General features: G+C 33.4%; 14 protein-coding genes, 1 long non-coding RNA gene and 1 pseudogene across 35 annotated transcripts in view; 6 read left to right on the plus strand and 10 right to left on the minus strand.

Moving 5' to 3' along the window:
• The first annotated feature begins 1950 nt into the window (after positions 1-1950).
• LOC114381043 lies at positions 1951-14411 on the plus strand. Of its 8 annotated transcripts, XR_003659925.1 has the most exons (19): positions 1953-2121; positions 2197-2224; positions 2597-2717; positions 2804-2868; positions 4366-4903; positions 4992-5268; positions 5814-6112; positions 6757-6939; positions 7198-7947; positions 8045-8136; positions 8228-8287; positions 8376-8464; positions 10036-10623; positions 10774-10848; positions 11090-11160; positions 11257-11314; positions 12161-12374; positions 12584-13811; positions 13906-14411. XR_003659925.1 is itself a non-coding variant. In XM_028340218.1 (15 exons), exons 2-15 carry the CDS (start codon positions 4491-4493, stop codon positions 13300-13302), a joined length of 3888 nt encoding a protein of 1295 aa, XP_028196019.1. In that variant the 5' UTR covers positions 1953-2224; positions 4366-4490; the 3' UTR covers positions 13303-14411. The 8 variants fall into 8 exon arrangements, 1 of the variants encoding a protein (XP_028196019.1); XR_003659926.1 differs by lacking the exon at positions 2597-2717; XR_003659924.1 differs by lacking the exons at positions 2597-2717; positions 2804-2868.
• A 3139-nt stretch (positions 14412-17550) lies between these two features.
• On the plus strand, positions 17551-21129 carry LOC114382295 (protein phosphatase 2C 77-like). 5 transcript variants are annotated; one of them, XM_028341607.1, is made up of 6 exons: positions 17551-17697; positions 18180-18238; positions 18357-19358; positions 19444-19800; positions 19897-20002; positions 20541-21129. In XM_028341607.1, the coding sequence occupies exons 3-6, from the start codon at positions 18546-18548 to the stop codon at positions 20873-20875; spliced, it is 1611 nt and encodes a 536-aa protein (XP_028197408.1). In that variant the 5' UTR covers positions 17551-17697; positions 18180-18238; positions 18357-18545; the 3' UTR covers positions 20876-21129. The 5 variants fall into 5 exon arrangements, with proteins under 5 accessions (XP_028197408.1, XP_028197406.1, XP_028197405.1 ...); XM_028341605.1 differs by having other exon boundaries at positions 18394-19358; XM_028341604.1 differs by lacking the exon at positions 18180-18238 and having other exon boundaries at positions 18394-19358.
• Positions 21130-21278: 149 nt separating this feature from the next.
• LOC114382296 (mitogen-activated protein kinase kinase 2-like) lies at positions 21279-26268 on the minus strand. Of its 3 annotated transcripts, none has more exons than XM_028341609.1 (10): positions 26140-26268; positions 25905-26022; positions 25710-25794; positions 24550-24684; positions 23259-23483; positions 22981-23163; positions 22655-22884; positions 22252-22297; positions 22076-22171; positions 21279-21745 (listed from the first exon to the last, which is right to left on the minus strand). In XM_028341609.1, exons 2-9 carry the CDS (start codon positions 25979-25981, stop codon positions 22082-22084), a joined length of 1071 nt encoding a protein of 356 aa, XP_028197410.1. In that variant the 5' UTR covers positions 25982-26022; positions 26140-26268; the 3' UTR covers positions 21279-21745; positions 22076-22081. The 3 variants fall into 3 exon arrangements, with proteins under 3 accessions (XP_028197410.1, XP_028197412.1, XP_028197411.1); XM_028341611.1 differs by having other exon boundaries at positions 26209-26227; XM_028341610.1 differs by having other exon boundaries at positions 26164-26182.
• A 13962-nt stretch (positions 26269-40230) lies between these two features.
• LOC114382632 (2-succinyl-5-enolpyruvyl-6-hydroxy-3-cyclohexene-1-carboxylate synthase-like) lies at positions 40231-47310 on the minus strand. The gene is made up of 8 exons (XM_028342187.1): positions 47177-47310; positions 45827-45931; positions 45561-45755; positions 41307-41417; positions 41033-41159; positions 40871-40955; positions 40442-40533; positions 40231-40284 (listed from the first exon to the last, which is right to left on the minus strand). Exons 2-7 carry the CDS (start codon positions 45827-45829, stop codon positions 40497-40499), a joined length of 558 nt encoding a protein of 185 aa, XP_028197988.1. The 5' UTR covers positions 45830-45931; positions 47177-47310; the 3' UTR covers positions 40231-40284; positions 40442-40496.
• A 1278-nt stretch (positions 47311-48588) lies between these two features.
• Positions 48589-50862, minus strand: LOC114382633. The gene is made up of 3 exons (XR_003660270.1): positions 50644-50862; positions 50458-50574; positions 48589-49734 (listed from the first exon to the last, which is right to left on the minus strand). It is a non-coding gene; the product is annotated as an uncharacterized LOC114382633 (long non-coding RNA).
• Positions 50863-60705: 9843 nt separating this feature from the next.
• On the plus strand, positions 60706-65104 carry LOC114381913. 2 transcript variants are annotated; one of them, XM_028341138.1, is made up of 6 exons: positions 60706-60919; positions 61536-61605; positions 62686-62796; positions 63536-63662; positions 63733-63850; positions 64730-65104. In XM_028341138.1, the coding sequence occupies exons 2-6, from the start codon at positions 61596-61598 to the stop codon at positions 64796-64798; spliced, it is 435 nt and encodes a 144-aa protein (XP_028196939.1). In that variant the 5' UTR covers positions 60706-60919; positions 61536-61595; the 3' UTR covers positions 64799-65104. The 2 variants fall into 2 exon arrangements, with proteins under 2 accessions (XP_028196939.1, XP_028196940.1); XM_028341139.1 differs by lacking the exon at positions 60706-60919 and adding an exon at positions 60938-60969.
• Positions 65105-65931: 827 nt separating this feature from the next.
• LOC114381912 (UBP1-associated proteins 1C-like) lies at positions 65932-68669 on the minus strand. Its single transcript, XM_028341137.1, has 6 exons — positions 68474-68669; positions 68295-68369; positions 67854-67984; positions 66655-67108; positions 66294-66407; positions 65932-66203 (listed from the first exon to the last, which is right to left on the minus strand). Exons 1-6 carry the CDS (start codon positions 68558-68560, stop codon positions 66141-66143), a joined length of 924 nt encoding a protein of 307 aa, XP_028196938.1. The 5' UTR covers positions 68561-68669; the 3' UTR covers positions 65932-66140.
• A 1196-nt stretch (positions 68670-69865) lies between these two features.
• On the plus strand, positions 69866-72784 carry LOC114381911 (WD repeat-containing protein VIP3-like). Its single transcript, XM_028341135.1, has 2 exons — positions 69866-70292; positions 72019-72784. Exons 1-2 carry the CDS (start codon positions 69954-69956, stop codon positions 72643-72645), a joined length of 966 nt encoding a protein of 321 aa, XP_028196936.1. The 5' UTR covers positions 69866-69953; the 3' UTR covers positions 72646-72784.
• Positions 72785-78607: 5823 nt separating this feature from the next.
• Positions 78608-93603, plus strand: LOC114382771 (myosin-17-like). The gene is made up of 39 exons (XM_028342379.1): positions 78608-78861; positions 81216-81344; positions 81626-81769; positions 81881-82026; positions 82106-82262; positions 82429-82487; positions 82776-82935; positions 83051-83200; positions 83279-83415; positions 83511-83657; positions 84066-84167; positions 84241-84298; positions 84392-84493; positions 84593-84630; positions 84848-84974; positions 85088-85258; positions 85394-85525; positions 85647-85756; positions 85928-85988; positions 86547-86724; positions 87522-87727; positions 87834-87953; positions 88063-88161; positions 88271-88492; positions 88984-89123; positions 89765-89882; positions 89972-90022; positions 90121-90201; positions 90326-90496; positions 90624-90779; positions 90874-91080; positions 91594-91731; positions 91813-91883; positions 91966-92065; positions 92140-92196; positions 92280-92336; positions 92425-92505; positions 92646-92728; positions 92823-93603. Exons 1-39 carry the CDS (start codon positions 78859-78861, stop codon positions 92944-92946), a joined length of 4593 nt encoding a protein of 1530 aa, XP_028198180.1. The 5' UTR covers positions 78608-78858; the 3' UTR covers positions 92947-93603.
• A 952-nt stretch (positions 93604-94555) lies between these two features.
• LOC114380846 (uncharacterized membrane protein C776.05-like) lies at positions 94556-98326 on the minus strand. Its single transcript, XM_028339929.1, has 8 exons — positions 98056-98326; positions 97843-97944; positions 97633-97690; positions 97421-97521; positions 96648-96743; positions 96467-96560; positions 95226-95463; positions 94556-95040 (listed from the first exon to the last, which is right to left on the minus strand). The coding sequence occupies exons 1-8, from the start codon at positions 98146-98148 to the stop codon at positions 94731-94733; spliced, it is 1092 nt and encodes a 363-aa protein (XP_028195730.1). The 5' UTR covers positions 98149-98326; the 3' UTR covers positions 94556-94730.
• Positions 98327-99685: 1359 nt separating this feature from the next.
• On the plus strand, positions 99686-104246 carry LOC114381705 (annotated as a pseudogene).
• Positions 104247-105024: 778 nt separating this feature from the next.
• LOC114380822 (PHD finger protein ALFIN-LIKE 4-like) lies at positions 105025-108653 on the minus strand. The gene is made up of 5 exons (XM_028339887.1): positions 108390-108653; positions 108192-108224; positions 107732-107960; positions 105968-106103; positions 105025-105727 (listed from the first exon to the last, which is right to left on the minus strand). The coding sequence occupies exons 1-5, from the start codon at positions 108484-108486 to the stop codon at positions 105467-105469; spliced, it is 756 nt and encodes a 251-aa protein (XP_028195688.1). The 5' UTR covers positions 108487-108653; the 3' UTR covers positions 105025-105466.
• Positions 108654-112261: 3608 nt separating this feature from the next.
• LOC114382706 (alpha/beta hydrolase domain-containing protein WAV2-like) lies at positions 112262-116994 on the minus strand. Its single transcript, XM_028342283.1, has 8 exons — positions 116439-116994; positions 115495-115530; positions 115308-115386; positions 115130-115184; positions 114923-115039; positions 113608-113772; positions 113059-113302; positions 112262-112745 (listed from the first exon to the last, which is right to left on the minus strand). The coding sequence occupies exons 1-8, from the start codon at positions 116674-116676 to the stop codon at positions 112729-112731; spliced, it is 951 nt and encodes a 316-aa protein (XP_028198084.1). The 5' UTR covers positions 116677-116994; the 3' UTR covers positions 112262-112728.
• Positions 116995-119712: 2718 nt separating this feature from the next.
• On the minus strand, positions 119713-124344 carry LOC114382821 (nuclear transcription factor Y subunit A-3-like). 5 transcript variants are annotated; one of them, XM_028342456.1, is made up of 6 exons: positions 124160-124343; positions 122208-122269; positions 121408-121515; positions 121261-121332; positions 120967-121143; positions 119713-120324 (listed from the first exon to the last, which is right to left on the minus strand). In XM_028342456.1, the coding sequence occupies exons 3-6, from the start codon at positions 121477-121479 to the stop codon at positions 119944-119946; spliced, it is 702 nt and encodes a 233-aa protein (XP_028198257.1). In that variant the 5' UTR covers positions 121480-121515; positions 122208-122269; positions 124160-124343; the 3' UTR covers positions 119713-119943. The 5 variants fall into 5 exon arrangements, with proteins under 5 accessions (XP_028198257.1, XP_028198259.1, XP_028198261.1 ...); XM_028342458.1 differs by lacking the exon at positions 122208-122269 and having other exon boundaries at positions 124160-124344; XM_028342460.1 differs by lacking the exon at positions 121408-121515 and having other exon boundaries at positions 124160-124344.
• Positions 124345-131221: 6877 nt separating this feature from the next.
• Positions 131222-132556, minus strand: LOC114381706 (vinorine synthase-like). Its single transcript, XM_028340933.1, has one exon. It carries the CDS (start codon positions 132554-132556, stop codon positions 131222-131224), a length of 1335 nt encoding a protein of 444 aa, XP_028196734.1.
• A 3594-nt stretch (positions 132557-136150) lies between these two features.
• Positions 136151-142157, minus strand: part of LOC114382442 (phospholipid:diacylglycerol acyltransferase 1-like) — a 6253-nt gene continuing 246 nt past the window's right edge. Inside the window, exons 1-7 of one of the 3 annotated variants that reach the window (XM_028341862.1) lie at positions 141447-142157; positions 140296-140518; positions 139924-140207; positions 139106-139430; positions 138415-138674; positions 137557-138056; positions 136151-136639 (exon numbers count right to left, since the gene is read on the minus strand). The exon at positions 141447-142157 is cut by the window's right edge and continues 246 nt beyond it. In XM_028341862.1, the coding sequence (XP_028197663.1) occupies positions 137573-138056; positions 138415-138674; positions 139106-139430; positions 139924-140207; positions 140296-140518; positions 141447-141877 (2007 nt within the window). In that variant the 5' untranslated portion in view covers positions 141878-142157 and the 3' untranslated portion in view covers positions 136151-136639; positions 137557-137572. Of the gene's footprint in view, positions 136675-137242; positions 137403-137556; positions 138057-138414; positions 138675-139105; positions 139431-139923; positions 140208-140295; positions 140519-141446 lie in introns of those variants that run through there. The other 2 variants (XM_028341859.1, XM_028341860.1) reach the window with 2 other exon arrangements.

Consider the following 142157-nt stretch of genomic DNA (forward strand, 5'->3'; position numbering starts at 1 on the left):
AATACCAGTAAAGATAACCGGTGATATTAATTGTTTTTTGTTCTCTTGATTTTACTAAAAAAATTAGACAAACCACAACGCTGTTTTTATGATAATAAATATTGAATAAGTGAGACTTGTTTAATATTCATAAAAGTATAAAAGTTGATTTTTTTTACAAGAAAGGGCAGTATTATTCAGAAACAAACTGGGAGCTAAGTAAGAATTCAGAGGCCCAAGCTGAAAAAAATACAATAGAGCCTTTTCTATCCAAATGAAGTCATCATTAACTATAAGGCAAATCTAACTAACAACTGAGCTAATTAGTTAGCTTTCCTTTTAATATGGGAGCAAACAAAATCACGAAGAGACGACATAATAATTTTACAGTCCAAAACCACTATTCCAAAATAATAGGCGTGAGCTCTAAAAGAATTCATCTTGTTAAACTTTGACATGATAAAAATATATTCAAATTCATTATTCATTTATTTAAAAAATCATAAATATCTTTTATATTTTCACCAAATATGTGTTCACGCACATATAAATAAAACATAGCCTAAAAATTTAAAAAATCATGATGTTTATTTTTATTTTTTAATATTGAAATAATTTTTAAGATCTCTTTCGAATTCATCCTGTTAAACTTTGACATGATAAACATATGTTCAAATTCTCTATCCATTTATTTAAAAAATCATAAACATCTTTTATACTTTCACCAAATATGTGTTCACGCACATATAAGTAAAACATAACCTGAATTTTTAAATAATCATGATGTTTATTTTTTATTTTTTAACATTGAAATAATTTTTAGGATCTCTTCTGAATTCATCATTTTAAACTTTGACATGATTAAAACATGTTTAAATTCTCTATCTATTTATTTAAAAAATCATAAACATCTTTTATACTTTCACCAAATATGTGTTCACCCACATATAAGTAAAACATAACCTGAATTTTTAAATAATCATGATATTTATTTTTTATTTTTTAACATTGAAATAATTTTTAGGATCTCTTCCGAATTCATCCTGTTAAATTTTGACATGATAAAAATATGTTCAAATTCTCTATCTATTTATTTAAAAAATCATAAACATCTTTTATACTTTCACCAAATATGTGTTCACGCACATATAAGTAAAACATAACTTAAATTTTTAAATAATCATGATGTTTATTTTTTATTTTTTAACATTGAAATAATTTTTAGGATCTCTTTTCATTATGTTATAGTAAGTTATTACTATTTGTTTCATGAGCTACTTTTTTATTTAAGGATGGGTAAAAAATGATTTAGTTAAAACAAATTTAAGTGAGTTGACTCGTACATTCAATGATAAAGAATATTACAATATTACTTTATTTTATAGTATATATATATATATATATAAAATTTGACATATAAATTTAAATATATTATTAATCATTTTTTTTAAAATAGAATCTGTGAGACTAAGATTAAAGAAAATAAAATTTATAAATATTATATTTTAATAGAAAATTAAATTAATTATTTAAGAAATATTATAACATTTGTATATGTATATATATATATATATATTTGTAATCTTGTATTTTATATTTTATTATAAAATATTAAATTTTAATTGTATCGTTGATCTTTTATTTAATTTTGATATTCTTATAATTTAGAAAGTAAAAATAATGTATAAAATTAAAATAAAAGATTATTTAATACACACAGTAAATAATATAAGATTATTTTATCTTACTCTTATAGTGTTTTATTCTGGTCAGGAAACAATACCTGAATCTTAACTAATTGTAATATAGTTGATTACAATAATTTACATGATGCCATAATAATCATAGCACATGTGTGTAACACATTGCCAGTTATACGGTGTTGGAACAGCGGTATTCCGAAAAAGCCCCTGATTGAATGGGGATCCTAAATTCGGAAAAAGGGAAAAGATGGGCAAAAGGGTAATTTGAAGTCGGTCCAATTGCTGGCGATCATGATCAAAACACCGGACTCCATGGCTTCGCCTTGTACGAATTTGGAGCTCCAACTCAGAGTCGGGCAACTCAACTCTTCCTAATTCCAACTTTCCCTTCGATTCTCTCCATCGCCAATTGCACTCTCTCATCGTTGCGATATTCAAGGTCTTCAAATTTGAATTTCGCTCTATTTTTTTCCATCTCTCCTGATTCAACTTCTAGGGTTTTGTTTTTCTGCAGTTTGTAATGCTCTTGCTGCTTCACGAAGGTATTTCGTTATTTCTCGTCTACCTTTTTTCGTTGATTTGATCCCTAGGGTTTCTCCTTCTTGCTTATCTGTGTTCCTGAAAAAAAATTCAAATTAAAATTGTGCTTTCAACCAAATTTAGACGGAGGCAATTAGGGAGAACTGGAGAAGGGGTATCTGCTTGAATGAACTTGCTTCAGCATAGGCAGCACGAGTTATCTTGTTGATTGATGCATATTTATTTTCCTTTGTTTTGTATTAGAAATAGTTTACCACTTAGGATATTAATTGGCTAAAATTGCATTTATATTGCATTATGTTTTTATGTTATGTTAAAAAGTAAAGACTGCATGGTAAATTTTAATGTGCTGTCACTGCTTAATATATTGGTAGATAGTAGTGCATTGAACTGGCGAAGTAAACTTTAGAACCAAAGAAGATGGGCGTGAGTATAGGAAGGACAAATTGTAAACTGAAGTGCGTGTCTGATGTTGCTGCTTGGCACATTCTGAGGGTGGGACTTGAACTGTTTTTTCGCGTTGTCAAAAATTTTGTTGATTGTATGTAAAGATTGACATTCTGTTTGTTTTTTGTGAATAGGATAAATGGAGTCAATTAATGGCTTTGATTGGTGTTTTGAAGTCTAGTCAGCATAAATAGTTATAGTAAGTGGTTTGTGTGTAGCATATTGTTGACAAATCTTCATAGCATTTATTGTAACAATATAGATTTTACAATTATTAAACATTTATTTACATAAAATTATATTTCTTTATATGGTCATAATGTTTGGTAAAGTACGAGCTAGAGCGTCTGACTTGCATATGATGAGCTTGCTTGTCTGTTCTATATGGTCAGAATCAATGTTGACTGTCGGAGTTGGAAAAATTCTTACACATGGTTATATGAATCATTTTTTCCCTAAAATTGATTGGGAGTGTCTGTTAATAATTTAACTTTAAGATTCCTTTGTTCAATAATTTGCAACTTCAAAAGCTACCTACATTTATAACATAAGCATGCCTAGTGGCAGATAATTGCTATTAAGATTAGGATCTTGTTAACCAGTGCCCTAAGGGCTTTGGTTAAGGAATTAAAAGGGGAAGATATTATTGGAAATCATATGGGAGTGCATTTAAAAATCATAGGGAGTGCATTTTAGGCATCCCAATAAAAAACTTTCCTCTTTTAATTCCTTAACTAGTCCCCTTAGGGTACCAGTTAGCATTTGCCTTAAGATTAAGATTAAAGGTATGCATATTACATCATACAAACATTTTACATGATTTTTTAATCTTTAGCCTCACTTCAACTGTAACTTTGGTAGTTCAAGTGCTTGTTCATTGTGTATATATTACTAAAATGAGATTTTATATAAGAGATTTATGACATGTTTGTTTATTCTTAAAATAAAGTGATTCTATACTATAGTTTTTTAGTGTTTTTTCCGGGAGTTATTATTTTCGTAGCCTAAATAAAGCACTAAAATGTCTTTTTTTTTCAAAATATATATATATATATATATATATATATATATATATATATATATATTTAAAAAATTCACCAACAAACAGGCATTCTAATTTTTCTTTTTTTGGTTGAAATGGTATACTATATGGAGAAATGGTAAATTAGTTATATACAAATGAGGATCTAATCCTACACAGAGCAGAATTTGTGAAATATATGATGCAATTTAATCTAATTTTTATGAGATTTGTCTATTAGATTGGAGTTAAGGATGTAATATTTTTTTTTCCGGGAGTAACCATTTTAAGTAGCTTTTAATTAGAATGCTGCCACTGGTAGTTTTATTTATATTTATAATTTTTGACATTTATGTAGATTTGTTTTCATCATATGTGGAAATTATTAGAATATATGTCATATATTTTACTTTTTTTTTACTATAGAGTACTGAGATTTGGAATAACAAAATAATACAACTTTAACCATTCAGATAAGCTTTTTATGATGTGTTACAAGTTTTTTACCTTTTAATAAATTTAAAAGTTTTTTTTTTGGTCATACGAGTTTGTGATAGCCTGAGTATGAGTCCTTATTTGCAATCCCAAGTCATACCTCTGATGAATTGTTGGGGTGCACATAACATCTCTCAGTCAAAATAATTTAATTTTTCTGTGATTATTTTGACCTTTCAGGTGCTTTGTTCAATTGTTCTCTTGTAATTTAGATTTGCCCTTTATGTGCCATAGTGCTGCATCCTTGTCATGCACCAGTCTCTGCTCTGTATTTTTGACTCAAAGGATGTGTGGGAACTAGGGCAATGGCAACATCTAGCAAGTTTGATCCATCTTCTAGTAGCCCGGACAAACCATTGTACCCTGGGCAACGTGGATCCCACATAGCTGCTTCATTAGATAGATCAGGTAGCTTTCGCGAAAGCATGGAAAATCCAATTCTGTCTTCTCTTCCGAACATGTTAAGAAGCAGTTCTCTAGCAACAAATGGAGATGTGGAAAGCTTCTTCAATTATGTGCGTTTTGATCCAAAGTTGTTAACACTAGAGCATAAGTCTAATCGTCAAATGGATTTTAAGCGACATGTTAATGCTGCTCTTGGAATTTCACCTGATGAATCTCCATCTAGTTCTTCAAAAGGCAAGCTACTGCCATCGCCTGTACCAGAAGACATGAAACGGGTAAAGGATGCTTTGGGTGCAAACATTGTGAAGGCAAGGTAGTTCTTTGTAGGTTTTGTTACTTGCATTGAAGTTAGGTGTGTGTAATTAAGTTTATAACATTGCATAATATGCACTATTCAACAGGGAACGTGTGAAAATGTTTAGTGAGGCTTTATCTGTATTCCATGAAGTTTTCCCAGCTATAACTTCAAAGAAAAGATCTCGAGCTGAAGGTTTTTCTAATGACCGTTCTAATGTCATGTTAAGTGATCGTCCAGTCTTGGGGCCAAGCATAGGCAAGGTTGGAGTTCAAGGTCATCCTGTCACAGGTGGTTTTGAACTTGAGCAGCAAAAGTCTGATGAACGTACCAAAAATGTTGTTCCAAACAAGCGCACTCGAACTTCTATGGTTGATGTAAGGGTATGTCTTTGATTTTCCCCCATGCTTGTTTGCAAGTGTAAACATGCTCAATTTCACTCTTTTTAATTCTTCCTACAATTGCTTATTCATTTTCTTACTGTTTCAAAATTTAAAATAAATACTGTACAGTCATAAATAATAGTATATATGGCCTAGTAGTATATTTTGATTTTGTAGTATCTCTGATTTACATGGAAACCGCCTTTTTTAAAAATTGTCTTTGCAAAAATTGCCTGCTAGAACATTTCTCCAGTGGTATTCTTGAAAAAAAATATATGTAGATTTATTGTTTACATTATGTATTCTGTCTGAAGCTTGTAAAGAGCTTTATGTTCGTTTATGCCTTTCCCATTTTTTTTCTCTGGAAGGGGTGAAATATAGGATATTCTACTTTTTCAGTTTTTAGGTTCTAATAAGGCATAATTAAGTGGTAGACTCAGCTTTAAAATTTTGTTCTTTCCTTTATATGGAGAATTATCTTTCAGATTAATGTGACTTGTAATAAAACCTTTTGAGCAAAACTGACTTGTTTTTATAAATTTCAGATGGATGTGCGGACTAATTCTCTCGTCAGGCCATCAGGGACAGTTGACAGAGATAAGGAAAAGCTACGGATTGCCAACAATGGTGTCGTTCAGAGTGAAGAACGAACCTTACCTATTGGAGGTGATGGTTGGGAAAAGTCAAAAATGAAGAAGAAGCGTTCCTGTATCAAACTAGATGTTTCTCCAAGTACAACATTGACTAAACCTGTTAACACCTTCCAAGAAACTAAACAGGGAATGCAACAAAGACTTGCTACCGATTCGCGATCAAAATTGACTAATGATTCTCATTCTTTCAGGTATGAATGTGTTATGCAATTAATTTTTTTTTGTTCTCATATAATATTTCTTATTTTAGGCTAAAATAATATTTTATGGGAAGATTAGAAAGTAGGCACATTTTTTGTGGGAGGATTTAGGATAAGAAAATCCTCCCTTAAAATGAGGAAAAAAGAGTCAAAATGTCCAAAAAAAATGTTAGGCTTTTCAATCTTTATGCACATCAACAAAAGAAATTCCTTTGAAATAACCACGAGCATATCCCTAGAGAAAATCCATACATGAATGTTGGGGCAAAGAGACATTCTTGAAAATGCAATCATTCCAATTCCTCTCTAATAATCTGCCTGATAACTGTATAAATTGCTTAGTTCCATAGAATTGTAGCCTCCTGTTTGCTGCCAAATGTTACAATTGGAGAATGAAAATAAATTATAGGCAGTAACTGTTTGGAGTTCTCTCCAGAGTGTTAATTGTGAAAGGATTTTCTTCAAAGAAAAACAATACAGTTGTGAGGGATTTTGCTGATATTAAGGGTCATGAATTTAAAATCTTTGATGGATGATATCATGTAACAATTTATTTATTTGCTCTATCCAATTCTGATTGATTTTCTTGCTTAAACCTAGCCGATAAATATAATAATTTCATGTATTTTTTTTAGGCCAGTAGTTTCTAATGGAACTGTTGGAGCTGGAAAATCAGATGGTATCTCTCAACAAACTGGGTTGGGCATACGAGCTTCTACCCCTAGAAACAACCAAGATAATAATTCCCTTGTCAATGATAGGAGGGGTCGTCCTGTTAGTTCAGACAAGGAAAGGGTGAACTTCAGAGCTGTAAACAAGTAAATACAAGCTGTGGAACCCCTTTTCTTTATATGATTGTGCGTTTGGGAAAAAGAATTGTCCTTCACTAAAATGTTTTTGCATGTTGCTTTCTCATTTTCTCCTTATTTTCGTCTTGTTTTGGTAGAATTGTTCAATTGTTTGCTTTCTGTTTGCTATGGAGCCTTGTGATTATAGTTCATATATCTCTTCATCTTTGTGATATTTTTTCTGCAATTGATGATTGATTCAGTATCTGTGTTATGTTCTATGACCAGGGCAACTGCACGTGATGAATTTAATTCAGCTAGCCCTACCTCAAGTGCCAAAATAAACACTGCTATTCGGGCTCCACGATCAGGTTCTGGAGTTGCCCCCAAGTTGTCACCAGTTGTCCATAGAGCAGGTGTTTCTAATGATTGGGAACTGTCTCACTCTACCACAAAGCCCCCTGCTGCTGGTGGTACTAACAATCGTAAACGTGTAGCATCAGCACGGTCATCTTCCCCACCTGTTGTCCCCTGGCAGAGACCACAAAAGAGCTCTCGCACTGCTAGAAGAACAAATTTCATGCCTATTGTTCCAAATAGTGATGAAGCTTCAGCTTTGGATACTGCATCTGATGTGGCTGGTAATGATCTTGGGTTAGGATTTGCCAGACGCTTGGCTGGCAGTTCTCCTCAGCAAATTAAACAAAAAGGTGATCCTTCATCTTCAGCTGCCTTGTCTGAAAGTGAAGAGTCAGGGGTGGCTGATGTTAAACCAAAAGAAAAGGGTAGGAAAGCGGAAGAGATAGATCAGAAATCTGGACAAAATGTTCAAAAGGTGTCTAATATGGTATTGCCAACAAGAAAGAATAAGCTTGTTTCTGGGGAAGAACATGGAGATGGTGTTCGGAGGCAAGGGAGGACAGGACGCAGTCTTGCTGCCACAAGGTCAATGATTCCAATGACATCTGAGAAGCTTGGGAATATAGGAACTGCAAAACAGCTTAGAAGTGCAAGACTAGGATCCGATAAGAATGAAAGGTTCACACTTCACATCCTTCTATCTAAGCACTTTGTTTAAGTTGCAATTTTTTTGGACAGATGGACTAAAGTCTATGATTTGATGAAACCCTTGCAGCAAGGCAGGTCGTCCACCATCCAGGAAACTTTCTGATCGCAAGGCCTATGCACGTCAAAAGCCTGCTATTAATGCAGCTGCAGATTTTTTTGGTAGTTCATTCTTCTAGAAAAGATTTAATGAACTCAACTCTTAACTGCAGTACAATTATATTGTTATTCACTTTTGGTTTATTTGGTTTAGTTGGGTCGGAAGATGGACATGAAGAGCTGCTAGCTGCTGTAAAGGGTGTTATCAACTCTGGTTTGAATCTTACTGAATACTATCTATATTTGCAGCCTAAAATGTTTCCCCCTGATGGAGTTGTTTGGTATTTTTCTTATTGCTGCAGCTCATGCATTCTCCAGCCCCTTCTGGAGGCAGATGGAGCCTTTCTTCAGTTTGATAACTGAGGAGGATATTACTTACTGGAAGCAAAAGGTAATCTTTGCCTTTTCAAGGATTACAAATGACTTTTTTTTTTGGTTAAATTAATAATTTTGACCCTAGTGACACCTTTTTTTGTTTTAACTCCGACATGAAAAACTCTACACTGTGGTTCTTACATGAAAATAAATGTATGTGAATCAGTCCTTATTGTTTGTTGATGTTACACCAGTGTTAGATTTGGTCCCTATACTTGTTAGTTGACATGGTTTTCCATTGTAGTTCTTACATGAAAAAATTATACACTTCATTTTGGTCTTTATATTTTTGGTCCTTACACTAGACAAACATTTAGTGAAATTTTTTAATATAGTGATCAGAATGTGAAGTTTATTCATGTAGGGACAAAAACGAGAAATGATGCAAAGTGTGAGACCCAATTTTTTTAATTTAACCTTTTTCTTTTGCATTAGATTTGTAGTAATGCTTTTTTAGCTCAAAATTTCAAAAAAAGAGAGTACATTCTTGAAATGTTACTTTCACTTTTTTTTTATGGTGTCCATATTCCATAATATCTTAATTTCATGGGCAGTACCTGATTAACTCAATCATGTATTAGTAATTATTAATGAGGATACCATACCTGGGTGCTATTGTTGACTACTGGCAGGTTTATTTTGTTTACTTATGATATTTTTTATTAGTTCTATTGCATGCAATGATGTTAATGGTATACGTCACTATTATTACTGAGAAGTGGTTAAATGTCAAGTAGATCAAGCATGCAATATTGCCTTTTGGTTTAGATATTTATTTGGTGTTATAGATATGATCTAGAAGATAAAATACAGCACAGCCATTGACTGTTGTAGCTTAATATGACATTGACACTGATCAATTTCTGTATGTATCCAATGTCATTTGAAAACTGTATTTGCTAGCTTCCATTACCTCTTGTTTAGGTTAAACTAAACCCAGAATCTAAATTGAAAATGCTCACTGTAATTGGCTTGTATCTGGGAATATGGGTGGGGTGGGGTGTGGAATAAACTTCTCCATAAGCACTTCTTGGGAAAAAATGAGAAGGTAAAATGCATTGAGCTTCTCCATAAGCTAAAAAATCAGCTTATACACCTTATCTTTTGGAGAAGATAAACGAAAAGAGCTTTTATAAAAATTAAGTGCATAAGTTGATTTTAGCTTATGTGCAAAATTCAATTCATTATATCTTCTTATTTTGGTAGTAAGTTTATCAAAACGAGGTCAATGAATACAACTTTTTTGGCTTTAGTAATTTCGAGCAACAGATAGCATTGATGTGACCTTGATTTGACTATTTCAGTGTTAGAACTTTTTTGAAAACTACAAATGTTTATTATGTTTTGATGCAGCATAGAACTATGGCTATCAACTTTTTTTGGTTTAGTTATGTTTGTTTCATATATCTGTTCAGTTTTATTTTGATATATTTTAAAAAAACTCCCTTTATTGTTTTATAAATTGTATTTAATTTTATTGATGATTAAAGCAAAATTAAATTCATTTGAAAATTTGGAATTTCTGAGATAAACCTAGAATAGGAATAGATTATTAAAACTTTTTTTAATACTTCACTTGCCCTTCAGGTAAATCTTGAATCAAGCACTCTGACACCAACTCCCGTTCCTTCAAATATAGATGGCTGTGAAACCATTGTTAATGGATATGGGTTGATGGGCTGTGAAAGAGATGCTGGATTTGATGCTCAATGGAATGCTGGAATTGTTGCAGAACAGTCACAACTATCTAAGGGAGATCATAATGTGATTCCTCTCTGTCAAAGGCTTATAGCTGCTTTAATCTCAGAGGAGGAGTGTAGTGGTGGAAGTGAACACTTCAAGTTTGATGCATATGATAATGAATTTGAGCCTGATCGGGAACCAGAATTGAATGGTTTGGATCACCACTCAGGAACAGATTTTCAGTTTGCTTGTCATTCTGCTTATAATGGTTTCAGGATTTTGGACAAGCCAGAACAGGATGAAACTGAAAGGGATATAGTTGGTATTCCTCCAACTGGGTTGAATTCAAGCTTTGATAAATCCGTAAATGGTTTTCTTCATGATAAAGCAATGTCTAGCTTCACCTGTTCAGAGTTACAATATGATAGCTTGGATATAAATGATAAGCTTCTCTTGGAGCTTAAAAGTATTGGAATTTCCCCAGCACCAGTGGTAAGTGTACTTCCCTAATCCAAAGGATTTAAACTATATTGTTCATTCTTTGTGTTCATGCAACTAATAGATATACTTCAAGATGTTTTGACCTTTGTTGTTGAATCTTTAATGTTACTTTGATACTGATTTTAATTTTATTTTTTCAAGCCTGATATGTTGCAAACAGATGATGAAGGAATATCAGAGGATATTATTAGGTTGGAGGAGCTTTACCTAGGACAGGTACTGATTGATGCTGTAGCTAGTTATACTTTATTAGTTGTCAAAATCTTTTTCCCATAACTATTATTTGTTATGTGATATTTCCCATATTAGATTTTATATATTGCTTTCCAATATATAAATATATAGATCAGTCATAGAGATGGAAACCTTCAATTTGTAGATTTCATTAAACATTTAATGCTTTTCGTTCTTTATTGTATGTAATTCACTTTGATTTCTATTTTCTTGTATTTCACAGATTTCCAAGAAGAAAAACTTGCTATATGGATTGTTCGAATCTGCCTCAGTGGATAAAGAACTTCAAGAAAAGTAATTACACTGGCATTTATAGCCTAATTATTTGCTTATTTTAATTTTTTTTTGCTTTCATTCTTCTTAATGGAAATATAAACTTCTGTGTAACAGGGATTTTGAGCAACGTGCTCTAGATAAACTTGTTGTGATGGCTTATGAGAAATACATGGTAATCTTCCTAACATTCAATACTATTTGTGTATATAATAATATGCTTTCAATTTTAGAATAAAATTTTCGTATGCTATTTTAGTTATGCACCTATTGAAAAGGCTGGAGATCTTATATTACAGTAATGGGTAAGGGATTGTGAGAGCCTGGTCTAGAAACTATGATTGTCTAGGTACGAGTAGCGTTTTCCCCCTAGTTTTGTCATCATCAGCCCTTGGGGCTGATTTTAATCAACTAAATGGGGAAGGTTTTTATTTGGAAGCGAAACATTTGCTATTCTTTTGTATTTCTGATGTAATAAATCCTTTGTTTATATTTTCCAATTTTAATTGCTTAACATCAGCTCTTAGGGCCTATGTTAATAAAACCTTTTTTTGGGGGGGAGGGGGGAGTAGAGACACATCAAAGTGAACAAGGACTGTAGGTAGTCTCAAGAAATCTGTGCTCTATTATTTAAACTCAGACGTGATATATTTGACCTATTCTTGGTTTTTATGAGTAAAACCAAAATTCATGCTTTGCCTTATTGCCTTGTTTAAAATAATCAAAATTGTTGTAGAAAAAAGAACCAAGCCTTCCGTTTACTAGTATAGTCAAATGTCAATAAAAAGTTGGTCCATGCACTAGGCTCCTAAGTCACAGTTACAGGGTTTAAGGAGGATAAGATGTGTGTGTTATTACTTGTGAGAAAAGAGGCTCTGCAACTAAAACCCATAACTACCATGTCACTAGGTTGTTACCCTTACTGCTATGCAAGGCTCACCCTCAAAATGCCCTGAATTTTGCCTATTGTATAATTAGGTCACATGGCTGAGTAATTGACAAATGATTGATTGATTGACAGGCTTGTTGGGGTCCTAGTCCCTCTGGTGGGAAAAATACAAGCAACAAAATGGCCAAGCAAGCTGCATTGGGATTTGTCAAACGGACATTGGGGCGATGCCATCAATTTGAAGATACTGGCAAGAGCTGCTTCAGTGATCCTTTATTCAAGGATATGTTCCTTGCTGAATCCTCAAAACCTTATGCCTCTTCCCTTTCTGTGGAAGCAAGAACAGGTGTCTTCCTCATTACTTTCTTGGAATAAATGCTTTGATCTACTCTGTTTCTTCTACCTCAATTGTGTTCAGCATTGCCATTTTAGCTTACATTCTAATAACTTTGATTGTATATACCATCTTTGTCTAATATGCTATGTCAAGTCATCTTGTTTATCTCAACAGACACTGGATTTTGATATTTTAATTTATTTGTTTACTTGCTGCAGCTTCCATGGGTTCACAGCAGAGCCCATCACAGTTTAGTCAGAATATGGATAATCATGATCTCAATTCATCAGATGTGCTTCCTGGTTTAAATTACTCATCTGAGCAAACAAGTGGGAAGGAAGATCTCTGGTCAAACAGAGTGAAGAAGAGGGAATTGTCCCTTGACGATGTTGGCGGTACTCCAGGTATTTCTAGTGCTCCAGGCATCGGAAGTTCTGTAACAAGCAGTGCAAAAGGAAAGAGAAGTGAGAGAGACAGAGACGGAAAGGGGCACAGCAGGGAGGTACTATCCAGAAATGGAACTACTAAAGTTGGTAGGCCAGCATCATCCAGTGCTAAGGGAGATAGAAAATCTAAAACAAAGCCTAAGCAGAAAGCAACTCAGAATTCTGTTTCTGTGAATGGCCTCCTTGGGAAGCTAACAGAGCAACCAAAACCAGCATTGCCTTCTGTTCCAAAGTCTAATGAAATGCCTACAAATAGCAATGCAAAGGAAAAGGATGAGTTTGGCTTGGGTGGATTGGATGACCACGAGCCTATTGACTTGTCCAACCTGCAGCTACCTGGAATGGATGTACTTGGTGTTGGTGATGACCAAGGTCAGGATCTTGGTTCGTGGTTGAATATTGATGATGATGGATTACAAGATCATGATGACTTTATGGGCGGCCTTGAAATCCCAATGGATGATCTATCGGACTTGAATATGATGGTTTGAAGCTGCTTTTTTTGTATAGTCCTGTTCAGTATACCAATAACAAAGCAAACAAAGTACGTTGAAGAAATGACTAGTTACATAGGATGGTCTTATGGCTAATCCCGTCCACAATTAGGTTATATAGATTCTTTGGTAGACTATTCCCTCCAAGTTGTTTTTGAGTGACCTTTCCAGCTGTTTCGGATTTTGCTCGTGTTAAAGTTCATGACTTCCACTGTAAAGATCTTTTTGTTCAAGGTACAAGTTAGCATTCCTGGTAATTATATCTTAGCAAACACTTCCTGGTTGTAGCTCTTACAAATCAGAGAACAAGACCTCTTGTACATACATTTAATATTTCTAATAAAATCAGCTTTTCATTTGCCGAAATTACACCTAGCTGGTCACTCTGTTGGTCTCCCTTCTCTCCCCCTGCTCCTTGGGTTTTCTTTTCCTGGCACTTTGTGTTTTGCAGATACGTAACTCAATGTGATATAGTGCAAGTGGTTTGCTTCAGTGGCTTCATCCAGGTATTATCCACTTTATTGTATGAGGTTTCCCAGGAAAAACTGATACTGATGTGAATGTGATCAACTGATTGTTGTCTTGTCTGCCTTGCTCCAGATAATCCAGTTGCTGTGCTACTTTAGGTATATGAAGCAGATTCTGGGTATTTCATCGCTCAGTCTCTCTCTCTCTCTGTCCAATTAAGGTTGAAAATGAATCTGGATTACACATGTTGCCTGATATTGTAATAACCCATGCATAAAAGGTCTTGCAAAAGAGCTGAGAGTTGTTAATATTCATTCTAGTTGATTTTGACTTCTCAGATGCCGTCATTGGATGAATTACAACCTTTGATGATTGAAGGGAGACCTTTTTGAGTAATTTCAAGTATTCTTGACAGGATTAACCTTTGTAAGAAATTAATGTGTCAGGGAATTTTCTTCCCTGATGAAATTGAGCTGCAGTTCCCTTTATGCAGGGAGGTAAGTTTTGAATCCTTTCTGGCCTTCCTAACTTCAAACTTTCTATTTAAATTTTCATGTGTATATAGTGGAAGACTATTCGATGATATTGTAGTAAAATTACATTGGGACATCAAACACGCATAAAATTCATGCGGCTCACATGGATTATCTTCCTCCTTAAGCCAGAGACTTTCCTCTATGTAATTACATATTATAGGTTGCTGGGACCAGGGTTTTCCTTTATATTGGGACTTGATGTGAACAAGTCAACAATTTAGTTTAGTTTTTAATTTTTACATGGCTGTCTGCTTCAAAATTAAGAATAATGCAACAAAAAATAATTGATCGATAATGGGATTCAATATAGTTTTGTTGTGAGTTGAAGTTCGATTCTCGTTCAGAAACCTTTAAAAGAAAACCGTTTGGTCAATCCTCCGCGGATGCCTGCTGAGTATAGGTTATGTTGATATCTGTTTATTACTTATTTTTTAAGCCAATATATTGAACGACCGAAGACTAGGAGTAGTCTTTATGTATTTACTGAAGTGCCTTGTAATTATATTAATAAATCCTTTCATATAATTTCTGACTATTATAACAAAAGATTGATTATAGTTTAGATGCTTAAAAGTTAACATTTTTATTTAACATATATAATAAAATATTTATATTTACTTATCCTTTAATAAATATTTTGTCATCCAAAAATATCAATTTATAATTGTATAATATTTTATAGTAATATTTTCTGTTATTGTACTATAAACTTATTATAATAGTTTAACATTATTTTACATAAGAAGGGACATTTGATTTAAATATTAAAATATAAACTAAAATGAAAAAACGTAGAGAAGTAAATTATATAAAAAAGTAGAAAAGTTTGACGAAAGCAAATAAATTAAGACATATTTTGTTATATGTTTATCTATCTATTTATCCATTTGAATATGATAATAATTTTAATACTATAACAATACTACTATAATAAAAAGAAATATGTTTAACGGACTTGAGAAAGTACAACAAAAATAGTTTTTAAAGTTACAATTCTTTAAATGAGTTTTATGGTAAAAAAAATAACGTGTATGAAAATTGTTTTTACTCCATTTGGTGTCATGAATGTTTTTACCCTCAATTATTATAAACTACTACACCATCTTATTTTAAGATCCAAAAACAGTTACATTTTTTAAAATAAGTTACATCTAGTTACATATCCAGGTAACTTTCAAGTCCAGGTAAGGAATGCCTTTTTGCACTAGTGATAATAAAAATAAGAAGTTAATTGTAATAAAACAGTTTATATAAATAAAAATAGAATAATTCTAATAAAAGATTTATTTTAACTACCATTTTATTAAAGCATTATCTTATATGCTGAAAAATAGTTTATAATAATATAAATTTTTATATTTTTCCAACTATAATAGTACAATATAAAAATAATAAATAATATAATTTATAAATTGTGATATAAAAACATGTAATATGGAACAAGTGAATTTAATAATCTTTACAATATGTATACAATTAAAATAATTTTGGGAACTTAAATATATTACTCAAATCATTGACGAAATGGTGTAAGATTTTGTTTATAGATGAGAAAATAATTTATTTAATAAAGAAATATGTATTTAATTTTTACTGTATGTGAACGAAATTAATTTATGATCGAGTGAATAGTATGACACTCGTGATATTCAAATTCAGTGGAAAAAAAATCTAATTTTACCAATTTAGAGAGAGAGGGAGATGGAAATGATCAATTCTATCTAAATAAAAAATTATATTTAGATATGAACGCAGCGGTGAAATGAACAAATTCATACTAGTTATTTTTGTAAATTCATTTCCTTTTTTTGGCTTAAAATACGTATGGAAAGAGACATACGCATACGGGAAGAGAGAGAGAGAGAGAGAGATGAGAAATGAATATGATATGGTTGGTTGGTCAGCACCAAAAATAAAGATGGAGAACACGTGGAGACAAAGGGAAGGGGTTGAGGTTGAAGTTGAAGTTCATGGTTTTCTTTCTTACGGCACAAAACCAATTGCATTGCAAAAGAATCTCTTTTTTGGAGCATGCTCATGTTGTACGCGTCAACTGTCTTGCTTGTCTCTGTCACTTCAGTTCATGCATCTCTCTATTCCCTATTTCTAAATACAGCAACTCCCCTTTCTGTTCCATCCCCCCATTTGCATTCTTAGTAAAATACTACTATCAAATTATTAAATTTATATTTAATACTCATATATAAATATAATACTTTTATCTCCGAATATTTTGAGTCTTTTTAGATGCATACATAACCAACATATAATTATTATTTATCAAAAAATATATACTTTAATTGATAGTAGAAGATTAATTTGTTTTTAAAGCATAAAGATTATTTAAAGTAAATTTTATTTCTCTAGGCAAAGTATTCTTCATTCATATGATACAAAATATATTTAAAAAATTCAACTATCTATCAATTATATTTAAAGAATTTCTGATATGAAATTATTTTAATTTAATCATATGGATCAAATTTGAATCTTGACTTAAATAGTAGAATAAAAAGAGTTTTATTGTTTTATAATAATCTTAATTAACTAAAAAGTAATTACTTTTGTGGAGAAAATATGCTATCTCTAGACAAATACAAACATCTAAGAAATACTTAAATAAAATTAAAATAAATAACAAAATTTATTCTACTTTTATTTATAAAAAGAGAATTTGGTATTATTATGTTAGTAGTTGTTTCGTACATGTTTATCTCCCTTTGAACTTGGGTGATTGGACCCCCCCCCCCCTTTTATCGATTCTCACGCCCACGTGGCTTCCTCGTACTGGCCCTTTTTATTTTTGTGCGTGGTTTTTCTGTTAAAAAACAAAAATAATGTTGTGGATGGTTCAACCTTTGATCTTTGATCAACAATGAACAATGAATAACATAACATAGTATATAAAATAAAGAGCACATTTGGAAAAGATGCTAAAGTCTATAATGGATGAGAGAGACTGAGATTAGAATGACTTCCACGTCTTACTCTTGTATTGGTAGATTAAAGAAAGAGTTCCTTTTCTTGGGAAACGATGTAACAAAACTCAAGCCAACGATTAAATATTTAATTATTATTATTTATTTTTTTAAAAAGAAAGGGCTATGTGTCGGTCATGCAGGGGAAGAAATGGAAAGCCTGCTAATAATACATTTACTTTTTGTTTCTAAAAATAAAGAAAGGAAGAAAACATATTCATCTGTTGCGTAATATAATTTATTTTCAAAAGCTGAAACTCCTCTCTTTATTCTTTTTTTAATCGTCAAAACTCAAAAATAAAAAACCATGAATGAAATACTATGTTCGTACTGCATATTGCTTGTTGAGGTTTCTCTTCCTCCTTCATTCCCTCCCTTCACTTTTCATGCACTATTTTCATTTTACGAAGGTAAATATAACTCATAACTCAGATTACTGAATTAAAGTTTATGTTTTTTTCATTATTTGTATTAAACTGAGTGCACTTTAGAGAAGGAATCTAGGCATAGTTTTCAGCATAGATGGTGAAGGCACAAAGTGGGTACGAGTTGACATGACCAAAATTATTTGCCTTTGGTTTGATATGATTATTATTCATTTTGCGGGGTGGGTGGTGAAGGCTTCTTGTAGTTGACACATGAAAGGAACACAAAGAGGTAAAAAAAACCCAGGGAATTGAAAGGAAATTTCAGTGGCCGGTGTGACTTGCCTCAGATCTAGGAAACCTCTCTTATTTCCTTTGCTTTTTTTTTTTTTTTTCATTTTCAATGACCCCATTTTCCCCTTGACTCCGTTTTAGAGAGGGATAAGGCAGTTACCTTGTCAATTATTTGGTGGTGCTTAGTTTCTTGAATAATCTGTTGTCTGGTTTTTCCGGGGATCGATCATAAGGAGGAAGAAATACAAGGTTTTGGGACCTCTTCTCTTGGCTTATAAAAAGTCCAAAACAGGTGAATTCAGAAAGGATCTTGTGGGCTGTTTTGTTTGTTTGTTTGTTCTAGTCTTTGAGAATAATAAAAATAACCTTAGAATTGAATTTTGTTACACTGTATTTGACTGTTTCCTTAGGAGGTTGGTTCTAAACTCCTTCAATTTCTTGCCGTAGGAGCCTTCTTGGTGTTTTGATGTCGATTGGAATTATATCATAGAAAGGAGGAGGCTTGAGGGAAAAGGGTGGAAAAAAAGTGGTTAAAAGGGACAGCAACTTATTGGATACTAGAGGATAAGAAGACTATTGCTACAAGGCAAAGTAAACCAATGGAGGAAATATCTTCTAGTGTTGCAGTACCTTTTACACTTGGTGTTGGAAATTTGATTCAAAAGGAGTCTGCAGTGACCACTCACATGGAGATAACTGGGCTGAAGCTTATGGCAAATACAGCAGCTGCTGCTTTGATGTTAAATCCGGCAGTGGAGTGTTTAAAGGAGAATCAAGTTGGAGCTGCTCTTGTTTCAGAAATGGTTATTGAATGTGAGAGTAATTGGGTCTTGAATGAAGGCCTTAACCAGGCAAGAAAGGAAGATGAATTAATGTTAGCGGTGGATTTTCAGTGTCTGCATAGTTCAAGCTCTCAATCTGTGGCTAATGGCAAAAGTGATCCTTGTAGGGAGGAAGCTGCGTTGTGGAAGAGTAGCTTTTCTGAAATAGATTCACCAATCATCATTAAGGTGGATGATGATGTTGATGGTAAGTCTGGAATAAGCAAGCTGTGTCCATCAACGAAGCTAGTGGAGGACACAGTTTGTTTTGCTATGGATATTACTAACGAGGATCAAAGTGGATCAGATGAGTCTGATCCTAGACCATCCGCTGTGCTTCTTGATCAGTTGCCAGGGGAGAATAAAACATGGAGAACAAGCAACCCGAATGCTTTGAAATTGAATAGTGGCCCTCTCTGGGGTTGTTCATCAATTTGTGGAATGAGACAGGAGATGGAAGATGCTATTTCTGTTAGACCTCAACTTTTTCAAGTTTCTTCACAGATGTTGATTAATGACCATGTGAATGAGAATGGAAAACAGTCACTAGCCCACTTTTTTGCTGTCTACGATGGACATGGGGGCCTTCAGGTATGGCTTAAAAATACTCTATCAAATTATACAAATTGTATTGTTGAAATTAGTGTTTCACTGATGAGGTGTTTTGTTTTCATAGGTTGCCAATTACTGCCAGGAACGTCTTCATTCAACGTTGATTGAGGAGATAGAGACTGCACAATCAAGTTCGGCTGAAACAAATGGGAGAGATGATTGGCAGGACCAATGGAAGAAAGCATTCATCAATTGTTTTCAGAAAATGGATGATGAGGTTGGAGGAATTGGTGCAAGTAACAAAGGAAACAACAGTGGTGGGTCTGAGTCTAATATTGAAACTGTTGCTCCTGAGACTGCTGGCTCCACTGCAGCGGTTGCCATTTTAAGCCAAACCCACATCATAGTTGCAAATTGTGGAGATTCAAGAACTGTCTTATACCGTGGAAAAGAAGCCATGCCATTGTCTTCTGACCACAAAGTAAGGCATTTCATTCTAATTTTATAGTATTTTTGGTGAATGTATATTAGAAGCTGAAGATGTCTGATAGAGGAAACTTGACTTCCTGTTTTGCAGCCAAATAGAGAGGATGAGCGGGCTCGGATAGAAGCTGCGGGAGGAAGAGTCATACATTGGAAAGGATATCGAGTTCTTGGTGTCTTGGCGATGTCAAGGTCCATAGGTATGTGTTTGTTGCATGATCTCTAGAATATGATTGGTTTTCTTGTAATATTATGTGGTTATATGAAACTATAATCAAATGATTTAACCGTTATTTTTTCAATTCTACATCTCTACTACAATACAATATTATTAATCATGAGTCTGTGCTGAAGTTGAATGTGAGGACATACATTGTTCTTCTATGCAAGTGTTCTTTTACAAGTAAACAACAATGTATGCAATTTTTACATGGTCATCTAATCATGTATAATAAGTTTATGAACTTAAAAATAGTCATTTTAAAGTTAAGTCTTACCTATCATGATTGTGGAAATTTTGACAGTGTTAGTACATAGAGCACAAACTCTTCTTTTATTTTAAAGTTAAGTCTTACCTATCAAGATAAGTTTCTTTCATTCCACATCCTTCAATACGTTTGGAGCAAAAGGTGACTTTAGTACGCTTCCTTCAATGTGATTTCAGTCTACAACTTTTTTTCTACATAAATTTCTTATTCAAATAATCTTTGTTTTCTAATTTTTCTTCTTGCCCAACAGGTGATAGATACCTGAAACCATGGATAATTCCAGAACCTGAAGTCAATATTGTGCGTCGAGAAAAAAATGATCAGTGTCTAATTCTAGCAAGTGATGGTTTATGGGATGTAATGACAAATGAAGAAGCATGCGAGGTTGCAAAGAAGCGAATCCTTCTTTGGCACAAGAAGTATGGTGACAACGGCACAACAGGACGCAGTGAAGGAGCGGATCCTGCAGCTCAGTCAGCTGCAGAGTATCTAACTAAGCTTGCCATCCACAGGGGAAGCCAAGATAACATCTCTGTAATTGTGATAGACTTAAAGGCTCAAAGAAAAATTAAGAGAAAGCCATAAAGTGATGTGTTTTACATCTGGCATATCTTCATTGTAAGCTATTGATTTATTGTATTTTAGAGTCATTGGCACTTTTTAGCCCGTCAGTTTTTCACCAGGGCTAAGCTAAGTTATATATGCTAATATTTGCACTTTACAAGGATACCTTCAGCTTGGATGAGTTATCACTCTGTCTCTGAGAACTTTCCAAGCATAACAAAGGTTTTTTTTTTTTTTTTTAAATGTTAAGAGCCAATATTGTGTTAGCTAATCAATTGATCAGCTCATTGTCTCTTACATACGCACCTTGGAGACACTCTTAAATTTTATTTTATTTTGGTTACGTAAAGAGAAAAAACAGAAAACGAAACAAAGCAGCAACTGAAGACTACAGATGCGGATATGTCATCCCTAGGGCATCACGTAACAAAATGGTTCCAAGTCTTAAATTTGATATGTAATTTGCAAGCAATGAAAACCCATCATCAATCAGGAAATTTGACAAGCTTTAACCAAATAAAAAGTCTCAAATATAACTTGAGGAACTGTTCACCTAGTGTGACTCAAAACGTTCATTTGGGACAGCTTGACAAAACTTTCATCTCATGAAAATTTGTACATCAGATCATATTATCAGCAACTCAGGCAAATCCTAGTGATACGTTTTGTTGCAATCATAAATTTCAAACATTTTGTTGCAAGTAGCCCCTGATACTTAACTTCAGCATTAAAGTTCTTCAAATGTCAATTATTGCAATTTCTTGACCCTTGCATCTGAGTTTCTCAACAAATTGAACTCAATCACTCAACAACTAAATACAGAATCCTTGAAGTGACTCTAGGAGCTGGTTCTTCAACTCATCTGCAAACGCTCCTCATTTGCAAGCAGGGCTGTACAACAGAAATGGAAAACTACAGTTACAAATAACTCATTGTTTAGAAAGAAGGTACTCAGATTTATACAGAAATATTAATATCTGAAACTGCATGGTTGCATGAGAGCACATCCTATCATCATAATTTAGAAAACAATACCCTTAGTATCATTTACAGAACAAAAAAACAAATTCTTAATATAAAAGAAAAAATATTTCTACTTATGATAAAATCAATACATTATATAGGGATCTACATTCAAAAACACCTGATAGATTCGCAAGTAAAGAACAAAAGAATAACCTTTTACTTAAATTAATAATAGAGTCCAAGATTGGAACATACAAACTTTTATAAGGTTGCAAGAGGAGATCCTGCATTTGAGAAGTAAGCTGAAAGATCCACCTCCAAGTCATCATACATGTTGACAAAAGGATGTGCCTGGAGTTTCAATCAAATATATAGCATCAGAAGGACAATATTCTACATGGTGTGTGTTCATAAGCAAGATTTACGCATACCATTAATTCCTGAGCTGACAGTCGATCCTTTGGGTCTTTCTGTAGACTAAACAACAAGATTGAAAAAGGAAGATCAGTAGACACATAAAAAGCACACAGTGAAATAGAGTTTTTGGCAAAACAGGCAGCAGAATAGTAATGGAAGGTGCTAATATTTATACATGTTTAAATGGTTTGTTTAATGAAATTATGAAAGATACCTTAAAAATAAGAATAAAAAATGAAAATAATGGTTTGTCAACATAAACACTCAAGCATCCATGCACTAATTTCAGGATGACCTTTAAAAAACTACTACCGTTATGTTAGTGTTCTCTGTGTGTGTGTTTGGTTGTGTTTTCATTTTCTTATGGTGGATTAAGACTCTTGACTGCTTAAAACTAGTATCACATATAACAATTACCATGCTGAGATAAATGAGCAAAATTCTGTAGAAAATTGTTCAGAAGGAGGGATAGGAGGAGGTTTATCGACAATGGTTTCAATAAGCTCAAAAATGCTTTCCCATGTTTCACTTTGATCAGGCGGTGCATATGGAAACCGACCCAAAGCACACTCAAGTAATATTAGTCCCAAACTCCATATATCACTTTTGTAGTTGTAGCCTCGCTGGCTTCCATTGATTCTCTCTGGCTGTAAAATTGGCAGAGTGATTGTTACTGTATATTCTAGGAAACACTGGTAAATTTTGGTGGTAAAATGATAAATATACTTGTACATATTACTCACAGACATATAGTTGTAGGTTCCAATGAAAGTATTTGCTTGACCAGATGTACTTTCCATAATTGCACTCACACCAAAGTCAGTAATCTTTACTTCACCAATATGATTTATTAACAAATTAGAAGGTTTTAAGTCTCTGTGGATAATATGCTTTTCGTGGTGGAGATAAACTAAACCCTTCAGCACCTACATCATTAAAAAAGAAAGAGATCAGATCTTGTTTGCGATTCAGTGAAAAGAATTATGGGTACTAGACTGAAGGGAAATTCCTTACTCCGTACCTGCTTACAGATGGCAGCAAGATAATCCTCTGGAATTGTTTTAACTTTCTTCAGCAGATCAGCTAAGGAACCTCCATCCATGTACTCTAAGATGATTGATATGACACCGTTTTCATAGAATGATTGGTAGCAGACAACAACATAAGGACATTGTGCTTGTTGATTAATTTTCAGCTCTTGTGCAATCTGCTTGCGCATAGACTCCTCAATATTCATCTGAATTACCTGAATTGTGAAGAATGCATACATTGCGACAAATGAAAAAAGAGGAATAGATTTAAATGATAACATTAAGGTTGTGAATATATCAGAAAAAAATGAAAGTAATTAGTTTATTAGTACAACTACAAATACTAAATTGTTAACCAAGCAAGAGGGAAATTTAAAATTGCTAAAAGCAGGAGGGAAACCAATATGCGACATGTTACCCAATCATTGCTGCTCTATTTTCAAAAACTAGTAGGAAAATTAATAGAAAAGGAATGACAAAAGACTGAACATTTCAATAATGAAGGGGGAGGGGGGATTGAAGACCTTAGATGTTAAATACAAGTTTAAATTTGTCTTGTTCAATGATTGATTAATATATACAAGTTCCTACGGAAGAGAACCACTTTCAATCAGTATGTTAAACACAATTCAAATGTTCGAAGTTGGGTGAACAAAATGATGTTCTGTTAAGGTATAAGGAGATGAAAAGTTTAGAATATTAACCAGTTAGTTAGAGGGGTTAATTAGATATAAATAGGGGAGGTAGGATAGCAAGATTCGGAGAATAAGTTGTCATTTGTAAATAGAGCATTAGCTCTTTTTGAAGGGGAAATCCTTGGAGTGGAGACCCTTGGAAGAGAGATTTCTTTCCTATTCCTGGTTCTTTTCATCCTATTCAATAAAATCTTTCTTTTCTTTCCCATTCCTAATTATTGGTTCATATCATGTTCTGACATAACAAAGAAAGAAAGCACTGGCAGCATAATAGCATTGAACTAAATTACTATTTGAATGAAAATGAACCACTCCTAATGAAATTAAATCATTAAATATTGATTGAAAGAAATAACATTTTATGAAACTTACCAATAATGACTTTGGGTGACACTGAAATTCCAAGAGAAAACAAGTTTTCAAACACCCTTGCTCTATGAAATGGATGTAATGGAGAGGGGAATGACATTATCAAAAAGTATGTAATATGGGTAGACAATGCCAATACAAAAGGATAAATTAACTAAAAATGAGAGAACAGACCATGCAAATTCAGAGCATGGTATGCAACATGCAGCAAGTGTACCTTCAACGCAAAAAACTGACTAGTCCATTTGTGTTGCACCAATTGAACTACCCCTCCATTTCCCTTTCCAACAACTTTGATTACATCTATGTCTGCCAAAGTTAACTGGTTGTCTGTAGGCTTGATTGGAGGTGGCTGAAAAAATAACATGAATGTTAGAATCATACACAACATATTGTCAGAATTCAGCCAGCATTGTATTGTGTATTGTGACTAGATAAAAAAAATATGCACGAATTTCAATGTTCAATTCTCCTTTGTCCTGCTCTTTTTATACCATAAGCCACTGGTTGGAATGCACAACAATAGATATGCGGAGTTTAACAGGAACAAATTTAAACTTACTCACTTATAAATTTGGGTCCTCATTTAACATGGCTATGTATCTACAATCAACTCATTTTGTCTTCTAAAATGTATTGACCATATAAGAGTATGCATAGGAAGTTTTCCAATATAATTAGTCGGATTATTTTTTTTTTTTTTCATGATTGACAGTGTAATACATCAGAAATTGATGAAAGCCTCCGAGTCCCACCCAAAAAAAAAAAAAATAAGACGTAGGAAGGAAGAAGAGGATCCAACATTAACTCAGAATGCAAACAGTTTTATGCAACAAACTTCGTTTAAGAGTAGAAATGAAAGACTCAATTTGTTTAGTGGCTCATGAAGTGGATGGCGTATGCTGAGCACAATTTCACTTCATAAACTTGCAACTTGTTCTCCATTTGATTAAAGACAATGCAAATAAGATGAGAAATGCATAATCTCGTCAACAATATCAGGTTCATTTAAAAAACAATAGCAAAGGCTAGGAAAAGTGAAAGTAGGCTCAATCCCCACCCCCAAAAACACACACACACAAGAAAAATAATGGCCAAGGAGAAACAGCAAATAATCCATCTCATAATTTTTTTATTCAATTTAAATCATATAATAGTTCACTTGGGTATGGAAACCTGAGAATAAGGAATCTACAGAAAAATCATGAATCCCTTGTTATCTTATCTATCAGGCATTTCATCAGATCCAAAAGATCAAATGCATAAAAACAAATAATTGAGCAATCGGACTGGACACATAATGAAATAAACACATTGTTAACAAATAAACAATTACAAAGGCAAAGAATGCATAAAAAAGTGAGAGAAATATGTTACAGCTTCGACATCATTCTGAGAGACAATTCGAACTCCATCCCTGTTGACAAGCAGATCCCCATCCTTAAAAGTCCCACTTTCAGTCCTACACATACCAATAATTCAATTGGCTCAAAAGCCAAACATAATTAATCAATCACATTCACACACATCACAAAGAGAGAGAGAGAGAGGGAGAGAGAGGGCGAGACTCACAGGAACCTGGCAAAATTAGATTGATCAGACACAGGAACTGAGAGTTTGAGACCAAGTCCCAAGTTTCCTTTCTTCATGATTATGGGATTCACTTCACAAACTCTGACACAGAGTCTCACTAGGTTATGAAAGAGAGAAAAAAAATTCTAGTTAGACTCTTTCTCTCTCTTTCTATCTCTGTGTGTCTATATAATATATAATCAAGACATACTACAATAGGATATACTATTAGTACCAGTATTTAAGTTAAAAATGATACATTGAAAATTCTAAATTTTGTGATTGGTTGACAGAGAGCAGTCACCATTGACGAACTGAAGATTGAAGAAAGAAGCAGCTTTGAAGATGGAACTGTTGTTGACTTTTCAGACTTTATGGCCAATTTACCCGGGTCCCACACTCTTCTTCTCCTTAAAAAAAAAAACATTTCAATATTTATTTTTTCTAAATCTGGATTATATCTTCTAGTCAAGAATCAAATACTGATTTCTTCATGTCAAAATTTATCAAAGGAGACAATTTTTCACAATAGTTACTCTTTTAGTATATTGAATATTTGATCACGTACTTTAAAAAAATCAACTATATCACGTATCATATTAATAAAATACTAAGATTATTTCTTAATCAAAAGTTAAATACTAATCTGTTTAGATATTAAAGTTTATTTGGAGACTAGTTTTCTCAATAATTATTGTTTTATATACAAAAAAAATTGTCAATTATATCATACACCATATTAATAAAAACATTTCAATATTCTTTCTCACACATACCAACACTAAAATAGGACAAATACATTGCATAAAAAACACAAACTCATTATTCATAAAATGGTTAGATTAATTGATGCTTGTGGAATTGTGTGTGAACGTGTGTCTATAGAAATTGTGGAGGATTGGAAGATGATGGATAATGTACTGTTGCTGCTATTTTGTTTTTTTGGTAGAGATTAGCTCCTTGATCCCTTATCTAATGTGCACAGTCATTCTCTTCCTTTCTAAATTTTGCAAAAGTTTCTTTGCCGCCTCTTAAGATTCTTTCATCTAGTTTTTTTTTTTTTTTTATTTACAAAGAAAAGGAAGCCTGCCCTATTGACATTAACAAGAAGAGTAAGTCGGCAATATATTGATTTTTCTCATTTCTCCATCGTTTTTTGCCACACCAATACTGTGCTAATACCCAGATACCATGTTTAAAAGTAATATATATGATTAATGTTGCGTTAGTTAAATTGTTTCATGTAACATGTGATTCAGCAATATACTTGAAACAATTATCCAACAATCTTCACGATTTTTCATTTTAAAAAGAGCATATTGATATTGCTAAGTCCAAATACAATAATCAAAATCATCAGCCATATTATTGTACCATAGATTTCCAATTTTGATTATTGGTGTCATAAAAATCATTTCTAATATTGTGAAAAATATAATTTGTTTTTAAGATGGTTATCGTAAAAATTTACAAAATTGTCATATATAACAATGTTGAATAGTCTCAAGAAGATAAACATAAACATTGATATCATATTTTAACTTAAAACATAATATTTATTTTAACTTAAAACATAATATTTATGTTTATGAATTTTATTTTTACTTATATGATATTTAATTTTTTCATTCATATTTGATATCAGATTTCACTTTACTTGTATTTTGATAATATTTTTCTCAAGTGTAAATTTTTTTCACAAAATAATCTTAAGTGAAAGTCATCATAAATTCACAGGTATATTAGATGGTTCCTCTTTTACTTTTATAAAAATTTTAATTGGTTGATAATAAAAATATCTTTTACATTTGTTAGTGTAAAAGTCAATTCTTTACTCATATCTCATTATAAATACACCCAGGATTAGATTCATTTAGGTATGGATTTCAATCACATTTAATAATTTTAAAATTATTTTTTCCAAATTATAAATTATGGTCGGTAATTAAAGAATATTAGATATATTTTATTTATTATTTTAATTACTTAAAACAAATGTTAAATGCTTATTTTTACTTTTTTAACAAGTGTCTTCCAATATTTTCAAATTCATTTGGAATAGAAACAGTTACTCACCACCATCTTTTTACATGTCATTCTACAAGAATTAGTGACGTCAATTTCGTGTTCGTCTTTTTTTAAGTAAGCTGATTATTTAATATATCAAGATAAGTTGTCTATTCAACATGATACATTTAAGATTAAATCAGACAAGGAAAGTTGATTTTTTTGCATTATTTTGAAAACAAATTCCAACCATACCATCAATCTTCTAAACCTTCAATGAATGGCTTAATTAAACGCACGGCTTTGTTAACACATTTATGCAAAAAATTAATGCCATCATTAGATAACTATGAATGCTCCAGCCAAAGTATTAGTGGAAATTGTTATCATCGACGTCCACAGAAAAAAAAAAAAACACGTTTCAAACCTGTTCTTCAATCTGGCTTGTTAATTTTCTAGTCAACAATATTAAACAAATACTGGTAGATTTTTTTTATGTCTCAATTTTTGTCAAATTTCATGACTAGCCAAGGACCCAAGAATATAAAAGAGAAGGGAGAAGATAATAATTGATAGTATCTCAAAAAAGAAAGAAAAACACTTTCAAGTAACGAAGGCACTGAGAAACACGTGGTTGGAAAAAACTTGGGAAGGGAATGATGAGGAAGATATTATATTAGTATGTTGAAAAGACTTTGTTTCAAGTGTGTGCAGATATTGCTACCTGGCTGGAATGGGCCTAGGAGTGTTGGGAGACATTCAAATTGAATTAATCAATCAAAATAATAAATAGCATGTGCTGTTAGAAAATTAGACAAAATATAAATGCCAAAGAGTTCTGCAACAAAACAAATGTCCCCACTCAGTGTTAGTAGCCAACCTTTTTTGGTGGCCTTGCTTGGTGCAGCTCCATAATTTTTTCAGTTATCACATCAATTGCTTGCACATAACAAGCTGGTTTGTTATAGTTTCTGCGAGCACCATTTTGGACCTCATGAGTTTGGAATCCCTCTCCTTAAACACAAAACACTTTTCTTTCAGGTTCTTTATATGGAGTTCTCCTATTTGGCAATTATAAAGAAGATCACTATTTCATTGATGAACACTGACATGTCTAGGATGAAATTAATACAGCAATGTTGTATTAATTAATGTAGCAAAATTCTAGTAAACGACTGTATTAATTAACTATCATTTAGTTACTCTTTTGTTTTTATACTTATACAATGTTTAGATTTTAGTTCAATGTGTATGTTAAAATTACTTGTTTTAGTCCTTATTCATATATTTTTTTATTCGTTTTAGTCTCTGTTATCCACAGTTACAGGATTAAAACATGTTAAAAACTGTATATAAACTATAACGAGTTAAAAATGTGTAGATAATGCAACAATTACTTTTTAGGACTAGAAACTAAAATACTACTATAAAAATTGTTTACATAGAGTAATTAATTAAAGCACTAATTATTCATCCGGTGAAGGGAAAACAAAGGCGTTAATGGATAGTACTCAAGCAAAATATGTTGGAGATAAATATGTATGTCTAAAATCAAATTCATAATGTTATCAATTTTAGTAAAGAATTGTTCTTTATTTTATTATCATATTTATTGTTTTATTAAATTGTTAATTTGACAAGTTCTTGATTAAAATTAGAAGTTTATTGTCATGATAGAGATTATGATAATGAAAAATAAGTCATTTATAATTTTAATCTAAATTGTTTTTGATTGTAGGATTATTGTAAATAAGACATCAATAATCTTGATAGATGAATATATATGTAATGATCTTTATTGGATAAAAATTAATAGATCTCATTTATTAAATTGCATATATAAATGATGTATATGTGAATGTCATCATTGAACTTATTTAATTGAGAATTTCTAATAATTAATATTACCTTAACATGTCAATAGAAAGTTCTTAAGAAGAAATATCATAGTAATTAACAAGTTATTTGCTATATTTTAATTTTGAACACCTAATGCCTTAGAGTACTAGTTGAATGAATATTGAATATGATTAAATACTTGTAGAATTAATGATTAATTAAAAAGGAATCCACCAACTCTAGACAATGAATTTGAGCTTTATGATAAAATTAAGACATTGGTAAGAACAATTGAATGAAAGAAGAAAAAAGTTTTTTAAACATTGATTAAATGTGTTAACAGTCTTTTCACATTTTCACTCATAAAAAAGTTGATAACAAAAATTGATTTTGTAGTGTAAATACATTAGTCTTTACACTATTGAAGAAAAATTTTATTACTTCAAAAACACATATCCCAATACACAAACTTATTTTTCTCTATTTATTATTATTATATATTTTTTTAATATAAAATAGATTATAATTTTTCGTTACAAACTATTGGAAAAACTTTTATATAACTATGAAAATGTTCACACCAACAATCAACTAATATGCATATTAATTGGTGATTTGAACATGAAATATCATTATTGAGCTCACTATAGAACGATTGGGTTATTGGTATATACAAGAAGCGAATGCTAAGGAGCAAACATAACACACATTGCTAAGCAATCCAATTCACTGAGAATCACAGGTTGAGGGTAAGGACTTGGGATTGGATCATGGTGAGAAAGAAACATGATTGGCACATGTGTCTGCAAAATTAATGCACGAGTGAGTAACAATAACAAGTCACAGCAATTAACTTCCATTCATTCAAGAAAATACTAGTAAAACAGTAGTACTAAGCAATAAGTAACCACGACCACTGATTTTGATGATGACCTTGTAATAGCTAGCTGATAACTGCTAAATAATTGTGAATTTATAGGAGTTAAATAGTCAAATTTTGGTTTAAAATTAATTATTTAGCAGTTATTTGTAATTAAAAGTGAGAAAATTAATTTAATTGAATTTCTGGTTGCAGATACAAAAAATAAGGTTGCATTTAGCAAAAGTGGCACAGAAAGGAAGAAAAAAAAAAAGAAGAAATTCTGAAGCAGACCCAATCCAATAGGGGCGCTAAGCGCGCATCAGGCGCTAAGCGAGCAACTAACTGCAGGCGCTGAGCGTGGCGTTAAGCACGAAGGTGGAAACCGTTACGCGCGCTAAGCCCAGCTAGGCGCCCAGCGCGCGATCCAACAGAAGCACAGGCCCAGCGTGCATGGCGCGCCCAGCGCGCGATCTGAACGCGCTAAGCGCGAGGTGTGGCGCTGAGCGCGACTACGAAGGCCCATAAGCCCACTTCAGCAACTATAAATAGAGAGGCAGTCCCAAGGAAACTTCATCCCGTCTCAGAGCACCACTCTCAGTACTTCAAGCCTGAGTTTTCTTCCCTCTCTATATTCTTTGTTTTGTTAGCCTATTCTTTCTTTCATCCCCAGTTGTAAGCCCTCAATGGCCATGAGTGGCTAAACCCCTAGCTAGGGCCTAGCAGGCCTAAAAAGCCAACGATGTACAATGAGCTTCAAGAGTTATCAATGCAAAGGAATTTATTCCAGGTTTTTCTGTTCTATTTCGTTTCTTGTATTCTTGCATTCATTCTTAGATCTCTTTTTGGGTTTTATTCGCTCGGGAGAGGGTAAGTCCCAATAAATATTTAAGATTCAATGCATGCATCAGTTTTAGGGGTTATACGCTTGGGAAAGGGTAACGCCTAATAGAACATCTAAAGAAAAGAATCATTGGGTTAACATTGCTAGGCATAGAATGATAACTCACTGCCCATGCATTTAAGCAACATCTAGAACTTAATCTTAATGCATTTTAATTATTGAATCTTCGCAAAGGCATTTGGGAGATAGGTAGTTAAAATAGGCTTGCCAACGTGAGGCATCAGGGGCAAGTAGTCAACAGATGTGGGTAGAACTAATACCATTTCATTGATAATGAATATCATATTTACATGCATCGTAGGCCAATTGGGTTTGTCTGGTCTTGGCATTTCTATCAATTGTTTTCCCTTTTACTTATTTGTTTTAGTAATAGCACTCTATTCTTACTTTTATTCCTGTTTTTAATATTTTACTTTCGCTTACAAATTGAGGAGTATTTAATAAGTGCAATAAAATCCCTGTGGACACGATACTCGGACTTCCGAGATTTACTACTTGTAACGATTTGGTGCACTTGCCAAAGTCTTAACAAGTTTTTGGCGCCGTTGCCGGGGATTTTGTTTTCGCACTTAATACTATATCAGTTTGTAAGCCCAACTCTTCTTTTCTTGGCTTACTTTATCAGTATTTTTTTTTCTTTACTTCTATTCTTTCTTTCTTTCTTCTATAATTGCACGGGTAGTGCCTTCTTGTTTTTATGCGACTTAGAACTGCATCTGGAGACGTGGTCCCTATCAACTTGGAAATAGAAGCCACTTGTCGGCGTAACAACGCTGCAAGAAGAAGAAGGGAACAAGACACCGAAGGAAGCAGTCACACATCACCTCCTCTCTCTCCACATCACGCTGAAATGGACGGGGAACCGGCACGAAGAGTCACCTTAGAGGACTTCTCCAACACCGCCACTCCTCAGTTCTTCACAAGCATTGCAAGACCGGAGGTGCAAGCCGCAAATATTTCCTACCCGCATTCCCTTATACAGTTAATCCAAGGGAATCTCTTCCATGGTCTTCCAAGCGAAGATCCATATGCTCACCTTGCCTCGTACATCGAAATATGCAACACCGTAAAGATTGCTGGAGTCCCAGAAGATGCGGTACGCCTTAACCTCTTCTCTTTTTCTCTAGCAGGAGAGGCAAAACGATGGTTGCACTCTTTCAAAGGCAACAGCTTAAGAACCTGGGAAGAAGTAGTGGAAAAGTTTTTAAAGAAGTACTTCCCAGAGTCGAAGACCGCCGAAGGGAAAATGGAGATTTCCTCCTTCCACCAATTTTCGGATGAGTCCCTCAGCGAAGCATTAGACCGTTTTCACGGGCTGTTACGAAAGACACCGACACACGGATACAGCGAGCCGATACAACTGAATATATTCATCGATGGCTTGCGACCTCACTCAAAACAGCTACTAGACGCGTCCGCAGGGGGAAAAATCAAACTGAAGACTCCAGAAGAAGCGATGGAGCTTATCGAGAACATGGCGGCCAGTGACCAAGCAATCCTTCGTGATCGAAGCTTTGTGCCTACAAAAAGAAGCCTTTTGGAACTTGGCACGCAAGACGCGACATTGGCACAGAACAAGCTATTGACGAGGCAGATTGAAGCCCTTACTGAAACCCTCAGCAAATTACCTCAACAGTTACAAGCGGTAAGTTCTTCTCACTCATCTGTTTTGCAGGTAGAAGGATGCCCCACATGTGCAGGAACCCATGAGCCTGGCCAGTGTGTAAGCCAACAGGATACTTCTCGAGAAGTAAACTATATGGGCATACCAAATCGTGGATTCCAGGGCTACAACCAGGGGAACTCATCTGGATTCCACCAAGGGGGGGCAGGATTCAATCATGGGCCACCAGGATTCAATCAAGGAAGGAACTTCACGCAAGGTTCAGGGTGGAGGAATCAGGGAAACCAGTACAAGGAACAGAGGAATCAACAACCATACCAACCGCCATACCAGCATCCTAGCCAGGGCCCCAACCAGCAAGACAAGCCCACCAACATAGAAGAACTCTTGCTGCAATTCATCCAGGAGACACGGTCCCATCAGAAGAGCACGGATGCAGCCATTCGGAATCTGGAAGTTCAAATGGGCCAATTGGCACAAGACAAAGCTGAACGGCCCACTCGAACTTTCGGGGCTAACACGGAGAAGAATCCAAAGGAAGAATGCAAGGCCGTGCTGACTCGAGGGCAGAAGAAAGCACAGGAGGAAGGTAAGGTTGAAGAAGAAGACCAGACAGAGGAAGATAGGACAGAGACACAGGAGGAAAGGACAGAAGAAGAAGAGAAGGTGGCACCACCACCTACAACCAAGAGCCAGAAAGCGCGGGAAGCCAAGAAAGAAGAACCACCAGCCCTACCACAAGATCTCCCATATCCTGTGGTGCCCACCAAGAAGAACAAAGAACGCTACTTCAAGCGTTTCTTGGAAATATTCAAAGGGCTGAAGATCACTATGCCATTCAGGGAAGCCTTACAGCAGATGCCCCTCTACTCCAAATTTATGAAGGACATCCTCACCAAGAAGGGGAAGTACATAGACAATGAGAACATTGTGGTAGGGGGTAACTGCAGCGCTATAATACAGAGGAAGCTACCCAAGAAGTTTAAGGACCCCGGAAGTGTTACCATCCCATGCACCATAGGGAAGGAGACGGTGAACAAGGCCCTCATTGACTTAGGAGCAAGCATCAATCTGATGCCCTTGTCAATGTGTAAAAGAATTGGGAATCTGAAGATCGATCCTACCAAGATGACGCTTCAGCTAGCAGACCGTTCGATTACACGACCTTACGGGGTGGTAGAAGATGTCCTAGTCAAGGTCCGCCACTTTACTTTCCCGGTGGACTTTGTGGTCATGGATATCGAAGAAGACGCAGACATTCCCCTCATTTTAGGCAGACCATTCATGCTGACTGCCAACTGTGTGGTGGATATGGGGAATGGGAACTTGGAGCTGAGTATTGACAACCAGAAGATCACCTTCGACCTCTTCAAAGCAATGAAGTATCCACAGGAAGGTTGGAAGTGTTTCAGAGTAGAAGAGATTGATAAGGAAGATGCCAGTATTCTCGAGACACCACAGTCTTCACTGGAGAAAGCAATGGTAAATGCTTTGGACTGTCTGACCAGTGAAGAGGAGGAAGATCTAAAGGCTTGCTTGGAAGACTTGGATCGACAAGACAGTATTTCGGAGGGAGAAGCCAAGTTTGAGACGCTAGAAGAGAAAGTTCCGTCTGAGAAGAAGAAGGTAGAGTTGAAGATATTGCCAGATCACCTAAAGTATGTGTTCTTGGAGGAAGACAAGCCTGTAGTAATCAGCAATGCACTCATAATAGAAGAAGAAAACAGGTTAGTAGGTATCCTCAAGAAACACAGGGAAGCTATTGGATGGCATATATCGGATCTCAAGGGAATCAGCCCTGCTTATTGCATGCACAGGATAATGATGGAAGAGGATTACAAGCCAATCCGGCAACCCCAGAGACGGCTAAATCCGACAATGAAGGCGGGACTCATATACCCCATCTCTGACAGTGCTTGGGTAAGCCCAGTACAGGTGGTTCCCAAGAAAGGTGGAATGACAGTGGTGCGGAATGAGAAGAATGACCTGATACCAACAAGAACTGTCACGGGCTGGCGAATGTGCATCGACTATTGCAAGCTGAATGAGGCCACCCGAAAGGACCACTTCCCTCTACCGTTCATGGATCAGATGCTGGAGAGACTTGCAGGGCAGGCGTATTATTGTTTCTTGGATGGATACTCAGGATATAATCAGATTGCGGTGGACCCTAGAGACCAGGAGAAGACGGCCTTCACATGCCCTTTTGGCGTCTTTGCTTACAAAAGGATGCCATTCGGGTTATGTAATGCACCAACCACATTTCAGAGGTGCATGCTGGCCATTTTTTCAGACATGGTGGAGAAAAGCATCGAAGTGTTCATGGATGACTTCTCGGTTTTCGGATCCTCATTCGACAGTTGCTTGAGGAACCTAGAGATGGTACTTCAGAGATGCGTAGAGACTAATCTAGTCCTGAATTGGGAGAAGTGTCATTTCATGGTCCGAGAAGGCATAGTCCTGGGCCACAAGATCTCAGCTAGAGGGATTGAAGTTGACCGGGCAAAGATAGATGTTATAGAGAAGCTGCCACCACCACTGAATGTTAAAGGTGTCAGAAGTTTCTTAGGGCATGCAGGGTTCTACAGGAGATTCATCAAGGATTTTTCAAAGATTGCTAGACCCCTAAGCAACCTGCTGAATAAAGATGTGGCCTTCAAGTTTGATGAAGAATGTTCAGCAGCATTTCAGACACTGAAGGACAAGCTTACTACTGCACCTGTGATGATTGCACCCGACTGGAGTAAAGACTTTGAGCTGATGTGCGATGCCAGTGATTACGCCATAGGAGCAGTCCTTGGACAGAGACATGATAAGGTATTTCATGCTATTTATTATGCTAGCAGGGTCCTGAATGAAGCACAGTTGAATTATGCCACCACGGAAAAGGAAATGCTAGCTGTTGTCTTTGCCTTGGAGAAGTTCAGATCATACTTGATAGGATCGAAGGTCACCATTTTCACAGATCATGCTGCCATCAAGCACCTACTTGCCAAGACAGATTCGAAGCCAAGGCTGATTAGATGGGTCCTCTTATTGCAAGAATTCGACATCGTCATCAAGGATAAGAGAGGATCCGAGAATGTGGTAGCCGATCACTTATCTCAGTTAAAGAATGAAGAAGTCACTAAGGAAGAGCCAGAGGTAAGAGATGAATTTCCTGATGAGTTTCTTTTGCAGGTTACCACCAGACCTTGGTTTGCAGATATGGCAAACTACAAAGCCACGGGAGTCATTCCAGAGGAGTACACTTGGAATCAGAGGAAGAAGTTCCTACACGACGCACGCTTCTATGTTTGGGATGACCCCCATTTGTTCAAAGCAGGGGCAGATAATGTATTGAGAAGATGTGTCACAAAGGAAGAAGCACGAAGCATTCTTTGGCACTGTCACAGTTCATCATACGGCGGACATCATAGCGGGGACAGAACAACAGCAAAAGTGTTACAATTAGGTTTTTTCTGGCCCTTTCTTTTTTAAGATGCTTACGAGTTTGTGCGTTGTTGTGATAGATGCCAGAGAACAGGGGGGATATCACGGAGAAATGAGATGCCGTTGCAGAACATCATGGAGGTGGAAATCTTTGACTGTTGGGGCATAGACTTCATGGGACCCCTGCCTTCGTCATACGGGAATATTTACATCTTGGTAGCAGTTGACTATGTCTCCAAGTGGGTGGAGGCCATAGCTACGCCGAAGGACGATGCCAGGGTTGTAATCAAGTTTCTAAAGAAGAACATTTTCTCCCGCTTCGGAGTCCCACGAGCCTTGATCAGTGATGGAGGAACGCATTTCTGCAACAATCAGTTGAATAAAGTCCTGGAGCACTATAATGTCCGACATAAGGTGGCCACACCTTATCATCCTCAGACGAATGGCCAAGCAGAAATCTCTAACAGGGAGCTCAAGCGAATCCTAGAGAAGACAGTTGCATCATCCAGAAAGGATTGGGCCTTGAAGCTCGATGATACTCTCTGGGCCTATAGGACAGCGTTCAAGACCCCCATCGGCTTATCACCGTTCCAGCTAGTGTATGAGAAGTCATGCCATTTACCAGTGGAGCTGGAGCACAAAGCATATTGGGCACTCCGATTGCTTAACTTTGACAATAATGCATGCGGGGAAAAGAGGAAACTGCAGCTTCAGGAGTTAGAAGAGATGACACTGAATGCCTATGAATCGTCCAGAATTTACAAGGAAAGAACAAAGGCATATCATGATAAGAAGCTGCAGAGGAGAGAATTCCAGCCAGGACAGCAGGTATTGCTCTTTAACTCAAGACTAAGGCTGTTTCCAGGTAAGCTGAAATCCAAGTGGTCTGGGCCGTTTATCATAAAAGAAGTTAGACCTCATGGAGCAGTAGAATTGGTGGACCCTAGAGAAGGGAGCTTCGAGAAGAAATGGATCGTCAATGGCCAGCGCTTAAAGCAAATTGTCAATTACAAAATTACAAAAAAAAGTCCTCAATTGTGGTGGCTATTCTATCTTTGATGTTTCACTCAATTTGGAGTGCTTCTTAGTCCAATAGCTCTTAAGGTGGTTGACCCCTTGCTTCTTGACTCAGATTCTTCAAGGTATGACATCAATCCTCCTTTCCAATTCTCTATATGACAAATCACAAGCAAGGAAACAAAGAGACAAACAATAAGAAAAGACAAGCTACCTAGGCGGTTTGACAATGGAGAGTAAAGGAAATAAGCTTTGAAAGTAAGGAAGAAATTAAAGTGCAAGAAATGCAAACTAGGCGGATCCTAAGAGTGTTTGGATGATCTTACTTAAGGTTCCCAACAAAACACTCACTATCCTAAGGGAAAATTGCCTAAAATTATTACACACAAATGGAAGTAGGGTGACCTATTGGAGGCTCCAACCTTACTTCCAATGAAAGGCCTTTTTGTTACAAAATTTGAAAGCAAAGCAAATTGTCAATTACAAAATTACAAAAAAAAGTCCTCAATTGTGGTGGCTATTCTATCTTTGATGTTTCACTCAATTTGGAGTGCTTCTTAGTCCAATAGCTCTTAAGGTGGTTGACCCCTTGCTTCTTGACTCAAATTCTTCAAGGTATGACATCAATCCTCCTTTCCAATTCTCTATATGACAAATCACAAGCAAGGAAACAAAGAGACAAACAATAAGAAAAGACAAGCTACCTAGGCGGTTTGACAATGGAGAGTAAAGAAAATAAGTTGTGAAAGTAAGCAAGAAATTAAAGTGCAAGAAATGCAAACTAGGCGGATCCTAAGAGTGTTTGAATGATCTTATTTAAGGTTCCCAACAAAACACTCACTATCCTAAGGGAAAATTGCCTAAAATTATTACACACAAATGGAAGTAGGGTGACCTATTGGAGGCTCCAACCTTACTTCCAATGAAAGGCCTTTTTGTTACAAAATTTGAAAGCAAAGCAAATTGTCAATTACAAAATTAGAAAAAAAAGTCCTCAATTGTGGTGGCTATTCTATCTTTGATGTTTCACTCAATTTGGAGTGCTTCTTAGTCCAATAGCTCTTAAGGTGGTTGACCCCTTGCTTCTTGACTCAAATTCTTCAAGGTATGACATCAATCCTCCTTTCCAATTCTCTATATGACAAATCACAAGCAAGGAAACAAAGAGACAAACAATAAGAAAAGACAAGCTACCTAGGCGGTTTGACAATGGAGAGTGAAGAAAATAAGCTATGAAAGTAAGCAAGAAATTAAAGTGCAAGAAATGCAAACTAGGCGGATCCTAAGAGTGTTTGGATGATCTTATTTAAGGTTCCCAACAAAACACTCACTATCCTAAGGGAAAATTGCCTAAAATTATTACACATAAATGGAAGTAGGGTGACCTATTGAAGGCTCCCAACTTACTTCCAATGAAAGGTCTTTTTGTTACAAAATTTGAAAGCAAAGCAAATTGTCAATTACAAAATTACAAAAAAAAAAAGTCCTCAATTGTCGTGGCTATTCTATCTTTGATGTTTCACTCAATTTGGAGTGCTTCTTAGTCCAATAGCTCTTAAGGTTGTGTACCCCTTGCTTCTTGACTCAAATTCTTCAAGTATGACATCAATCCTCCTTTCCCATTCCCTATATGACAAATCACAACCAAGGAAACAAAGAGACAAACAATAAGCAAAGACAAGCTACCTAGGCGGTTTGACAATGAAGAGTAAAGAAAATAAGCTATGAAAGTAAGCAAGAAATTAAAGTGCAAGAAATGCAAACTAGGCGGATCCTAAGAGTGTTTGGATGATCTTATTTAAGGTTCCCAACAAAACACTCACTATCCTAAGGGAAAATTGCCTAAAATTATTACACACAAATGGAAGTAGGGTGACCTATTGGAGGCTCCCAACTTACTTCCAATGAAAGACCTTTTTGTTACAAAATTTGAAAGCAAAGCAAATTGTCAATTACAAAATTACAAAAAAAAAGTCCTCAATTGTGGTGGCTATTTTATCTTTGGTGTTTCACTCAATTTGGAGTGCTTCTTAGTCCAATAGCTCTTAAGGTGGTTGACCCCTTGCTTCTTGACTCAAATTCATCAAGGTTTGACATCAATCCTCCTTTCCAATTCCCTATATGACAAATCACAAGCAAGGAAACAAAGAGACAAACAATAAGCAAAGACAAAAAAAAAATGAAATGAAAGCTAAACCAATAGAGTTTTAACAAGACAAATTTTCAAGGATTATTCAATAATTAAAGCAATGAAAAGCACACAAAAGCGAACAAGGAGTCAAAGAGAAACCTAGAATGGGCCTAGAGTAGAGTAGAAAAACAAAAAATTTTAAGTAGCCTTTCCATCCAATTGAGTATAAGCCATATGAAATCAGTAACACACAAGTAGCCTTTCCATCCAACTGAAAAAATTTCAAGTGCCGTTATGAAATGAGTATTACCAGAAAGCTTGAAATGAGTATAAGCCATATGAAATTAGTATTACCAGAATGCTTGGATAGTCAACAGTCAAGCAATAAGGATCTAGCATGCCTACATCTTAGTACCTTCTACAAAACTGAAGAAAACCAAGTCAACCCAACAAACAGTTAAATCATAAATGCTACGTACCTTTGTGAAGCTCCGCTTATAGGTAAAATCTTCCTTTTTTTTTTACCTTAAAAGGATACTAATTAACAACGTTTCTCTTTACCTTGACCTACACATCAAAAGAGACAACAAATCAACTACCTCTCAGCCTGGAAGATTATGATTGTCATCAATTGGCTCAAAACCAACAAATTCCTATAGCTAGGAAAACTATTGTGACAATCTTACAACTAGCTCAAATTCATTTACAAAGAAAAGCTGCATACATTCTAGCAGCAACGGTCTTCAACTCTTGGTAAAATCCTCAACCCTAGTCACTGGTCAGCAAGGATCCCAAACTCTTGTAACATCCTCAACCCTGTTTATAAATACGACAATGTTATAAATATTCTAAGTATCACCCTTTTAGTATTTTATTCCTTATTCATAAACAAAGAAAACCAAGCAACCACAAATATCACAATGCTATAAATATTCTAAGTATCATCCAACATCATTAAAGGGCTAATAAAAACATCTCAATGTAAAACCACAACAAACATCTTATGTACCACACGAGTGAGCAACTAATAAGTAAAACAAAGCTTTCACAACAAAAATTCAGCAGAAAGTAAAGAAAATGATTGAACAAATGAACAAGATTTTTCCACATATGCAAAGCCTAATCCAAGAACTATTGCAAAGACAAAATTTACCATGAATTGGAATTGGGTAACTCAGAATTGAAGCTCGGCATTCCTCTTTCAGGTCCCTTGTCATCTTCAACAACAATTATTGTACCTGCATGTCCAGTTACTCAAACAAAAAGGCAATAGACCTGGTTACAAAAAGTTTCCTTGTAGATACTATAACTACACCATTAAAAGCTTTTGTAATTATTTTTTTCCTTAGGGATAGATGCATTTCAAAATAAACCATGCATGACTTAGCCATCTTGTCAGCACTTGCTACCTCAAAACCATCTCTTCTATGGAACTCTTTAACCTGCTCCATTAGTTAAAAACAAAACAAGGATCAGTAAATCCTTCAGAAAAATGTCTTACAATGCATATTATATTAGCAGATCATTAAAATTATAGATTTTGCAAGCTTGTCCAATGAGGTGACAATGAAAATACCTAGTGTTACTACCTGATATACAGTTTTTGCTGCTCGTTTTATTGTCGATTCCAACTGCATCGATGCATCTTTAACAAGCATACCACGAACCAGAGCAGCAACCAAGTTGACCTTCTTTGGACTCTAAAATACCATAGAAAACAAGGTATGTAAAATGTGCAACTAGTCAGATATTAATCAGATCCTTCTTAAACCATAAATTAAGACATTTTCCACAGCAAGCCAGGGAAGGCATTTCAATGGCTAAAAAATTAGATGCCAACTTTTCTGCAAAATAACATGTTGGTTAAAACACAGAAGTTTCTTAGGAAGTAGCTAGGCAGTGGCACCACATAAATGTAACAAAACATTGTAATTTTTCAATATTTATGTTATTGCTAAGCTGAACATACTTGTGATGATACTTATGTTCACTTTAGCATGCATACTAGAAATGTGATTAGCAAGTTAAAATTAAATAACTGGCTGGCCTGCTCTCAACAATGCCCAAGTCTAACTAACTAGTTCCAACTCATCATTACTCACTAACTCCTGCTAACCAGCTTCCTGATCTGTCTTTTTCCTGACCAACTCTTATGTTGTCTACTCCATGACTGAACCATGTGTCCTAACATGGCCCTTTCTTGGAGCTACAGCCTTGTCCTTAAGGATCAAAGAAGGAAACTGGCTACATCGCACAAATTCATCCTCCCACATTGTGATTAATTTTCCCTTCCTCTTTTCCAGCCTTTGTTGAATCTTGTCTCTCCTAAATAACTTGTCTGTTAACCATTACCATTACATATTCTGGCCCCACTTCATCCTCCCACATTGTGATTAATTTTCCCTTCCTCTTTCCCACATTGAGGAAGGCACAATTTAATTATGAATATTTTTTTTTGGAAGGCAGAAAATATATAGTATTAATATAAACATATCAGTACCAGAGGTACGGATGAAAGATGAACAAATACAAGACACCTATGGTGCCGCCCTCCAAAAAAGATAAGAACCCAACCAAGACCCCACCACAGAAGATACAGGAAACCCAACCCAACTTAACCAAAAGACTCTGAAAGATTGGTAGACCAGTGGTTAAAAAGAGTGTTGAAATCTTTCTCTCTAGCTTTTAACCAAGACCAAGCTAGAAATAAAGCATCATCCATCACTTTGGATGAGCACTATATGGCAGCATAGGAATTTAATTATGAATATTATAATGCATATTTAGTGATTAACATAAATGAATTTTGAATGTGCAGTGAGCGTATCCTTTTTCATTAGCATAATAGACACTCTTAAAAAAAAACCATTATACAATTCAAAACTACAACATAATAAGAACAAACAACATTATGCTCCCTTTGTTCTAATTTTTATACCACCATACGGAATACTGATACAAAAGCTGAGGAACAAGGGGCAGTTAACAGAGAACACAAACCAAAGGTCCAAATACAGAAGCCAGGGGTGCAGATAAAAGGAAAATCAAAGATGACCAGGGGTACACCATAAGACTATGTATAAGAAAGAAAGGGAGAAAGGAAGCTGACCTGGAATGAAGAATTGCTACATGGTTGATGGTCCTGCCTGCCTTAGGGAGACAAGCTTACCCATAAATTGTTAGCCAAAGGTTGTGACCGGAAAACACTGTTATTTCATTTGTAACAAGCTAGGCATGATTAATATTTATGCTCAAACTTGGGATTTGGGAACAATGTTAAAGATTTATTATGGATTGAGTTAGAATTAGACTATTGAAAGTATATGGGCTTGGCCCAAATATAGTTTGCACTGCATTGTATTTAAATCTTAAAATATTAGCATATAATACAAAAAAATACAACAATAACGAAAATAGCCTTTTGAGCATTAACATTTAACCAGACCCAAGGAAAAGAAAATGCAAAAGACAAATATCAACTAAAGAAACATGTCAAACAAATATTGGCATTCAGGGAAGTAACAACTAGTTGCAAGTAAAACTTACATATTCTTAGGAAAGAAATGAGCTTGTACCCTTGGAATAGATCTATCTTCTACCAAATTGAGTTTTTTGAGGGCAGCTCTAGTGCATTTGGATTTCCATGTGTCAATCGTAGACCAGACATGACACATAACCCACACCGTAGGAAATAACATCAAGCATAAATACAGGAGGGAGTAGATGTTTTTATTTTTTCAGAACCCAAGAAGAAGATAAGGATCCTCTAGATTATAGGAAACAAAGAGAAAGGCCCAACCAAACCATAATGAAAGATTCCCTTTTTTCATTCACAAAGGTGTAAAAACTGATACAAAAAAGAATTGACCATTTAACTTTAAATATTCCAAATTACATGAAAAATGATAGAAGCAGGGAATGATGGTAAATAAAACAACAAAACAGAAAAGATATCAAAAAGGCATGTCAGGCACCTGGTCTAGAGAATCTTGAAGCGAACAATGGGCTTCTTGAAAAGTAGAGAAGGAAAATTCATCCCATGCAAGGGTCATGGACAGAATGGAAACACTTTCCAGCTCATCTAACTCAATCTGGGAGCGGCTAAAGAATTAGTATTTAATGTTATTAAAGTAATGGCAATAAGAAGTTGAACCTTTACCTGACAGAAGGCCAGTTATCGTGCATCAAATATCAATACCACTCTTAAAGAAGAACAGTCACAAATAAAATATAAAGTTCAAGGCTGAAAATATGCTGCTATTCAACTGGATAGTTCCAAAAGAAAGATCACTTTGGATTAAGCTCGCCACATATTAGTAGAAGAACATTACAAAACATAAGCATATTTGATAAATAAGGAAACGCTTTCCATTTTACTTTGATTGAATTGAACCCTTATAAGGTAAAATTGTTATACTTCAGAGTGTAAGAGAATCACTCATTACAAGACATAACATTTAGAGTTTGGTTCTAATGATTGGATATTTTTAGCCAGATCAGACTTGACCTGCATTAGAGGTCAGTAGTAGTTAGTAGATTAGGTTGCAGTCCCTACAGGAAAAATATATATCAGCCCATATTAACCATAAACAGTAATAAATTCTTCTTACAAATTTGAAAAAGAATACACATTGAAACCATATTTCTCCAAAATATAGTGTTGGAATTTTGTTTGGTATACTTGAATGCATGAAAGTGTTTCATTTTTAAGTATATTGAATACAAGAACACTGTATAAAAAAAAATAAAAAAATACATGAACACAATATAACAAAATATAAAACCAACGTGCATTAAGGATCTCATGTTTTTGTATAAAAGCATAAGTTTTATTTTGATATACTGTCAAATGTAAAAAAAAAAATTGTAAATTAATTTAATATTGAGTTAATTAATAGGCATGTGCATTGTTTGTGCAAGAAAATTATATTATCAATCAACTAGAAATATTTATCATATAACTTTAATAATAATTATCATGAATATCAATAAATTTATCACACATATGACAATTTGTGATTAAATAATAGTGTAAAAGTTTTTTACACTTTCAATCAACTAACTAGAAATGATGACATATAAAAAATTATTAAATTAATTATTATAAAAGTTAACAGACTTAATATATATGATAATTTATAATTAAATAAAAGTGTAAAAAGTTTTTATAAAATTTCAGTGCATAAATTATTTACTATGTATTATTTATTCTAAAAAATTATTTTAGATACGATTTTTAAATAATTATTATAAAAATCAATACTCTTATCATAATTGATAATTTATGATCAGATTTTTATCATAGTTAGTGAATTTGAATTAAACTCTAAAAGCAAATACAATTCAAACCTTGAGGGGAATTAAACTCAAAGAGAAAACTACAAATCAAGTTGATGGAAATAAAAATAAAAACTAAGTGCAAAAAAAGAGCCAGCAAAGCAACCAATTGAACTCCAACAATGCATGTATTAGCAACAGCATTCAGAATGACAACAAACCAAGTCACAGGAAAGAAATTAATAAATCATCACACATTCAAAATAAAATAAAGGCTAAAATACACTATTGGTCCCCTATAATGCTCAATCCGCAATTTTGGTCCCCCTATTTCCAAATCAAGACATTCAGTCCCCCAAATTTTCAAAATCAGCGATTTTGGTTCTTCTGTTAGTTGACCGTTAATTGATTATCCATGGTCAAACATTGAGTGAAAAATAAAAGTATCTAGGAGACCAAAATTGCAGATTGAGCATTATAGGGGAACCAAAAATGTATTTTACCCTAAAATAAATTCATGAAAATAAGGACATCCATGTAAAACAAGCAATATTAATGAAACATACAGCAGGAAGAAGGTTGGAAACTGCAGTGCCTGATGATGTAATGGCTACTGCTGGAATGTGAGATCCTCTTCCATATCCAACAGCATGATATGCAAGTGAACGCTCATCGAAGCATGAAATACATGTGATTAATTTGTGACTTGCAACAGCAACAGCAACAGGGGAAGGTCTAGATCCAGGAGCAATACACAAATACTAAACAAAAGAATAAATCAGAATCATGCATTAATATTGGTGCATATGTAATATTTATCAGATCATCTCACCATCAAACCAAGTCTTGTGCATTCTTCAACAATAAGCGATGCCCAAACAGTGTTAATATTGGCACTTTCTTTCAGGGAGTTTGATAATTCATTGGCATGATCCAACTGATAATACAAGAGACAAACATAACAAGGACAAACTTCAGACAAATACAACAGATAAACATAACAACTAGAAATAACCTGGCAAATGAATAATTTTCTTCTTTTTTCTATGGTACATGAATTAAATTTCCCAAAATCTAAGGTGGCAACCATCAAAGCTAGATATCTAGGTGAAATACAGCTTATTTTTAGATCTAGACCATTTGGTTATTTAAATTTTAAAAATCTTGTTCATCTTATAATTGATTTTGAGATAGAATTTGTTCTTAAAAAGCTCAACTCTAAGTTGGCTTTCTTCTAGTCTAAAATTTTCCAAACTTCCATTCCCTTTTATTCTTCCTCTCTCACAGAGTCATTGCAGAATAAGATAAAGGCGTAAAGACCTATACATCCAAAAGTCAATCATCCTGCAAAAAAAAAAAAATTATAAATTGAATTTGAATTAGTTTTTTTGTTAGAGCTGTAATAAAAAGAGTATAAACAATTCATAAACTTTACCTAATGTAACATGAATAGAGTTCAAACGTGCTGTCTTCGTTCTTTTAATAAAATGTTGAATTTCAGTACAAGGTAAGTGGGCAGTGTACTGTCTGTGATTCAAGACCAAAGGGATCTTGTGTGCAGTGTTATAAAACTCAGACTGGACCAGCCAGGCCAACCGGTTAAACCGGAACCCGGGCATAGCACCGGCTCGGGTCACATATCAAATCGGATATGCATCTAACCCGGTGCCATGTAATCAACCCAACACTGAACCAGTAAGAACTGGGAAACTCGGTCTAGTCGGATACACTCAATTTCCCGGTTGTACTCTCTCACTTTGCAAATTATAAAACATATTTATTTGAAAAATTAATGAGTATTTTGGACTGGTAATTGCACTATAATGCTATTCCCAGACTTTGTTTAAAGAACGAACACAGTTGCAATTGCATGACATCTATTGTCATATTAATGAAAAGCTCCTTACCACATAATAAAATAAACACGAAAACATTTTTTTTATTTTCTAAATAACTATTTATTAGCAGCTTGATCCTTCACCCAATCCTTTATGACATGCATATTTAATGAAATTTTTATCAGAATAAAATAAGGGAATGGGAGAATGTCAATGTTATAAGGGTGCAAAGCTCCAAATATTAAAATTTAAAAATATAACCTAAAGGTGAAAATATTTGTTATAAATGACTCAGGTTGATAAGGAGTACTCAGACAGATAACTGAATCATTTTAATAATTTACCTGCTTTAAACGACAGCAATGGACATACCTAAACTCTCTGAAATTCTTCTTCAGATATTCCTGCAACTTAGGGACATCCTGTCTCCAAAAAATATCCCAGAGAGCACCATCTGAAGCATCCCCCCAAACAACAAATCACCTTGATTTATTTTTACTTTGTCAACCTCTATGAGCTCTGATCCATATGAAATACCATCCTCATTAGCAATGGCAACCTCATTACTACCAGACGTTTGATGAAACTGATCAACTTCTTTCCCATCACATAATCCACCTTCTTGTTCCATGACTTCAACACTACTTTGCCTGTCCAAAGCATTTATTGTAGAAGATGAATTATATTAAGCATGTCAACATTAGTTTCTCCATCCTGATCATCACCAAGTAGCTCCCTTTTCTCTTGCTCGAGATGCTTTTGCTTCAACTTCTCAATGACAGTAAGTTGATCAGAATCCAGTTTCACTTCAGCAATATGAGTCAACACATTTACCTAAAACAGCAAAATTATTATAAAAAAAAATGCTTCAATTCCTTCATTGATAAGCATGCACTCAGGGCCACATACAGCAAAATATACAAAACACTAATCAATGTTTGATCAGGAAAATCTATGCAACTGACATAAGTATATATACGCAAATTAAAGCCTTCTCTAAGCCAAAGGCATCATTCATTTCAAGTCCTTAACCATACTAATGTGATGATTCTACTATCATAACAAGAGTAGTTTTTCTAATTATCAATCAATCATTATAACAACCAGGGAAATAACTCGTCAAATATAGAATCAAATGAGAGTTTATGAATTGAAGACAATGCACAGAACTTAAAAACTGACATGGAATTGAAGCCACAAACTACTCATAAGAAACAGAACAGAGAAATGCAATGGCTTATCAAAGACAACACTTTATACATCCTACAAACTATACACCATCCAATATGAAATCTATTTAAAAAGTTCAAATAATTTAGAAGAAATCCTTGAAAATAACAGCCCAGGAAAGAAATAAGCAAATAGAGCATACTGCATCAGACATATCACAATGGAGCTTAGTCACTGAATCACCACGTCCAAGCTCCTGAGGAAATCCATAAGCAATATATGTTTTTGGCCCCAGGTCTGGCTTTAGAGAGCCATTAGGCAACTTCACAGCAAGGTTAAGAGAACCTTTGTGAGGATCAGTATATTCCTTGAAGGGTAAGGAAGATATGAACTCAGCACAATGACGAGGCAATTGTTCCTCAAATAAATTAGAAGGAGGCCAATCTTTTAATTTCAATATCTGTGGCCAAGCAAGCCAATCCCTACGACCATTTGTATAGCCAGTAAAAAGTTGGTGGATATTAATTTCCCCCTGCATTTAACCAATACCTCAAAAGAGAAATGCAGAAATCAGCAGCAACTGAATAAACAAGTCCAGTAAAGAATTACTAAATCAGTAAAATAAAGCAGATATGATTTACTCTAGTCTGATTACTAAACAGAAAAACAGAATGAGTACAAATCGAAAATAACATTTTCAACAAACTAAAAAAAATAAAAAGTACATTTTACCCAACATCAGCTAGATGCTGCAAGTCTAAGAACTAGACAAACATACCAAAGGATGCAAGGGCAACAAGAAAGGTCTGGGCAGGCAAAGCAAAAACAGCAAAATGGGGCAGGGACAAGAAACAGCCAAACATTGAGATAAAATTTTCTAAGATGATATGATAAGGAGCAAAACCTAGGACTAAGAAGATGAATATGATGATGATGGTAGCAGGATAAATTGATCACACTAGCCATATTTCTTGAGAATGATGGAGAGACAGCATAAAGCATGAAACAAGGGCTTAAAATTTGAGACTGATATAAAAACTACACTCAGAAAAATGATTTCTAATTATCACCCTAATGTGCGTTTTGTTTACCAACATTCCACCTTAGGCCGGTATCTCTTTATGACCCAGATAGCAGAACATCTACAAACTGTTTCTTAAAGTGGAACCATCCACCAAAAAATTGTAATTTTTCAGTACTTCACAAAATATTTCAAGGACATTCTGTTCTGATGACACTATGGAATTCAATAACTGACAATATTAAATGCACTGAAATAACTCTCAAGTCTCAATCCAGAAAAGGTGGAGTTACTGAATTCAGGAAACATGTAGGAAATTCAACAACATAAAAATTGCTAATATTAAATAATTCTCCAAATGCCATAACTGCAGTGGTTCCAGTTAAAATAAGTACCAACATCAAACAATTAAACATAATCTTCATGAGAATGAAGGTGAAGAATGAAATTTGTGTAAAAAGCTCTCCATGGTCAATAAAGTTAAAGATTGGGAAATTAAGCAAACCTCAGTCCAATCTAAGCAATCAATTGTTTTCTCCGCCAAATGTTGGCCATGCTTGGTATTAGTTACATGACGTAATGCACGCCACATGACAAGCGGTTCCCAGCTTAAACCAGATGTACATTCAAGCACATTGCTGACAATGACAGGCTCCCCCTTTTCCCAATGCCACTGAAAATGCCTTAAATCCTTGTACTGAGGATCTACAGCTTTAGAACAGAATAAATAGTTGTCAGTCAAATCTTCCCAAGAAGCAGCCTTCCTCATATTACTATAGCTGACATCTGTGTTTCTATCAAGCTTCAAACATGAACAGAAGTTGTCTGCAGTCTTAACTACATTTTGAAGCTTGTATGCTTGCACTAGTTCTTTTGCTTTACACACTAACTCAGACAAAATGTTGACCCAATATGCTTCTCAGTTCAAGAAAACCATGGTTACATTCATCATTGACTTTTGGACAAGGAATTCAGGGAAGCAACAACTAGTTGCAAGTAAAACTTACATATTCTTAGGAAAGAAATGAGCTTGTACCCTTGGAATAGATCTATCTTCTACCAAATTGAGATTTTTGAGAGCAGCTCTAGTGCATTTGGATTTACATGTGTCAATCGTAGACCAGACATGACACATAACCCACACCGTAGGAAATAACATCAAGCATAAATACAGGAGGGATTTGATGTTTTTATTTTTTCAGAACCCAAGAAGATAAGGATCCTCTAGATTATAGAAAACAAAGAGAAAGGCCCAACCAAACCATAATGAAAGATTCCCTTTTTTCATTCACAAAGGTGTAAAAACTGATACAAAAAAGAATTGACCATTTAACTTTAAATATTCCAAATTACATGAAAAATGATAGAAGCAGGGGAATGATGGTAAATAAAACAACAAAAGCAGAAAAGATATCAAAAAGGCATGTCAGGCACCTGGTCTAGAGAATCTTGAAGCGAATAATGGGCTTCTTGAAAAGTAGAGAAGGAAAATTCATCCCATGCAAGGGTCATTGACAGAATGGAAACACTTTCCAGCTCATCTAACTCAATCTGGGAGCCGCAAAAGAATTAGTATTTAAAGTTATTAAAGTAATGGCAATAAGATTGTTGAACCTTTACCTGAGGTATGGAAAACCAAAAAGAACCTTTCTTTCTGGTGACTCACATTATCATCGAAATTGACATAGAGTGATTTAGAGTCGGCGTCGTTCTTGGATACATAAATGAGAGGAAAGACCGAGGAGGAGTGGGGTTGGGAGCAAAACAAAGTGAAGGTCTTAGGACAGTAGGGGAAGAAGGGGAAGGAGAATTCAAGATTTGGAGAGCCTCCTTCACTTTCTCAAGTCCCTCCTCCAATGTCAATGCACCGCCAAATTCACCGCTAACGGATATAAAACCAAACTCTCACTCTCTATATATAACAGAAAACCGCTAAAGGACATTATATTATTGATATTCTAACGGCCAAATTCACCGCTAACGGATATAAAACCAAACTCTCACTCTCTCTATATTAAAAATAAGATTGAACATTATATTATTGATATTGGTAAGAATAGGAGATTATTACATTTACCTTTTATTCACTATCTATATATATAAAAAAGAAAATTATCAACATAATTATAAAATTGAACATCTTATATTATTGACATTAGGTAAAAATAAGGGAAAAAGAGTCTACTTATGAGCTTTTTTATCAATTAGGGATAAACAAAAATATTCAATTTTTCAATTGTGGATATATTTTAAAAAAATTACTCAAAATGGGATAAGTCGAAACAGGTGTTAGGACTTCTGACTCAGAAGTAATAACACCGGCTACGACTTGTTATTTTTTTAAAAAAAAAATTTAACTGAAGTCATAAAATTTTTTTTCTTTTTGTTAAATTTTTTAAATGTTTTTTTACTATTTGTAGACATGCTTTTGTTATGTTAACCTATTTTTTTTTCTTTTCCTAAATCTGTTTTTTCTTTTAAATTTAATATTTTTTACATTTTTATTTTTATTTTAAATAAAAAAAGTTAAAAAATATATTTAAATATATGATAAATAATATTAAGTTGATTCTATTAGTATATTTTTTGTGATTTTATTTTATATGTTATTATTTTATTTTAATGTTTTATTATTTAAAACATGTTATATATATTTTTAATATAGTTTACTTTAAAAAAAATTTATTTAAAGTTTAAATAATCTATCAATAAAAATTAAAAATAGCATAATTAATACATTAATATAAAACACACAATACAAATAAAACGCATAATTGCTTGGTTCACCATGTTCATCAAAATCATGTTGTTGCTCGTCATCACTGAAGTCGCTAACATTATCTCTTATTATGGGTTGTTCAATAGTCATCTGTAAAAGAATTATTGATTAGTAAGGAATCATTGGAGTAACGTAAAAAAAAACATTTTTAAATATCTTTTTCGTGTGTGTAACACTAAAAAAATTATGTCAGTATGACTCTAAGAAACACGTCAAAATCAGAGAACCAATTAATTGTTTGGATGCAACATATGCACGGAGGTGAGAATGAACCCTCCTTTTATAAATTTCACGCGAGTGAACAGTGTTTATTGAACCGTTCATGCTACAACTAAACACTAATATTCTAACACACAAAATAATAATTTAACAAAATTAATTTAACATGTATAATAATTTATGTAACTAATTCATAAATTAATAATAACTAAGCACTATTATTCTAAAACATAAAATAATAATTTAATAACAAAATTAATTTTTCATGTATAATAATTTATCTAACTAAGAGGTAAATTAATAATAACTAAACACTATTGTTCTAAAACATAAAATAATAATTTAAGAAAATTAATTTATCATGTATAATAATTTATCTACCTAAACCGTAAATTAATAATAACTAAACACTATTATTCTAAAACACAAAATAATAATTTACCAAAATTAATTTAACACTAAACCATAAATTAATAATAACTAAGTGATATTAAAAATGCAAAACTAATTAGTTATTTTCAGCAAAGAAAAACAAGCTTTAGAACATGCCATTAGTTCACTTGTGCAGCAAAGAAAACAAGAAAAAGCACGCATCCTTGAAAATAGCATGCGTAGTGTATTGTTCATGCAGCAAAGAAAAACAAGCTTTAGATCAGTAGTGTATTGTTCACTCACGTTAATGCAATGCATTGTTCACTCACATTACAACACTGAAATAGCAGAAAACAACCGTCAAGAGAATAACTTTAGAACAATAATGCTGAAAACAAGCTTCATAGGCTCCAATAATTTACACCCGTGAAGGTTGCACATGCAAGAATAGAATAAAAGTAGTCATGAAGCATGCTTATAAGGTCATTTATGGTGAAATGATTTATGATAGCATGGAATCTTGCCAGAAATAAAGTAGTCAAATTTAACTTATGTTGTAAACATGATTTATGATAGCATGGACCAACTTGCTTTAAGTTGTTAAATTTTTTAAATGCTTTTTTATTATTTGTAGACATATTTTTGTTATGTTAACCTTTTTTTTTCTTTTCGTAAATATGTTTTTTCTTTTAAATTTAATATTTTTTACAATTTTATTTTTATTTTAAATTAAAAAAGTTAAAAATATATTTAAATATATAATAATTAATATTAAGTTGATTTTATTAGTATATTTTTTGTGATTTTATTTGATATGTTATTATTTTATTTTAATGTTTTATTATTAAAAACATGTTATATATATTTTGAATATAGTTTACTTTAAATGTTTCTTATTTAAAGTTTAAATAATCTATCAATAAAAATTAAAAATAACATAATTAATATATTACTATAAAACGCACAATACAAATGAAAGAAAAACATAAAAATTACAAGTTATTTTAGTCATGTACTTCTTTGTATGGACAGTTAGTCCGATTATGTCCTTCACTTCTACATAATGAGCATTTCTTAGGCCTATTTGGAATTGGTTCATCCATCTCATTATGTATTCGAGTAGTGGTCGGCTTGCCTGATGTCAATCGTCGTTTCGAAGGATCAGACATAAAATACGAATCTAAATATTGTGGCCATGTGTCTTCACTTCCAAGGGAATGAAAATGATGTTGATAAACTTTGAAAATGTTTTCCAACTTGTATACAGGGTCAACAAAGTCATCATAATTTAAATTGCAAAAAACACACGCTGCAATTGCAAGCAAGCAAGGTAGTCGAAGTGCTTCAAATTGTCCGCAATCACACGACCATTCATTCAATTTGACAGTGCATGCCATTGCTCGTCTATCAAGTCGCGTATTTGCAATTTCTTGAACCTCAAACTCCCCTGTTTCTCGAACATACATGCGAACATAATGCGAGGTAGCAATGTGTTGATTTTCTTGCATCATGACATATACGTCTTTGGAGTACCTATGCCCTGCCTTTATCATATTCATGATTTTGATGCCGTTAGTAACAAATGAATCATTTATTTTATTAAATGTTTCATTGACTAAGGCAGCAATAGGTAATGCTCGGACTCCTTTCAAAACAGAATTCATACATTTAGCAAGGTTGGTAGTCATATGGTCATACTGTTTTCCTTTATCATACGCCTGAGTCCATTTACTCTTAGGAATTTGATCCAACTAATATGCTGCTTGTGGAAACTTTGCTCGCATAGCGAGCAACTTAGCCTCAAATCGTAGTTTCCTCATCTCATACCGTGTGCGAAAAGATAGAAAAATGAGTAATAAATAGTAAACATGTAATAAAGCAAGAATATGATGCATGAAATAGGAAGAAACATACCCATATTGATTACTTGTTTTTTAAGTCAACATTTTTAAACTGTTTGTTGAAATTTGATGCAATGTGGCAAATGCAATACACAGACGAAACATCTGGTTCATTCCAACCAACACGTTCGGATTGTAAAGCTGCTAGCAAACTGGTTCCCCTGTCTGATATAATACATAAATTTGGTTGCGGAGTAACATATCTTCGCAAATAATGCAAGAACCACATCCAAGCTTCTCTAGTCTCGCTCTCAACAACTGCAAAATCAAGTGGAAAATTGTTCCTACTACAATCTTGTCCGATGGGAGTTAACAAAGTACCATGGTATTTGCCAGTTAAAAATGTCCCATCTAATTGCACAAGTGGCTTGCAATATTTGAAGCCTTCAATGCATGGATTAAAGTTGTGTGTTTAGGGTTTGGGGTTTAGGGCTCGGGGTTTAGGATTTAGGGTTTAGTGATACTTGTGGTAAAGTTGTGTGTTAGGATTTAGGATACAATGAGAAGGATATTTGGACTATTAATGAGTTAGTTAATTAAAGGGTTTTATTAGATATAAATAGGGGAAGAAGGATATGAAATATTCTCTTCTATTTTCTGTTCTTTTCTTATATTTAGTAAAATTCTTTCTTTTCTTCATCATTTCAATTTTGTTCCTAACATTGTGAGGCTAGACTGATTAATCTGGGAAAGCAATGTAGCTAGGCTCATGTCTCTAGGAAAGTCATTAGGCTAGATTATATCTAATCTTATAGTGCATGATTTGAACCAAAGAAGGCGGGTCTGAGTAGTTGAGGTTATGATTCAACAAGAAGAGAGAAAAAATGAATCAATGTGTCTTTCTCAAACTCCACCCATGTAGACTACAAGCGCTAGCCAAAAAAATAAATGAGAAATTGAATCCATGATTATATGCCCTATATTTGCAATCACCTTTTTCTCCTTGTTGTCTAAAGTCACCTAACACCTTTGAGATGAAGGTGGATTAAATGAGCCATGCCACATTCGTTTCAAACTATGTAAATGGATACTTGATAGTGAGGACCAAAAAGGTAAAGAATTGCAACTATAGGCACCAAAATGAGATGTTTTAAACTATACGGATTAAAAGGGAAAGTTATTACAACTATAGGAAACAAATGGGTAATTTCCATGTTTTCAAATAATGAGGTTAGCTCCATCTTTCAGGTTTTTCTGATCATCTTGATATGTGACTGATATTATCGTCTTTACTTTTTTGATCAATTTGTTTGCATTTGAACTAAACTCTATGTATTTGACTATTTGGATTTGGATTAGTACTTGGTATCTTTACTCATTCCAAGATATTTTTCTGGGTATTACTTGATTTTACTCGGCAAATAAATGATGACGATGGGTACAAAATTATTGTTTTTCAATGTTGTTCAGTTTTCTTTCATAATACAACAACAACAACAACAACAACAACAACAAGAATAATAATAATAGGACTCTCCGCTTGCAAATAGGACTCTCTGCTTCCCACAAGGGATAGTGGAAGACTTACTGATCAAGGTCAGAAAATTCATTTTCCCTGTGGACTTTATGATTCTAGATATAGAGGAGAATGAAGTCACACCGATTATTTTGGGAAAACTCTTCCTCAACACAATAGGAACATTGATTGATGTCAAGGAAGGGAAATTGACTTGGTGGCTAGGTGATGAGGAAGAAGTATTTAAGGTATTTGGTACTGCAACAAACTCATTTTCTCCTCATTCCTGTAATTTTGTGCAGGCCACTAACAAGATAAAAGTCATTTTCTCCTCAAATACCCATAAACCCTAATTAGTCAAGTAACCCTAATTTGTCAAATACCCCTAAACCCTAATTGGCCAAGTAACACTAAACCTTAATTACTCAACTACCTATAAACCCTCATTAGTCAAATACCCCTAAACCCGAATTTGTCAAGTAACCCTAAACTCTTATTTGTCAAATATCCCTAAACCCAATTAGTCAAGCAACCCTATTTTTTCAAATAACCCTAAACCCTAATTTATCAAACACACTTAAACCCCAATTAGTAAAGTAAACCTAAACCATGATCTATCAAATATAGATAAACCCTAATTAGTCAAGTAACTGTATCCCTAATTTGTAAAATAACCCTAAACCCTAAGCATTCAAGTAACACTAAACCCTAATTAGTCAAGTACACATAAACCCCAATTTGTCAAGTAACACGTGAATCCTAAATTTTCAAATACTCATAAACCCTAATAAATCAAATAACCCTAAATTGTCAAATAACCCTAAACCCTAATTGGTCAAGTAACACAATATTCTAATTTGTCAAATAACCCTACACCCTAATTAGTCAAGTACCACTAAACCTTAATTAGTCAAGTACCTATAAATCTTAATTAGTCACATACACCTAAACCCCAAATTGTCAAGTAACCTTAAACCTTAATTTTCAAATACCCATAAACCCTAATTAGTCAAGTAACCCTAATTTGTCAAATACCCCTAAACCCTAATTGTCCAAGTAACACTAAACCGTAATTAACTCAACTACACATAAACCCTCATTAGTCAAATACCCCTAAATCCGAATTCGTCAAGTAACCCTAAACCCTTATTTGTCAAATACCCCTAAACCCAATTAGTCAAGCAACCCTATCTTTTCAAATAACCCTAAACCCTAATTGGTCATGTAACACTAAACCCTAATAAGTCAAGTACAATAAATCATAATTAGTCAAATACCACTAAAAGCTTATTTGTAAAGAAACCCTGAACCCTACTTTGTCAAATACCCATTAAAACTCAATCAGTCAAGTAATCCTAAACCCTTATCTTTGAAATACCCCTAAACCATAACTAGCAAAGTAACCCTAAAGTCTAATTTGTCAAATAACCATAAATACCCCTAAACCATAACTAGCAAAGTAACCCTAAAGTCTAATTTGTCAAATAACCATAAACCCTAATTAGTTAAGTAACACAAAACCCTAATTAGTCAAGTACACATAAATCTGAAATAGTCAAACACACATAAACCCCAATTTCTCAAGTAACCCTAAACATCTAATTTTTCAAACACCCCTAAATCCTACTTAATCAAGTAACCTAATTAGTCAAGTACCCCTAAACCCTTATTAGTCAAATATCCTTATTTCCTACTTTGATGATGACCTTGTAATAGCTAGCCTAGCCTAGCCTAGGTCCCACTTTTGTGGAATTTTAACTGCAGGAGGTGTCAACTCACTTTTCCAACGCAATACGAAAATGTCATTCATTTTTTCATATCCACTATACTTTCATATCACAATGTCTATTTTTTCAAGTAACCATCAATTTTATGTTTTAACTGTTACCTTTTCTCTTAAATATAATCTTTAAAGTATAAAAAAATAATGAAATAATTGTATAAGTATTAAAATTATAATAATAATACTCATAAGAACATCTATAACGAGAACTAGTTGATGGTTTACTTAACAAAAAAAAATATTATTTTTGTATGTTATACATGATTTTTAGTTACTTAAAATTGGAGATAATTGTTGATATAAGTATTACTTGTGAGTTGCTTAACTTTATATATCAAACATAGGAGAGAAAAATAAAATATTTATGAATTAAGTAATTTATTAATAGGAATATTAGAAAGAAAATTAATTAAATTGCTTAAGATTAATGTGACATAAATTAAATTTCTTATATTAACACTATTGAAGATTGTCTAAGGTGTCATAAATATGGAGTTTAACTTCTGATTAATTATGTTAATAGAATAAAAAATGTAGATAAAGAAAATTCTCCTTAATTGATACTCTATTTTCTAAAGAATTAGTTTCATGGAGAGGATATCACTAGATTCAATCTCAAATCTAAAAAAAGAGAGACAAAAATAAATTATATTAATAGTTTTCTAAGTATTAAAACAAAAAAAAATCCTAAATTTTATTAAAATACATTGATTTAGAAACTAAAATAATAATTATTTAATACTTTAAAAAAATACTTAAATAATTTATTGTTCTACTGACCACTTGAGAGAGAAAAAAAGGTAATAAAGTTCGATCGATGAAAACTGGCAAAAGGCTCAACAATTGCTCTCAATCACATATATTTTTCGATTCATCTCTCAACCACATATATGACTGTTCCACGCAAGGAAATTGAAAATCGAATTTTTAAATGATTGTTGCCATAAACATTTTTCACACGTTCTCCTGGGAGAAACATAAAGAGCTGAGAATGAACTAAATTTTTGCATAAATTAAAATAAACAATTTTACATGCATTTGTGGGATAAAGATAAAGAGGATTTTTTTAAATAAATTAAAATCAATATCTATTTTGTAATAAAAAATCAATATATGTTTAATTTATTTTTTATTTTTATTTTCTTCCCCTGCAACATTGAGAAGTTTATCTGCTGCTCCCGGGCCAATCCAATCGTGGATATGGCTTTCCCAAAGTATTACTTGTGGGTTTTGGGCCCTTGTCTACGATGTTGGGTATTAGAGAAAAAGCCCAAATATTTTCGTTGCCGGATGCGAATCCGAATCACTAGAGATGCAACATGCTAGTTAAAATATATTGAAAATTATAAAATAAAAAAGAATATTAAATGATAGTAAAATCATCAAAAATTATAATTTTAATAAATTTTAGTTAATAAAAATATATATTTAAAAGAGTATGTTAGAGGATATATTGTTAGTATTTCTTTTATAGAGTATAATCTAATCATCTAGCAAATATATATTATAATAGCAACCTTTGTTATAGTATAGCATTTGTATATTTAATTTAACACACACACACACACACACATATATATATATATATATATATATATATATAAAAGAAACTTAGCTACTTAACATTTTTTTATTTAATTTAACTAGAGAGATTGGTCGAATCAATGTTTTTGAGATATACATATTATTACAAGTTTATTCTCCTAATATACAATGAATAACCTAATGTGTTGTTATATGCTTAAGGTTAACTCTTCTAATAATTTTACTAGATTTATTCGTTGTTTATTATAAGAGTAAGTAGAACAAATTTTTATCTTACAATCATAATGACTAATGTCAGATGTTTTTTTTTAAAAAAAAAATTACATAATTATTTATATTTTAGTTCTGATCTATAATTTAAAGATTAAGATTACTACTCTTTTTTATTTATCTACTTTTACAATAAAAAATATTTGTTTTTATTTGTCCACTTAAAAGTTTTAGGTAACATTAATTGCTATCTTATTAATATACTCTTATTTATAGTTAATTTTCAAATATTTCATGTTTTTATAATAACAAAAGTCATATTATGAAATAAAATAATTTTAATATGAATAAAAAAAATATCAATTATGTTTTTAATTCATGTATTGTTGAGTGCACAATATAAGAAACAGAATGACTTTTTTTTTCTTTTTCTTTCATACGTGCCTTGTTTGATACTAGCTCATTGATATGATGATTTTTACACAATTTATTGTTTCACTAATGAATGACACCCTTTCTTAATAAGCAAAGCTGAGCGTATACTTCAAAAAAAAAAAAAACTGAGTGTAATTTATTTTGTTTAAAGTTCATAACTGTTACGTGACATATTCGCAGTTTACTTTGAAAAGAAAATTTTTCAATTTTGAAACTACTCTAATTCAGGCCATCTAGCTCAGATGCAGTCATTGCCACGGCAATGGGTTATTCAATTTAATTTTTCCTCGAAAGAATATTTAATATCATTTTTTATAAATTTAAATTTGTAAAAAAAAAAATGATGCGAGAGTGAACAAATATAATTTCATAACCACTAAGCCAGCCAGACACAGACCAACAACCAAAAGTATTTTTGTTCAATAATTTGTCTTCTTTGGACGCGATTTATTAAAAAAAACATTTTTTTTTGTGTGAATAAGGGGCAACAGCCCCTAGAAGAGAATATTAGTAAAAAACATCCTTATGTAAAAAATATTAATAATAAATATTAACCTTTTATTTTAAAAAGTATGTTTTAGACTTATATATAAAAAGATCAGATGAAAAATAAATACGAGTAATTATATATACTATTTCTTACAGTATTATTTGTTTAATGTTTAAATAATAAAACTATGCAAAACTAAAGATTGCGTAGACAAGACAAAGGCCAGAGAAAAACACGCGAAGCAGCCAAAGAATCTGCATAAATAACCGCAACCTCCTTATTTTGTAGAAATTTAGGTATAAAGGGTAACTTTTAATTAAAATTAAAAAGATGTCTAAAATATTTTCCAATAATTGATATGCTATTTTTTTTAAAGTTGTCTTAACCCGCAACTACAATTTCAATTATTGTAAATAAAGACATCATTTATTCTTTTCTTTTTTCTCTTGAATTTTTTATTATCCAATTCATAATTAACTTAAGACCCATAGAGGCATAGACACACAAGTACACAGCATAGTCAAGCTTTGAATTGTTGAATGTGTTGCGCTTGCGCCACGAACAGATGAATTAGAAAAGAAGCAGCAGCACCAACTTTTCTTGCTCAATACCCATCGAATGCAAAGACAAAGAGACTCTCTTTTTTAATTATTATTTCCTGTTCCTTTCTTCCTTCTTCTGACCAACCAGTAGGACTCCTTCAAAGGCCAGTATCTCTTCAATTTTCCTAATTCTCTGTTTCTTTTATCTAAATGGGTATTCCAGTTTTCCTTCTGATGCAGATAAAGTTTCTCTCTTTTTTGGTTTTTATTTCCTTGATCCAAGTTTTTTTTTTGTTTTTTTCTTGATGACTATTTGGGTAGATTCAGGGATTTTTCTTTCTTTTGGTTGTTGCCCATCACCCTTTTTGGCATGTTTTTTACTTGTATTGTCTGCATGAATTAAAATTTCAATGCGTTTTATGTGAGCTGAAATTCTGAATTGCGGGTGTGTTGTATCTTAATTAAGAAGCTCTTGGTTTTTTACGAGAACGGTTTTGTTGATTCGAATGCTTAGGTCTCATACATGCTTATACTGGGAACCAAGAATAAAGTAGAATTTCCCAATTTCTTAGAATTACTGAAAACTGAAGAGATTATGTATGGTTTTTGAGGAAAACATCAAATATTTCTAAGAATATGGGAGGCCTTCTTGCTTCCCTGTTCGGATTTGTTAGTGGCGAGTTTGTTGAAATATTCTTTTGATTTATCTGTTTGTAAGTGGAAAGATGCTAGTCTCACAAATCATTTTTTTTATCTAACATGATGGATTTCTCCAAACAGGGATTTTGAGCGTTGTTTGAATTGCTGGAGGCCTGAGAGTGCAAACTAACTCCACAATCCATGGATAAAGGTACTCTAGCATTTTTCTTATTATTAGCCAACAAAATCCTATGGATATAAGTACAATTGCATATACTTATTTGATTGTAAATGTTACTTCATTATTTATCTCTTTTTTCCAATATGCACAACATCCTGTCCTGACTTGTCTATTCTGACACTGATACTTATCCTTTTAAGTTATCACATAAGTTGGTACAAGAATTTATGCAAAGTCCAAACAATTATATTGAATAATATGTTAGTTAGCTCCAGTCTACTTGATTTCCAGTCTTATCACATCGCTTATCAATTACCATTGTTTGGATAAGTGAGCTATTAAGTTTTTCGGTTCTAAATGTCACAGTTAGAATTACATTATCATTACAATTGACATTTGACAAGCTATGAATAAACTGCCAAAAGCATGGAAGAGTTTCATAATATAATTTGTTCCTTGTGACCAAATTGTGAGAATTAACCTCCATGTAATAAGCTTTCATGGAGAGAGGACGTGTATTCTGTCATCAGACTGTAATATACTCGCACCAACATAAATTAGAGGTTTAAGGTTGATTGTAGTCCCTGAATTTTCGCCAATTTGAGTATCTCTTTTAGGTTTTAGTTCCTATGTGTTCACTCATGTGGGTTTTTAGTCCCTTCCGTTTACATATTGGTCCCTATATTTTCCACTCATTTGGATTTTGGACCCTGTAGTTTTCTACTCATTAAGGCGCTGATCCCTGTTTACAATGATGGATTGATCCTTTTTAGTTTTAACTTATTAAGGTACCAGCTCCTAAGGGACCAAAACCTTCATGGTTGGAATATAGGAACCGTATCCCAATAAAGAATATATAGATGTATATGTATATATACAAGGACTATCCCAAATGAATGAAAATTGTGGGGATCAAAATCTTGTTTAAACCTAAATCAAATTATCAAGGAAAACATGGTTTTCCATAGGAACAAGCTTTGTCACCTCTGCTTAGCATGTTAATATGCTTGTAGAATATAACTGCATTCGTGATATAAGTAGGGGAATTGAAACTCGAGAAGAAATAAAGCACTTGCTTGCCGTGAAATGAGATTTCCTTTGTTGTTGCAGATGCAAGGGTGGAAGAGACTGTTGATTTGCGAACCAATGTGGAGTTGGTTAGATCAGTCTCTGATAAGCATCATGATCTTTTGAGGCCATCTGCTCGGAACCTTTCGAGAGGTAACAATATTAACGATATGTCTATATACTGGAATGCAAAATATATAATTTTACTATTTGTTTCCAAGTATTCTATTATAAAATTGGATCTATTAGTACACAATGACTAATATGCTGATTGCACCAATGGAATTGTATCATCCTCCATTTGTTTTTTATATAGGGAGGGAGGGGATGCGGCAAGGGATATATGTTACTGAATAGTATATCTTACTTTAGTGCATCTATTGTTCAAAATTTAACAATTTTGGAGGTTATTTTTTTTGTTTGTGTTGCTTTCTGCCTTTTCCTTTGCATTACATCATAAAGAACGAGCTCTCTTCGCATAATTGATGGATGCAACTGTATGTTTTTTTCTGCATCACATTTTCAGTGACACTTGACTTCTATTTCCATTATATTTATATAGAATTATGGATAATTTCCTTCAGAACCTTACCCTTTGTCCTTGAGTTCAATCTCACGACCCAGTTGTCCCTTTACTAGAGTTTAAAGAACGTACTATTCTATGTACCATGACAAATATGCATAAATTTTGTCCAAGCAGCACCTCCTCCTTGAAAAACAAGGTCAAGAATAGGGTTGGGGATAACAAGTCCAGTGATAATGGGCTGTATTAACTAATTTAACTTGATAAAGACAGCTGCACAAATCAAAGTTTCTTTTTTTTCACAGTTGTCTCTTGATCTCAACGCGATTTTCTTCCCCAAAATATTAACAAATTTTATGGCTGTGGCAGGACAATCAACAGATGCAGCTGGCCATGGAAAAGGAAAGTATGCCTTAATTAGAGACCCAGAGGTCTTCCAAACGGGAGTTTATGATAAGCCCCTTCCATTTTTTGGATGTGGAATCGGATGGTTCTCGTAAGTAATTTTAATATACTATCTTCCCCAATTGCCTCATCTTGTCTCACAGCTGTTTGTTGAATTGCAGATTTCTTTTTGGATTTCTATGCCCTCCTATGTGGTTCTATGCTACAATTCTCTATTTTGGAAATCACTATCGGAAGGATCCTAGGGAGCGAGCAGGGCTGGGAGCCTCTGCAATTGCTGTAATCTCTCCCCTTTCTCTCAGCTCTTTCTGTCTATCTGTCTGTGTCTGTTTGCTCATGCATACCCTTATATATGTTAACAACGTTGTGCACTATAAAATCTGCTGTCAACTAGGATTGTTTTGACCAGAGGCCAGTACTTACTACCTTGCTCAGCTTGGATCAAGCTAAAATAAACAAGAAAGCTTTAGAAACTCCAGTTTATGGGGCAAGTTTCACGGATAAAACCTCACTTTTTAGTTTTTTATGAACATGAATTATATATACAAGTAAACACGCCAAATGACAAGGCCCTGTTTGGGGAAACCTTTTCATAAGCACTGATAAGAGGGCACAGAAATAGCAAGTTAAAATGAATTGAGTTTCTTTTACAAGTTAAAATCTACTTATCACCTCAACTTTTGAAAAAGTTAGATGGAAGAACTTTTATAAAAATTCAAGATCACTATATAAGCATTTACAGAAAAGTTTGACTTGGAGTAAGAGTTCAATTCTTTTTACCTTTGTATTTTTTTTTTCTCTTATATTAGTGTTTACAGAAAAGTTTATTCAAACATACTCATTCGAAATGTGTTTCAATGCTACCGGCATTTAGTAAACTTCTTTTGTTGAATGGTTTTGGGAATCGGGCCACAGCCTACCAGTTCAACTTGTTAAATAGGCCACGCTAAGAGAGATATAAACCAAAAAAACTATAACTTGATCAAGCATAATGAGCTCGAACAGTTTTACTATGAATAAAGTCAAGGTTGCTCTTCAATTTGATTGTACGTATTATTCTTGCTGCGCAAGTTCGTTTTCTGCATTGCAGACATTATGAATTATTGCATATCACTTTGCTTGAGTGATGTCTAAATTAGCATGGTGATAAACTTGCAGGCATTAGTGTGTTCGGTAGCGTCGCTGATGATTGGAGTAATTCTTGTGTTACGGTACCTCTATGTCTAATTCACATGCAAAGGTGAAAATTGAGAAGTAGAAGCATTTGGAATCAATTCCGGCGGGATATTAGAAACAATTGGACATATGTATATAAGAACTTCAAATAGATGGAAAAAGACTTGCATATATTGTTGGTGAAGTAAATCACAGCAAGAAAATCTGTTGGCTATACCATAAGTTGAGAGAAGATAATGCGCCATATCCCTTATTTGTTTATTTTCTGAGCTGATGTATACTCAAAGAAATCTTTTGACGAGTGTTTATGAATCTTCCAAAATCACTATTAATTTTATTTCATTTATACCCTTTGGATGTGGAAGTGCTATTATATATGTTCTCCTATAGATATGAAAGGTGCAAGGCTCGAAGGTAGAAAACTAACGCAAGATAACTGATGCACACTGCTAATCATTTCATTCTGTCCTTCATATAAGGACGGGTCATGTACTCATGTGGGCCGCAAAACATGAAACTTTGACTGTTGTTACGCACATCCAGCACAAGTACTGATACATCCAGCAAATCAATGCAATTTTTATTTTATTCTTCCATAAATTATTAACAGGAAACTCTATCCAATCGAACTAATAATACAATTGTATTATAAAATAATTAATATTATTATATGTAACATTGAAATTTATAATATATATTTAATACACATATAAATTTAGATAATAAATTTTATAGCAATTAATTTTGATCTAATAATTAATTTGTTTATAGGACAAAATGAAAAATGAAAATTGTGTGAATTATGCCAAATGTACCAGCAATTTGCATGGTGTGTATAGTAACCCCTGGAACTTTTTGGTCTATAACTTATTTTAACAAAATAAATATGCATAAATTTAATAAAAAATTAAAAAAAAATAAAGTTAAAACGTAAGAATAGTATATAAAATGTGTGTAAGCGTAATACTAAAATCAAGCAAGATCTAGGTGTAACTACTACTAACCTCAAGGGAAGTTAGTATAAACATCCCGATTAAAATGAAACTTACCCTCGGTTAAAAAGTACATAATAAAAAGTAAAACTTGATTATTAAACTCGTCTAAAAGAGTTCACATAGGGTCACATAAGATTTAAGAACCATGTTCTGCAGATTCTACAACTCATTGCTAGTAATTCAACATAATAACCAAACGAATCTCTCTGCCTTGATCTTTTCTTTGGTTTTTCTACAAGATAATAATTGAATAATTTTGCACAAAGTAGCAATGAAGTATTCGTTACAAAAAATTTCTTTATGAGGATTTTTTTTTTGTATGAATGAATGTCTACCAAGCAACAAGAGAATTACGAAAAATTGCATGGATTACTAGTCATAAGAACTTTAACTAGTGTTCAATCTTTGGCCAGCAATCGCACATACTTGTTCTCAACTGCAAATCTAGAGCTGGAATTGATCTGTCCACACAATTTTTTCATAAGGATACCAATATTTATAATTATTTAAAGGAAAAATTAACAAAAACATAATCCATTAGATCGGCTTACCTTCTGCTCAAGCGCCTCACTCAATTCAGTGTCATCCACTACAATGCCACATTCCTGCAGTGCTCTGAGGACAACTTTTCTCAGTTTCTTCATCTTCAAAATTCTATCAGGATGCTGCCACGAACAAAAAAATAAGTACATTTAAGTGCACTAAGGAAATTAGATGTGTGGAGCAACATTCAAAAATACAAATTTTGAGCAAGCTCATTATAGATGTCATTGTAGCTGTAGTTAAGTCCATCTTAAAATTCATTGATTCTATCTATCTTATGCTCACAGTAAAAAGATAAGATCAATATAACAGCACATAAATCAATCACAAACCAAGAAAGGATGTCATTCTGAAATTCAAAACACGTACAGATTTCAAGGCTGATTTGATGAACTTCTTCCATTTAATTTTATTTTTGACAGCACTCCGTTCTTTCTTCAAATTGCTCTCTCCTGTTGCTTCCTCACCCTGAATTACTTCTCCATTTCCCATGTCAACTGAAGTGTCATTCTTGGTTTTCTTAATACGGTCATCCTCCAATGCTTCAAGTTTCCTCTTTTTCTTTGCTGATGAAATTTCATTCCCTGGTTTTGAGTTATTTTGTTCAGAAGATTCTTGCAATTTTGGCAGCCCTCCATTTTTGCCATCTCTCACATCATCATTAGGAGCAGTCTCCACAGCAACCTTTGCATCAGTGGTAGATTTGTCTGCCTCAACTGGTTGTTGCTTTGAAGCATGGAATGCTCTAGCCTTTGCCCTGTGTTTCTTTCCATCAGCATGGAGAAGAAGTGTTTGCTTACTTGTAGCTTTCGTATTGCAAAGACTGCAAACCCACAAATGAGTATAATAAATCAGACAACACCATAAGGGTGACACAATATAAGAAAAAATCTTTCTTGGTGAAGATTTTGCAGACAATGGCCAAGAACAATTAATCTCCCACTCTTTACTACAACATACTTTCTAAAATGTGTCTCAAGTATTGAAGTTGCTGCACCTACATGGGAATAGGGCAAAGTTTGTAGTAGCGTACCCATTGTCATCTTAACTTTGCATATTTCAGTAACAAAAGGCACATTAAACTTAGTGCCCTTTTACACCTATTATTTACATTACATAAAGATAAAAAGAAAAAAAAGAAAAGGTTAAAACTTAAGACCTTGACGATCCAAGGAACCCATAAGACATAATAAGGCAACTCAAATGCAAGGAGTAGGAACTTAGAAGTCTAAATCCCATCCAAACATATATGTAAGCCATGCCATAAGAACCTTGGGAAAACCACACTACAAAATCTAGGCAGCTAGCTATTGTAGTTGGAGACCCCGAGGCCTTATAAACCACACACTAGAATTCCATACTTCTACAATGTGGGACTCAAGTCCCATACCCTGCAATTGGATTCTATGACCATGATAAATTGATAATTATCTTTCTCTCGGGTAGCCTTTAAAACATATAATGCAGGATCTTGATCAACATTTACTCTGTACTATAAATACGCTGACTAACAACTAGTGACTACCATGGTATTAGAATTTAGAAATTGTATCCAATAGATTATATACCTACAGAACCAAGGAGGCCGGTCAGATAACCCCACATTAATATCAATGTCGGGCCTTTGTTTGCTATCCTTATTAGGGTTTGCAGTTGCAACGTTCAAAGTTTTGCCTTGGCCTTTTGGTCCATATTTCTCCTGGAATTCAAAGTAAAATGTAGGAGGTTGAGCAAATAAGATTAATATTTTTAAGACTTGTATGAAAATCCAATATGTTGCCAAAAGAATACAAATTTGGCTCCTCTAAAGTAAGAAGAGAGCCTCAGTGAACTTATCCTCTAAAAATGCACCCCCTCACTTTAGATAAGTTCAATCCTGAGAGTGTGATCATAATAAAAGTGAGACATCAGAAAAAAAATTTTGCCCATTAGTAGAAATTGATAGATTAGAAATCTCATTTCCGAGATAACAAAAAATAAGAACAAGAAAGTGAGAATGAGAGACTCACCGCTTCTGTGATACACTGCGTGTGATCCTGAACGGTGTCACGCCCAAATATTTCCCCACAGTCAATGCACGACAACTGCATAACATAAATAAATCAACAGAAGAAAAAAAAAATATTAGCATCGCCATTCGAAACAGGTTGTGGAGAAGAATTAGTGACAAGTGGATTTGGATGTGAACTTTGTAGGCAGAGCAAGTTCGGAAGTGACTAGACAACTTGGGTTTTTTGAGGTTGTCTCCGCAATCTTCGCATTGAAACCAAACCATATCTGAGTTTTAACTTTAAGGTTGTGTTGCTACTTGCTACCCAGAAAGCGTGAGGACTGTGCAACTTTGGGGTTTAAGCCTTTACAGAGCAGGTTAGGGTTTTTTTGTTTCGCTCCAATTATAAATGTACCCTAGCTCCAATCAATTTGCGTTTATTATTTTATTCAACATCTTGAGGATCATAATTATTTTTTTAAAAAAAAACTAAAGAGTGCACCATACTTTGTAAATTCCTAATTTGTTTCCTAAACGGACTGATTTTTAATTGATTGAAAGTGGAGTTTTTTTTTTACAAATAATATATCAAAATTAAAATCTATCAATATTTTGAGTTTATTTTTTATGCACAATAAATGTAAAAGTTTTTTTATTAACAACCAATTAGAAATCAATATAAATAGATTTTGTTTACGTGATCTAGCCTTTGTTGGTTAGTCTTTCTTGTGTTTATTTTCGTCATTGTACCAAAAAATATTATAAATCAATTTAGGATAAATTTTAAAATAATCATTATAAAAATCAATAAATCTACATTTGTAATTAAATAAGATAATCTAGTACGATAAAAATTTGTGTACTGTAAACCAATTAAAAATCAATTTAAATATGACTTTTAAAACTATTATTAACAATGTTTTGTTTTACAATGTCCATATATTCTATATAAATTGTTAATATTTTATATTCAATAATATAAGTGATCTAATAATTTTTATGAGGTCTTATCGAATTTGTTTAGTTCTATGGACCACTGTATCACATCAGATGTACTATAAATAATAAGGGAGCTACTCCTAAGGCCTAAAATGGACCAAAAGAAACCTTTGTATTCTCTTAGTCGTGTGATTCTGAATATGAACGGTCAATATCAAAATACATGCAAATAAAACAAAATCCAATTAAGGTATAATTTTTCACTCAAAACAAACTATGGTATTTAGAAATTTACAGGTGAAGAGAAGTTACGTAGCTAAGCTAACAAATAACAATGCAGCAAATCCTTGTAGTACTATCTTAATTCCTATTTTCTAATGTCCAAACATAACAAACATCTCAAATGTTTGACGTAATAATGTAAAATCATGTTACATCGATATGAAGAATGATTTATTTAATAAAAAAATTAATATTCGACTTTAATATTTTAATTAGCGATAATAATACATCACAAGTGAGATAGGTTTTTGACCAAGCAATAAGAAGACACATATGTATTTGACCTAGGAAAAAAAACAAAAAAGGAAATATTCAACTTATAAAAGGTGATGTGAATGGGCCCAGCAGCTACTAGAGTAAGGCCCATCAGAGTCAACCAAATTTGAAGGCACGAAAGTGAAGTGAGGAAAGAGGATATAGCAATAGCAGAGTTGAGTTTGCGACGAGACAATTTAGCATGAAGCTGAGTGGACTGAAATCGGTGGAGAACGCGCACGATGATTCGGTGTGGGCGGTCACATGGGTACCCGCAACCGCCAACCGGCCACCGCTCCTCCTAACCGGTTCCCTCGACGAGACCGTCAGGCTCTGGCGCTCCGACGACCTCGTTTTGGAGCTCACCAACACCGGCCACTGCCTCGGCGTCGCCTCCGTCGCCGCCCACCCCCTCGGCTCCGTCGTCGCCTCCTCCTCCCTCGACAGCTTCGTCCGCGTGTTCGATGTCGATTCCAACGCCACCATCGCCACCCTCGAGGCTCCTCCCTCTGAAGTCTGGCAAATGCGCTTCGATCCCAAGGTATGTATAATAGGATAGGGCTTTTTCCTGTCTTTACCTTTTGCAATTCTTTCCAACAACCACCGGCCTTATTATTCGTAACACTTCACAACGATTGTGCTAATCCGAAAACCTAAAACAGAAAAACTGAAAATTCATCAACTGAGAGTGAAACCTGTTGTGTATGAAAATGCTATGCTGACTTATCTTTTATGAAGACATGTGGTGATAATTCTGATGTTAAAGATGGTGGACAACTGCAAATTTTCGTTTTTTTTATGATTGTGATGCATGTTTCGTGAACCCTAGGTCAGGCTAGGTGAAAAACCTGTATGCTATAACAGGGCTCAATTTTTATTATTTACATTCTAAATGCTTGTCGCGATTTGCAACATGTTTGTTACCAATGATTGTTGAAAGCTGAAACTTATGATCTATGAAGTGATGTTTCTTAATCACAGATAAGATTTCATTCTTATGCAAATGCATCCAGTTTGCTGGAGAGGTTTTTCTTCCTACCCTGCCACTTTTTAAGATATTTTGTGGGAATAGGCTTATTAAAGTTCAAAACAAGTAGAAATTGCCCTTGTGTGAAAGCATGTTTTATTAATTTTTCTTGCATAAGAGCTATTTAGTATGAAGAAATTTATACGAAAAACGACAAAACAGTTTTTGAGCAATCAAGCACGTCCATACATGTTGGCTGAAGGTTTTATTAATTTTTCTTGCATAAGAGCTATCTAGTACAAAGAAACTTATACGAAAAAAGACAAAATGGTTTTTTGACTGACCAAGCACAACCATACATGCTGGCTGAAGTTTTATTAATTTTTCTTGCATAAGAGCTATTTAGTACAAAGAAATTTATACGAAAAATGGCAAAAGAGTTTTTTGACCAATCAATCACATCCATACATGTGCTGAATAGGAAAAATCACTTGATGAAATGTCTGTACATTATATTCACTTTATTCGTTTTATTTCGTAACTGATTTTTTGTACTAATTATCTTTTCTCTTTTTCTTGAGATAGCGACAAGTGTTGAAATTGACTCTTTCATTGTTTTTGTCGGCACCCGTGCACTGGCAATTTTGTGTGCTTAAGTTCAACATCTCATGAATTTGATTGGTTAACTTATACTTGTACCAACTGCAGGTTTGTTCAGTGTTTCTCTTCTGCAGTTATATATTATATCTTCAGTTCACTTGCCCTTTTTTTTTTCTGTTGACTACTATCATATTCTATGATGCAAAGTTTTTGTAATATGGAGGATCATGATTGCTTTGATGGTTGCAAATGTTTGATTCTATGGTCATGTAAAATATTCTTTGATGTATTAAAAATGGGGTGAAAAATTCAGGGATGAGTTTTATGTGAAAAAATTATTAGAAAACTCATCCATATATTTTTCATCAACATTCTTAAAGGATGTATGCAACTAAACTATAAGCATGAAATCTCAATCCCCATATAGCTCATTATTGTATAAAATAAAGGGACTTACTCAGCTCGTACTCGTCAAACTGCTAAAACTATTTATTTGCTTGTTCTGTTGACTCACTGTCAGTATGTGCCCTTCTATGGAAACTGTACTTGTTCCACTATGAATTTGCAGTGTAGTAGAAATCATTCATTGCCTTGATGCCTTGTGATACTAGGGCAAATGAGCATTTCATCCTTAGTCTTTAATTTAAACCTTTTTATCATATTTCCACATATTTAATCAACCAAAGTCCCCTCCCTTCAGGGTGCTATTCTAGCAGTTGCTGGCGGAGGTAGTGCATCAGTCAAGCTTTGGGACACTTCCTCATGGGAACTTGTTGCCACTCTGTCAATTCCTCGTCCAGAAGGGCAGAAGCCCACAGACAAAAGTGGCAGCAAGAAATTTGTCCTGTCCATTGCATGGAGTCCTGATGGGAAACGACTTGCTTGTGGTTCAATGGATGGCACCATTTCTGTTTTTGATGTGCCCCGTGCCAAATTTTTACACCACCTTGAAGGTCACTTTATGCCTGTGCGATCTCTTGTGTATTCTCCTTATGATCCAAGGCTGCTGTTTACTGCTTCGGATGATGGTAACGTCCACATGTATGATGCTGAGGGAAAAGCTTTAATTGGGACCATGTCAGGTCATGCTAGTTGGGTATTGTGTGTGGACGTGAGCCCAGATGGGGCGGCCATTGCTACAGGTTCAAGTGATAGATCTGTAAGGCTATGGGATCTTAACATGAGGGCATCTGTGCAGACAATGAGCAACCATTCAGACCAGGTATGGGGGGTGGCATTTAGATCACCTGGAGGGAGTGATGTGCGAGGTGTTCGACTTGCTAGTGTATCAGATGACAAGAGCATATCACTGTATGATTATTCCTGATTTAGATATTGCGCGCCGTATTTGTACTCATAAATGCTTTGTTTGCAAATTAATTTTTGAATTGGAGAAAATGCATGGTTGTACATGTCTGTATCCTTTATTTATGATTTGTTCCCCGTCTTAATTTATTTATTGCCAATTACCAATGTTGGATAGCCAGCAAAAATAGATGTCATCCTGCAAGGCCCAACCAAGTTTTTCTTGAAACAAAATCAGCCTGCAAAATCGGCAAGGTAGTATCATATTGGGCAAGAGTTTTTTTTTTTCTTGGTAAATCTGGGATATTTCCAGCAAAAAGCTACAGATTAATTTCTTGAGGTGCTAAATTCCTTTTGAAAATTAGAGATTAATTTCTCGAGATATAATATCTTATTTAAGGTGATGCTTTCAAGTTACCGTGCTTAGCAAAATTGCGAGCCGACAGCGCATTACTTAAATATGTAGTATTACTTGCTACTAATTTGGTCTGGTAATGGTTGTAAAGCCGTATGGGGAAAGCATCAAATCTCCCGTTGATTGTTACGATGAGAACGTTGTACGTTTGGGTAATCATTACAAAATTGGTTACGGATAATCTTTTTTATAAAAAGTTTTCATTGAAGCAAATCAAACAATATATACACGTTGAAATTTTTTATTTCAAAACTTTGTAGCCAGAAAATAAAATCGACGTATTGTTGTCTTCATTTAAGTCAAATTGTATTAGGTTAAATTAATTTTTTTCTTTAATTTATTATTTAGATTTGATCTTTTAATTTTTTTTTAATTTAATCATTTATTTTTTAAAATTGATTCATTAATCATATCATCTAAATTAAATTACTGGTATTAAAAAATATATTTTTGTGGTAGTTTAAAATTATTATTATGATTGTTTTAAACTATGACAAAATGTAATTTCTTAATATGAGTAATCTAATTTAGATGACAGAACTAAATTGAATTGATTTGAAAGATTAAAAGATAAAAAAATAATTTAACGATTGTATTATTGATGACATAATTATGTTTGACTTGCAAGATTTTTATTGACTGACAAAGCTCTACGAAATTCGTAGACTTATTTCTATTGACTGACAAAGTTCGGGTGTATCCATGGCTAATATGACTTGCAACATACTGACAGAAACGAATATCCTTGATTATGACCAGCCATTCAGCCCGTTGACCCTGGTCTTGTAAAAATAATCTTTTAATTTTTTAATTTATAAAAAATATATACTGTCACCTAATTAAAAATCATCCTACATATACCTTTTAAAATAATTAATTCAAAATTGACAACTTTTAGTTAAATTATAAGTCATGTTTTGATTATGGTATATAATTTTTGTACATTATTTATGCATTTAATATAAAAAGGCATGGTATATGGAAATTAAAATCACAATTCAAAGAAAAACAGAGAAGTGTATTTAGTAACCTATTTTAAAGGTTAAATACCATAGAGCTTGAATCTAGAGACCGGCCACCCGCTGGAGGATTGATCCTCATAGTTTATTATATATAATAAATTTGTTAACTTGCATAATAATTATTTTAATATTCATAGTTAAATTTTATATTGATGATTATTAAAGATTTTTTTTGTTTGAGTGGAAAATTAGTTATTAAAGATGATAAATGGAACTTAAGAAAGCTAGAGTTGGAAAGTTGAAAGCAGTTAATCAAACGAATTTGTCTTGGACACTTTATTTATGGGTCATACAGGGAAAGGGAAAAAGAAAGGTGTTACCATGAGGGAGACCCAACCATGTGCTCCAATTGGGAGATTTTTACGAATTTGCATTTTGCCAAGTGCCACCGCCAACGGTTTCTTTCCTAGCTGTGCTTCTAATAACCCTAAATCGTAGTTGTAAAATCTGGCTATTAACAAAATTTATTACTATTATTATTATATAATTTATGGACTTATTAAAAATTTATGCGGTAAAATATTTTGCACCTGCGATAATCTTTTTTATAAATGGTGATTTAGAAAACTTTAACTTAAGACCTTGGGATGTTTTAAGAGTTTGGTAACTATTGTACCAGCACACAATAATTTATACATATATATATATATATATATATATATATATATTATATCATAAAAAATTACAGTATATCTTAGTTTAAAATTTAATAATAAAAAAATGAAGATCTAAGCAAACACTCTCATGAATGCATGATATATTTTTTTAGATAAAATTGACACGATAACATATTTATATGTTATATTGTTTTTTTATTTCAATCATAAATATTAATTTCAATTATAGTTTTCCACCCTTGCAACTTTTAATAACTTTGCTTTTGCATACACAAAAGCTATTAGCATATCAAGAGTAAAACAAATATGCCTCTTGAAGATCACCAAAATAACATTTGCCAACCTCATCACAGTTTAATTATATTCTTCGTGTTAAAGTTTAATATATAAAGAAAACCATTTACAATTATTCCATCACATTTTCCAAGTTATACAGCCTTCTTCGTCTCCACCTTCCAAACTATAATAATAACCACATAAATCCTCAATACCATTATCAAACTCAAAATCTTTTTTTTATTACTACCACCATGATATCTCAATTGATATTTTGACTCATCCAATACCTATAAACATTGTTTTTCACCCTGCACCCCTACTGTCTTCATTGTCCCGTCTATAAACATCCTCATGGCCTTTGCTCTCTTGAAAAATAAAAAATTGTAAATGATAATAAGTACATTATTGGAGTTAAAGAAATAGTATTTTGTATATCAAATAATAAAAATATCTAATTAGTAAATACTTATATTAAAAAAAACTTAAATCTCATACCGATTAAGGATAATGTCAATATAAAATATGTATGTAGAGATAATTCTTATAGTATAAAATATCTTTTAATTTTAAAATTGAGTTAGGTTAAAATTCATATATTAAGAATTTATAACACGATGGACATGAATGTTTAGAATCGTGGATTCATATATGATAAAATTGAAAGTTTATTTATTTTTCATGCAATTTTCTTATAAATAAGCATCAATCATTTTATTATGAGAAACATATCTTCTCTATTTTGTTTATCACAATGTTTTTGGAGAAATACATGATACTCTCTGTTATTGTGTATTATTTTCATGTTATATGTTTCCCTCCAAAACATAACAATAAAATAAATGAAAAACAAAATAAATAAAGAAAATTACCATGACCACTTCTCAATTTTTAGCCTAGGTTAATAATAATTTTAGTATTTATTTACTTTTTCAAAATTTGATATTTTTCCTGACTTTCAAAACATTGATTTTATTACCTATATTTGTTAAAATATTCTAATTTCGATATCTGTATTGAAGGAAAAAGAGTTAACATTGAAGACTAAAATTTGAGTATTTTTAAAAATACAAGAATAAAAACTGTATATTGATTTAAAAATAAATAAATAATTTTCAAAGGCTAAAAGACAGCATAAACCTTTTAACTTTTTAACATGAAGTGTTATACTAAAAGTCATGAAGGGAGTAGGAATCTGGGGTCAGAGTTGCATTGTTACGATTTTTATGGACTTGAGTTTGAACGTGATTGCCATGTCATACGTACTTACTAGTACATCAATACCGACCATAATGTCCGTAACTCTGTATTAAAAACTTCTCTTCTCATTCCAATTATTTTGCTAATAAAATATTTAGGTGCCAGCGAATTATACCGAAAAAATAAAATAAAAAATGGCTGTAATTGTAAATGCCTCACTTCTTGTTAGAAAATTCATAATTTGCACATTTCGAACCCTCATTTTCCTTTTTTTTTTTTTATTTTAAGAATAGACAAATACAGTCATATTGTAATTAGATATATAACATTTTTCCTCAAAAGTTGCTCTCATTATAGAAGGAAAGTATATTTATATATGTTATGGAAGTTACAACTAAACACATACGTAAAAGATTGGATGATTATGATTTACTTCTATGGTTCAATTATTTGCTAAAGCTTATATGAGGCGTATAAAAGTGAGTTATGTCTCATAGAATTAGGGTGATGCGTGTTTTATTTATTTATTTATTAAAATTAATAAAAATAAGAATTACTCACATGAGTGTTGAAATAAGTTGTAATGACATGAGTTATCATTGTATGCAGCTCATTATTATAATTATAATTTGTATAGACGAAAAAAAAGGAAATATAAGGTGAAGCTATTTTAAATTTTAAATTTGAGTTTTTTTCTCAAAAAATATCTTAAACTTTTATTTTGATTCAATAATAAGTTTCAAATTTTTAGAATCATCATAGTAGAATTTTTTTATCAGTTTAGGATTTACTAAATAAAATTGAACCTCTTATTTACCTTATAAACTTTGTGTCTGTGATAAGAACATATATTGAATTATCTTAGTTTATCTTAATGTATCTTTAATCTAAATGGTGGACATATAAAATGGTTTATTGCAGCAATAATAGAAATTTAAGAATCAATTAAAGTGAAATGAAAGTTTAAGGAACTTATTTGTTAAAAGCACAATTTAAAGTTTTGCATGTTTTTTTCCTTTTAAAAAAACTCAATCCATATTTCAAATATCAATAGATATGCCCATGCATAATAAACACACACATACAATTTTGAGAAAATACTAAAAAGTATAAAATGAAAAGATTTTATTTGATCATGTGATAAGGTGTATGATTTCATAAACTGTGATGCTAATAACAAAAAATACACATGTGTATGTGTTATTTGATTAAGAATCTTCGCAGGCAATACTTTACGTCTCAAATTCATGCGAAACAAACCCCTATTGAATATGTGATTTGAATTGAGTAATATATGCGAGGGACAATTATTGCCAACTATTTTGTGCAAATATCAAAATTATCATAACTAATTTTCAACGTATATATCATAAAAATATACTACATGCTAACAAATATTTCCAAAGAGATATAAGATTGATGGGTGGTTAAGAAAAAAAGAGATTATAAGTGCAATCTATTTTACTAATAAAAACCAATAAATTAATTAACATTTATCGGTTAAAAAAAACTCAAATATTCTCATTCATGGATGGATTGTTAAAGAAAAACGGAAAAAAGGCAATGGTCCCTGGAAAAAGAAATATTGCAGATTAACCGATCGAGCCTATATTGCCATTAAACTCAAACTAAGCAACTGCTAAAACATAATCGATGGTAGTTTCGTGAATAAGACCAAATGAATGCCTTAAGGGACGAGGCAAAATTAAAACCATAATTTTGCCGTCCATTATTAAATATTATTTTCACCGTTTCATTATGTGTTTTCTTGTTATTTTTCAACAATAACGTTCATATATTTATATTTAACGAAAAACATTCATATATTTACAAAATATTTTATCTTTTATTTTTTGCCTCATTTTTTACGATATCCCATTATTCATTACTCTATAGACGTTTTGACAATTAAAGTGAAACTGGTTAAATTTCTTAAACAAAAGTTTTGGATTGAATTTTATAGATGAAAGATGTAGTTAGGAAAATAAATCTTATTAAAAATACCAAACTAAATTTTCAACAAAAAATAATTATCAGCCAAATCAATAAAATTTTCTCACTTAAGATAAAAAAGAAATAGTAGTATTACTTGTTACATTTTTTCATTTTTCTTTTCAATTTCTCACTAATAACCTAGAGAAACTGCGAAAGACATTATTCATTGATTGGAGAGCAAAAACCGGCAACGTAGTGCAGACCACGAAAATGTCCAGCCTCAGCCTATACCCTCTCTCCTTCTCACTGGTCCCACATCACCATTCAGCCAACAAGAAACCTCAATATTTTAATTTAATTTGAAAATAAAAAAAATGAAAAAGAAAAGACAGAGAGAGAGAAAGAAGGAAAGAGAAGCTAAAACTTGTTCTTCATATATTTGTTAAATTATAATTAAATTTTAATATAATGAATAATTATCGTGTACAGTAGCTGTCCTCTTATTACCTCATTTCTTCAAAAAGGCTTTGAGAAGAGAGAGAGAGAGAGACAGAAAGAAAGCAGACTCAAGTCGCTCGCTCGCTCGCTCAATACCTTTGTTTTCTTCTTCTTTATCGTTTTCTCCAGCTTCTAATTTTAGCCTCTTCTCCCTCAGAATTGTCGCTGAAACTTCAAGCTACCGTTCTCTACTGTCCGATCTGACTCACTGAGTTCCCTTCTCTGCTCGACTCGGATGAGTTAGACCGGAAGATCGCGCCGCATTAATCGCCATGGTAAATTCTCCCTATTCTCTCTCCATCGCTTCGTTGCTTTTCCTCTGACTCCTCGAGCTGCTCCGTTGAATCTGTTCGACTTCGATTTTTTTTTTTTTTTGGAAATTCTTCCGTGTGACTATGATTTGTTTGGCAGATATTGTTTTGTTTCTAGACTAATTTTCTTTTTTTCTCCGCGTTTGGATGCTTCTGATTATTATTTTTTAATTTCTCGAGGTGAAAGTTATGTTAGTCGATCCACGCATTACTAATAAAAAGATCTTGTGAAATGGAGTTTGGCAAATATGAATGGTTGATGAATAAGATTGGGGTAATTTTGGTTAGGAAGTGTACATATTTGATAGCTTAGTTGCCTGAAGATACTATTTGATTAATTTAGTTATAGAGTTTTACGACATAGATTGGTCATTGGAGGGAAGTTGAATACTAAGAAAAATAAAAGTATTCGTTATTCAGCAAATGCTATTGAATATGTATAGATAGCTAGCTAGCTTAGCTAGGATGATTTGGTATCAAGGGAAGAGCAACCGTAATAAAGCCATCCTTGCGAGAAGTTGTTCTTTCATTATGGTATTTCAAACTGAAATTGAAAATATATTGACGAAACTCTGAGTTAGGTCCGATGGCATCTCTTTTGGCACTTGACTATTGCTTGACTATCAATGGCTCTGCTAGTTCAAAACTGCATGGTGGTCCAGTTACATGCACGACAACTTTGGTGAATGCCAACACTGTTGCTTGTCTTTGCACATGATACTTGTTGACAAAAAACAAATACAAAATTACATTAACTGATAAGCATCCAAGCACTCGTAGAACCCTCCCTTAAAAACTAGCTATGAAGGGGGAAAACCCTAGCAACTTTAGTACATCACTGAGCATCCTGTGACATGGGACTCAGGCACCCCATAATACCCAAGTCCTTATCATGGCACTGCCACTGAGAGCCAATGACGTCTCGGCAGCTGCACTCTACAATGCTTTACTTTGTCTTTCTGGTCAACCCCTTCGTAGCCTTTTCCAAGACATTAGCAACCTGCTTTGATACCATTTAATTAGCACCCAAACACACTGGCAAATTTTGAAACCCATACCTACGGCTTATGAAGCACGCACATGGTTGAGGTATTGGACATGTTTCCCACACTGAAACCTGTATGACTGGTGTCTAACACTCTTTATTAGTCATCCACTTGAAAAAAATGTGGATGGACACTTCAAGGACATTAGTATTATAAAAAAATATTGTATATATATATATATATATTTTCTAAATTCAGAAAATGTCAGTGTAAAAGGTAATATAAAATATTATAAAATAATGTTTCTTAGTATGTTTTTGTGAGGCTCATTATCATAAATGGTTACAAGAATATACAAATCTCGATTATTGTTTTAGATCTTTTGTTATGTTGCTATATATATGTGTGTGTGTGTACTTAGAAAGCCATTTTATATGAGATTGAGGATTAGATATTGAATATTAGATCTTATCATGAATAATTAAGAATTTAAGATTAGTACGTGCAAATCATGTGGGTTTTTTAACAAGTCACAACTTTTTTAAGTGATCATTTGCCTTTAAAGAACTTTTAATTTTGGTAATCTAGATTTGCTTTTCTCACTCATAACAAACTTTCTCACTATACACACACACACACACACAAGAGTTTAATTGTCATGCACTGTTAGTGTAAAAAGTTGTACATAGACAACCAATCAGAAATCACTGCTAGTATGACTTTTAATGTATTTATTATAAAAGTCAACAAACTTACCTTAAATGGATGTTTGTGATTGAATGACAATGTAAAAATTGTTTTACACTATCAGTGCATATGCTATTTTTTCTATATATATTAGCTATGTTGGAGTATGTGTCAATGTTGTGAGCAGTTTACATGTAAAAGTCCATGCTTTTCAACAGTATCTATAATGATTATCATTTTGATAAGCAAGATATAATGACAAAGCCAGACCACAAGTGTGATAATAATTTGCAGTTTATCTTCTTGAAATTATGTAATTGTTTGCAATGATCATTTGCCATTATTTATTTATTTATTTATGGATCTAACATTTGCTACTTTATCTTTTTTTTATTATTTAAATATTTGTTTTTTTAATCGATAATTATTATTCCTGCTGTTAAATTAAAATAAACTAATGAAGTTAAAATGGTAGTATACATCTGTAAACTAAACCCTTATGGTTGGCAATGCCATTTATGGGCAGGAGCACATTTGCTTGCATTCATTTCCTCTTGTTTCTCTTCAACAACTTGGTTACATACAAGTATTGTTTCCCTGATTTAACATTTTTGCTGTGAATGTTCAATATGTTTGTCTTTGCAGTCTGCACCAGTGAATATTATTGTAGGTTCTCATGTCTGGATTGAAGATCCAGCACAAGCATGGATTGATGGAGAAGTTTCTAAAATCAATGGTGAAGAAGTCCATGTTCGCACCACAGATGGAAAAACAGTGAGTCAAACTGTCTGTACTGCATGTTTGTGAGATTGTTTGCATATATTCTTTGTTTTGTGTTATTGCAACTGCTTTTGAAGTACTCCTCTGTGATTCTAACTGTGTTATATCACTTTCAGAAATCTATAAATTTTTTCATATGCTATATGTCTTAACTTACAGAAATTCCAACTTCATTCCTACTTTATTATCTATATCCTTTTTGTTTGACCTGTAATAAAACGAGTTATGCTAGGGCTTACTATCATGATTGGTTAAGTCTGGAGATCTGGTTGCAGGTTGTCAAAAATATCTCAAAGGTTTTTCCCAAGGATAATGAAGCCCCTCCTGGTGGTGTAGATGACATGACAAAATTGTCTTACTTGCATGAACCAGGAGTTCTGCACAATTTGGCAACTAGATATGAACTCAATGAAATCTATGTAAGATTCTAAAATATATATCATTTCATTTTGAACCGAGATTGTTTATGTTAAGCAAGAATTGAAACTTATTAATGATACAATCATGCTACTCCTCCATCATCATTGCAGACATATACTGGAAATATCTTGATTGCAATAAATCCTTTTCAAAGATTACCGCATCTATATGATACTCACATGATGGAACAATACAAAGGAGCTGCATTTGGAGAATTGAGTCCCCATGTTTTTGCAGTTGCAGATGTTGCATACAGGTGACTTATAGATGTCAATGTCATTTTCTGTTTTATTCTTTTTGTACGATTTATTAATGTCTGTGTTTATATACATCAGGGCGATGATTAATGAGGGAAAAAGCAACTCAATCCTGGTTAGTGGTGAGAGTGGGGCTGGAAAGACAGAGACAACAAAAATGCTTATGCGGTATCTTGCATATCTTGGGGGCCGATCTGGAGTAGAAGGAAGGACAGTTGAACAACAAGTTCTAGAAGTATGATATAGTTGCATTTTCTTGTTTTGGTTACCCCTTTTTTTTGTGTCTTACTCCATAACTTTTAGTTCCTTTATATATTTTATTTTATTCTACATTTATAGGGTGTTAAAAAAAGTGTGCAAACTGTTTCCTCATACTTGTTTCGGTGTTAATTACTTTGCAGTCTAATCCAGTTCTTGAAGCATTTGGCAATGCCAAAACAGTTAGAAACAACAACTCAAGGTGAGTGTTGACAGCTGCATGGCATATCAAGTAAAATGAAAATTGTCATAAATTGGTTTAGGCAAAGTGATTGTGACTAAGTTACTTCATAGAGAGAAAGGAAGAAGAAACTGTGATAGACCAGTTCGGTTTGTCATCAGTTAAAGTCTATTAACTCTTATGATTGTGGGTCCTGTTTGTCAGCTATATGTTGAACTAAGCAGTAAAAAAAGATAATATATATTGTTTTCTTGTTCAAACATGATATAACATGGTGCTTGTCATATTCCTCCCAATTTTGAGATGCAGTCGTTTTGGAAAATTTGTTGAGATACAATTTGACAACAAAGGAAGAATCTCTGGGGCAGCTATACGGACATATTTGCTTGAAAGATCCCGTGTCTGTCAACTTTCGGATCCTGAAAGAAATTACCATTGTTTTTACCTGCTCTGTGCAGCACCAGCTGAGGTAAAGTATTCTTTCTTGATATTGAAATGCTCCCTTATCTCTATCACAAAGATAGGCTCCTATATGAAATTATTAATATATTCATATTCGATCATCATGACTCTCTATTTTATAGGAAAAAGAGAAGTATAAGCTGGGAAGTCCTAGCTCCTTTCATTACTTAAATCAATCCAAATGCTATGCGCTGGATGGAGTGGATGATGCTGAAGAATATCTTGCAACTCGAAGGGCAATGGATGTTGTTGGAATCAGTGAGGAGGAGCAGGTTAGCCTTTGTGAATCATATTTGTTAATAAATGGGAGTTTTTAAAAGTTGCTTTAATGATATAGCCCTGTATTTCAGGAGGCTATTTTTAGGGTTATTGCAGCAATTTTGCACCTTGGAAATATTGAATTTGCAAAAGGAGAGGAGATTGACTCTTCTGTCATCAGGGACGAGAAGTCTAGGTTCCATCTTAATGTAACTGCTGAACTTCTAAAGTATGCCCAACATAACCCTTTTATGCATTTCATATGCATTACTGCATTATCATTTCACCAATGTTGAATACATTTTAACATAAAAATTATTGTAGGTGTGATTGTAAGAGCTTGGAAGATGCACTGATCAAGCGTGTGATGGTAACACCGGAGGAGGTTATTACAAGAACCCTTGATCCTGTTGCAGCTCTTGGTAGCAGGGATGCATTAGCTAAAACCATTTATTCCCGTTTGTTTGATTGGTAATGAACCTTTAGCACTGCTTTAATGTATAATATTGCAAGTTCTATATAGATCCTCTCCTGCATTAATGTGTTGAAGGAAAGAAAGGACTATTGAAAAGGTCTATAACTTAAATTTATTATGTAGAAGAACATAAACAATTTATTCTTACTAAAGGAGTTTTTATTCACATTCTAATTTAACACATTTAATTTGACTATAAATTGTGAATTTTATTTTCCAGTTATAAATTACTTTAGAATTATGGTAATCACATTTATAATTGAAAGAACCACATAATAACATTCTGGAATTATTTGTTGTTATCAGTGGTCTCCAGGAACGATATGTGTGATTGGACCAAAATTGTTCTAGATTTCCTTTCTTCAAGGTGTCATATTCTGACAAATTCTCATTATTGCTTCCAGGCTAGTGGAGAAGATTAACAATTCGATTGGTCAAGATCCTAATTCAAAATCTATTATTGGAGTTCTTGATATCTATGGGTTTGAAAGTTTTAAGTTCAATAGGTAAGCTAATGATTTCATCTAGCACTTATGGTTTAGTATTTAGCCTTGGATCTCATAAATTTCTTTTTCTTAGTTTTGAGCAGTTCTGTATTAATTTTACAAATGAGAAGCTGCAACAACATTTTAATCAGGTTTGGTAATTTCTGGTTCAAATTTGTGGTCTGTATTCTATAATTTTTTCCTGGGTAAACGAGATTTTGTTTTTTCCCCCTGAATGACTGCAGCATGTCTTTAAAATGGAACAAGAAGAATACACCAAAGAAGAGATCGATTGGAGTTACATAGAGTTTGTTGATAACCAAGATGTTTTGGATCTAATTGAGAAGGTATTTTACTGTTGCTGCCTTATGACCAATTATACTTCCATTGTTTTCCAACTCAATAAATTCAGCTAATGATGATTTTCATATTCAATCTTTTTGCAGAAACCTGGAGGAATAATTGCACTTCTTGATGAAGCCTGGTATGTGGATGGGAGTGACTTCATTGCTAATTTAACATTGCTTTTAAGTTTTACACTCAATAGAAGCCACTTTCTCTAACTATTGTATTTTCATGCCTGTATGCTATTTCCAATTTGTTTAAAGTAGGATTTAGATAATAATATAAGACTTAATATCAGGCATTGCTTAAACTCTGTAATTTGGTTGGACTCATATTAGCCTCCCTGTGTGACACAGTATGTTTCCAAAGTCTACACATGAAACTTTTTCTCAGAAATTGTACCAGACATTCAAAAACAACAAGCGCTTCATCAAACCTAAACTTTCTCGGACTAGTTTTACAATATCCCATTATGCAGGGGAGGTAAATATATTTGGTGTTTTTCATTACGTCCCTTTTATGATTTTCTACGTATTTTTCAATTGTTACTTGAATGTTTTGCTTCCTTCTTTTTGACTATTTTTTGCTTTGTCCAGGTGACATATCTAGCTGATATGTTTCTTGACAAAAACAAGGATTATGTGGTGGCAGAACATCAGGATCTGCTCATAGCCTCAAAGTGCTCATTTGTGGCTGGTCTATTCCCCCCTTCTCCAGAGGAGTCTTCAAAATCATCAAAGTTCTCTTCAATAGGATCTCGCTTCAAGGTATTTTTAATTCTTACCACTCATTCTTAACTCTATTATAATTTGTTATTAGTCTTTGACATTCCTGTCTCAGATATCTGGCGTTTTGTTTTTATGTTATGCACGTAGTAAATGACACATTTCTGAAACATGTAGCTGCAACTTCAATCTTTGATGGAGACCCTGAATTCAACAGAACCTCACTATATCAGATGTGTGAAGCCGAATAATGTTCTCAAGCCTGCTATTTTTGAAAATCTCAATATTATCCAACAATTGCGCTGTGGTGTGAGTATATCATGGTCTTTCTTTGTCTTCATTGCCTTTATATAATTGTGCAAAGAAGGAAAAATATCTTTGGCACCTGTTGACACTTGATGATTGTTTGTCTAATTGTTATTTGCTTTAGGGTGTTCTTGAGGCAATTAGAATCAGCTGTGCTGGATATCCTACCAGACGGACCTTTTATGAATTTCTTAACAGATTTGGTGTTCTTGCCCCTGAAGTTCTGGACGGAAAGTAAAGCTCATCTCCTTTTTGGGCTGTTTTTTATCTTTAAATTGGACAAGTGCTTTTGGTTTGTATTTCTATGATTCTAGGGAAGTTACTTATTATCCATTGCTTAACTCTTAGCTCTCTTGCATTTTGTCTCCATTTACATGTTAATTGTTTTTACTTTTTCCTTTTCAGCTATGATGACAAGGTTGCGTGCCAAATGATCCTGGATAAAATGGGTATGAAAGGCTATCAGGTGATACTCCTTGGTCCATACAACTTGATCTGTTGACAATGGTGTGTGGGAGGGTCAGTTTTAGGAAAGAGGAACAGTGAGCCATGCCCTACTATTTTCCTAAATAAATGTCACCCTGCATTTGTATACCAATATCTGATTTGGTTTTTAACATGATGGTCAATCCATTGCCAAACATTTGCAGCTTAGATACTTTATCAAAATAGCAAAGAACATGGTTATGGTGGTGAAGCATTAAAATACCCAACTGTCTTAAGTCTTAAGAGGCTTGTGGAGCTTCTGAAACAACTTTATGCTAATTCTTGTAGACTATCCCCGGGAAAAAGTTTATTTGAAGACCAAATAGAAGTATTAGTTTATTGGCATATCTGCTTGTTTGATCCACTCAGTAACTTCTCCACAGTTTGAGTATAACCTGAAGTGACTGCTGAACTTCTTAATTAGAAAATTGCTTTATTTTTTATTTCATGAATATTACCTTTTCAACATGGAAGTCCATCTGTATGAATGGATTTTATAAGCTATGTAATCATACAGAGATTTATGATGGTTTACCAGATAGGCAAGACAAAGGTTTTCTTAAGAGCTGGCCAGATGGCTGAATTGGATGCAAGAAGAGCAGAGGTTCTTGGAAATGCTGCTAGAATCATCCAGAGGCAAGTACGTACCCATATTGCACGCAAGGAGTTCATTGAATTGCGCCGAGCTGCAATTTGCTTGCAATCTAATTTACGAGGTATCCTTATTCCTTAGTTTTATCTAATGTCTTTGGTTTGTTTTTTATTGCTTATTTGTGTGGTAGTTCATTACCATAACTGCATGTTTGGACTAACTACATTTCTAGAACAAAAATGTTTTTTCTTCCCATCCTTCAAAATTTCTCAAGGTAAGATTTTAATAGTAATATTTCTTGAATGCAAATTGAAGCTAATCCAAACATACACATAGACAATCTCTTGTAAGAAAAAGCTGTTGGTATTGATATGTATTATTTAGGAGTGTTTGCTGGCTAGATTCCATTATCTTTTAGTACTAATGGTAGATTGTAGATGGCAATCTACTATTGGTACTGAAAGGTACACATAGCTTTAGCTGGTGATGTCTGATGATATTACCTGAAATTCTTCCTCCATGGATAGGACTTGGATTATCAACTCATAAACTAAAACTGAAGTGAGACTGAATGGTAGTAAAAGGACCCATAGATCTGTCTACAAATCCCAAATCCACCAAATATGAAAGCTACCCATCTTTTCCCTTAAATGAAGTTAGGAACTAAAGGAAATATGATATTCTGACAAACTGGGCTTGCTATCAACATATAAGTCTTGTTTCTTTACTCATGAAACCTATGTTCTATAAATCCCCCTGCTGGTAAACCGTGTTAGTGTTTGTGGCATTCTAAAATTCATGCAGCCTTAAATCAGTTGGGATTTTCTCGTAATGTAGGTTTCTTTCTCATGGTTCGGTCTCATATAAACTACTTATCTTAATCTGATGCTGATTCTTATGGTGCTTTTCAATAACAAATAGGAATATTGTCCCGGAAACTTTATGAGCAGTTGCGACGTGAAGCAGGAGCTGTAAAAATACAAAAGAACTTCAAAGGATACATTGCCAGGAAATCATACTTAACAGGGCGATCATCTGCAGTTATACTGCAAACAGGTTTAAGGGCTATGAAAGCTCGTGATGAATTTAGATTTAGAAAGCAAACGAAGGCTGCAATTTACATCCAGGTGCTCTTGTTGATCTTCTTTGTAGTTAGTCTGTTAATTAAGAAAATGAAATCATGCAACCCTTTTACTTGCCTTACTATAATGATCTCTGTGTTTATCTCTTCAGGCTTATTTGCGTCGGCTAATTGCATATTCATATTATAAAAGATTGCAAAAGGCTGCAGTTGTTACTCAATGTGGTTGGAGGAGAAGGATTGCTAGAAGGGAACTTAGAATGCTTAAAATGGTTTGAATATAATACTTTCTCTGTTATGGTGTTTCTTGTGTAATATGGTGTACTTAATCTTGTTTTATAAAAAGTTGCCTTGGGAGTAATATTTTGTAACTGCATTCAGGCTGCTAGAGAAACAGGGGCCCTCAAAGAAGCTAAGGACAAACTAGAAAAGCGTGTTGAAGAACTTACTTGGCGTTTGCAAATTGAGAAACGTTTGAGAGTAACTTCATTATCATATACTTACTTGAATTTTAATTGCCATGTTAATCGCTGCTATTAATGATGCAACTTTTAATACCATAAACTTGTCTTATTTTAACTTGTTACAGACTGATTTGGAAGAGGAAAAGGCACAAGAAATTGCTAAGTTACAGGAAGCTTTACATGCAATGCAAATACAAGTAGAAGAAGCAAATACCAAGGTCATCAAAGAGCGCGAGGCAGCACGAAAGGCCATTGAAGAAGCACCTCCAGTTGTTAAGGAGACTCCTGTTATAATTCAAGATACTGAAAAGATTAATTCATTATTGGCTGAAGTCAATAGTTTGAAGGTAGGGAATTGATCTTATTGACAATACATCAATAATTTCTAAATTCATAGCATTTTCTGATACAAATTAATTTTATGTTTCTTATAAAAAATGTTTAAAGAGGCAAATGGATTTTTTTTTAATATACAAATGCTGCGTACAATATCCCTCCCCCATACCTTCGCATAGCGAAGAGCCTCTGGGCAATGGGGTACGAAGTTTTATACAAATGCTTCTACTTTTTTATTTTTAACCTTTAACTTTGTTTCTATTGGGTCTCTCAAATTAATTTCCACGGAGTCCTTGGTTTTCAATCATCTTTCAAAAGATATTAAAGAAATATGAAAGTAGTTATAATTATATATTTTATGCTGAATTGCTCACAGATCATCCTGCAATCTGAATTCAATTAAAATTGGAGTTATCTTGTGTAATAGTTGTGGGGATATGATACATATTTACAATGAACAATTGTAAATTTATTGAGTACCCTTATTTAATCTCTCACACAGGAATCACTCCTATTGGAAAAAGAGGCTAAAGAAGAGGCCAGAAAAGCTCAGGCTGAGGCTGAAGCTAGAAATAAAGAGATGGTTAAAAAGGTTGAAGATTCTGACCGCAAAGTGGATCAACTTCAAGAATTGGTTCAGAGGTCAGTAATGTTTGAGGAGAAAAAAAGATCTATATAATTATGAACACTTGTTCCATAGTTTTAAATTATTTCATAAGAAACAGTGAACCATTTTCAGTTTCTGATGACATCCCTAATGTATCACATTTTAAAAAATAACTAAATTGTTAGGTATAAAACCATTCAAGTGCTTGCTGCCCCCATTCTTCTATATATATATATATATATATATTGAAATCAAGCACACTATAGGTGAGCCTGTGCATTATCTACACTTCAAGTCTAAAGAGCTCTTGTGTGAGGACTGAGGAGGCATGTTAAGTTGTTAACTATAAGACCATTCATGTTCCTTCACCTACCATTTTAAGCTTTTGAAGTAGTTGGTTTATGATACCTACCCTTAATATATTGAATTTCATATTTAACTTAAATTGACTTTTCAATCCCCCAACCCTGCAATGCATCTAGGAATTAATTATTCCTATCATAGTTTGTCTTCAACTGTTATCAACCATTCTCTTACATCTATACCTGTTTGTAACTGTTTTTTTTATGCTTTTGGATGCGTTATATAGTTATATGTTTCTCCTTTGCCCTTTAATAACCATCTATACCTGCCTTAATATGAAATCTAATCAAAATTTTCAAATTCTATTATGCAGATTGGAGGAAAAGATTTCCAATGCAGAGTCAGAAAATCAAGTTCTTCGCCAGCAAGCACTGGCTGTATCACCAACTGGAAAAACTCTGTCTGCAAGACCAAGGACAGTGATTATTCAGGTAAGAGAATAAAACACAAGGTCATTACTTGACATTATAGTATATGAAGAGAGATTTACAATGAGATTTATTTCATACACAATATGCAGAGGACACCCGAAAATGGGAATGCTCTAAATGGTGAAGCAAAAATTGGATCGGTAAGAACACTTTTATACAAGTTTATATCAACAATTAACTTCATTGTAATGGATGGTTTTGTTTAATTTGTTAAGTTCTCGCCTTCTATATGTTTTAGGATATGACTCTTGCTGTATCCAATGTGCGTGAGCCTGAATCTGAGGGAAAACCACAAAAATCTCTCAATGAGAAGCAGCAAGTGAGTGGCTACATAGATTCATTGAGTAATCTGTTACAGATAGTTAAAATCAAATTTTCAATTTAAATCTCCCTTCCCCCATTTTCTGGTTGATTCCTCTTAAAAATTTCACTTTCTTGTTCAGGAAAACCAGGACTTATTGATCAAGTGCATAACACAAGATTTGGGATTTTCTGGGGGCAAACCTGTTGCTGCATGTGTCATATATAAATGCCTTCTCCACTGGAGGTCATTTGAAGTTGAAAGGACTAGTGTATTCGACCGTATCATTCAAACAATAGCTTCAGCTGTTGAGGTAACTTGACTCTTTTGGATTACTTGTATATTGTTCATGACGTGGTGCTTTTGCATTTAAAAGTAGTTGTGTCAATTTCTCAAATACAAAAAATATGTTACTAACAGTGAATTCTGCACCATTGAAGGCCCAGGATAATACTGATGTTTTAGCCTATTGGTTGTCTAATACATCTACTTTGTTGTTGCTACTCCAACGCACTCTTAAAGCTAGTGGAGCTGCTAGCTTAACACCACAGCGGCGGAGAACAGCATCATCTTCTCTGTTTGGAAGAATGTCTCAAGTATGAAGCAACTGCATATCCTTTCTGAAGAAAACTTTACAGTTTGTGTGGATTTCATTCATCTTACAATTTTGGTTGCCTTTTGCAATTCCAGGGGCTAAGGGCGTCTCCCCAAAGTGCTGGATTGTCATTTCTAAATGGTCGAGGTCTTAATAGACTGGATGATTTACGACAAGTAGAAGCAAAATATCCAGCACTGCTGTTTAAGCAGCAGCTTACTGCCTTCCTTGAAAAAATATATGGAATGATAAGAGACAACCTAAAAAAGGAGATATCTCCATTACTTGGACTTTGTATACAGGTAAATAGATATGTTACATTTTTCTTGGAGGAGTGGGGGCGGGTGGAAATCAAAATTTTGTGAAATTCTCAGTAAGGGGCTTGAGCAGTTAACAAATTATACGTGGATTATAATTTTAATTTTGAGTGAATGATATTTACATTAGTTTTACGAGTCACAAGAATCACAACTAATATGTTCATTTGAATTCAACAAAATATATTTTTTAATAGAATATCAGACATGCAGGACACATTTTAAGGCGGCACTGTTGCCTGTAGCAACTGCTGAAGATTGATAATGAGTAAAGAAAATATTTTCTCCTTTACATGATTGATTAGAAATAAATCCATAGAAAAGAACAGTTTTCATCTGCTAATTGTAAATAAAATAAATTGTTTACAAGCGATCCCTAAATCACTAGTTGATTTTGTGCACGTCCTTCGGTCAAGCTACCCAGTAATTAACAAGGTTAACTCTTTGGGTGTTTTTATTTGTTTATTTATCTTGTTTTTGTGATAAAAACAATTGCAGGCTCCAAGAAACTCGCGTCAAAGTCTAGTAAAAGGACGCGCACAGGCAAATGCAGTTGCTCAGCAAGCCTTAATTGCTCACTGGCAAAGTATTGTGAAAAGCTTAAACAATTATCTAAAGATAATGAAAGCAAACTATGTGAGTTTCACTTTCAATGTCTGTATTTCCATTGTCTGAACATGGATATATGATCTTAACCAATGAAGTCTGGTTTAACAGGCGCCTCCTTTCTTGGTCCGAAAAGTGTTCACTCAAATATTCTCATTCATCAATGTTCAATTATTCAATAGGTAATCTCTCTCCCACCTTGCATTGCATGTCATATTGCGGAATGCAGACCCTTTCATGGACTTAATCTGATAATTACTGCAGTCTTCTGTTGCGTCGGGAGTGTTGTTCGTTCAGCAATGGGGAGTATGTAAAAACAGGTCTGGCTGAATTAGAGCAGTGGTGCATCGAGGCAACAGAGGAGGTGAGCAACAAGCAACTATTCAGATCATTTACTTTTTCCATTTTTAAAATCTTCACCCTGATCTTTCTGAACAGTATACTGGCTCTGCTTGGGAGGAACTGAAACATATCAGGCAGGCTGTTGGATTCCTGGTAAGAGTTACTTTTACACAAATTCAAATTCATTTCGTTATTGATTATCTCTGAAACTTCTGACTCTCATTCTTCAATCTCAGGTGATACATCAAAAACCCAAAAAATCCCTGAATGAAATTACAAAGGAGCTTTGCCCTGTGGGTGCTTCCTTCCTTTCTGCCAACTATTTATGACCTCACACTTCGCACTGATTCTCTTACTAAGTATAATTTTCTTCTGCTACAGGTTCTCAGTATACAACAGTTATACAGGATAAGTACAATGTACTGGGATGACAAATACGGCACTCACAGTGTGTCTACAGACGTAAGTTATCCTTGCTAATTTTTGTGTTACTAATCTGTTTGTAATATTTGTATTGGTTGAGTATGTATATCTTGTGAACAAATCCCAAGGTGGAACACCTGCAATGTGATAAATCTCAAAACATCTCTGATTATATGCAGGTTATAACAAACATGAGAGCTATGATGTCTGAGGACTCTAATAATGCTGTCAGCACTTCTTTCCTATTAGATGATGACTCGAGGTATGCTATCAACTTCAGCAGACAATTTAATGTTTCATTTCTTGTCTTGGTCTTTGCTGTAGCATTCCTTCTTAAACCTTGAATATGGATGCAGCATTCCTTTTTCGGTGGATGACATTTCCAAATCAATGCACCCAGTAGAAGTAGCAGACGTGGATCCTCCTCCGTTGATACGTGAGAACTCAGGGTTTGGGTTCTTACTAGCACGGTCAGAGTGATACAAATACCCAATGAATATTGTCTCTGATGCTCCATCTTGTGGCTATCCCCGGGGTATTGCACCAAGGTGCAGGTGCCAAGCTGTGCATATAATTTCGTTGTTGTCACGTGTATAGTATATTTTAGCCAACTCAGGCTTCTAATATTGGTTTGTTGCCCGGGTTAATTCATTTTTACCCCTCAAGTTTCATCAACACGAGGGGTTTTTTTAAGAAGCCATGTCACTATTGATGTGAGTCATGTGATAAATGGCGGTCATAGGTAAAGGCTGGTGGTGTCCAGGCATTCTGTTACACCTGCCAAGGTTCTTTTTTCGTATGGGTTGGTTTTCAAGTGTTATAGGTGGATGCAATTAGTGACTCCATGTATTTTATAGGTGGGCATATTTGTTTCATGCGATTGCTTTTTTGTATTTACTTGTGCAATATTCTTTCTTTCTTTTTTCAAAATTAAACTTAAGATAGTTTTTTTTTTTTTTTAAATACTGAGTCATAATGGAAGATGACTCAGTGCACCTGTACAGACGTGAGATCATTTATTTGAGTTTCATTTTTTTAAGAGTTAACTGTATCTTGAAATACCATGTTGAAAACTACTGGGAGGACCAGCGTTATGTGAACACCATCAGAAGTAGAAATTTCAACGTGAAATTTACATCTAGAAGTTGCCAGTTTCTATATCTCAGAACGCATTCACTTTCTGCATTTTTCTCCTTGGAAATATTTATTCAAGGTTAATATAAGTAACTGATGATATTGGTTGGTACTGAAAGCCTATTACATATGGAAAGTATGAAGATGTGAAAGAAGCAATGCACAATTAAGTGAATAAGCAAATCCTTTAGTTATAGCTGAAAGCCTTAATGTAGGTTTGTTTTGTGGTTATGACTATTCATTGCAGTCCATGCTTACCTTGCATAATATTTGGAAGGCGATGTTTTATTTTTAATTCCCTTCGTGTTGATGGATTCTTTTGATAGCTTTCCATTAATTCGTACTTTTCATGCTAAATAGTAAATAAGGCTGGTTTTGAAACTCAGTACTAACTATTTTAAGCATTAAATTTCGTCCTTTCCTACATGCCTTTCCTCCAAAAAGAATTTCTACTTTTTCCCCTTTAATCAACTTGTTTGTTAAAACAACGTCAAAAATGTATAAATACCTTGGATACTTAGTCTTTTTCTTTACTCAATCAAAACGCATAAAGACAATCTTCTACTTTATAAATAGTGTATCATTGTAAACCGATTGTAAAAATATTTATCTCTTTTTGTCTTTTTTTTCATCACAATTACATTGACGTGGATCACTATTTTTCACACTCTTTTTTGTCATCAGATAACATTAGTAATAAAAAATAAAAAAGATTCCTTAACCGGAACCTTATCAATTTTTATTGACTCTTGTTACTTTAATTGTTCATTAAAAAATCTATAAAATCTTTTTAAATCTTATAAATTCTTGTAATATAAATTATTAAAAATTCAAACTACAAAATCTTACCTTCCTTTAAAATCTTTTAAAATAAAAAAGATTTTATGTCAAAATAATCTTTTAACCAGTTTCAAGTTTATCAGTATGATTAACTGAGTCATTAATGAAGAGGTGGTAAAGAAAAAACAATTTTGATTTAAGACAACCAAACCCACGTCCCACCCTCTCAGTAAAAACAAATCAACAAATACAATTACAACTTCAGCAAAATACGTGGATATTAGTTGAGCAAGGAGTGACATGTCACAACAACATTGTTTTAACTTGCTATCATTTTCCATCTCTATTGTCTATTGATGATTGGATTGAGCTTCTTCAACAGGTTGCATCTCTGATTTCTTTTTCTCCTTAAGAATTGCCTGCCTAGGCATTACTTCCAACAGAAAACTTCCTCCGTTCCATATTGAGGCCGAAACCTTTAGTATTTGGAAAACTACATGCAATTCATATGACAAGAATATGGGGACAGTAAGAGCCATGGTTGCCACCGTAAATATGCCTTGAAGAAAAATGTACATCAGCATGCGATTTTGATCCCCAAGCAACCCACTTAGGCGCCACCATATGTTGTTTGCTTTCTGAGCCTTTTTTGAGAGTTCCCTACGAAACAATCAAAATCAATATAATGAGAGGTGAAGGGAAGATCTATTCTGCCAATACACATAAAAGCATCTTAAACTTTCAAGGTTTAACCCCCATCAGAACTTCTATATTTGAATAGTATAAGATACTATTTTGTTATGAACTTAGAAGGGTAGAGAAGTATATGCATATTCATTAAGTACCTGTAGGAAGTCATGACTTCAGGATCTCTTAAAAATCTTTGTCTGCGTAAGACGTTGACAATGAGGAAGTATAGAACCTGCCACAAAGTGTAAGCTACCAAGGGTACCAAAAACAGCCATGTCCAGAGATAGGATTTATCTTCGACGTAAGGCCACGTAGGTCTCCTAGCAGTTCCCTCTGGATGCATGGCTTCAAAGGTAGCAGGATTCCACCATCGAATAGTAAAGAAAACCAATCCTGGAAAGAGCAACAGCGTTAAAGGCATATAAAAAGCAAAATGGATACGATAAGAAACATAAAGTTGAGCATACCTCTTAACAATGTGATGTCAATGCAGTCAAACAAAACTACTTTATTGAAGGTGTGACTATACTAAATACTAAAATGGATATAGTAAGAAATATAGGTTTAGCAAATCTATCACAAGTTCAACCCACTGCATGCTTATATTGAACAATATGATATATCTATCAAGAAAATGGGATGAATGTCTAAATGCCTGAACGAGGACAGTGGGACAAAAATAGCACACTATGTCTCACAGGAAGAGGAGATAGAATAGAGTCTAAACAATCTGAAATGGATATTGATTTTATGTGAAGGATGGGATATTATGTGATATGATATTTTTTATATATTGTTTCTTCCTCAAGCTAAAGCTTATTTGGTTTTAAGCTTGTTACAAATGAATCCTTTAAAAATGAGAAGTATAATTTGGGATCCAAAAAGCATGGGGCTAGAAAGGCAACTCAAGGATGCTGTAGAAATCAGATAGATTAGCACTGTTAGAAATATAACTCAGTAAGACAGCTGGAATAATCATCAGCCCAAAGAGTAGGTTGGAGTGTTGCATGATCAAGGAAGAAGAGGCTTCATTGTAATGGTCATTAACAGCAACTTCTTGGCTAACAGTTATAAACAACAAGAACTGAAACTTCTCCAAATTTGTCAAAAACAGCATGTGGATTTCGGAAGCTTCATAGCAGTGAAAAAATTGGAAATAAAATTAGGTGTGAATGATGTTATATGATATGATGTCATATTTTTCATATATTCTCAAAAACATTCATACCATATACACTGAACATTGTTTTCTAGATAAAAAAGCAGAACCTTACACCCAATATTTGACTATTGAAGGTAGAAGACAACAATTATTGTAGAAGAAGCTTACAATTTCCAAGAATTTCTTTTTCTTGCTGAAAAAAATAGAGAAACTATAAGATGAAGTATAATTTACCAGGTAAAAGATGGATAAGAACACTGACAATTTTGTCAACAGAACTGAAAACCAAGCTGCAGCGCCAAACAATCAAAGCCCATGCTAATGGCCCCTGCAAAAGCTCTTGAATAAGACACAAAATAGACAGATGATTCATTCTTTGCCCAAGGAGTCAAATTACAATAGATAATGCTCTTACCTCAGCAAAAGAAAAGCAAACCATGAAAAGCTTCTCGTTCGATGAGTAAAAAAGAAGATCAACTAAGAATATTGTATTGGCATAATAGCAGAAGTCCTGAAACACGGGCAATCATGTAACTACTTAACTTTCATTGCAGGAAACTCATAAAACAATAATATCAGTACTGTATCTGCATGATATTGAATTAGTGATTAATGGGAACAAAGACACTATTCCAACTATTTTTAATTTTTAATTATTAATGCATGAAAACACAGTTCAAATTGACAATGCCCTTGTCATTACTGATAGAGTTTCCAGGTTTAAAAGATCTGACCAATCAGATTAACGTCATAAAAATTCATCCTTTCTAAATGTTCTCTAACACATCATAACCATGTTGGTAGTTGGCAATTCAATTAAACATTCTTTTCGCTAACTTCTCTATAGTTAAACCACATAAGAAAGAAAAATAAAATGATAAGCAAATATTTCTAATTCAACTAATCCTTCGTCTTAGTATTTAGGAATAACAGTGACACATATTCAATAAGATAGATGTCTATTACTCCTCAACATTGCAGTTGGCAGTTTTTCACCTCTAAGTTTTGACAATTACAGATTATTGATTACAGTGACTAGTAATTACAAAAACCTTGTGAACACTACAACAAAAACTCAAACTCGCCCTAGAAGCAAACATAAGCTTCCAGAATGAAATAATGATTCGATACACCATACAAGTACAGTGCACTTCAGGAACGGAATTTGTGATATGTCTGTCAGCTTACTAGTAGATAGTAATGCCATTTCTTGAACCTATAGTATATCCAACGAAGAGGAACAAAGATGACGTAGAACAAACAATATACATAGGGAATGTCTTGGGGTCCTGCCAAGAAAAAACAAAATGTCAAGAAAAGAAAGAACTATAAATTTATTTAAAGAAAAACATTCCATAACACTGCAAACGCATAAGTGTCAGTTAGACTTATCAACTTACTTGCCCCTAAAAGGAAGCAAAACCCACCAAAACCGAGGACCCCCACGAGATGCGTCACCTGAACATGTATGAAAAAGCATGTTCAGTATTTTGACTATCCAGTGGGTCAAAGTTACCATAATAAATCCATTGAATTGCTAAACACCCACCCAGATAGTAATAATAATTGAAAAAGAAAACATTTTGAAATGGGAAAACGAAAAAACCGACCTTGTTGATGAACCTTTCGTGTTCTTCAGCTTGTTTGGCAATCTTAACGGCCTGTTTGGAAAGCATTTGCTTGGTCTGCACAGCTTGTTTGGACAGCATCTCCTGCGTTGAATCAAACCAAACAAAACCCACATCGTAAAAATCAAGAATGAATCATGTATGGCGTCGAAAATCAAATGAAAAACATAACATGGGTTTTGGTTTTGGTTTTACCTTAGATCTGTCCCTGAACCTCTGTCTGGGCTTTGGAGGGGATTCGTCACCATTGGAATACTCTGATGCTGCATGGTCTTCTGTGTCAGACATTTTTTACTGCCCAGTGATGAACGCGAAGCGATCACAGAGAGAGAGAGAGAGAGATGGCGGTGTTTTTGTTTTGTTTTGATTGGTGCTATCACAATTCACGACAATCAAATCACAACTCAACCTGGCATTAAAGCTCTAACTCGTAAATGGAACTTTCTGGTTAATCATTTACACACACATCTTTTTTTTTTTTTTTTTTTTATGATTTTATATACCTCAACTTGAATAGCCATTACGTCATACGTAGTTTTCTCAGCGTGACACGTGTAAAAGAACTTAATGTTTTTAAATTAAATCATTCACTACTGTTATTAAATTAAATTTTTATAGGATTTTATTATCATGTAATGTGTCAAATTTTAATTTGGAGTTAGATTTGATTATATATAAATTTAAAGATTATAATTTTTATATTGATTATGTATATAATCGAGCTAAATGCAATATGTTTTTTTAAGGGTTATTTATTTTATACAACTTTTTTTTAAATTAAAATTCTTAAAACTTATTTCTTGTTTTATTTTTTTATTATTACTAAATATTCCATTAATCCCTTTTTTCCAAGATAATGGTAACTTTGAATTAACGACTAATATTGGTTAATGGTTTATTTTTGTATTTCTATAATGTAAAATTGAATATAAACCATGACTAATAATGAGGATTGATTATATTTATAATCTTTTTTTTCTTCCATCTTATTTTCACTATTTTTCTTCTCAGTTTTCTCTTTATTCATCGCAACATTTATATTATTTTTTCTCTTTTTATTTATTTCCATCTTCTTTCTAGCTACCATGCATCCAAAAATTGAAGTGTACTGTAAACTTTTTTTCTTCTAATTATGATGCTATGAATATTCTCAGTCATATTCTATACCAAACCAGTATCTATTTTTATTCTTTTCAAGAGCAAAAGGAACGGTGTACGTAGAAGGTAAAAACTATAAACATTGATTTGGTGATGATTCTGGAATATTCAAGTACACCATCGAGGTCACATACCCATTAAATGCATACAATTTTTCCACGCATCCATAATTATTAGAGAAAACTTAATAATTTTTTTACAGAACAGTGTAATCCTTTTTTGACTAAAGAACAGGGTAATTCTTATAAACATAAAATAACTTCTACAATTATCTCATAATTCTTAAAAACAGTTCAAAATAACTTCTACAATTATCTCATAATTCTATTATATTATCATATTTTTTACATTAAAATTGATTTTTTTACAATTTATTGTACTTTACATTGATGTATATTGTAGTAATATTGAATCATATATAAAGAAAATTTTACAAATATTACATACATAAAAGTCCAAGAAAAAAAATGATATACAATACTATAATAATTAGTAATCATAGATGTTTCTTAATTGATAAATCAAACAATATTTGAATTTAATGACGATCTTTAGCTTGTCTGTAATACAATTAGATTCCAAATTTATGTTGCTGGCTTTCTTGTTTGTTTTTAACAAAACACAAGATAATTTGAAAAAACAGCAACGAGCAAGTAGAATTTTTGAAATTTGAAGAAACTGGGAATGGATAGCGTAACGCAACGTACACAAATAGAAAGTTTGAAAAATAAGAATTGGAAATATGTAAGGGCATAAATTGAAAATAAAAATGAAGGAACAAACGACAACATAGCATTACAACAACAACCTCTTCTCACAATTCCTATGGTATGTTTTCAATTCCTTTCTCGTTTCTTCTTTCCATCCCCACCTCTCAATCTCTCTCCTTTTGGAATCAAATTTGGATTTTATTTTATTATTTTGGTTGCAGAGTTCGAATTTTGAATTTCGCGTCCAACTTCTTTTTGTGATGTTTTCGATCATTCTCTACGCTACCCGGTAATCTATGCATCAACCCATCATTTCCTTGTTCCTTTATGTATATATATATATATATATATATATATGAAATTCATTAATATGCTATATTTGATTGCATTTTCTTTTTCTGGGTTATGTTCTGTTCCGTGACATTTGAATTAACGTTATTTATTTTGTTTTCTGGTTTTTGGACAAAATATAATGTCGAAAACTGAAGGTGGGCAAAAGAGTGCTGAAGAGGAGAACGACGTGTTATTAAAAGACGTCGAAACCATAACAAAGCTTTGTACAGGGAGAAAAGCTCTTCCATGAATTCATCATCTTCAAAATCTGAGTTAAATGATCTCAAATCAAAGCCTAAAGCTAGCAAAGAAGATACTTTGCGAAAGGATAAGAAGTTCATGTAGAATTGGAAGCCATTGAAGGCACTTTGCCTCAATCGCAATAAGAGGTTTAATTGTAGTTTTTCTGTGCAAGTCCATTTGATTGAAGGGTTGCCTTTGAGTTTCAATGATTTTAGCCTCTGTGTGCATTGGAAGAGGAGGGGTGCACTTTTGGTGACCCCTCCAGCTAAGGTGATTCAAGGTGTGGCTGAGTTTCAAGACATTTTGACTCGCAATTGTTCAATCCATGGAAGTAGGAGTGGACCCCATAATTCTGCTAAATATGAAGTTAAGCATTTTATGCTCTATGCTTCTTTCCTTGGTGCCCCAGGACTTGATTTGGGGAAGCACCGGGTGGATCTCACAAGGTTGCTCCCTCTCACACTGGAAGAGCTTGAATAGGAGAAAAACTCTGGGAAATGGACTACAAGTTTTGTATTATCAGGAACTGCAAGGAGTGCAGTAATGAATGTCAGTTTTGGGTATGTGATTGTTGGTGGATAATACGAGTGCTACCAGAGAAAACCATGGTGCTCCTCCTAATGTGTTCACTGCCAAGGAAAATAGCACATCTTTGATGGACCTAGATATAAATACTAGTCAGTTTGACAAAAGCGTTACACGTACCAGAAGTTTGCCAAGCTTTATTGGTCATAATTATTCATCTCAAAATGTAGAGGAGGTGGGGGATCTTCATGAGGTGTTGCCATCATCAGCATTATCATGAGCCAGCTCAGTAGGCATCTTATAAAAGGCATTCGATGAAGAGAAGAGCTGTAGTCCTCAGCATGGTAAACCTGAACTTGAAGTATTTAAAGAAAATATTGATTTAATCAAACTGGTTGTCTGTGATAGTGAAAAAGAAAAGCCAGAGGAGAATTCAGGTAATGAAGGAAAAACATGCAGTCTGGTGCATGTCAAACCTGAATTAGATGTGTTTCAAGAAATCCTGGAGACAGTTAAGCCAGATGATTATCGCTTACCTGATTCTGGAATAGAAAGTTTCAAAGAGCGTGAAGGTAATGAATTTTCTGTTATTGATCAGGGCATCGAATTTTCACCAAACAAACGTGTTAAACTAGAGGAATCTATCATAAAAGCTGTTGTTGATGCCTGTACTGTTGACAGTACTTGGACCCTTTATACTGATGGTATTCAAGTATCTGTTAACGACAGTGCTAAACAGCATTCCCAGAATGAACTAAATGATAGTTCTTGGGAAAGCGCTTTGCTACATGAATTTTCTCAAAAAGGATGGCTTATGCACAAAAGAACTTCTACTGCAAGAACTAGAATTAGCTTTAAATAGTGTCTCAGAGTTGGAGACAGTGGCAATGGAATCTCCTAATATCATGGAAGCCAAATCTGAATACAAGTTGAGAAAGTCACATAGTTTAGATGATGTTACAGAATCAGTTGCCAGTGGGTTTTTAAGTATGCTTGGCTTAGATCATAGTCCAATGGGTTTGAGCTTTGAAAGTGAGCCCGAGTCTCCAAGAGAGTGCCTTTTAAGACAATTCAAGAAGGAAGCTCTTTCTGAGGGCTTCTCTTTGTTTGATTTTGGCATGGACAATGATAATGAAGCAGATGATGGCTATGATGCTTCTTTTTGGATCTGATATTTGGGAGTTCTCTACAGGTATTAAGCCATCATCCTCATTGCCAGATCTGCAGAAAGGGCATCTAATTGAGTCTGAGGATGTGAGGAGCCAACAAAAGGTCCAAATGCTAGAAGACTTGAAAACAGAAGCCTTAATGTGTGAATGGGGTTTGATTATAATGGTTTTGGAAATTCAATGTATGTTCTACCCGAAGAGCCTCTACCATTACCTCCTCTGGCAGAAGGGTTAGGTCCTTTTCTTCAGACCAAAGAATGGGGGGTTTCTATGGTCAATGAATCCCTCACTTTTCAGGAATAGTAGAAGTGGTGGGACATTAATCATGCAGGTTTCCAACCCTTTGGTTATGCTGGCTGAAATGGGTTCTGGGATAATGGAGATTTTGCAGTGTTTGGCTTCATTGGGAATTGAAAAGCTTTCCATGCAGGCAAACAAGTTAATACCTCTGGAAGATATCACAGGGAAGACAATGCAACAAATATCAAGGGAAGCAAAGCTAGTCCTGGAAGAAACACACAGGTCTGTCTGTTCCTTTTTTCAGCACTTATCTTGGAAGTAAGATTTTTAAAAGTCATTCCTTTAAATGATTTACTTACTGAATTTTGCTCCACTTTATGCAGACAATACCATTTGCAGCATGATTTGGTGACAGGACAAGATTCTATTTGCACACAAAGTGGCTTGAAAGGAACATTATCTGGTGGACTAGAGTCTGATAAGTTTAGTTCAAGTTCTATTGGTGACCAGAGAGGCTCGGAGTTTGTTTCGTTGGAAGATCTTGCCCCATTAGCTATGGATAAAGTTGAAGCACTTTGACTGGAGGGTTTGAGAATACAATCTAGGATGTTGAATGAGGATGAACCATCAAACATCATTGCACAATCCCTTGGGGGCATTTGTGCTCTCCAAGGCAACAAGGGGGTTAGTATTAGTGGATCCCTTAGCCTGGATGGAGCTGCTGCCTTGCGATTGTTGGGTGAAAAAGACAGCAGCAGTGGTTGATGGGATAATTGGCCTTTCATTAACCCTTGACGAATGGATGAGGTTGGATTGTGGTGAGATTGATGATGATATAGACAATATCGGTGAGCATACTTCCAAACTTCTTGCTGCACATCATATCCTGGTAACTCTTTTGACTTGATTCGTGGGAGTTCATGGCAAAAGCTCTGGCAGGAAATGTGGTTTGTTGGGAAACAATTTCACAGTAGCTCTAATGGTGCAACTTCGTGATCCTCTAAGAAACTGAGCCAGTTGGAACACCAATGCTTTCTCTTATACAAGTTGAGAGAGTGTTTGTCCCACCAAAGCAAAAGATTGATTGGCTTGTGTCTGAGGCGGGGAACAATAATGATGAGTGTGAAATAGTAGCCAAGGTGGAGTTGAAGGCCAACAAAGAAGATAAAAGTTCTGAAGAGGAGGAGGAGGCTATTCCTCAGTTCAGAATTACAGAAGTACATGTTGCAGGTCTGAAGACTGAACCTCACAAAAAGAAGGTTTGGGGCACTTGAAGATGACGACGACAACAACAGTCTGGTTCCCGCTGGTTGATTGCTAGTGGAATAGGGAAGAACAATAAGGATCCATTGCTGAAGTCAAAGGGTGTGTCTAAATCTAGTGCTAAAATCACCACCGCAAACGTGTAACCTGGTGACACGTTGTGGAGCATATAATCTCGTATTTATGGTACTGGAACAAGATGGAAGGAATTGGTAGTGCTAAATCCATATAAGAAATCCATATAAGAGTACGTTGACCGGTAAGTGTAACAGGCGATTCAGTTGTTTGCTATAAAAGGGCTTATCCTTATGAGGCTATGTTTGGAATTGCTTGATTTGGCAATCCGATTCTAATCTCACATTGATCAAACAGGACCTGCTGTTGAATAATTGCAACGTTGTGTGAAAAGTGGAGAAAACAACGTAATGGATTTGACTGTGAAAGCCTTTTCTTGTAGCCATTTGTAACATCACATCGAATAAATTATATTGTAGTCCATGAAAAGGTGAATTTGGTTAGCATGAACAGAACTGGTGTATGTGTATTATAACCAGTGTCCTTGTGGCCTCGTCCGTCTAAATGAAAATATTTGGCTTTTGTGGTTCCTTCCTAAAGAACAACGATTTCACAACCATGTTTACGCACTGATGAATTGACAATTCAGACGAGTTTGTTTTGCCCATTATGTATATGCTATAACAAAGAATGATGAGAAGAGAATTAAGGAATACTACCGTTTCAGAAACTGATCATTAAAGTAGGCTAGGGCATGATGCATCAGACTATTCCAACGGATCTCCTGTTCCACCCAACCCTACCATAATATTTTCCATGCAGTGACGGATCCTGATATTTTAAAAATATTTCATATTATTTTTAAAAGTATAAATATACATTATACTTGTTGTCTATGTTTTTATATTTTAAAAATAATTATAATTTTCTCATTTTCAATATTAGCAAAAATCTCTCACTCTAAATAATTTAACAATAATTTATATATTTTTCGATTTTGCATTTGATTTTTGATAATATTCAAGAGGATAACAAATGCAGTAGAAAAGGAATTGAGCATAACAGATAAACCACAATGCACACACTCTACAGAATTCGTTTTCAAATTTCAATTTAATATATAAGCTTCTAACTACCGTTAGAATGAGTCTCACAACAAGGAAAACTAGATTGAGAAGTAAATGCGGGTGAAATCAGTTTTGAAGTGATTTTCATTTTTTTAAAACTGGAAACAGATACAGTCCTTTACATTTTACTAAAAAAGACAAAAAAAATGCAATAATGAGAATTGAAATAAATAAAAAAAAAAAAAACGGCATATGTATTTCATACACACTTTCAATTTATATTAGAATTGAAATTGTAACTATACAATCATTATATTATGGAGGCAAAATACTACACGTAATGGATTAAAAAGGTAGTTGGGACAACTGCCCCCACTCTCTTAAAGGTGGATCCGTCCCTATTTCCATGTTCAAGTGGCTCGGGAGAGTTTAAGGAAGAACTCAGAAGTAGAACTATTTTAGTTTCATACACAACATTAAAAAAAAATCGTCTCTAATTTACACCTTAAGCCAACTCTGCCGTTCTTCCAAAGCTAACACAGATGCCACACTGCTACATTGGGTAGACCATAAATCTGATCAATCCAATGCGTCATGCTAGCAAATACGACATATGTTCAAACATACATGTATGTGTGCACACGTGCACTATCATATGCTACAAATATAAGTATACCAGTCAGGATGAAGATTGGAGACATATCCAGAACCTGCAAACTATAAATATTAAAAAAAAATATATCCACTAAGAAGTTCACAAGACCCAAAGTACTGAATACATATGCCCATCATGGCATGGCACAGGAATCCTAAGCCACTAACAAGTTAGAAGTCCAACATGATTTAGTTACAAGGGGTGAGAACTGTCCCACTCTCAACTATATCAAGGCCGTGCTCTCTTATTGCTGCATGAGGGGCACTTATACTGCTTGATGTGCTCGGCTCTGGCTGGAGTGATCTTCACACACTTGCCATGGAACCACTTCTCACATATGTCACAACAAATCCAGAACTCATCAGACGCATAGTTCTCTCCACATGCCCCACACAAAGTTTCCCCATGCTCCTCGTCATCTTCTTCATCCGGTACCTCTTCCTCCTCGTCCTTTGTTTGCTTTGAATACTTCCCTGATTCAGATCCTCGCTATTTTGTTCCAATAAGGAAACAATCATGCAGAAATGACATGTCAAAGAAGGAAACACAATTATAAGTATGTGGCACCACAACTCTACTAAAAAGCAAGAAGAAAACATTTATAAATTCAAAAAAGTGGAAAAGCTAGAGTATATGATGCATTACTAGAGTCCAAATATTTTCTAATAGAGCAATTATGACCATAAAAAATAATATAAAGGGAGAGTGAAGGTACTAAGATTTTTTTACCCCTTTTGAACCAGATTTTGATTTGTTGCTGGAGTGGTTTGAAATGGATGACTTTTCCTTAGTCTGTTTTTTTGCACTTCCAGTCACAATCTCGAATATTGTTGGTAAATCATTAATCATAGTGAACAGGCGTTTCCTGCAAAGAGAATTGCACGTTATCATAGGCTATGATAAAACACAGGCCATAGTGAACCTTTTATTCTCTGAATGAATCAATTTGTTTTACATTTATTATATCAAACAAATTTTGTATTCCGCCAACTTGTTCATCATCAACATCTGGAAACCAAAAAAACCATACCAAACAGAGACAAAAACATTTATACAGTAATACTTGTTAGCCAAATCCAAAAAATATGGGGGGTTGATATAAATAGAAATTTTATGCCTAACAGCTCATCGTATAGAATCAACTAAACACTGTAAAGGCTTTAACTCCCTTTTTAACCCATAGAGAGAAAAACTTAGAATCCAAAATGCAAATTCTGTATAAGACGACATCGTTCCTTTTTTATAATTACTAGAGCTGCAATCAGGTTGGGTAGCTTTTAGGGTGTTTAGAAGTTAAAACCAATTAAATAGTACTACTATCAGGTTAGGCTGGTTTCGGTTATGCATTTTTCAAGCAGACAACCTGAACCAAACCAAGTGGGTGGTCTCTATCAGGTTAGGTTAGCTCAAGCTGGGTACTCAGGTCTTATACTAGAATAGTGAAAATCTGAAGAAGAAAAAAATTTAAAATTAGAAAACTGAGAAGGCACCCTGGAATGATTCACAGATCTTATTCTTTTCGGGTATCCATCAGTCCAAACTCTTATGAAATCATCTCTTGCATGAAATCACAAACTCTTGGTCTTCTTCCTCCAAAGGAAACATAGAGCCCCACATCATACACAATTGCTGAAACCACTCCTTGGCTTCTCTGGTGATTGTGGGATTTCAAGCTCACTTGCTGAAACCGCCGCTTGGCAAGATCCATCAAACAGTAGAGACAGGTGAAGCCCCCACCCACCCAAACCAAAAAAACCCAACGCACAATGCTTCAAGACACTGATGTGGTGCAGAGATGCGGATGCAGATCTGGAGAAGCCATGGGAATAAGAGCCGGATAAATCCTCAAACTCTTCTGAAGATTGGTTTGGCTCAGGTTCATTGGACTGAAAATTTCAGAACATGATACTTGAACCAAACAAGATCGGATTGATCACCTTGAAACCAAACCGAACTGTCACTCAAACCAATGAGCAGAAACAACTTCAGGAGTTCCTGGACCCACTTACATCCTTAATAATTACACGACAAAGTATGGTCGTCATGAACTATTTATTAAATTGACCGTTAGTGGCATACATGTTGATACAGCACAAATAAAGGAAGAATAAGAAAGACTTTGGCACAAGAATATTGCCTTATGTTTTTCTTGTGCGCTTTACCCTTTTGCATAACAAACAATCTTGATATTCTAACCTACCACAACCAGCAGTAGACAAAGCGATTCGGAAGAAATGAAATACTGCAGAGAAATCCAAATAGCAGGAAAGAAAATCAATTGCTTAATCTTCTCCTCCAAACAATGTTGTTTCGTGTACCAAGATAAAATTATAATGTTTTTTCATTAACTAAATCAAAACAGCAGAGCCACAAATTAAAACAAAAGTTCATTAGTAAATGAAAAACGAAAGGCATCCGAAAAATTTCCCTGTCCAACCTAGAGATCAATTGCAAGAAAAAAACACAATAAAGAGTTAGAAAACAGAATCATACCTGTCAGCTTTATCAAAACCAAATCGTGCCCCAAAGTAGAAAGCCACTGCAAGTAACCATGCATCACTGTGAACGGCAACCAAAGACAGCCAGTCCTTATCCTGCATCCCATCCCTAGCAAAGTTTATGCCCAATGCAGGCTCAGGAAGCTCCGGAGGAACTTCTTCCGCAGGTAAATTAACTTCCCATTGCTCATTAGGGAACCCGTATAAACAAAGGTTATCCTTTTCTGGTGCACAATAAACACAACAGTTAAGGAATGCATCAGCATATTATCACAATGCAGCTCACTTGGATTGTTAAAAGAATTTGAGCATAGCAAACACGAAAAGTAAAATTTTAAAGAGCAAAATATCTTAGACATAGAAGGCGATAAATTATACTAGTAGTTACATTTACAGACTCCAACACAGAGAACAAGGTAACGGAGAATGCAAAGGCAAACAAAATAAATCCTAACCAGGATCGCACTGCTGGAAAAATTCTTCAACATCTGCGAAGAAAGGAAAAGGAAAGTTGGATATTAGAATGTATTAAAAACAGGAACAGGTAATTTTTGCAGAGGAGGCGCTAAAATTAATTGGCAAGAACAAAAGCGAGTGAGACACACTCAGTGGGAGTGTTTGTAAGAAGAAAAAGAGAAGAGTGAGATAGAGACCAGTGGTGAGAGCCTTGATCATGCCGGCTCTACGACCCTTGAAGTCCCGGAAAACCTCTTCCACAGTGCGAGGGTTGTAGTTCACTCCACCGTCCATCACCGACCCCACACCTCAAGACCTTTCTCCTTCTTCAACAATGGAAAATGCACAGACGGAGAGAGAGAGAGAAGTTGTTAGTGAAGATAACCGCGAGAAGAAGAAGAAGAAAGCAGCATTTCTAGTAAGGAGCAGAAAAAGCGAATAGTGTGCGGATATGATAATCAATTCACCCACTCATTATTATTAAATAAATTCAAATACGAACTGCTAAATTATTAAAGTCTATATTTAATTTTGGATGAAATATCGAATACGTACAAGATAACACATCCTTTGTGTTTTCCTTTTCTAATATAAAAAATAAATTAACAAGTATGGCAACAATAATTTTTACATATTATTAAATTTTCAACAAGTAAGCAAGCGATTGAATTGATTGAGTAATATTGAATTTAATTTTTAACGAAAATAATTTTTATTTAAATTTTAATTATTTTTTATGGAACTTTGAATTAATCTGATTTTTTTAAAAAATAAATCAAAAAATTAAAAATAACTTTCAAGAACGACTTCAATCATATGGTACAAAAATATATTCTCATAATTAATAAAAAAAAACTGGTAATTAATAAAATTAAAGAATGGTAGCAGCTTTTTGCACTTGGTGTTGCGGTGCCTTGAGAATTAAATTAACTAATTAACTAAGAGTGTGTTTGAATGAAATAATTTTAAACTTTAAGAATTTCAAATACTTCAATTTAAATTTCTTTATTTTTAAAATTTTGTGTTAGGATACAACCTTTCTCTTCAACAATCATAGAATTACCACCAAATCACTGAATTACCTTCGATTAAACCTCTCGGGCGACAGCCGCGCCTTGGGATCCCTTGCACCTCAGTCGGCTCAACGAGAACGCCGCCGCGGCTGCCACCCCCGACAACCGTAGAAACATCGAACTCACTATCGACTTGCTCTGTCGCAACAAGCTCCCCTCGCTACCGTACCTCACGCTCGACTCCAACAACGGGAAAAAACCCCTCCTCCAGAAGAACAGTGACTTCATCCTTTATAATACCTGAACGAAAACACCCTCGGCTTCCCCAATGATTCGAATGGCGAAGACCGCTTGCTCCAGAAACTATTACTCCCTCTCCGGTACCGCCACGACGGCACCGTCGTCGGTTCCATCACCATCCTCTCCTACGCCAGACTTCGTTCAAATCCAAACAAGTAAGACCTCTTCAGCAGAAAATCCCTAAAACAATCCTCTGAGTTAACGTTCACCGAAAAGCATGTTGTTGGAGAGGTCGTTGTCAGAGAGGACAAGGTACTGGAGGTGCTCCCAGGTGCCGTACTCGGGAGAGATCTGGCCGGAGAAGAAGTTGTCGCCAAGGTGAAGGTGACGGAGGAGGGGCATGACAGTGACAGAGAGAGAAATTTCCAAATTCACTCCCATGAAGATAGAATTTGAAATTCTATTTTTTCAACTAACTAAAATCCCTTTTGAAATTCTAAAATTTTAAATTTCTTTTACTAAAATATTCAAACAATTACTTTTAATAAAAAAAGAATTTAATTCCCTATAAAAACAATACATTACCTAGTTTGTGATGGAAGATAAAGAGAAATGTAAAGCGTACCTATAGGTCAAAGTAAAAGGAGAATCAAGCAGTATACTATGTTGCTTTGGAATCCGGAATTTAGAGGCATTGCTATGTGTCTTGACATGTTACTTTACATTCCCTCTCCCTGGGTTGGGTTCTGTTCCATTTCTCAGACCTTCCTCATGAGTACTAATATTAATATGGGTACCATGTGGTGTGGCCGGGCCAATTGTCAATACAAAAATAAAATTTCATTGCATGGTTCCTTTTGTGGTGCTGTCTCTCCTTTCATTTATGATTGAACTTACATGGGTGAGCAGCAGCACAAATAGCATGAAAAGGAAAGCAGGACAAATTTTTTTTAAAACATTAGCATTATTTCTTCACCAGTCGTATTTTGTCAGTAATTATTTTTATAAATATTAATTGTTAATTTATTTTAAAAAAATTAGTAAAAATAATTGAACATTTTGTCCTTTCTTAATCATCCGATCAATCTTATATTAAAAATCATTATTTTTTAATGCTTTTAATACCATTTTTTAATTGAAAATCATGCTTTTCATTTAATCCATCCCTTCTTAATCATGTAATTTTTAATAAATAATAAACAGAAAGAATATGACAGAGATTGTACTGTTAACACTTAACACTTCTCAACACGATAATCGACCAGTGTCATTGATTCTTTACAATCAACTTTCAGGGTATTGCACTTGAACAACCCGAACCTTTTTATCCTCTGCCATTTTTGCACAATTCTTTCTTCCAGAAAAAAGGGGTTTTAAACTTAGATAAGTGAGGATTAGAGCAAGAGATGTCAAAGAAAATTGACGCCATACAGAAAATTAAAGCAAGAGATACCAAAGAAAAAATAGTTAAAACAAACTTTTGTTATGCCAAGTTGGTAGGCTGATATCTGAGTGAAGCGTTCAAACATGGGTTTTAAGCGGGACTCATGTATTTTAACATTTTTTTTTAGAATAATGAAACCTGTACTCTTGATTTCTGTAATAAAAAAATTTATCATTTTTCAATAACATCATCCTTCTTCTTTTTGTTTGACAGAATAACATCCTCCTTAATTCTTCATTTGTTTCTCTTTTTATTTTTATTTCTATCACTCGTTTTGAAAAATTATTAAAATAATATTACTCTTTTTAAATACTCACTTTATTATTTTAATTGAATTAAAATTAAAATAATACTGTTTTGAATTAAAATATAATAAAGAGAAAATAGAATATATTATAAGGATAAATAAAATAAGAAGGAAATAAATTAAAATTTTCACTTATTTGGAAGAGTGAGAAAAACGAAAATAAATAAATTATATTAAAAGAACATTCCTACATTAATTTAAAAATATTAAATTTAATCCAAGACAAATAATCTTTTTGCTTCATTATTTTTTTTTAATTTTTCATTATTTAAACTTATTCATTTATTCAACATGCTAAGAAATAAAATAAAAGTCTCAAAAAGGAAAAAACTTCCTTCTTTTTAATTTATTTCTCAAACAAATAATAAAAATTTAATATTTCTATTTTATCTTTCCTTCCACTGATTTCCCCTGAAATAAACAATGGATATATGTCGAATGACTGCTGATAGGAGCAGAGGACAAAGGGAAACTCCTATTCTAAACTACTGAAAATTAAGTGCAAATTTCTCTTTTTCACCCTTATTACACCATTGCCTCCTGTTTATAGCATCTAATATGATAGCATTGTGCAGACAACTAACAGAAAATATCAGAAAATACAAATAACAGAATTATGGCTGACAACATGTCCCCTATTGTCACTAGTCTCTAGCCAACTCAGCAGTCTCTATCGGATTCTGTTAAACAAAATCCTAGGCTTGTGTTGTGCTCCTGCTGTATTTCCTCATTCCTATCAACTGCATAGTATCACTTGCCCGCGTAAGGGAAACGTAACTTCAAAAAGCGTGTAACACTTTTTTCTCTTCACATTTCCTAGGCTCTCATGCATCAACAGCACGGTGCATTATATATCGAGTAATTATCATCAATCTAATTTAAAAGTCCTATGGTTCTAAATAAAAACTCGTCTCTTCAATGTAACCCTTATATATCCGCGGGAGAAAAAATGGTGACAATTTATAAGCAAATTTTAAACTTGCTTGGAAACTATTACACGAGTATTCAACTAATCATGATCCTAACTCAAATATGTCTCAAATCCTCGTGCAAAAAGATCACGCATTAAATTAGACATTCAAACTTTCTATATAAAGAATCAATAAAAGATGACATTAAAGAAAATAGCAATCAACTGAGATGAAATATGTCTCAGCAGCGTGCATTAGTATGAAAGACATGAACCCATTCACTAAGAACATACTACATACACTACATGTATATAATATATAGCTTACGTGAATAATTATTATTCTACATATCATTTTGTCAAATTCGATCAGACACCCAAAATGTAGGTGCCGAACAATATAGGAAAAGGGTAAGCACAAATTGTCTGCGTATCTTCCAAGTTCTGGAAACCACAACCCAACCAAAATTGTTCAATAATATACCTTGACGTGGTGCAGCATGTCCCAGTAGGAAGCATCTTCTCACAGGGTGCTCTTACGGACTGCAACTTCAAAGGGCAGAAACTGTTTGAATCCTTAGTTAGCCAATTAGTATCATTGAAATAATTTAATGCCAGCCAATCACCTCGCCCCAATATCTGGCAGCAGTGTTAAAACAAGTAAGCAAGAGCAACGAAGGAAATTGCTAGCAGTAGTGCTAAAGGGGAAGACAAAAAATCAATTGCAACAATAGATGGATGATGTTAAGAATAAGACAAGAAAGACAAGTCGTAAATTCAGAGCCCTATGAAAAAGAAAAGGACAAAAAAACAAGAACAAGAAAACTTCCACATCTGAAAATACTAAATTGTATATTATTCATACAATTAAGTAAGCAAAAGCAATCCCACATTCTTAAACCATCCATCCTAGTTTTAAAACACAGTATGAACTATGAAAAGAAAAAATTACCATTTGCATTTTGGGATGATCTGTCTTCCTTTTGCTCTGGGGCATGCTGCTCAAGAAACTGCTGAATTGTTCTCCAGTACTGATCACCACCAGCCAGCCAAGTATCCATATGCATGCCAGTAGGAAAATCCACAAAGAGACACTGATTATTTCGAGCAGCTGCCTTAGCATATAGCATTTGCATATGTGATGGGGGGACCATCTCATCTTGCAATCCAGAGAGAAAAAGGATAGGTTGTTTGATCTGCAATGAAATGTTCATAAAAGGTGATGCACAAACACATGAATCCAGCCAGACACATACTTAATTGGTAAGAAACAAAAAAAAAAAAAATCTGCCTTTCTACACATACTGACACACAAGCAATATCCATAGAAAGAGAGACCTTAAAAAGTTTAAAATTAACATCCTTCTTGAAGACAGGATTAAGCCTCGTCGTCAACTATCCAAGTATTAATTGTGAAAAAAAAAATCATTACGCCCAAGTGACATAATTCTAATAGGTGCAAAAACTAGAAGGCGAAACTTAAATTTCCAGCATCCCTCACCTGGCCAACAACATCAATAGTACTCCACGGAGAACGTACAAGAAAATTGAGTACTTTAGGACCATTTGAAGAGCTTCCTCCAATAAACCACTTCAAAAAAGGTAACAAAACTCCAGCCATATCCAATATAGACGTGAATGTATTTTCAAGTATCAGTGCAGCAACCTTAAACACGGAAAGCAGGTCCATGAAGAATGTAGATTAAAGGTACACAAACAAATTTTGCGAAGAATAACAAGATGGAGATGCCTGGCTAAATTTCTAAATAGAAGATTGCAACAGTCTTTCTTTAAGCCAGTAATTTATATTAGTTGCAAAATTATTTTTTCATAAAAAAAGTGTCTGAAGAAGAAAGCTATTAACATGTTGCAGGGTAAAGCCTCTGCCTGAAAACTCACTTAAATTAATTAGTAAATACATCAAAGCAATAAAAGTGAAAATCTCCATACATGAACATAAAAAATCTGAAGTTAAGTTGAAAGGAAAATAAAAGGTTTAGTGACCATTTTCACAGCTCTTCAATTTCACTCAACAACTTTTTGAGCGCATAACAAAAACAATTGAAGCTAAATTTTTATTCAAAAAATAAAATTGAAAAAGATATTTCACCAAACTCTGCCAAAACTGCCCCCTTGTAGCCAGTTTTAAGGAATCTTATTCATGCTTGAGGACCAATAATGGTAGTAAGTCAAATGTGTCATGATAAATATTCCATAACAATACAAAAGGATCTGGTCCCTAAATTATTTCACAACAAATAGCAATAAGCATTACCTTACTATATGTAAACAAAGATATTCCTACTGCTATAAACCTATTCAAGGAAATTACTCATAGGACCACTTGAAAAGCAATACTATAATCATGAATTAACAACCCTATTTCTAACATGCATTTTGATTCCTGGTGTGTACTACGGGGAAGAGCAATAAAATTGACTCAATCATCTAAAACAACATTGAGTCAACAAATTCAATGTTCTTTTCTCACGTGATACCGAGTGTGTTTGGTAAGGCATTTTAGTAGCTTATAAGCTACTTTGACTGGCTTATAAGCTAGTCTGACCAAATTATATGTGGTTGTGCCATACACCTAGTTAATCTAGCAAGCTATAATACATAGCAATACATATATTATTAACATTCTAAAGAAACATTTATCTGCTGACAACTAAAATCTAGCAAGGCTATAATCAATGGCAACAACTGAAATCTAGCAAGCTAAAATCCACAGCAACAACTGAAACAAAAAAACTCATTAAATGTTAGCTAAGAAAAACATGAACATTAAAATATATAGTTTCCAAGGGGGATACCTTGTCAGGGTTATTTTTTGTTAGTACAGCTCCAACTGCACCCCCAAGTGATCGTCCAAACACAACTATTCTAGATGTGTCAATATCAGGCCTTTGGGAAAGATGATCCAATGCAGCCTGGGCACAAGGAGGTAATAAAATTAAAAAAAAATTGCAGAAAAGTTTGACGTCCAAAGTAAGGGAATTACTATTAATCAAAAAGCATACCTGAGCATCCTTAGTTATTCCATGCTGAGAAGGATAGCCATCACTTGCTCCATAACTACATAGTTGACTTATACATTAGTACCAATTCAGTCAAGTGACATATGCATTTTAAAGGCACGAATCTGCGGACAGAGTTACAAGGAAAAATCATGATTAAAGAGCCAGGGCTGATACATACCCTCGGTAAGAAAGCATGAAAACATTGCAATGTAACTGCTGCAACATTATTCGGACCATTTCTAGACGATGAGCAATATCTAAAAGTCAACGGTCAAGGCCTTTAAAAGCAGATTGAACCTACTCAAGTAAAAATATGTGAAATAATGATGATCACAACTTATCCCTAATATCTACAATCAGGATACTTCCAGCATTTTCTTGAAAAAACAAAATGGTCGGACCTGGCAATGGAACATAAGAAAGAACTACATTAGTACGACACCAAAGTACAAAAAATCACTGAATACAAAGAGCATATGTCAAAGAGCAAGTTCATTCATAGCAACCTTAATGAAGATATTGTACTCTCAATTCTCAAATAATAACCCGTCATGATTTGGCTCCTCTAAAGCAAGGGTTGCATTTTAAAAATAAAGTGCACGTACACACACTGATTAGAAAATCAGCAGTAGAGATTGAAAATTTGTAACAACTTTACTTCAGAGTTGCTATGCATGTACTTGAATTTTATTAGGAACATAAATTAGATGTAGTTCTTTAGGTGCTTTTGGTATTGTTCTCTAATCAGAATTGGAGTTTTACCTCGGTAACCCACACAATAAAGGTTCACGTCAAAGGTCAACATAGATTATAGAGATAAAACACTAATTTTGATTAGACAACAACACCATAAGCATCTATAGAACTGTATCTAAGTTTTGTCCTTTTATTAAAATATCATCCTTTGTTTTTTTTAATCAATAGTTGTATCCATACTGAATCCTCTAAAGTGCACTCATTCACCTTAGAAGAGCCAAATCCTAGTGTTTAAATCCGCTTATCATTCTCATAATTTGTCCTCCCTATCAGTAAAACAATGCTGGTAGGTATCAAGACAATAACTTCAAAAAGCACAGTCAAGACAACAATTGGATCAGCATCGTACTAAAAACGATTTAATTCAATTCACAACAAGCATAAAGCATCGAGTCTCACTCAGTCCATAGCAAATAATACCCTAATTTTCTTTACGATCTGCACTTCTCCCATGCGATGCCACATAATTTATAACGAGTTCAACTTGAAACAAAACCTCAAGTAACAGTAACAGCAAAGTTCATGGTACAAGATCGAGAGAAGGAAATCGAACCTCGGCAATTAGGGAAGAGCTTGATGAACCAAGCGTGAAGGCGAACGCCATCGGAGGATTGGAGCCAGACGTCCTCGTAGATGAGTCTGAGGCGAGAGGGGTTAATGGCGTAGGACTTGGTGATGCCAGGCAACACCGGAACGTAGACCAGCTTCTCCTGAAACGCCACCAGCAATGCCATCCCCGCCACCACCAACCCTCCCACGCCGTACAGCAAGATGTTCACATACGAAACCATTCTCTCTCTTTGATCTTCTTCGCTTTGCCTTCGATTCAATTTCAACTCGCATGCATCACAGTTCACAGAAGAGATTGATTGATTGGGATTTGAGTTTCAAAAAATTGGGGCCGCTTTTTCTTTCTCTTTCTCGGGAAACACCCAGCCAATCGGAATCGATACCAATCAGTTTCCACGTCGCATGCCCATGGATTTTTTATTTATATCATACCATCACCATACATGCATATAATGCCATTAGTTTTACTACAGACCATGTCATCATCATGTGTGTGTATGTATTTTATGGGATGGTTCCTCTCTCTTTTTGACCTTTTCCTTCTTGCATAATATACTGTCTCCGTTTTTTCTTCTTTTTTAACACTTAAAAATTAGTGTCAGATTTTTTTTTCACTTTGAATTTTTTTATGTATAAAATAAATCAAGGGAAAGTTTGACATGGATAAGTTTTGTCATGTCTCATAATCAAGAATCTGATCATGATTTTTGAATGAAATGTATTTGATTGGTTATTTAAAATCAAAGAATTATATATTTTTATCGATTATTTTAATTATTTATTTCATTATATAATTTAATAAAAAATAACATAATACTTATATTATAATAAAAAAATTAAATTTAGAAAATTAAAATTTTTATTTCTTGAAAAAGTTTTCATAAAAAATTTATTAAAAAGTTACACATTATGTTTAGTTATTTATTACATTATATAATTTAATAAAAAATAACATAACACTTATATAACAGTAAAAGAAAAATTAAATTTAAAAAAGTAAAATTTTCATTTCTTTGAAAAAAAGTTGTGAAAAATTTATTAAAAACATTATTTTTAAAAAATACATGAAAACCAAAAATTTCTCTCCTAACCAACTTCTCGTAAGAGTTAATTATACTAGTACATTTTATGATTCTAAATTACACGGTACTTGGTAAATTAAACAATTATTTATTTTTTAACAAGTTGTAGATACTAACATTTAATTAATTAAACTTGCATTTAATGGATCCAACTACTTACAAAAAATTCTTACTACAACTTAAAAGTGTGTTTTGCTTAATGTTAATCTCTCTTTTTAAGACATGTTAAACATAAATCTCGTTTTTACGAAGGACATTGTCGCCTTTTTTGCCCATGTTTTTGCATCCTTCAACAACTGACTCTGTTTCTTAGTAAACACTGTAGTTCTTTATGTTTCATATCATCTCCATTTACAACTTTTGAACTTGGGATACTAAACTATTTTCAACGCTTTAAACCCATTGAAGTTCTCTTTTCATTTGCGAAGTTGGACTAAATTTATGATCAAGTTCGGCCGCGAGCGTTGATACCCATATCAACTGCAACATACTGTTACCAGATAAAAATGTGAGAAATAATTGTCTTTTCCGCTACCTTCGAGTCATTTATGAGGTTGATTTTATTTTTTTCTCTACAAAACAAAATAACCTTAAAAAGACGTTTTTTTATTATCAATAAACCGACCAACACAATTGGAATTGAGAAGGGTTGTTGGTGATCTGAATTTCACATCATACAAAATAAAGTAACAAAAGTGTATACAGATTGGGAGTTCCTGGACCTTTCAAATGGCGAAGGATCTCATAATAAGTGAATCACATTTATCATCATCGTCGTAAAAAATGAAAATGTGAATGCATAATTTTAGATAGTACTACTTGTTTTTTAGTTCTGCAAATGCATACAATAAATTAACTTGATAACTACGTCCATATGAATGGACACAATTTGGTAGGTATTGGAATAATTGAGTTGGATTGCCAAACACGTAGTAAAGCAATATAAATACAAAATCTAATTGAACTTTTAATAACTATTAATTATGTTAGAGATTCAAACAACTATTGAGTTTAAGTTTCATGTAGTAGGATCTGTATTCAGTAACTGATGTTACTTCGGGAATGCGGATCTCATCATCGCTGCACAAATCAAAACGCAAGTGGTTAACATTCAAAAATACAGAACATGATATAACATATAAAATATAGTCATACCTTAACAAATATATATAACCTGAAAGTACTTTAGTCTATTATGTCTATTAACTTTAAAAAAATGTAAATATCAATTGCTGGGGTTGACCTTCCTATGAATAAATAATTATTTTATTTTGTCCTTTCATAAATTCATACCATTCATGAGGTTGAATTTTTTTGTTTGTTGTCTTTTCTTTTATCAATAATTGTTTTATCAATTAATTTTATTTAGTTGATAAAAGAAAAATATTTTTATACAAAAAATACTATTTGGTTTCATTTTGAAATGAAAGTAAAACACCATTAGACCTACATTTATTTCAACAAAAAATACTATTTGGTTTCATTTTGAAATGAAAGTAAAACACCATTAGACCTACATTTATTTCAAAACTTTCACCTACCTTTCACCCACACTAAACATCGTTATCCTACCACTTTCATCATCTCTTTTTCAGCTGCAACCACTTTCATCCATGTTTCATCTCTCTAAACCAAACAATACCTAAATTGAGTATAAAAGTGATGAAAGTGTACACAAAACGAAAAAGAGCTTGCTGGAACTTTTTCTTTTACGCAAATGGCTACCTCTCTCATGGCCATAATCAGTTAGATGTTATGCATGACCATTTATGGGCATATTCATTCCGCCAGAGAATGAATTCAAGGCACTGTATAAACTAAGGAAGCTTAATAATAATAATAATAATATATTTTTATTTAAAATATTAAATTCTGTTTTACCAACAAAATCACCTTAACTTAAATATTTCATTTTTTCAATTCATTTTCATCTATACCAAACAATCATTTTTCACTATTTTCAATCTCTCTTTAGTCTCTTTCCATCACTCACTTTCAATCCTTCTCATTCATCTATATCAAACACCAGCTTAGTGTATTTGTACGGTAAAACCAACTTCAATGTTCTGTGTTTACTTCATCCAAATACATGTTGACGTCAGTAATGAGCAAATTTTCATTTTCTTCTCTCCGTTTTTGTTTTATAGGAGTTGGACAAAGCAAGGACCATGCACGGACGGATAAAAAGTTAAATTTTCAAGCACAAACTTTCTGGTCCAGTTCAACAACAGAAACAAGAGCAACTTTCAAAATACATGGGAAAGCACTAGCAAAAGTCTGAGTGCTAATGCAGAGTCTTCCAAAAGACAACATTTCCGTAACAACACATGAAACACAGAAAGTAAAGTGACTAAGCCAAGGATGATTTGCCAGACCAGTGAACTTGATTTTGATTGGTTCCACCTCTCACCGGCCAACTGAAGTACATTGCCGAGCTCCACCACCAAAGGTGAGTCCCCCACTGCATTGCGACGATCCACCTATATTAGGAGAGTTCCCCAAGAAGTTGTGCTCAGGCCGCCTGAAACTGACACTGTTACCGGACATACTTGTCAAGCCAGAGATTGCTGTGAATGTGATAGATGCATTTTTTCCAGTTCTTGAGGGATGACTTTCTGCCTCAGATGCATCTTTCTTTTGATAAACATTGACAGGGCCCGGGCCTGAATGGGCATCGGTGACAAGTTCTGCATTAAACTGTTGAAGCTGTTTGGCACTAAGAAAGCGCCCCCCAGTTCCCCTAACCCTTTTCAATGCGTGGCGGTGCCGAGACTCATGAAGATATGGCTGCAATCAATTAGAAAGGGAGGGAAATCAGTGGAGTAACACTATTTCTTTTGGTCCAAAACAGATTCAAGAAAGCAGGCTGTACAGCTTTGCCATATGACTAAATGTAATAATAACATTTCACAGAATAATGCAACATGGAATTGTTATTCTACTGTATCACGGTTCATTTCTAAGTTCAATATTCAGAGTGATTCCTCCAATGCTCCCTTGCAATGATAAATAACACTTCTAGACTGTAGTTAACATGTAATTTAGCTGTATAGGCTTATATTCTAAATTTAATTATTTATCCAAGCGAGAAAGAAAAAAAAATACTCTATAACAGGTAAACAGGTGCATTTTTTTCTCCCATGTCATAGCTCAAATAACTTAAAATTGTATAGTATATAAAAAAACGAAAAATTATATAGAAAATGAAACTACATTTTATATTATACACCATAGCAGGTAAACAGGTGAAAATATACATATACAACCAACCAAGCCCATCTCTTCCTCCTCACCAACATTCTTTCCAAAGACAACCCCCCCCCCCCCCCCCCCCCAAAACCACAAAATATAATGCATGACCATACACGAATAAGGTAGGATAAACAGGGTGAATCAAAATAATGTATAACTGTAATTTGTGAAGCATACCTTACGACTTTTGATGAGTTTGTTTTGAGCCTTAAGCTTTGCTCGTGACTGTCGCCTTCTCAGTATACCATGGTATTGTTTGGCATTGACATAAATGGGCCCATCTTCTGCAAGCTCAACTGGTAATGCAATTCTGGTGGATGCTAATCCCAGCATCTGGGGCACCATTTGTTGAGTCTAATAAATTATAAATACAGCAACACATTAAATTATTATTCCATTAAATGAAAGTATACTAAAATCTCATCCAAATGCAAAGACCATGCACTACAAAATGTACTTGACAAAACTTACAATAGCCTGTGTTCCATAAGCAACTATTGAACTACCAAAATAAGGATCACCACAAGGATAAGAAGTATGAGCCTGAAATGGGATGATAACAACTAGTTAATAACTAAAACTGCAAGCAACAAATCCATAAACAGCAATTTTACATACCAGTGAATGACTACAATAAACTTGAGAACAATTGTACATAGTATCAGGATGACTCAACAAGAATGGCTTCATTTAACCTTTCCACATAGCAAATTTCCAGATCTTGACCTGACAGGAATAGTTTCAAGTTTGACTGGTTTAGAGGTGATGTAAGGTAAAGAATATCAAATTCCTATAAAATACAAAAGAGGAACAACAGCACGAGAAAGAACACATTTACACTCCTAAGGATAGCAACACGACATTTATTTCAAAAAGTTGGGAGAGACGGATGAAATGTTCCAGAAATAAGATATCTATAGGATGGATCAAAGATAGACGCCAAAAAAAGAAAAGAACATATCCAATCTCGAATCAGCTAGTTACCCGGAAGGAAAACAGAAGAGTAGAGTAACCAGTTTATCACATGATTATGTTTTATAAATTACAATTACCAAAGAGTACATGCCATAGAACTTGATGTTTCCATTTTCAATTTTCAGATAGTACTTCCACTCATTTGAATGGAAAATTCACAACTTTAACCAGATTAAAGCCCTTTTATTGTAAAATTTTAGGAGATATTTGTTTGACCAAGAATTTATCATGTAGATAAATCCAAGGCACCTATTTTCTCCATTTGAAAAATAAATAAACTATTACACTATACCATTGCCATAAGTACATTGTTCCTCAATCTACTTAAATCACAGTTATCAACAATACTATTTCAGCTATGGTAGGTAATTTAGAATGTATATCAGACTATTAAAAATGGATAATTCTAAACAAAAAGTATTTTAGGATGAAATATAGCATACCATTCCTTGAGTAGAATGTATACAATATTGCAGCCTTAGTTCCCAAAACCTTCAATTATATCCTACAAAATGAGCATCTAATTAAGCAAACAATTCAGAAGTGCTCAAAGGACATTCTTCTTTAGTGAGTAGTCATATATAAGGAGCTACATAAAAGACTCGAATATATAAAGCATAGACAACTTTCAATCTCCACCTCTTAAATCGAATTTAATATATTCTGTCTGGATCTTGGACAAAAAATGGTAGGAAAAAACATAAGCCTTTAAGAAAATATAGAAGTTTGTTATGACAACAAATTTATGATCTCCCTTTCCAAGTCTTTAATTATTTTAGAATGTAGTGAGGAATACAATACGACAGAAAGATGTCTACTCACAGACGAGACAGGGTACAATATACAAAATACAGCTTTTGAAACTTAAAAGAGTAAGGGTGTTCTCCACGTAACCCATGAACCTGAACCAACTAAATCCAAACAACCAAACAAACTGGTTCAGATTCAAGAGTTGTTTGGGGTCGAACCCAACCTGACCTGTACAAATCCAATGACTTTTTGATTGGGTAATGTTTTTTTTTTTTTAAAACCGGCCAACCAGATGATAAAACCCATTAATGTGCTCCTTATTAATTATTATATATATATATATATATATATATATATATATATATATTATTAGTATTCACAATTGTTTAGAAAATCTAAAGCAATATTTAAGTTTTAAATTTTTTTGAGTAAGCAGTCACTTTAGTCCCTGAAAATAAAATGTGCTCACATTATTCCCTAAGTCAAAAGATTTTATTTTCTTAAAAAAAATCTCAAAAACTGCAAATCAACAATTATATTATTCCAAAATTCAAAAAATCAAATGGCTTAAGTGATAATATTAACATTCGTTTAGGGACTAAGATTAACCTAAGTTTGAGAACTTATTTCAAGGACTTATTTGACATTTTTCTTAGTTTTAGGGATTGATGTCACAGCACCCACTCTCAGGTACTTACCACCACTTTCAGAGACTAAAGTGCCTGTTTACCCGCCGATCCAATCCAACCCAACTTGTCATTGATCGAGAGTTTAACAGAAAAAAATGTACAAAGCCGACTCACCCAAACCAAAGTATTTTGATCAATTTGGATAATGGGTTTAATCAAATCTGACCCAACCTGTCCAGTGTACACTCTAGCAGAAAAAGAGAGAGGCAAATGACGTACATTGGGCAAGGGGTCTTTTGTTATAGAATACCATATCGGAACCAAAATCAGGCAAATGCTATTCATAAAAAGAAAAATAAATAAATAAAAGACTATTTTGCTAACATGGTAGCACCTCAAAACTAAAACAATCCGAGACAACCAAAAACCCGAAGTAGTAGCATGTTTATGAAGAAAGTCCAAAATAGTTGGATCACATTATAATCCAGAGAATTCCAATGATAAAAATAAAAACAAAAACACAGAATACCAAAAAAAAAAAAAACCATCAATTCTAAGTTGGTTGAAAAACTCTGCCAGAAAACACAATGCCCCATCAGTGCCATCACAAAACTAACAAACAAACTGAGAAGGTGATAATCATAAGCAAAACAATAGTTTTTCTTTTATTGACAAATGTTAGTATTTAATTGTTAGTTTTTTTTTTTGTTAGCGGGAAGAATCCATCCCACGACCTTTCCCTCCCTCCCTTCTCCTTTTACCCTTTTACCACCAAGTCAACCTTATAACTCCATAAACAGAACAATAGTAACAGCAACAAGTGTAGCCCAGAACTAGTTTCCAAATATATTAGTGAGTGGTGAACTTAAGAAGAACATAAGGTGAGCTCAAACTCCACATGCAAAAAGTAAACAACAATCTTAAAACTCACCAATAGGATCCCACGGTAAGGTTAGGAGTTGCTACTGGAGACAGGATAATGCAGAATAAATGAGAGAGAGAGAGAGAGAGAATACCTTTGGGATTTGATGAGGCATGAAGAAAGAAGCAAAGAGTAGTAATAGAATTGTCGGTTCAACTCGGGCATGTCTCCTCTGATAAGCCTAATGTTTCTCACTCTGGATTCTGGAATCTTCTTCTTCTTCTTCCTCCTCTCACTCTCTCTAATTCTTCATTTCTATGGCTTTGTTGTTGAAGAAGCACGCAGAGTCCATAAATAAATAGTCTCTCACAACACCCGCTCCAATTACGGGGTTTTCTGAGGGGCCCACCTCCACCCTTTCCTCAACCCTTGGGCCTTGGGCCTTCTTCTTCAGCACTACCTCCCCGCCGCTTTTTGCTGTTCACACTCTCCTCACGCGCCCCATATTCCACGTGCTATTTCCAACTCCCTCCACGCGCTACAAACACCCTAATATCAAACCCACTCAATCCAAGATCAATGCACGCCACCTTGGCTTCCACATTATAATCATAGTATAAATTAGTCATTTTAATTTCCAAAATTTCCCGCCACCTCCCACATTTGTGTTTTGGATAGTATACCAGAATTAATTTTTTTTCATAAAATCATAATTTTTTTTATCAACAAGCATTAATTTGTTAATTTTACTATAAATATTATTAGGAAAATTTAAATTCATGATCTTCTTTTTTCCTTTTTATCAGTCAATCTTATATTTTTTTTATAAAATCATGATGATACCATAAAAAAATAAAATCAACTATTTGTTATTTCAATTGATTATTATTTGTCACCGTGAATCTAGTCCAAAGACACTGTTATGAATGTTGTAAATGACTAATTTGCCCCTTTATATACGCGAGTATTCTTTAACTCACTAATTCGGGTATTCTTCCTCGGAATCTCGGACAAAGATTGTGGGTAAGTGACCCAAACAGTTTTGGTGTTTTTCATTTTTTATACTTGGTTAATGATCAAAGGGATCATTATTGGATGCCACATGGTAATTTATTATTTCTTGTTGAAACTTGAAAGACATATGGTAATTTAGTAATATATGGTGGATCAAGCTTATCTAAAAAAGGACAAAGAAATCTTATATTAGTCCGATCAAGTCTATCCTCATACGATTCTAATGATATTTATTATTTTATTAAGTTAACATTAACGTTTGGTAACGTCACCTTTTCCACGCTTTCACTTCTCGTTGATTTCTTTTTTAAATAAATCACTTTCAATTGGTTGTGGATAAGGTTTCACTATGTAAAAGAGAATCTATCCTAAGGTTTCTATTCTTTAAAATAAAGGAAAGAAAGACCAAGTGCTGAAATGTCGGTAGAATGGAATTAAATAATTTACACCAACGATCTACGAGTAAAATATCATGCAAGGTTACGAATCATTTTCATTTCTAAAAAATGAGCAGAAAATTTCTCATTGCAAAAGTAAAGTTAACGTTCATTTTTTTTATAAAAAAAATCAAGGATAAATACAAGAGAATAAAAAATATAAACCACATGTATGAAGAAAGAATGAGGTAATAAAAAAGTAAAACAGGGAGGGGGTAAGTTGATTCTTGGTTAGCCATAACTGCACAAAGAATGATATCGTTGTGATGGGAAGGCCAGCTAACGGAAAAGGAGGAAGAGATTTTAGATGAATTGTGATTCTTCTGAGGGAATACGATATCTTTTCTTAATTTATGACTTATGAGTTGTAAAGTTTTATCTTTTAATTTTGAGCACATTATCTACTAAATTAATTTGCTTGCTGTTTATCAAAAAATAAATTAATTGTGTAGTTAGACTAATATATTTTAAAGGAAACTATCATAGTACCCGTGGCTCCGCACGGGTTACACATGTGGTATAAATATTTTATATGATTGATTTAAAACCAACTAAATAAGGTAAGATAGTTTTGTTGCAAGAATATAGAATAATAATAGAATTGGTAGTTTTCACAAAAATATAAAAGATATCTGTTTTTTCTAAAATAGATTTGAATTACAGTAAATGGATGAAATATGTATAGTGAAGAAAATATATTGATAGAGTGCTTTTGCTGCATCAAATTCCCCTATTTTATACTAAAACAAATCCTTGCTGCTTGAGTCAAAATTTAAAGTTGTTCTACTGCATGAAAATCTGCATTAGAATCAAAAGTTAGATAACTGAATGAGTCATGTACAAGTTCAAAAAAATAATTAATAGACTAATCGTAACTTTTCAAACACTTCTTTAAAAATAAGATTTGTTGTTTTGTTTATAGGTTTCCCATCATTGTCATGGATTAAGATCTTCCATCCTTTCTTTCTTTGGACTCTAAAAAATGCTACATATAATTGCCCGTAAATGAAAACTAGTTTAGGCAAATATAAACTCACATTCTACAATGATTGACCTTGAGATTTATAAATAGTCATAGCATATGATACAATAAGTGAAAACTATCAACAGACAAGTTTGAAAGGTCAAGGCAATTGTGATGAAGTTAATGATATTCGAGGGATGTAAACTAAATTGCCAATATTTTTTTTAGAAATCATCTTCGCTTCAATAATATGATTAACCAACCTATATCAACATTGTAACAGAACCTATCTTCAACAGATACTGCAGAAGATTGTGACATTTGTGTTAACTTTTCACTTTAACAAACAACATTGCTTTGACTTGCACTCAAGCTGGAAAAAAATATGTCTATAATCAATAAGAATCATGCATTCATATTCATGATTGATTTTTTATGACACAAAACATCCAAAATATATACCTATTTTTGAAGTTAATTATCTCAAATATATTTTCATTACTAAAAAAATTTGGAACCATACATGGAGTTTTGTATTGTAAGTATGCAAAAAATATAACTTCATATAATATTCCATATGAGGTGAAACCTCCTCAATTAATGTATACAAATATTAATATTAATAATAAAATAGTTTAAATACAACACAAAGTCTAACCTTTTGATTCTTTGATTTTGGCCAGATGTAGCAGCATTACAACTGGTCCACTTTTATGGCTATCTAAATAAGATTTGAGTCTTTGAGCAAATGTCTCTCACAAAGTACATGTCACAGTAGTACCCTTACAGAAACACTCACATTTTCAACAAATAATTTTACATGGATATTGTTTTCACATAACATTATAATGCAACAACTAATATGGCTTACACACACTTTGTCCTTACGAATAAAAACGACTTTCTTCACCTTACTATCAAGATCCCATTGGACAATTTCAACAAGCTCACCAATGGCATCTTGCAAAAGAAAATTAAAATTTATCACACTTTTTCCATTAAAATATTTAAATATTAAAATTGAAAATATGCAAGATTATAAAAATGTATTAGGTAGTCAGGAGAAGTTGTTCGGTTGAGTATATCATCAAAAGCAGTGAAATTATAAACATATTTAAGTATTTCCAGCATATCTTGTTGTGTCACTCTGGTTGCTTTCATGAAGGCTAACCTATACTCATGGTCTGTTGCCCTGTATTGGCCTCTATTAGCATCCACTTCAAAGTTTTCCATAATATAACAACTTTCTTCTTTTAGTTCATCTTGCCATTTTTCATAGTCTGCATTCTTCACTTAAGCACTAATTTTATCTTCCTACACAAATAAGGATGTTAGCTATCACCCACCGACGACACTATCGATAAATTTGATAATAAGGATTATACATTTAAGTACGACAAATATGTCCTGCCGTTAAATTTCATTTGTCACCATTAATAAAATAACCTACGTGGTACGGAGAGACAAATTTGTCACTAAGATGATTGTCAACGTGGATTGTCAGTATAGAGACATATTTGTCATAATATTTTTTTGACTTTTCGTTTTCCCACTCTGCTGACAAATACATTCCTGAATGATGAAAATATAAAATTTAGTCCCTGAAAGTATAAAAAGTGCAACCAATATGTCTAAATGTTAATAATAGATTGTGACTAATTATTATTATTATTATGTGTTTATAATTTACTACTCCTATGCATTTAGTATTTATGCAATATATTTTTTTAATTTCTTTTTAATATATATATTTTTATTATTTTGATTTCCTTGTCAAACCTTAATCTTTACTGTTAAAAAAACTTTATCTTATATCTTATAATTTTATCAAATTTCTACTAAATTTCTCAAAGTATAAGATATAAGATAGTAGAAATTTGATAAAAAAAATTATATCAAATATTGGAGAGAATTAGATTGTGTTAACGAAAAATTCTCTAGCACTTGATGAGATTAAGAGCCATAAGTTCAACCATATAAAATATAATATATAGTAGTAGAATAACAAATCTTGGAGATAATGAATCAAGCATGAACACCCAAAGTACGACTAGTTTTGAACGAAAGTTTTATAGCTTTAATGTGACATATATAAATGGTAGTACTATATACAAGCATTATGGTTGAACTTATGGTTCTTAAATTTCTCAAAGTATAAGATATAAGATAAAGTTTTTTTTAACAGCAAAGATTAAGATTTGACAAGGAAATCAAAATAATAAAAAGATATATATTAAAAAGAAATTTAAAAAATATATTGCATAAGTACAAAACGAATAAGAGCAGTAAACTATAAACATATAATAATAATAATAATAATAATAATAATAATAATAATAATAATAATTAGTCACAATCTATTATTAACGTTCGGACATATTTGTCGCACTTTTTATACTTTTAGGGACTAAATTTTGCATTTCATCTTTCAAGGACGCATTTATCAGCAGATGAGAAGACGAAAAGTAAAAAAAAAATTATAACAAATATATCTCTATGCTAACAATCCATGGCAAATATTTTATTAACGGTGACGGGCGAAAGTTAACGGCAGGACATATTTTTCACACTTTTTACACTTTCATGTATTTTCATCTTTCAGGGATGTATTTGTCAACGAATTACACACAAAGTGACTATTTACCCTAATATTTTTTATGAAATTCGAAAACTTACTTACATTTTTAAATACCTATGTCATAACCATAAACGTTATATAAACTTAAGGAAGTATCTTCATGTATATATATGTACAAATTATTGGGATTGGTACTTATTAAGTAATAAAAGAGTTTAATTTAATTGATTGATGAAAATGACTTGAGTTATTATAAATTTTTTATACTTATTTTTTTATTTTTATGGATTAAATATGAAGAAGTGAGAATCGATAAGAATTGTGTTCATCGAGATGTATTTATAAAAGAATGAATGTTGAAGACGTTGTAAAAGAATGAATGTTTTTAATTACCATTCAACATTTTTTAGCCTATGACTTATCCATGTAATGAAAAAAAAACGTATTTAATTCATAAATATAACGATTTTTTTTTATATTTTTAAACACAACAATTAAAAAACTCCCCAAAAATTAATGGCAAATGGTTTTCATGCGTTGTTTTTCAATATTTTGTTAACAACAGTCATAATTTGTTGATTCAGATAAAAACTCCATATTTAAGCTAATACCGTATGTTTTTAAGGTTATCTTCATCATAAATTCAAACAAAAAGGCTTAGTTGTACTTTTGATTATCTTACTATTGTTATTTCATATATGTGGTCTTTATTTTTTTTTCTGCAAATTTGATTCTTTACTATTTTAATTATGTAATTTTGATCTATTCATTAACTTCACATTCAATATTTAATTGAAATACTCATGATAATTTAATAGAATATCACATCAGTGTGAATACAATCAAGTGTCATGTTGGCATTTCCATTAAATATTGGATGCCACAAATAAAATAGTTGGAATCATATTTGTAAAATAAAAAATAAGGATATTGAATTCGTGAAATACTGATAATAGATTGATAAAAATTGTGTTTAAGCCACCAAAATAAGTTGGATAAAGAAGAGTATCTCTAAAACTTTACACACTTTGTGATTTGTTTCTCGCAGGGACCATGGATAGTCAACCAAGGTGTTGGAATCCTAATATAGTGAACTTTTAAATCTTTTTCCTAAAAAAACTTAATTTGTCACTAAATTAGTCCTTTTAATATTCTTTTCTTTTTATCATTTTAGTTTTTTTTACAGGAATTATATATATGAACATCTTAGATCAACGAGGATATGGATCCAAATTTCGAGGAGATTTAGTTTAAGTTGTCCTATACCGAAAGATTTAAGATTAAATTATAATTTATTCATCCTATTTTTTTAAATTCACACTTTTAGTATTTATATTTTTTAATTGAGACATTTCATATCTCACTTAATTTAGTAGGAACGAAAAAAACAGTGAAGATAAATTTATAAATAGGCTTATTTTTCAAAACAAAAATGTTTGTAATAAAAAAACAGTGGGAGGTGGAAAAATGACCATATCCAAATTTAAAATGAGAAAAGCCATGCGTGATCTAGTTGGCTAGCTGAGACAAAGGGCAGGTATCCCGAAGAACACCATTTGATCATCACAGGTTTTGCAATGAATGATTAGCTTGCCAACAATATACTTATCATAAGCCATTAAAAAAAACATTATTGAACATATAATCATCAAGAGGTAGGCATTTAGGGGTGGATTAGGTTCAAGTTGGTTTAGTAATTCAATCAATTTGAAAGATAAAATTCAGTTTAAAAATTATAAATAAATTTAATCAAAACACTACAAAACCACACACATGATGGTTTCCTTCAATCAAATGCACCTCACGTCATTCATTGTTTTATAAGTTTTATTTTATTGAAAATCTTAGAATTTAGAGTATGTGATCACGAGAAGAAAGACTTAACCTTTTGGTTGTAAAGATTCCTACAACTTAGGCAATTCTAATATACATTCAAATTCAATTATATATATCTTTGATAGATAAGTACAGTAATTTTAATCATTTTCCTGAATTTATATAAATTAAAGTTTGAGATTTTGATCATATATTTACAGCAACTACCCGAATTAATAAACTACATGTAGAATATCTTGCTCTCCTTTTATTGTTATTACAAATCAAAAATATTTTATTTTCATTTTGGGATAATTAAAGAAAGAGAAACAAAAGAAGCGTATTCTTACTACAACTTTCTTTATATATTGGGTTCACACATTTACTTTATTTTGCTGATTAAAATTACTATATGTTTGAAACACTAGGATTAACCAATGAAAATTGGAGGAAGTCCATATCATTTTCCAAGTTAGCTATATGTTTCTCTGCCATTGTCACCCATGCCTCAATTCCCTCTTTTGTTTCCATCAACACTACTGTGTTTGGGATAGTTTCTTTAGTACCTCCTCTTTGAGCCAACCACAAAGGCTTTCCCCTTCCAAAATCCACCTCGTTGAATCCCATATTAGCCCAACTTGTGAACACAAAGGTAATTGGGTTTTTAGTGGCTATACCTTCAAGCATTAGTTGTGCACACTCATCACTCCACAAAAATCTAGGATCATTTTGCACCTTTAGGAACAATTCCTTAGTGAGCTTTCCCAATCCTTCTTTTAAAACCCTAACTAAATCTCTAATATTAGTGTTCTTGTTGACATCCTCCAATAGAACCAATGCTGGCCATAACAAGTTTCCAATAGCACCTTTTGAGAAAGGCTCTCCCATCCTTTTCCTCATGTCCACAACATGCAATGCAACCATTGGTCTTTTTGTGTCACAACATTCCTTTGTGCATGCCAAAATCATATGCTTACACATGAATGAAGACACCGCTTGGTATCTTGTAGGTTTTGTTTCATCACTTGATGACATGGATTCTAGCTTATTGATGGATTTTGAATCAAACAAGAATCTTCTTGTGGTGCACTTTGCTTCCACATTTGAGTCTTTGTTAATATTTAACATGCCGGCACGTACACCAATGGTGTTCCTTGGAGGGAAAAAAGAAGAGGCAGAAATGAAATCTGGCCATGATGATATTTCTTCCTTTGACCCTTTGCAAATGGCAAACCAAGTTTTCAAGAAAGCACTACAAGAATATGCATCTAAGAGGATGTGGAGGTTGCACATTCCAATAGCTATTCCTCCACATTGGAAAAGGTTCACTTGAACAAGTAATTGGGGCAAGACTTCTTGGCAGGGATGGCACTTGTTAGGCTCACATGGAAGTAATTTGTTTAGCAATTCTAATTTTGGTGGGTTTAGGAACTCTTCCATGTTGATATTCACTGAGGCTTCCATGTAAATTGCACCTTCATCATTGCAATAAATGGAGAAGAAATCTCCTCTTCTACCTCCAAGAGGATAGAAAATAGTTAGTGCCTCAGACAGTGATTTCTTCAATTGAGTTGAGACATATGAGAATCCTTTTGCGTTAGTGGTATTATCATAAAAAAGGATTAATGGAAAATAGGTGTTGAGTTGAAACACATCAAACAAACATAATTTATGGGTTTTGAATTCTGTAGAAGTGGACAATGATGGTTTAATGGTTTCTCTTGATGTGATGTTAATTTCCATTCTTAACTACTACAATTACATAAGCTTGATTAAATATGAAGAAGTGAGAACGATAAGAATTGTGTTCATCGAGATGTGTTTATAAAAGAATGAATGTTGAAGACGTTGTAAAAGAATAAATGTTTTTAATTACCATTCAACATTTTTTAGCTATCCCTGTAATGAAAAAAAAAGTATTTAATTCACAAATATAACGATTTTTTCTTTTATGTTTTTAAACACAACAATTAAAAAACTCTCCAAAAATTAATGGCAAACGGTTTTCGTGCGTTGTTTTTCAACATTTTGTCAACAACAGTCATAAATTGTTGATTAAGAGAAAAAAACAATCATGAATTGTTGTTAATTTGTTATATATATTTATTCGATTTTTTATGAAAAAGAATGGGGAGAAGGGGGGGTGGGGGCAGTATCTTATCTAACATTGAGTGTCAAAAAAACATGCCTTTTTTTGTTATTGTCTTGAAATGAGACTATCGACTTCTATCTTCTCCCTCCCTTTTGCTACACTATTTTACACTAATACTTTATACAACTCATTATTTATTTATTTATGTTAAAGAAAATAAAAAATGAAAATTAAAAGAAAATATTTTTTTAAAAGTAAATAAATGTTTTAGAGAAAAATAACCACACTCTCAAAATCCTAAGATATCTCAAAGAAAATGGTACCAAGTTACGAGAAGGAGAAAAAATAAAGCATTTGAATATCATCTGTGAGAAAAAAATATCAAACACTAACTAAAACTAACATTTCTTACCAGTTATCCACATGCGTTTTGTGGTAGAGAGCAATGAGAGGAGTGGTTAAGAAGGAGGAGAACAAAAAATAGGAGAGGAAAAAGAGACAACTAGATAGAGAAGAAGTAGAAGAGGAAAAAAGCACAGTATGGGAACTGTAGTAGTGTTCATTTTGACTGCAAAAGTCAAATTTTTTTTATCTTTAATCAAATAGAGAAAACTTTTTTTTCTCTCTCAATTTTGTCTTCCCCAAAAAAGTGAAAACTTTCTCTCTCTGCCTCTCAATTTTACTATGTAGGTTTTTAGTTCATTGAAAGGAAGATTTTTTTTTTGAGAAGGTAGTAAAAGACCATTGGGTGGAAATATGGACATGTGGAAGACTACTTCCTTGTTTTATTAGAGGTGGTAGAAAAACATATTTCTACCATTTTTAAGAAGAGATTTTAATAGCTAAAAAAATATTTATCGTTAAATAAGCTAAAATAAAATGCATTAAGCATAGCAATATTTTTCTTCAACAATAAAGCAATATAAAAATTGCCAATATTTGTATTAATGTCAACCAAATTGATGAATCTTTGGTAAAAAAAATCATTTGATAAAGAAGAATATCCAAATTATGGAAGAAGAGACACGAATAATGACAATTAGAAAATGCATCGAATTGAATAATAGTTTTGTCAATCCTTACAATTCAAAGTTGATGATAAAATCAAGCTTATATCAATAGACTTTTGTAATAAATTGAATTTTATGAAGTACTTATTTAAATATGTTGATAAGGAACAAATTCAATTCCGGTTGAAACGATTTTACAATAAGAAATGGGTAAAAAGATGTCTGTTATAGACGTGATCATTTAGTATTGTGAATCATTTTTTATTTACATCATAAATAGTCTCTAGTTCAAAGATTGATGTTCCAAGTTCTTAATCAGTAATCAAATATGTTAAAAAAATTATGAAAGGATTATTCATTTCGTGCACATGAATGGATATGTAAAACCAATGTTTCTAGCTCAAATGAAGGCGATCAAGATGTATTTGGAGAGTATAAATTTGATTTGAGACCAAATTCCTACACATTTATTGTGACAAGCAGAACCAATGGTTCCCAACAACAAAGGTAATTTATTTTGTTCCTTCGAGAACCAACAGTTGCAGTACATGGTGTCAAACAAGTCATACCTGTTATAAGAATAATAGTAAACAACTAAACATCTTGTAAGAAACATTGTCACACAATAAAGAATATGTCGATGATATTAAAAAGATGCAAAATTAGTTTCTGGTCCTTAAAAAAGTTATTTGTTACATTATTGGCATCAACAATGAGTAAGAGGGGTTGATAGATGCATTAGTCAGATGATTCATACATCCAATATTAAAACAATTTTAAAAAAGTTCATAAATATGTTGTATCTCTATGAACTCTGACTAACTCAGCTAATAGGTTAATTTTGTTATAAAATAAATAGTATTGTTATATATAACACTAAATTTTTTAATGTATATTTAATGCACATGTAAATTTAAATAATAAATTTTATGATAATTTTGATATAACTCATACGGATTTTTTTAATTTATTAATAAATTAATTTTTTTAATAGTAAATGTTTTTTATTTATAAAAATATTATTTTGGTTTTTTTAATTTTTTTAATAAATAGTAATTGTTTTTTTATTTGTAAATATATTATTTTGTTTTTTTAAATAGTTATTATTTATTTTTTAAATAAAAATAGATTATTTTGAATTATATTTTTAAACAATAATTGTTTTTTTAATTATAAATATATTAATTTTATTTTTGTTTTTAAATAGTTATTGTTTCTTTTTTAACCATCATATTAACATATTTATAATTTAAAAAAATAAAAAATTTAATATTTTTTAATTAAAAAAATAAAAATTCATATAACTCTTACGAATTAATTATATAAATTTTTACAATCATATATAACTCATACGGATTAACTAATCCGTAAAAATTATATGAATTTTTAAATTTTTTAATTAAAAAATATTAAATTTTTGAATTTTTTTAAATTATAAATGTTAATACGATTATTAAAAAAACAATAACTATTTAAAAATAAAAATAAAATTAATATATTTACAATTAAAAAAACAATTACTATTTAAAAACACAATTCAAAACAATCTATTTTATTTAAAAAATAAACAATAATTACTTAAAAAACAAAATAATATATTTATAATTAAAAAAACAATTACTATTTAATAAAAAATAAATACTTAAAAACAAAAATCAAAATAATATTTTTATAAACAAAAAAACATTTACAATTAAAATAAATAAATAAAATTAATTTATTCATAAATTAAAAAATATATGAATTAACTAATCTGTATGAATTATATCAAAATTAATTATTGTAAATTTACATACACATTAAATATATATTAAAATTTTTATTATTATACATAATAACATTATTTATTTTATAACATAATTGATCTATTAGCTCAATTGATTAGAACATTACGCTAATAACACAAAAGTAATAAGTTTAGCTTCATGTCTGGACTATTAATTTTAAATTAATTCATAAAATATATTTTTAAATTTTATTTTTTAAAAAAAAAAACACTTAAAAGACATTTTTGAAATTGTTTTAATGCTGGGTGTACTACCTGGTGCACCTAGGAACATCCATGAGTAAGGTGTAGTATGTGGGTGAACAAACTACAGAGTTTCAGACTTGTGAATTTTTTTTTTTTTTTTTGAAAGGCTTCAGACTTGTGGAATTATATATAAGACCAAAGAAAAGACTCCATCTGAAAATCTTGCCACCAACTTCATCAATAATAATCTATTGTTTACACGATTTACAGTAAATCTATGAGCCATGCATTTATAAACCCATCATAATGGAAATTGGAAGGTACAACGTAATCTAACAAACAATATAACTAACTCAAGTGTTAGGATATAATAATAATAACAACAAATACCACTACGCCACTGTTATTCCTATACTTGAGGCTTGGGCTCGTAATCTGTTCAAAACTTTTGACCGACAAGACAATGTAGTCCGTGCAGCGCATAAAAAATTAGTAGAGTGAAAACGGGAGCAGACTAACACTAATACACTGGACAATAATCAAATCAATGAATAGAATCAACAAAATTCTCGTCAAGCATGAATCATGCACCTAAACTAAGAGCTTGGTATAATTTTTTTCTTGGGGATGGGGTCGTAAACAGATTCAACACTTTCCCAAAACGATGAAATTCTATAGATAAAATCAGAGTAACAAGCAAGCTCTCACTGCGACTGGTCTATCAGCTACAGATCTCATACCTTCAGCTCCATCTTAAAGCACAGCAGTTGAAGCAGATAGTCAAGTACTGAAGTAATGATGTGAGGATAGTAATCAGGTAAGAAAAATAGCAACGGTAAGTTTCTTGGAGAAATGTTAACACTGAAAACAAGTCAATAAGCCAACTGGCCGACACCATAAATTAAAGTTAAAATATTTTTTTGATCTTGGACCCTTGTTATCTGAAAGTCACATTGGACTCGCAACTAATTCAAATCAAGCCAAATGAACCTGTTTCAGAGGAAAAAGCTCTCCAAGTACTTCTCCCACAAACTAAAATCAACTTTCTTATTTCTCCCATACACCTCAATTTTTGGAAAAGTTAAATGAGAAGTGCATAAGTTGATTTTAACTCGTGATAGAAGCTCAATTCATTTTATCAACCTTTTTTTCCCTACAAGTGTTTATGATGAAGTTTATTCAAACAGGATTTAGACCAACAGACATTGGTAGTTTAAGCTAATATATTGATTCCACTTTAATGTGATTCCAAAGCCAAAGATTTTATGATACCTATAAACTGGTCTCCATCAGTGTATAAAAACTTAAAATGCTGAGAGCACGGTTTTAAGAATTGAAAAAAAAAAACCTATCACTTGAACTGGCAGATCACGAACAGACTATGTCTCCAGTTCAATCGTGGTTTAACTAAAAATTGAACCACAACCAGTTCAATCTCCAGTACATTTTATAAACATTGGTGGAAAGCCTTGTTTGGACTAGTAATCTAGCCACATGAGATGGAATACAAACATCCTGCGTGAATATCAGAGGCATCAAAATATTTACCCTGATTCAAGCATTTATAATCTAATTTTTCACTTAAGATAGGACAAAGAAGTTGGCCAAGTTAGACTATACTTGGGCCGAGGCCCACAATTAATGCCAAAAGGCCAAGGAGTCAACTTACCAGTTACCATGTGAATCTAGAGCTTCAAATTGATCTTTTCAGACCATTTGAAAATATCAGAGTGCACTCTATCTCCACCCAAGTCCTCACCAGAGGCTCCAGCAGCTACTCGTATAATATCTTCAAGTAAGGCAAAGTTACCCAATATATCAACATGAGCGCCACTCTGGGTTCCCCTACCTTCTAGAAGATTAGCTGGAGGGGCATGATCATACTCCCTTATGAATGTCCGGATTCCTGAAGGATTAAAGCGGGTTTTTCCTCGCCAACCTTTTGCACACATGAAACCAGCACTTAAAACAGGAACAGTTTCATCACCATCAGAACTGTAAACTCCATCCCTTAGACATGTGTACTCATTCCCACCATCTGCTGAGGTGTCAATCTGAAATGGAATGTGGCATTCAGATTGAGGAGTTAACTTGTAGACATAAGCTCTTTCAGTAGGGATCCCAACCCCATACATAGAGTAAATCTCCATATCTGGAGCATTTGGTAATCTGTAGCAGCAGGACAGAATATTAAAAATAACACAAACCACAGGCACGAATAATAGAAGCAACATATTTTCAAACATAGCATGATATGAAATTATTGATAATAGTTAAATCAACAATCTATTAGTTCCACCAATCCAGGTAACAAAATAGTTACACAGTAGCAAAGTGCTATGCAACAGTAGAATTCATTACCCCCCAGCCCCAGGGACCCTATTGAACTAGATTGATGTGCTTGCTTTGTATAATATTAAAAATGCTCAGAAGGCTTTTGATGAACGAAAAATAAATAGCACTCAGTTCAACTTTATCTTTTATAAGGAGTGAACCACAAGAACAAAATCGAAGTAAAGAACCTCACCTTGTTTCCAAGGGGTTAGACCAATATTTGTAATGTTTGTATTTCTGATCATCCAAATTACCAGCAATCCCATAAGAAAAATGAGCATCCCCACGCTTCATCATCTTGGGGGCGACAAAATGAAGCAGATCCAAAATTGAATCGGCTGTGTAAGCTTTGTAATCTGTAACAGCTTTGATTCCTTCAACACCCATGTCATGGTACTCTGTCCACACATCACAGTTAGATGTGTTTGCAAGGTTCCTACCCTTAAGAGCACCCTGTCAATTTCAACAACAAACAATACATGAAACTCATAATGCCATTCGTAAAAACAATTGATGCTAATTGCACATGGTTAACAAGTTTCCACAGTTTGAGAATATTGGGAGACAGATACAGAGGAACTTCCATCTGAAAATGCAATAGACTGATAAAGGGCACTTCAACTTGAGGGCAAATGAAGGAACAGATAGAGAGCAATTTTTAAAATAGAAATTGATAAATGATAGAAAGTTATGTAACCATGAATATTCATATACAAACTGAAAGCTCAGCTGTTCAGCTAAATATAAATACTTAAGTTATATATCTGAGTTCTTGATATTTAAAAGGACAAATCAGGTATGTCTACAAATACTATTGTTCCAACATTAAAATGAAGGATGGAGATTATAAACAAAATGCTCAATGTATATATTAGGAACATTACCCTAAAATCCAACCTCTCAAGCTTGGAGGAGTGTAACTCAGCTATATCTTTCCCAAACGATATGAGTCTCCCATAATTTATATTTTTCATAAACCCAAGATTCTCTTTGCCATTTTGAAATGCACTGTAAGTATCATTGTTCTTGTGCTTCTTCGCACTGCAGTTATAGGATACATCAGCTGACCAATCAAGGCCACCCCATATAGTATCCCCACCTTTTGGTATCATTGACATTGTTGAATCCCACGTTCGGGTCATTCGCATTAGATGCTGTAAAGTTTGAAGACCAAAAACATCCTTATCCAAAAAACCTGGTGCGAAAGTCCTGTATGAGGTTTAGAGATTCATGAATAAGGACTTCATTCTTATAGATTATGTATGTATTCACAGCTAACATGATTCTTTTTATAACAATATCATCAATAGTAATTATAGAAAAATTCACCCAAGCAAAACTTGAGAAAATCCTTATATATGTCAAGGAAACACAATTTTTAGAGATCTTAGAAACAGATCAACAGCATTATAAAATAGTTTTTGGAGGAATGATAGAAGTTTGTATAAAATTAACCGATGATTGACTTATTAAGAATATTGATCAAAACTTGAGCTTTCAAGGGGTAATAGAATACAGACACTAAAATAGAAACTTATTGTTCATTCAAAAGGGACAAAAATTACACAACCACTTCCTACAGATATATAATCTGTAAAACACGTTCCAAAACCTACTTGTCAAGAGACATAGAAGAAACTGTGGGTAAAAAGAAAACATATACAGAACCAAGCATTCAAATTTATAGTGGTGAGAAAAGAACCTGGCAACAGCAATATCCCTGGCTTCTATAGAGAAAAGTCCTGCGACAGATTTTGGAACACCAAGAAAAGGTCCCCCAATGTTCATCACTGCTTTAATATGTTTGGCACACCAATCTGACCCACCCCCTCCACCCATTGGTGCTGGTGCCTCAACCCATTTCATAAAATGCAAAAAGTACAAAACACCCATTGAATGTGGAATAACAACCACCTTATTACCACCATTTGTAGCCACCATGAGCTCTATATTACTTTTCATCCTGCTCAAAGTTCGATCCCTGACCTGATCAAATGAAGGGGAAAAAAAGTCCATCTGAAGGTTTACCAAAAATTAATACAAAAACAAAATACAGGAGGGGGCAGAGATCTACCTCTGTATTTTGAAATGAAATTCTCCAATCATAAGCAGCCATATACATGTTTTTCTCCTCATACCCAATGCGAGCTAAATTAGCAATTAGAACTGCCCAGACAAAATAACCAGGTGCAAAATAATCAGCTGCTACAAGTCCAGACACAGGCCTAACTCTAATGCCTGGACGGTCTAGTCCTGTTTCATTATCTAGTGACATGTGCTCAACCCAGCATAATGGTCTGCAGAAGGTAAAATAAAAATCATATACCATTATAGATAAATTCTATATGAGTCTTTAAACGTCCACAAAACAAGAACTTGATGTAAATATATTTGCCAATAAAATAAATGCGCTGCAAGACAAATGTTGTAATGGCTACAATCATTGAACATTTGAATTAAACTCCCCAAACTCTGCCAGGCAGATGGACTTCAATAAGTGCCAGTGAAAAAGGTTCAGCCCAAAATCAACTTTTGTGTGTGTGTGTAAAACTTCTGCCTTACAATTAATGATACGAAGGATGGGAAATTCATTCCCTCTACCAAATGAACATAATATTACAAAACATATATATATATATATATATATATATATATATATAAAGGAAAAGTACAGATAACAGACATAGAGGAAATGCCTAAAAATGTCATCCTAACACAACAAATAGATAATGGTAGATCGTAATGTTGCTATTTTTACACCATCATGTTTCCTAACAAAAATCAGTAAACTTTGACAGAAGAATACAAGAATGAAAGGTACTTCAGAGAGAATATTGCCTAATTACTTTTCGCTATATCTTTCTGAGTTACAACAAAAGCATTGGCAGTTTTCAGGATCCAGTAAAGAAAGAATAGTACTTTTTTCATTTTACAACATCAAAAAACATGGCAGTTGATAAACAAGTAGTACCATGTCAGTCTCATTCCAACTCAATAGATAGTATATAACTGAATTCATTTCCCAAACACAAACTTACCCGTTGTTGTAAAACTCCACTTGCATACTTCCCAATCAAGTAATACAACATTTTCAAACAGCTTTTCGAATTGTGGTAAGTGGAAACCACCATGCAAGCTCTCTTACTCAAAAGACTAATTCAAACAAACAAGCCACTGAAACATATTCAAATCACTATATAGCAGAAAGAGAAAAGGAAAAGGTACCTTTTGTACAATTCCCCAAAGGTGCCACCCCACAACCTCTTCCTGAACAGCCCATCCGCACACTGGCGACCCTCCCAGAGTTCTAACCCGCCGGTGACGATTCCGGGCACGAAAACCACCGGGTGCTTCACCGTCAAGCCCTCCTTCCGCAGCTTCACGCCGGGAGGATCCGGCAACGGCCCCGTTATGGCCTCCGCCACGTACTGAGGGAACGACGCCGGCATTGCATTGTACAGAAAGAGCAAAAACCACCAAATTGAACATATGAGTCCCACGAACCAACAACAGCTATCCACGCACGACCATCTCTTTATTGTTATCTTTTCGCCTTCGATAATCTTCGCCTTAATAACCTTTTTCTTATCCTTCTCTTTCTCCTCATCGTTTCGCACAGGATTCGCAGGGGCCTTTCTGCGTCGTATAAACGACATCGTGTAAAGGTATCAAAAGCGAAAAGAAGCTTTAAATGCTTTGAAAATGAAAATTCATTAATGGAGGACGAGGCTCTGAGCTGGCGGATTCCGTGACAGCGGCGTTTGAGCTTAGACGCTTGGACGGAACCCTAGCCGCCGGTGACCGGAGAGGGAGAATCGCCGATTAGCCGTGGAAGGATTTGATTAGCTGTCGTCCCGCGGGGGCGTGTGTTTTTGTTTAAGTGTGCGGTGCAGTGCGTGGGTCTCGGACTCAGTGAGGAGAAAGGGATTTCAGATT

The sequence above is a fragment of the Glycine soja genome, chromosome 13 (genome assembly GCF_004193775.1).
Source record: "Glycine soja cultivar W05 chromosome 13, ASM419377v2, whole genome shotgun sequence".
In the NCBI taxonomy this organism is placed as follows: domain Eukaryota; kingdom Viridiplantae; phylum Streptophyta; class Magnoliopsida; order Fabales; family Fabaceae; genus Glycine; species Glycine soja.

Coding starts and splice junctions, on each gene's coding strand:
- LOC114381043 (XM_028340218.1), top strand. CDS start 4,491: ATGGCAACATCTAGCAAGTTTGATCCATCTTCTAGTAGCCCGGACAAA. Junction 6,113..6,756: donor AATGATTCTCATTCTTTCAG/GTATGAATGTGT, acceptor TATTTTTTTTAG/GCCAGTAGTTTCTAATGGAA. Junction 10,849..11,089: donor AGGAGCTTTACCTAGGACAG/GTACTGATTGAT, acceptor TGTATTTCACAG/ATTTCCAAGAAGAAAAACTT.
- LOC114382295 (XM_028341607.1), top strand. CDS start 18,546: ATGGAGGAAATATCTTCTAGTGTTGCAGTACCTTTTACACTTGGTGTT. Junction 19,359..19,443: donor ATGGACATGGGGGCCTTCAG/GTATGGCTTAAA, acceptor TTGTTTTCATAG/GTTGCCAATTACTGCCAGGA. Junction 20,003..20,540: donor GGCGATGTCAAGGTCCATAG/GTATGTGTTTGT, acceptor CTTGCCCAACAG/GTGATAGATACCTGAAACCA.
- LOC114382296 (XM_028341609.1), bottom strand. CDS start 25,981: ATGAAGAAAGGAAACTTGGGACTTGGTCTCAAACTCTCAGTTCCTGTG. Junction 25,795..25,904: donor TCTAATTTTGCCAGGTTCCT/GTGAGTCTCGCC, acceptor TGGTATGTGTAG/GACTGAAAGTGGGACTTTTA. Junction 22,885..22,980: donor GAACCTACAACTATATGTCT/GTGAGTAATATG, acceptor CCAATTTTACAG/CCAGAGAGAATCAATGGAAG.
- LOC114382632 (XM_028342187.1), bottom strand. Junction 41,418..45,560: donor TTTCCAACCTTCTTCCTGCT/GTATGTTTCATT, acceptor ATGGTATTTTAG/AGTCCAAAGAAGGTCAACTT. Junction 40,534..40,870: donor TTACCCAATTCCAATTCATG/GTAAATTTTGTC, acceptor ATTTATAAACAG/GGTTGAGGATGTTACAAGAG.
- LOC114381913 (XM_028341138.1), top strand. Junction 62,797..63,535: donor TGCTCGGAACCTTTCGAGAG/GTAACAATATTA, acceptor TGGCTGTGGCAG/GACAATCAACAGATGCAGCT. Junction 63,663..63,732: donor TGTGGAATCGGATGGTTCTC/GTAAGTAATTTT, acceptor GTTGAATTGCAG/ATTTCTTTTTGGATTTCTAT.
- LOC114381912 (XM_028341137.1), bottom strand. CDS start 68,560: ATGGTTTGGTTTCAATGCGAAGATTGCGGAGACAACCTCAAAAAACCC. Junction 68,370..68,473: donor GAACTTGCTCTGCCTACAAA/GTTCACATCCAA, acceptor TATGTTATGCAG/TTGTCGTGCATTGACTGTGG. Junction 66,408..66,654: donor TCAAATCAGCCTTGAAATCT/GTACGTGTTTTG, acceptor TGTTCGTGGCAG/CATCCTGATAGAATTTTGAA.
- LOC114381911 (XM_028341135.1), top strand. CDS start 69,954: ATGAAGCTGAGTGGACTGAAATCGGTGGAGAACGCGCACGATGATTCG. Junction 70,293..72,018: donor AAATGCGCTTCGATCCCAAG/GTATGTATAATA, acceptor CCCTCCCTTCAG/GGTGCTATTCTAGCAGTTGC.
- LOC114382771 (XM_028342379.1), top strand. Junction 83,658..84,065: donor TATTCCCGTTTGTTTGATTG/GTAATGAACCTT, acceptor TATTGCTTCCAG/GCTAGTGGAGAAGATTAACA. Junction 88,162..88,270: donor AAATTGAGAAACGTTTGAGA/GTAACTTCATTA, acceptor AACTTGTTACAG/ACTGATTTGGAAGAGGAAAA.
- LOC114380846 (XM_028339929.1), bottom strand. CDS start 98,148: ATGTCTGACACAGAAGACCATGCAGCATCAGAGTATTCCAATGGTGAC. Junction 95,464..96,466: donor TCTTATCCATCTTTTACCTG/GTAAATTATACT, acceptor TGCTCTTTCCAG/GATTGGTTTTCTTTACTATT. Junction 95,041..95,225: donor GAAGTCATGACTTCCTACAG/GTACTTAATGAA, acceptor ATTGTTTCGTAG/GGAACTCTCAAAAAAGGCTC.
- LOC114380822 (XM_028339887.1), bottom strand. CDS start 108,486: ATGGACGGTGGAGTGAACTACAACCCTCGCACTGTGGAAGAGGTTTTC. Junction 107,961..108,191: donor TTTCCAGCAGTGCGATCCTG/GTTAGGATTTAT, acceptor ATTGTGCACCAG/AAAAGGATAACCTTTGTTTA. Junction 105,728..105,967: donor CAAAATCTGGTTCAAAAGGG/GTAAAAAAATCT, acceptor GGAACAAAATAG/CGAGGATCTGAATCAGGGAA.
- LOC114382706 (XM_028342283.1), bottom strand. CDS start 116,676: ATGGTTTCGTATGTGAACATCTTGCTGTACGGCGTGGGAGGGTTGGTG. Junction 113,773..114,922: donor CAAAAAATAACCCTGACAAG/GTATCCCCCTTG, acceptor TCCGTGTTTAAG/GTTGCTGCACTGATACTTGA. Junction 113,303..113,607: donor CTATTGATGTTGTTGGCCAG/GTGAGGGATGCT, acceptor ATTTCATTGCAG/ATCAAACAACCTATCCTTTT.
- LOC114382821 (XM_028342458.1), bottom strand. CDS start 121,479: ATGAAGCCATTCTTGTTGAGTCATCCTGATACTATGTACAATTGTTCT. Junction 121,333..121,407: donor TTTATTGTAGTCATTCACTG/GTATGTAAAATT, acceptor ATCCCATTTCAG/GCTCATACTTCTTATCCTTG. Junction 121,144..121,260: donor CTTATGGAACACAGGCTATT/GTAAGTTTTGTC, acceptor ATAATTTATTAG/ACTCAACAAATGGTGCCCCA.
- LOC114381706 (XM_028340933.1), bottom strand. CDS start 132,556: ATGGAAATTAACATCACATCAAGAGAAACCATTAAACCATCATTGTCC.